General features: G+C 35.7%; 4 protein-coding genes across 7 annotated transcripts; 1 reads left to right on the top strand and 3 right to left on the bottom strand.

The window, feature by feature from the left end:
- Positions 1 to 1058: 1058 nt before the first annotated feature.
- Positions 1059 to 79009, bottom strand: LOC145684849 (cuticle protein 19-like). Of its 4 annotated transcripts, none has more exons than XM_081757214.1 (4): positions 78817 to 79009; positions 10929 to 11036; positions 4971 to 5143; positions 1059 to 2897 (listed from the first exon to the last, which is right to left on the bottom strand). In XM_081757214.1, exons 2-4 carry the CDS (start codon positions 11028 to 11030, stop codon positions 2750 to 2752), a joined length of 423 nt encoding a protein of 140 aa, XP_081613340.1. In that variant the 5' UTR covers positions 11031 to 11036; positions 78817 to 79009; the 3' UTR covers positions 1059 to 2749. The 4 variants fall into 4 exon arrangements, with proteins under 4 accessions (XP_081613340.1, XP_081613338.1, XP_081613337.1 ...); XM_081757212.1 differs by lacking the exon at positions 78817 to 79009 and adding an exon at positions 75938 to 76081; XM_081757211.1 differs by lacking the exon at positions 78817 to 79009 and adding an exon at positions 21917 to 22052.
- On the top strand, positions 42892 to 50333 carry LOC145685530 (uncharacterized). Its single transcript, XM_081757929.1, has 3 exons — positions 42892 to 43061; positions 46102 to 46149; positions 49967 to 50333. Exons 1-3 carry the CDS (start codon positions 42892 to 42894, stop codon positions 50259 to 50261), a joined length of 513 nt encoding a protein of 170 aa, XP_081614055.1. The 3' UTR covers positions 50262 to 50333.
- Positions 73813 to 74214, bottom strand: LOC145685529 (zinc finger MYM-type protein 1-like). The gene has a single exon (XM_081757928.1). The coding sequence runs from the start codon at positions 74212 to 74214 to the stop codon at positions 73813 to 73815; it is 402 nt and encodes a 133-aa protein (XP_081614054.1).
- LOC145685528 (zinc finger MYM-type protein 1-like) lies at positions 74447 to 75859 on the bottom strand. The gene has a single exon (XM_081757927.1). It carries the CDS (start codon positions 75857 to 75859, stop codon positions 74447 to 74449), a length of 1413 nt encoding a protein of 470 aa, XP_081614053.1.
- Positions 79010 to 121896: the final 42887 nt, after the last annotated feature.

Here is a 121896-nt window from a genome sequence, read left to right as displayed (position 1 = left end):
GAAAAGAAAGGAAACCTAATAAGAACTTACAATTTTTCTCAGTAAGTTCAAGTATTTAGACCTATTTGTCAGTGATGTCAACCGGTTTGGCTCGGTTCGGCTCGACTCAGCTGAGCCATCGGCTCGAGCTGGTTCGGTTGGGTGAGCTGTTGGCTCGGCTCGGTGGTGACTGAGCCGTGAGCCAAGGCGCTCGAGCCATTGACAACACTAATGCCAGTGCATGTATCAAAATCCATTTGGGACCAAGGAAGAAGTTCATCGCGGCAGAATCAAAGCAACCTCGACAGAAGTAATTTCATTTGAACTTAACTACAACTTTCGTCTGCCACATCTGATCATTATCAGCAGCATCATGTAAATGTATTACTATTGACAGGTCATTTTCCACAAATTGAAAGGTTTTCATACAATTCTTCTGTGATACTTCATTGTGACATAGGAATTCCCTTCTTTAATACTCTATTAACTATAACAGTCTTCTTTCCCCCTTTTTTATTTATAACTTCCTTTATAACACTTCTAGCGGCACAGACACTTGGTCCAGCATTAGGAAATGATAAACCAGTGAACGTCGGGTCGACGTAATTGCTTGCCAACATTATTCCTACGAAAGAAGTCAAAACGTCATTGGAAGTGTAAGATCGAAACTGTTAAGATAAAATGAAATGGTGGGAAATCGTTGGTTGGTCAACATACATTACGTTGGGACAATGTAATTATAGATTCTCAGTTATTGCCCACTATTAGCCTACATAGATCCCACTTAAATGTAAAACTAGGGACATGATTTTATTTTGCAACTTGAAGATGTCATGTAAAATATCTCTTTCACTGAAGTAAACGAGCACAAAGGAACACTGTGTATTGTAAGTACATGGTAACGTAGGTTTCCCAACTAGGGGTTGCTCTATTCTATAATATTTGACGATAGGCCTGTGTATTCTCATTTGACTGAGGAATACTTAAGAACACCTACCAGAGAGATTTGAAGAAGAAAAATATGTGTATTACAACTTAAATTTATAAAGCTATATTTCTAAATATTAAATAATTGGTTATATTACTATTAATATATATCTATATTTTGTAATTCGAAGGTTTATGATTTCCAGTTTTAGAGCATAATTTCATAAGACACATACTTTTATAAAATTACAATGAAATTTCGCAAAATTACATTATCATTATCACAGACACAAATACAAAAATTACTTTTAGTTTTATGATGTCATATTCCACTTTAAAAGAAATAATAAAAAAGCTCACAGTCGGTCGTACTTTCTGGGATAAATTTTGGTTCTGCTAAAAATATCAAATCATTTTTAAAAGAGAGTTTTGTTTCAGTGCAGTGGAGGGAAGTTTCAGTGCAAAAGAGAAAGGAAACTCCATTTACCATTGACATACATGGAAAAGGCAGGAATACAAATTGTTTTTCGATTCCCGGCGAGAGCTCATGTGGTTCGGATACTACGTTAAGCTGTAAATCTACGTCTCGTCTAACCTCGCTGCTAAAAGGAACGCTAAACTAAAAATAAAATAAAATAAAATAATCTTTTTTCGAAAAATAAAATCATCTTTTTTTCTCACAACGACTGCTGTTGGAAAGACCAGTCCTAATCAACTCAGCAGAATTGTAAATCGGTATTTTTCTTGCCACTTGCGTTCGCAGTAAACACTGCGATTGGAATAGTTGTAAATTTGCATTTTATTTATTTATTTTAGCAACCAACCTGCTGTACACTCTTTATTCAAGAGACAGAAGATTAAATTCTGGGACTTAACCGCCCCGGTGAACAGAAATCTTCCGAGACAAAACGTAGAATTCCTTTTAATCCTCCCAAATTGGGACAGTTGGGAACCCTATGACAGCGCCATATATATATAAAGTTTAACATCTCAGGTTGTGCCTTTAAGCTAAAGTAGACGGATATTTAATGAAAGTGAATAATTGTGAAATTAAATTTTTGCGCTCTCGCACCGGGAATCGAACCCAGGACCATGAGTACCAGAGGCAAGCACCCACTAGACCAGCGGGGTGGGTTACATAGATATTAGTTCTTATTCGGGGCCGCGGTAGCTCAGTGGTAGAGCGTTCACCTCTGGTGCGTGGGGTTCTTGGTTCGATCCCAGCTCGCGCCAAGTAAGCTTTGTGGTGGACAAACACCGTGTGCGTGTTTTTCTCAGGGTTTTCCTGTTTCCTTCAACTTTCTTCATTCATTTCTTATCATTAGTGTTTCCTTTAGTGTAAACGGCATATACGTGGGACGTAAAACTTAAAGATTTCATTTCATTTCATTAAGTTCTTGTTCATTGATCAGGGGCGTCATTTTAGGGGGCAATCGCCTCCCTCCCAAGAGTTTGAGGAATGCATATACTTTAATCGGTTGTCTACTAATATACTAGTACAAAACGTGAAAGTCTTATGTCGGTGGTTCTCTTGCCCCCTTCAAGCGAAGTCTGAAATGACGCCCCTATCATGGATCATACGGGAATAAAATACATTTCATTTAAAAGTTGTTGCCTGAAAGGTGAAACATAATTCCAAGTATTTTATACTGTATAAACAGTACGGAGAACAATCATCACTTGAACTTTACAAAACCCTTCATGAAACATTATAAATACATTTGATTATTGAAAGAAGATACATTACAGTTACACTATATGTGCAAAATAAATATATAAAGTTGATTTTTTTTAAGTTGAAAATACATTTCTTGTATTACTTTGTAGTTAGTGTTTAATAAATCTACAATGTTGGAAACCTTTGTTTGAAAGTATTAGCAAGAATTCCTTTATTATGCTCTTCTGGTTTCTGTGGGTTGTTGTCGGCTTCAAGGCTAGTATCAGCAGCTGGGAACTCCACATTCGATTTCTTACTATTTTCAATGACGACTCTAAAATTAATGCAAAGAAAAAAGTGTAAGACCAGTGTAGACAAAATAGACAGCGAAGTAGCTGTGCATTTATAGTACGGAAGGTATAACGTCGTTGGCTTCCCGCGAAAATGGCTCTCGCTGAGCACGGCGATTGGCGGGTGGTGATTGGCTATTCTCTTACCACACCCCCAGTGACAAGCAGGTCCAAGCGCGGGAAGCCATCGACGTTATACCTTCTGGATTTTAATACATAATCTGAATTCTAATAAAGGGGCTACCAAAAAGAACGCAACTTTTTGAAGTGCCTTCCATTTCTGTTCTATTAAGTTGGTAGCACTGAACGTTACATGATTTTCACCTGTCTTTGTGGTTAGTAGTTATAGAGCACCTAATAGCTCATGCTAATCATCTATTTTCTATAAGGGTATGAATGGAGAGAGAGATTCCTTGGCCGGGTGATTTCTCGCAACGTTGACATGAACTGGCCACCCAAATCTTGTGATTTGATACCATGTGATTTATTTCCGTGGGAATATTTGAAACCTGAGTGTGAAAACAAACCACGATCACCTCCAGAGCACAAGGCCGAGATTCAGTGTGTTAATTTCAGAACTAGAGGTGCAAGTATGCTGAAAAGTTACGGAAAATTTCATCGAAAGATCGAGAGCGTGCCTGCAAAGCCGTAGAGGGCATTTGAGTGATATCATATTTCATACATAATCACACTTAGCACACACTGCAAAAATATGTAATATGTAAATTATCTACTTCATTTCATCAATAAGTTTGTTTTATTATGTTCTCAAAATCATTACTCTGTTCCTCGGACGCTGAATCCATATCAAAAAATCATTACTCTGTTCCTCGGAAGCTGAATCCATATCAAAAAATCATTACTCTGTTCCTCGGACGCTGAATCCATATCAAAAAATCATTACTCTGTTCCTCGGACGCTGAATCCATATCAAAAAATCATTATTTGCTATGCCTTACTGTTTTTGTTCTATTGCGATAGAGCTTGAAACTGGAAATTGTAAATTTGAACAAATTTCGAATTGAATGGATGGCTAACTGAGGAGATAGAACTTGCTCTTTGGAAGCTGAATCGTTAAAAAAAAAAAAAAAAAAAAAAAAAAACGCATTTCGACACCTCTTACCTTTTTTGCTGTGATACTTGTAGACGGACAAAGCCATTCTTTAGAGACTTTAGACACTTATGCATAGCATACGGTGTTACTAAATATTACAAGTTGTATCATTACATTAAATTCGATAAATAAAGTATTCTCCATCATTTGCATTGCACAAAACATTGCATTACACTCATTAGATTTTCTTCGGTAGTCATACATTTAAGTCTACCTTGATCCTATACCCAATCTGTGCAAATTTTTTATTCAACTTGTGGATTGCTTGTTGAGATGGAGAGTCAGTGTTCGGAAAACGATGCACAAATAGTCACATCTTGGTGGCTGTGGTCATGCAACTATCACTTTTGAAGTACGAACACGCGTTCCACCTTTGATAAAGTTCTACTAATTGCAAATTTAGTTACTTACAAATGTTACAACGCTTAAATGCTTTATAAAAGTCACTTTTTACAACGTATAATTCACGCACCACATCTTCATGTACTGCTCACGTGAATCAGCTACTGCTATTCTAGTCAATTGAGAAGAATTGAGAACTCAATAACTGCTACTCGAGCAATCGAAAACTCAACAACTGCTACTCTACTCAATCCAGAACTCAATAACTGCTAGTATCAAGTGATTTAGGTCCACTTTGTACAGTTGCACATCTTATAGTGTTGTTTTGGAGAATCTACTCTATGGATACCTTCATTCAAGATTTGCTACAAAATAAATACGAAAAGATGTTTGGTTTGAAGATTTGAAGAATAAGAAGTGAACACAGAGAACCGAACGGATTGGTTGTACCTCCAATGATAGAACATTCACTTGGGTTCGATTTAGCATCAGGCCAATTATCGGGAGGTTTTTGAGTTTGTCTAACAAATACTGTAATATTGATATGTGAAAACAATAATACAGTATTAAGAACCACGATATATAGTATCTAAAAGCATACCTAAATCCAAGTTCATCTGCTATATAATGAACCACTCTGACATTGCCATCAGGCTCCACAATTCCGTAAGTTCCATGCACAGACCCATCCATTCGTCTCTCTTCTTCACGAAATTGTACGTTACCATGATCTGCATCATCTATGTCATAGCCGAAAGCATAAGTGCCAGGTCCCTGAAAATTAAAAGAGGCCTATATAAGAACACTCAACGTGAAAGTACAACATTCACAGGATGATACAATTATCGAATTCTTACTGAGAGAGCGAAGCTCACGTGCTCTTTTGGTGGAGTCCTATTTTATGGGACCATAAATTTGTAAAATTTACAGAAGAGATATCGAATGTTATTTCAAAAGAGGAATATAGCACCTAAGCAATCGAAGTATATGACATCTTGCCTCTGACATCACTAATAATGTAAGGAAACGTAGTCAAAACTGTATCTTAACCATATGACGCCATGATGAATTGAATGTCAATAAAGTGTGTTAAGTCATACTTTGTAACAATAAAGCCGTCCGACAGATAACGCATCTATTAACATAAAGAACATAATGTGTTTCCACTATCCTCGCCTACGTAAATACTCGCCATCGCTAACGCGCCTACTCCCTTCGGACGCACACAACGAACGCTATTGCGCGGGATCACTAGCTTCGCCCTGTTCTGACTTAGGTACACTTCTTGCTTTCAGTGGCCACCTAGCAAACATTGGTTCGTGTTTTGGGCACTGTTGTTTGTAAAGCATATGTCCCCATGCTGTATTTATACTCATAACGGTTAAGCCTTCTTAAAGTGAATCTGCATCCAGGAATGCAACTTCTCCCGTTTCAGATTATTATTATTATTATTATTATTATTATTATTATTATTATTATTATTATTATTATTATTATTATTATTATTATTATTATTATTATTATTATTTTGGTCAATGTAACGATTGTTTTTGATTCAACTGTAAGAAGAATCTTCCCACTGAAAGACAAATGTAACAATTGCACTTCGCTGCAGCAAAAAAATACTCATCTGAAAAAAAAAGAATAAAAAATAAAAATAAATCTGAGTTTAATGTCCCATGTTTAAGCTCTTTAGGTTAAGGGAGACGATAATTAAAGCAAGTGAATGATGATGGATGAATTGGTGGAATAAGAAAGTGGGAAAACGGAAGTACTCCGAGAAAACCCATTGACACGATGTTGTCTACGACAAACCTACTTGGCCGAGGATCGAATCAAGGACCCCACGCACCAGAGGTAAGCAGTCTACCACTGAGCCACGGTGCCCTGGATGAGTGAGTTGAAAGCAGTGGAAACGAGTGTGAAAGATGAGCAGAAGTCTGGACATCCGAAAATAGCATAAACTGAAGCTAACATTGCCCGTGTTGAACATTTCATCATGGAAGATAGGCTTGTAACCATGCAGGAGATTTATGTTGCAGTGAGGCTAACAATAGAAACAATAGAACGAGTAATCACAAACGAACTGGGTCTAAGTGAAGTTTCTTCTTGTTGGGTTCAACGAATACTTAATGACGATCAGAAAGAGGCAAGGATTCTTTCAAGTGTTGCAAATTTGACATACTTCAGAAGAGAGAGAGAGAGAGAGAGACGCAATTTCTTGGAAAGTGTTTAGTGTTGTGACAATGTATGGATCAGAAATTCCATTATTCAAAGAAGAAACAGAAAAGTAGTCAATGCAATGGATTCACCACCACCACCACTCCAAAATTTCTTCACGTGGCATCCAATTAGAAGGCGCTGTACGCTATCTTCTGGGATTCCCAGGTAGTGATATTGTCTCAGCCTGTTCTGAAAAGACATAAAATAAGTTCGGGTATTATGGAATACCATTTTTGTTTTGCTTGTAACTCAGTTAAGAATTACACATTGAAACAAAGAGGAAAACAAATATACACCTTACATATTTGGCTTTATTTATGCGTATCTTGATAAAGAAGTTTCGATACAGGGGTGGACAAAACTTATAATTTCTAAAGAAACCACTTTGGAGGGTAATATGGAATAGTCGGATAATATGGAATACCAAATTCTATATAGAAAAGAAATTATTTTTCTGTTGAACATTCTACATGCCAAGCCATGACTAAATGTGATTACTTGCAAAAGTCATACATATAAAACTCGGCTTCAGGATCGGCACAGTTATTGTGTGCTCACATTAAACATGATGAACGCTGGACCCAAGCTCACCTCTTATATCATCAGAAAATTTGCTGTAATAAAAAATACACTTAGCATTGTTGTAATCAAATATGTATACCGGGTACTTGCCCAATACAGATAGATATTTTGTAATCGGAATACCATACGGAATACCATGCTTTTCTTGTGGGTATTCCATATTGCCCTCCATGCCAACTTGGAAACGAAAGAGCTGTTAAACGCATTCGAAGGCGTATAGAATAATGGCGCTTATCAAACTACCACTCTGTATTTCCAACTTCATAGTAACCAAAGAATTGTTGTTCTCTTACATTTCATTAGGAAAGTACAGGTTGTAAAACACTTACCTGTAAAAGTTTTCAGGAATAAGAAATCAGATTTTCACGTCTACCAACAGAACGAATGCCACAATCACAAGGAGACTGACTGTAGAGCATCATGGGAACGTGAGGTAGTAGTTTCTTTCCTCTCAGCTTGGAAGCAACACATTACAGGTGAGATAACGAGGTATTCCATACTATCCGACTAATCCATAATACCCGAACTTCCTCTACAATTACGGCCAAATACTTCGGTACACTTTCGGATATAGAAGTTTTGGCAAAATTGACTGAGAAACGATCACAAATGGCAAATAACAATTTCATCTTCCATATGGTCAAAGCATCCCCATATCATGCTAATATTCTGACCTCATTCTTGGCTGACTAAGAAGGTATCGAACTCCTACCAAACCCACCCTAGTAACCAGATTTAACCTCGAGTGACTTCTGATTGTTCCCGAATCTAAAGAATTATTTTCGTGAGCGCCATTTTGCCAGCCCAAAGATGTCTATTCCACGTGTTACACAAAATGGATGGACAATAGCGTATCAATTGGATGTGTATCAATAAAGAGGGAAAGTTTGTTGAGAAAATAGACATAGGTTTGTTCCCTCTATTTCCTTATTCTTTGTAAACTAGAAAGAAACGGCACCTACTTTTGTTGTGCACGTCTTATTAACCTTTTTTGATTTTTGTGGAAACGATATATCAAAGATTCATCCAGTTTCAACGTTACTGAGTTCCAATCTCCCTGTTGTGAATCGTCGTTTACGTGATTCGGAAGAGGGGGCGCGGTGGTTCAGTGGTAGAGCGTTCACCTCCGGTGTTTGGGGTCCCTAGTTCGATCCCACCTCGCGCCGTGTGGATTTTGTGGTGGACAAACACCGTCCTCGGGGTTCTCCCGTTTCCTCCCACTTTACTCATTCCACCATTTCATTCGTTTCTCATCATCGTCTCCTTTAGCCTAACCGCCATAAGCGTGGGACGTAAAACTTAACGATTTCATTTGTAATTTGGAAAATGTGTAGCTCTTAATCCGAACTTAGCTCTGTTAGACTTTTTTCTTATTTACTTTTCTCTAGACTTCAAATCGGAATTATGCTTGAGTATACGAAGTCGAATATATTGTAGAATAACTCAGTCCGGCAGTTTGCCGATAGGTATCGGACCAAAAACATCAGAAATAGCGGGAACGGTGTTTTCTTTGGATTCAGCATAACAAGAATAGATCTTATATACACCATTATCCTTCTACCGAAGTTGTATATTTAAACACGTCCGGTTTAAATAGTAGGTTCTTACAAAGCAAAAACGGCAAAAGATAGCGAAAAAATGTTGTACTAAGAGGTCAGGAAATATTAATAAGAGCGTGAATTGATATAAAAAGTGTTTTTTCTTAATGGTATGCGTGGGGCAAGAAATGGGTGATTATGGAACTCTGACTTCTCCGTTTGTTTGTTTGTTATTCGCCCTGCTCTTCCTCCACATCAAGCCGGATAGTCGGGAGTTTACTGTATATACATTTACGGGCCGAGATTAGATGAGAAATTTTTCAGACGAGACTACAGATTTTAGGAACGAGAGGAGAATGCTTTTAGAGAATTGAGACGAGATGAGAAAGAACGCTTTGAAAATCGAGACTAGATGATACTTCTTCAAAAAATATGAGACGAGATGAGAAAAACCTTATTCCTTATCTCATCTCGTCTCATGGGCAACGACACTAGTAACAAAGGAAGAAATAGTGTTCCTATTCTTCATGGAAATGGTATGTTTGTGTCATTTCTTTCGAAATCATTTTAACTTAATTGAAACTCATTAAAAGAAAGAGGTCTACATTTGTTTTTGATAATATCAATTTTTTCTAAAAAGTTTCGTGATCTAGCCTTTAGTCAACGGCGATCGACTGTTTTGGCCAGCCCTAGCTTACAAGATATACCACTCTTGTTGTTATTTATTTATTTATTTATTGAATTAGGGAGCATGGTAGCTCAGTGGTAGAACGCTTACCTTTGGTGCGTGGGGTGCCTGGTTCGACCCCCGGCCAAACAAGTTTGTGGTCGACAACATCGTATCTGTGGGTTTTCTAGGGATATTCCCGTTTTCTCCCACTTTCTCATTCCACCAATTCTTCCATCATCGTACATTTGGCTTAATCATCGTCTCCGTTAGGCTAAAGAGCATAATCGCGGGAATTTAAACTGAAAAAATCATTTCTATTTATTTATTTATTTATTTATTTATTTATTGAATTGGTGCTATGAAATGTTCAACTGACACGTATCACTTTCAAGGGCTCGGGCGCCGATTTCTCTGTAAATTTGGGCGGGGGCCCATTCAGATGCAGAAGGCATATATGAGAATTTGAAGACAAATTATGCATTCAAATTATGTCAAATATTGTATACTCATAAATACAATGCGGGGGCCCACATGAGCTTTGGGAGGCCCGGGCCTCCCGGCTGCCCGGAATCGGCGCCCTTGTTCAAGGGCACCAAAAAAAGAAAAACTGGTTAATCAAAGTAGTGTCCGACTGCAGTAATACACTTTTGTCTTCGCTCAGCCAACGATTGGATTCGATGAAGAAACAAGTCTGGAATATTACAATGCCAAGAATTCCTCAACAGCACCTTATACCATTTGGGCATCAGGGGAGCTCTTTCCGGAAGAGGTGGTAGTCGGTGGGAAAATGCCGGGAAGGGTTAGGAAAGCTTTCATACTACGGGGAATCTGAACCATTTATTATTTTCTAAAAAGTAGAATCAAGGACAAAAATTAAGTTTTGTTAATTTTGCAGCATGTTTTGGTGTTCTCGTAAAACCGCAGAATTTAGTATAGTTGGGACAACCATACAGGTATACTGCGTTTGGGATATGTGGATATCTTAACCATGCCGTTTTTAAAGTATAGTTTTCTTTAATGTTAGTCAGAATCAGTGCCGGATTTTCGTATAAGCTAAACAAGCTATAGCTTAGGGCGTCAATCCCTGGGAGGGGGGTGAAAAAAATAAAAGAAAAACTGGCGGTAATGTAATTTTAATTTAAAAAAAAAACGATAAAACGCACATACAAAAACGGTATTAGGAAAACTAGTTTATTATGAATGGGGATCCTGTTTTCAAGCTTACCTCGTAATTGGAATCTGTTTCTCAGTCCCGCTTGTGATGGGAAGGGGCCCCGGTAACTCATCCCCGCATGTGATCGAGCAGTTTCCCAGCCTCGCTTGTAATGGGGCCCCGTTAAACCAGCCCCGTTTGTAATATGGGGCCCATCTTCACTAGCTTAGGGCCCCATCAAACATAATGTCCGCAATATGGGTCATCCATTTTTCAAGGCTTTTTACCGATTCACATCAAATGAAAGATCTAAAGTTGACAACCGAAACACCACCCCATATATTGTAACAAAAATATGGGTAGACCTTACAATCGATAAACGTAGGTACTTACTTTGTGCTCGTGTTCCTGGTAGCCGCTCCATTCTTCAGCCTCGCTTAATTTCCCCATTAATGGAATGCCTTCAGCGCTGAGTGCAATGCATAATTCAATCATCCAAATCTAAAGGGAAAGAAAATTTAACAAACTATTAGTCTTAAAACAAGTGCTCCGAGGAGCTAGGGGAGCCAAAATCCACTAATTTATCTTATTTATTCTACTCTATAGGGTCCACAATTTGTACTAAAATATTTCCGAATTGTGCTATTATATCTTAAGTATGTACAGTATAAATATATTCTACTTGTTCAGTGTATTTAAACTTCTCTGTTTCTGGCATACTAACTGTGTAATTTAAAATTTTACGTTACACCTATAAGAATTAATCCTTTTTAGATTTCAAAACTATGCTACGCATTAGTGTCTGAAGTACTATAGAATGGCTTTGTCCATTCGTAAGTCTGTCGACAGATATCAGAGCTAAAACGATAGGAGATATCAAGACAGGTTTTTGCAATGGATTCGGCGTTTTATCTGCACCGTTAACTCTGCATTCAAGCCAAAAGTGGTTTAAATCAAGTTACTTCTGGTTTAAACGTTTATCGCCATAGAATAAAAACGGTAACAGTTAGCGAGAAACGGTTTCTTGCAATCCATTCAGCGTTTCAAGACAACACATCATGACTATCCACAACACTCTAACAAAACCAGAAGTGGTTCAAAAATATTATTATTTCCAGTTTCAATACCGTTATCAACGTTTATCGCCATAGAACGAAAATGGTAACAGATAGTGATAAGCGCTTTTTTTGCAAACGATTCAGCGTCTCAAGACAACGTATTATGACTATCTACAACACTCTACCAAAACCGGAAGTGGTTGAAATTTACCACCACTTCAGTTTTCAATACTGATTTCCATAGAGCGAAAACGGTAAGTACTATGAAGATTCAGTTTTTTGCAGTGGATTCAGCGTCCCAAGAATAGATTCCATGTGCTCCATTAACAATCGATCCAAACCGGAAGGGGTTAAAATTAGTAATTTTCGGTTTCAACATTTATCGCCATAGAACAAAAATAGTAACAGACAGTAAGAAGCAACTTTTCGCAAACGATGCAGCGTCTCAAGGCAATATATCATGAGCATCCACAACACTCTACCAAAGGCGAAAATGGTTCAAATGTACTTCTGACTTCAATGCTGATTTCCGTAGAGCCAAAATAGTAAATGACATCAAGACGTGGTTTGTTAAGAGCCTGCCTTACTAAAAATAATAGAAAATTTACCATTTTTCTTTTGCTTGATTATTCATCAGTGAAAGGAGATAATGAAATGCAAGTTACCACAAACATAGATAATGCTATTCTACAACAGAAAATACGAACCTGAAGAACGTTCAGTGTTGCAATCCACAGAAATTACAGTGTTGCCAGAAAAACAATTTTCCTAAAATCTAAGTTAAGATAGCGAGTAGAGAAATGAATTCAACTGCATTTGGTTACGTATCATATTGTTTTGGTTTCCTGGGAACTGCTTTTTAAATAATAATTGTATTTAGTTTGTAATAAACAAAATAGATTTAACATACAGTTATTAAAACTAAATAACAATGTTAATTAAAAAGTAGTTCACAAGAAACCAAAACAACATGTTACGTAATCAAATGCAGTTGAGTTCATTCCTCTACTCGCCGTCTTAACTTAGATTTTAGGGAAATTGTTTTTCTGGCAACACTGTAATTTCTGTGGATTGCAACACTGAACGTTCTTCAGGTTCGTATTTTCTGTTGTAGAATAGCATTATCTACGTTTGTGGTAATTTGCATTTCATTATCTCCTTTCACTGATGAATAATCAAGCAAAAGAAAAATGGTAAATTTCGTATTATTTTTAGTAAGGCAGGCTCTTAAATACGATTCAGCGTCGCAAGAATGGATTTCATCTGCTCCGTTGAAGCTTTGTTCAAACCGGAAGTGATCAAAATTAGCCATTTCCGGTTCAATGTTTATCACGTCATACAAAAGACGCCAATGGATAGCGAGGAGAGCTTTTTTTGTAAAAGATTCAACATCTCAATACAACATATCATGACTATCCATGAGACTCTACCAAAACCGGAAATGGGTCAAAGTTACTATTATCTCCGATCTCAATACTGATTTCCGTAGAGCAAAAACGGTGAAGGATAACAAGAAGCGACTTTCTGCAATTGTTTCAATGTCCCAAGAATAGGTTCTATCTCCTCTTGTAGCCCTCTATTCAAACCGGAAGTGGTTGAAATAAACTATTTTCGGGTTTGAACTTTTATCGTCATAGAACAAACACAGTTAGAGATAGCAAGTAATGACTCTTTCAGTGGCGTATTTACGATTTTGTTTCGGGGGGCTTTGCCAATTTTAGTCCTGGAAATGTTAAAATTACGCAAATTCATTTACTTTAATATAGTAAATAAAATTTCGGGGAGGCTTAAGCCCGGAAGCCCCCCACCTAAATACGCCACTGGGCTTTTTGGTATAGATTCAGCATGCGAGGAATAGGCTCTATCTGTGTTCTTATTACTCTATTGCAACCAACACTTATCAATACACTACTTCAAGTTTGAATATTGAATTCTCATATTTTGGAAGTTTTAATTTCACACAGTGAAACGATACTAAGTTATTTATATATAACTAATACCAAATTACTTCTTATTTATGATTATTAAAAAAAATTGTGGAGTAGAGACCTGCACGGGCCGAATTTTTCGGCCCGAACATACGTAGGCCCGGCCCAGCCCGGGCCCGAAAAGTTTTGGAGATTTTCGGCCCGAGCCCGGCCCGGCCCGAGAAGTTTTTTAAAATTCTTGGCCCAAGCCCGGCCCGGGCCCGATAAATTTTAGTTTCATTTTGTAACATTTTTGACGGGCACACTTCTTCAACGTTTACCTTTATTCTAATTGTCGTTTAACGAATGTCAATAATTATTAAAGAATTGCAATTAATCGGCCCCAGCCCGGCCCGACCTGAAGACAAATCAGTGTCGACCCGCCCAAGCCCGGCCCGGCCCAAAGAAACATTAGAGTCGGCCCGCCCAAGCCCGGCCCGTGCAGGTCTCTATTGTAGAGTATAAAAGAAATGGGATTCAATAACATAATGCAATTTATTATTTCAGAAAATGATACAATAATTATTTCATAATAATGGCGATCTGCATCATTAATTAGTTTAAATGCTTTTTTTTTTCCGGCACACCATTTGAAAATGTCGTGATGACTTTTGGACTTCTGTCCTAGAGAAATACTACCTTCAGCACTTCTGAATACTGTCTTTTGAGCTCCTTCCTGGCTAAGCGGTTAGCGTACGCACCTGTGGCCTGGGAGATCCGAGTTCGATTCCCGGCAGGAGCTCATGTGGTTCGGATTCCATGTTAATAAGTAGGTCCACATCTCATATAGCTTCGCTGCTGAAAGGGACGCTAAACTCAAATTAAATCAATAAATAAAAATCAAAATTGTCTTTTTAACGGGGTACCCAGGTTCCATTCTCAGTAGGACCTCATGTTGTTTGGATTCCTCATTAAACTGTAGGTCCACGCCTCACATAGTTTCGATTCTGAAAAGGACTGAATTCCAAATCAACCTACCAACCAACTAAAAGGAATTAAGAAAGACAAAATCTTGCCTAAAACATGGTTGTGGATACTAGTCCTACTGCTATGACCGTATCTTGTGAGGAAAGTGTTTTGCGTAGTCAAATGCTAATCTACGAATACAAACGTAGATTCATTCATTCTTTTTCTAAAACAATGCATTGAGTTGATATAGTATGCACATTAGACAATTGTATTTCTTCTGAGTTAGAAGCAACCAAAAGCCACGCCTAACTCATCAATTCTTCTGATTTATTTAGTCATGTGATACGTATTATTTATCTATCTATTGTCTAACTATACATGAAGGCATGCCTGATCCAATTATGCAAAGCGCTCATGAAATTAAACAAGGAATTCGCCGCCTATAGTTTACGCACGGATAATGAGATACCCTTGAGTGATATGAATATTTTATGAGATTAGTAAGGAAAAAAAAACTTTCCCGTGAGAATGTATATACATATATCCATAGATATTTGCAAAAATTTCTTCAATTACGAGGGAAATTTTCCAGGAAAGGGCTAAATATTCACATAACATGACGTTAATTGATTAATTGGATGATTGATCGGAGGTTAATATTCCTTTTTAGGGGCGGATCTACCCCGAAACCGGGGAAAGGGGCTGGGTCCTTTCAGTTTTTTGAGTGACAAAGATAATTCAAACTATTATTTATATATTTTTGAACGTCTGTACTAATCTCATGATATATATTTTCTGAGTTCTGGTTGCTCCCTCCCAGTTTTTATTTTCTAGATCCACCACTGATTAGAAGCGAGGCTTATTCAAGACAAAACCTAATAAATAAAGTGGTATCGGAGCCATTGCTCGGGTTTGTACATGACTAATTGGTTGTTTTGGATTTACGTCCTTTGCCACTAACGAGATCAAAAATTTAAAGTATGATCTGAACCACTGTAATGTGTTCAATGTTCTGTCACTGGGAATTGAACCTGTATGTAATCTCGTATGAAAAAGGCGCGTGAAAGAATACAGAATAAATCACGCTATTTTACTACTTGTTTAATGCTAATAAATCACGAAAGTGCACTTATCATAAAGCATTATACAGAATGTTTTTTTTTTTTTTTTTTTTAAGGGAAACGATGGAGTAACTGAGCAATGTGTTTATCAGTGAAAGCTTTTAATGAACTAGAGTAGAGCTAATTACAACCACAACTACGGTCTTGGATATTTGTGCCTTGTGTAATGATTTCACATATTCCTACAATTACAACTATGGCATTGGGTCTTTGTGCCATCGGTAGTGACGTCACATGTCTATGCACAGTTCGCACCTATCACCGGTTGAAATGAATTCATTTCTCAGACGAGATGATTGGTGACACAGTGCGACGAGTTTGAAGTTTTAAGTCCACCATGATATTGATGTGAAACATGTTGTATACATGTGCTTTAATAAACCTCCTCCTATGACACATAAGAGTATGATCAGATGAACCGTCCAGCTATAACCTATTGTCCAAGATTTGTTCGAAACACAGTTTGTCCAACAAATGACATCATTGTGACTAATGATCAACTTCAAGATACATACAGACAAGTGAGTCAATCCGTGGCAATTTCAACAATTGTCCGCACAACAGGTATCTCATTTACATAATTCCTCCTACCACTTAATAGTATTCAAAAATTCAAAACATTGGCCAGCACGATCATCGGACTTAGATTGATTAAGTTAAAAGTTTATGTGTTATAGTAGCTAAGTAACACTAGAGCTACATACAAATCGCACAGCTATTTCAACAATTTCCTAAAACACAGTTACTTAATTCTCGGACAACTCTATTATGGTTCAAAAAACATTTTTAACTACTATTTCAAAGATCCAGATAGGCTCTCAGTTCGTTAAAATTTTCAGTTGTGTATCGGTTTGTAAGCACGAAAGTAAAATGGATACAAGTCCTCCTAAGAGTTATTCAGTCTCCTTAAAAAATTATCTTCCCCTCCCTCTTTGTCATAGTGTTCTGCCTACTGGCCTGGATTCAGGGTAGGGAAAGTTTATCCATAGCAATATAAAACTGATGCTGACACTTCCGATATTTGCAACTAAATTCTATGACCTGAAGAATCCAAAGGTTTATTTCAGTACAAGCCATAATTTGACGGGAATCTTGTCTCCTACGAGGCAAGCCAATCGAAATTACTGTTATTCACCTAAAATTCTGTTTTATCTTGTTCAATAACTTAATTACGAGTATTATTATATTTTAATATACGCAGTCTTCTCTACTGGAACGTTATACTTTCTGCGTATTTCTCGTCTATTTTAAATGTCTCTGTCTCATATACAATGACATCCGGTTTATATGTAACTCTATCCATTACGTCTCTGGAACTTATTACATAAATACCTAACATTTTCTGACCAGAGCTTAAGAAATTTATATATTAAGGGGGCAGACTACTAAATATTTTTCAAAAGCTAACAATTTTTCTTTTGCCAGTTTTTCGTAAATGAAAAGAGATAATGAAATGTAATACCTCAATAATAGATAATGTTATTCTACACCCGAAAATATGAATCGGAAGAATTTTCAGTGTTGCTATCCATAGAAGTTACAGTGCGACCAGAATTTGAATTACCCAAAAATCTAGATTATGGCAGAGACTAGAAAAATGAACTTAGCGGCAATGGATGACCTATCATGCTCTCTGTGTTCCTTGTTAATTACTTTTTAAACGATATTTGTATTTTAGTTCAACTGATATTTAAAAAAATATTTATTTTGTACTCTTCGTTACAAAATAAATACAAACATTATTTAAAAAGTAGTAAACAAGGAATACAGAGAGCATGATAAGTCATCAATTGCCGTTGAATTCATTTTTCTAGTCGCTGCCATAACCTACATTTTTGGGTAATTCAAACTGACAAAAGAAAAATTGTTAGCTTTTCAAAAATATTTAGTAGTCTGCCCCTCAGCAACTTGAATTTGTCTTCATCAAAGACTTAATCTCACCGGTTTATATTTAATATATATATATAAAGCTCTAGCAAAACTATCGACCGCCAGTTTTGATTTTGTTTATAAGTAATATAAAGGTTGTACCCTATACCCCACCACTAATCATTTCTCATCAAGCTAAAATATATTATTTTGTTCGCGAATAATGACTAATATGTCGGTAGTCCAAGTGCAAAATTGCATTTCTCAACCCGTTTGTGTTTCTTGATTGCAAGCTATTGAACAACAACAATAATAATAATAATAAAAAACACGATGTGTCAGTAACACCATCCAGCACATCGAGAGTCGACAACTGAATATGTACACTTCGCATTAAAAAAGAAGTGACAGAAAACGCCGTGCAGTTAGATCACCCAATTTACACCTTTATATCCCAAAATCGTGTTTGGTAAAGAGACCTTCCCTCTCTCCTCCCTAGGTCTCATCCATACTAAAATCAGCAAACGACATGAGTGTAATTCTAATTTCAAAATATATGTGTATTAGTATGGATAACGTGAAAGAATAAAAGCAAAGGCGAAACAAGATTCATAAGTTGAATAGGAAGAAACTTGAGACCGATGAAGGTCTGTTAAACAGAGGTACAGAAGTGATACAGAGAGAGAAAATGGGAGAGAACAACAACAACAACAAGAAAAGGGGACACAGATAAAAAATATGGAATTTAAAAGTATTAAAAAAGATCCTAACATTACGAAAAAAGTTCCATTCCCATAAATTCGACAGCAATATAGAACTAACATTTCGATTTTATATTTTTGTCAGGACTATTTAAATAGAAGATGCTTGCAAAATTCAAAGTCACTTTCAAAGCAAATGCCAAACTTGGTGGTCAAATTAAATACAAATTTTCAGTCAAATTGTAGAGCTCGTATACGATGTTGTCCATTTTAAACTTACTTGGCCGGGGATCGAAGTAGGAATCCAAAGCACCAGAGATAACACTGTGTTAGTGTTTCATAATTCATTGTATAAAAGCTATGTATTGACAAAGTAGTTGTACGAACACATTGAAACGTATTTATCAATGTTTCAAGATATCCAAATCATTACACAATATACTACAATAACATATGTTTTTAATGTTGTTATATTACACTCTTCGTGGACCTGTCATACGCAGAAGGGTTTTGATAACGTTAGGAGGAAATTAAATTTTAAAATATTCTGGACATTAATTTTGTATCCAAATTTACTACAAAGTACGAGAGGAAAAATTTTCGAGATGAAACGAGAAAAGCTTTTCGAGAATTGAGACAAGTCGAGAAGAATTGTTCGAGAATCGAAACGATACCAGGCTTCTACAAAATTTGCGAGATGAGACAAAAAGTTATTTATAATTGTATTTTTTCGTCTCTTGAACCATTTCTATTGTTGTGGTCAAACCGAAAGTATCCCAGGTCAAGTAAGTTTGCGGTGGACAATTGTATCCGTTTCCTCCCACTTTCTCATTCCACCAATTTTCTATCATCATTCACTTGTCTTAATCATCGTCTCCCTTAGCCTAAGGAACATAAACGCGGCATGTTAAACTGAAATATTTCAAATTCAGCCCGGGACTATAGAGTTATTCAGAAAGGAGCTCTTGGCACGAGTGTACTAGATCAAAACTAAACTTCTTCCGTTACATTTGATACGATGCTGTGGCCAGACAGATTGTCCATGTCCAGCATAAATAATGCGAGATCAAGGCATAGTTTTTCAACGGCCTTACTGCTGCTTTTCTAGGTAGTGTTCTCAATTGAATTTTTTCGTTTTGCAATACTGAGGTTAAAAACGGGACGTGGGCTCGATCAGGGCTTGAATTCGATTTGTTGGTTGTGGGTTACGATGGCTCAGTGGTAGAACGCTTATCTCTGGAGCGTGGGATCCCTGGTTCGAACCCGGTCAAATAAGTTTGTGGCGGACAATATCATGTCTGTGGGTTTTGTCGGAATACTCCTTAGCCTAACAGGCATAATTCTGGGGCTTCAAACTGAAATAAGTTTTCAATTTGTTGGTTTCGGGTTTAGTGTCCCTTTCAGTAGCGAGGCTACATGAGACGTACACTTATAGCTTAAGGGGCCGTCCACATATTACAAAACGCTATTTTGACCAATTTTTACCACCTGTCTCCCCTTGTCACATTTCGTAACGCAAAGCCGAACCCCTCCCCTCTTCGTTACGTAACACTTTTTGATTTTTGTTTTTCACCAATTTTGCTTATTTTTGGGGTTATTACAATTAAAAAAATACTATTTTTAATGATAGAACTTTTTATTACAAAATCCTTGTATTCCCAACATATTTGTACTGTTTTTCGTCAATAAATCAACGTACGTATTAGAAAATGGTAGAACCGTTATATTTTAACCCCAAAAGGTTATTTAATTAACCAGTCTTAATTCTTCAAAACTGCATACTGTCGTTTTCTCAAGGAGATCGCACCCATCCTTTTAGGTCACCGATGATGACAAGGAGGAAATACTACCGATAGATGCAGGTGAAACCGAATCTAAAGAATTGACATCGACCTCTTTTTCAGCAATCCAGGATGCTTCGTGCATTTGAAATTCTCTAGTGTTGACGATGTAAAAGTGTCTTTCCTGTCGACCACAGATTTGAAGTGGCTGCATACGTGAAGGAACAGGGATACCTCATTTGCGAACAAGCTTTTGAGCATCTTTGGAATTTGACTTCAGTTTACACCCTTTTCCAAATTATTCTTGTCCTAAATCAGAGCAACAATGCGAATAAACTCGATTTCTTTAGATATATTCAAATCCAAAAATAATAATAAAAGATTAGTACGAGATGAATATCCTAAAATTACGTTTTTAATTTCTTATTTTGATCTGCAAATCGTGGATCGTTCCGTCACAGAAAATTCACGAAAAAGAATTAATTCACGAAATTCACATGCGAAAGCCCTTACTAGAAAGGAGTGATAATGATTCAAATCAAAGGTTTTAGATAATAATCTCAGAAATATCGATACGAGTGGGAACGTGAGGGCATTTTCAAGCGGTGGTTACAATCCCTAACAACTAACTCCAGAAAAGCTTGTATCGTAAATCTAATTAATGCTGCGATAGCCACGAAACGAATTTTATTATATTGTAATACACGCAGGGTTCGTCAACACTCATGCTGGTGTCTAGTGCGTCTTTGAATCCCTTCTCTATGATCCAAATTATACAGGCTATAGTTCGTAATTTTCCAAAAAATACAAATATTTATTTATCTATATATGTAAAAATGAAGTTACTATATTTGTAACTTAATAACTCTTAACCACCCGACCGATCTCGACCAAATTTTCATCATAGATGAAGTTCTGGCCTGGAATGTATTTTATCATTTCACTTTGAAGGTGCAACTTGGAGGAGGGGGAGATATATTAAAATTATCGAAAATGACCGGTGTCAGTGTCAAATCCATAGTTTTCGGGGACGCTGAGGTAAACAGTGACTCTTCCGATGCCGTTTAAATCCAAATTCAGACCCGCAACTTGAGGGAAGGCGAGAGATGACATTTTCGAAAATGATCGATATTAGTGTCGAGTCCATAGTTTTCTCGGTCGCTGAGATGAACAGTAACACTTTCGATGCCGTTTAAGTTAAAATTTAGCCCCATTAATACTCCTAAGGGGGATTGGTGACATACTGGTATTAGTGTCGAATTCATAGTTTTTGGGATTCTTAAGTTGATTGGTGACAGTTTTGGTGCCCTTTATGTCCAAAATTAAACGCATTCTCCCCGTACGAGGAACAATATTCTGCTAGTTTATTTATAAAAAAGAAAAGAATTGAATAAAATTGTTTAAAAGATTGCATATAAATCTGAATAAAAATAAAAAATACGACAAAGAACATGCGTTACGTAACGAAGATCTAACCCCTCCTTCCCCTTGTCACGCTTCGTAACGCAAGGCCGAACCTCCTCCCCCTTTGCCGCGTTACGTAATATGTGGACGACCCCTAACTGAGTTCAGGACCATAGGAGCTCCCACCGGGAATCGAACACGGGTTTCCCGAACCGAAGACGCGTATGCTAACCATATAGCCACGAGGGAGCTTGGCTTGATTTCAACCATCATGCAAAGACCATCTCTCACAAAAAGTCCGCTCTCCACCACACTATCTCGCCTACAAAAGAGCTGTTTTACACGATTACCCGACCTCCTACGAGAATGGATCAATACCCAAAATTCTATGCTTCAATGAAAATTGAACTTCGAACCATCTGCACTTAACTATTCGCTACATTAAACACTAATGTTATTTACTCTTAAATAAATTTAAATCTATCTTTTCACAGTGTCAACAGATAATGAATGCAATAATCTTCGAAGTCTTTTAAAAGAAAATATACGAAGGAGTGATAAATCTACGTACCTCATAAAGAAACGGATACCGGCACATGTCACAGATGAACTACAAAACGACAAATGATGTTGCTTGGATTGAACTCAATGCAAAAACCACTTTACGAGATCTTAAATTCTCGGACGTTCCCAAATGCACCTCCTACTAGAAGCCGACGAGACTTTATGCGGGCTGTTGAGCGACCTCTTCAGGTGGTTACGCCCCCACGGGTCTCTCTTTTTGTTTTTTTTTTCTTTTTCGTTCGGCAGTTTTCGCCTTTTCTGACATCAGTGAAGCAGATGATCAGTTTTAGCTAATTATGTCATGTTAACAACACCTGTGAACGATAATTCATTACTGCATAGAGATTAAGCGCGAATAAGCACACATAAAAATTTAAACGTTTTATTTATTTATGAACCAAATTCAACTTAGAACCTGGTACCAAATTATACTAGAATCAATAGGTTATTATTATTATTATTATTATTTGCGTTAAAAGAATAACCATTTAAATTATCATTTAGACAATTAATCATTTAAAAATCTTTCAGTTTAACATCCCACGAATATGTACTTAAGGTTAAGGGAGACGGATGATCTAAGGCAAGTGAATAATGACTGAAGAATTGGTGGAATGATAGTGTGGGAGGAAACGGGGGAGTACCCTGAGAAAACCCATGGACACGATATTGTCTACCACAAACGTACTTGGCCGGGGATCGAACCATTGACCCCACAAACTAGAAGTAAGCGCTCTACCACTGAGCTACAGTGCTCTCTTCAGTCATTTAAAACACGAAGGCCTTAGAAAGTTCCGCCTTCTCTTCAGCCAGCCATATCAAGTTAACACTAAAATTTAGCAAAATAATTAAAATGGAAAGGTGGACGTAATCTCCGCACTAGAGACCTTAAAACTCACGAGCCAATGGCTCGATAGTTCGAGACTCGTTTTCAACCTGACTCGAATTCAATAGTTGTGCGTGCGTGCCCGAGTGAGGTATGTTGCCTATGTTCCAGTAATATTGAGGAATAACGTAGTAAGCGGCCGCGCTAGCCCCATCAAGGTCAGTGAGCTCTAGCCGCAATAACATTAGAGACTAGTGAGCCCGAGTGAAACCAACCGCATTACAATTAGTGAGCTCGAACCCAAGTGAGTGCGAGCCCCAATAACATTAGAGGTTTGTGAGCCCGAAGAAAGGCTGGTACCAACATTGTGACTAGTGAGCTCGAGCGCGAGTCACAGTAATGGTATTGAGCCGAACACCAAATGAGGGGTAGAGAGACCTAATACCAGTCCTGGTGAAATTATCGAGACCGAATGAACGCCAAGCACAATGATGCTGCTTAGCACAAGCCATAGTAATCACAAGTCCAATTGAGGTAAGTAGAAGCCCGAGCGAGACCTAATTGAATAAAAGGTAAGGGTCACCTCACTAAACTTTCTCGCTCGAATTTCATAAACTAAACCATGTTAAAGTGCAATCATTACTGATAGTAGGGGAATGAATAAGTGAAAGGTTGCAACCCGTAGGTTTTTCTTTGCTACAAGTGGCAATTATTGTTTTTATGATTCTTAAAACTGGTTTTAACAAACAGTGTAAAATGGCATTTGCCACCTGTCAATTCCTTGGAGTCACCAGAAATCAAGGATGGCAGACAAGATGGTCACCCAAGTGGCATATGCAAATTCAAATTGTCATATGGCATCAAACGTGGTGTCGATTTTCATGCTTTTGCGGCTGTAGAATTAAAAAAAATATATGTTGAAAATGTTGTGAGGCATACATCATTTAAGGTATTTATATGATTGACAAGAACATCAAGGAAATTAACATATATACAAGCGAAACATGTGATCACATTTCAGTAAAGTAATCTGAGTATTTAAAAACATCAATTATCAGCAATAGCATGTATTCCAAATACATTATAACAAATTTTCTTTAATACAAGAAATACTGTAACTATGTTGTTTATTCTTAATAATATTTCAAGTTTCAATTTTCCAATATATACAGTTTGGTCAATTTATAAGGATGGTAGTAAATATCTCAGGAATCGTAAAAGGCAGAGAAGCGAAATTTTGCACCAAGAGACCATACGGAAGGGGACAAAACATCCTAGGTATTTTGTAACATCACTGGATGAACAGTGTTGCCAACCCAATATAAGTTATATTTTTCAAATGGCACTGCGTCAGGTTATTAGATATTTCAAATCAGCATGCCAATTGAAAGCTTAAATTATCACATTTATTATTCTTGTTGCAAACTAAGGATGTTATAGTATCATAAATATACAGAATTAGGAAACCTCTATCACACATATAACAGAACGGAGATGGTCAGGATAAGTCACATCGAAAATACTTATTGTTGCATACCGTGGGCATGCAACGGGGGGACTTATTTCAAATGAATAGGAACGAAGTTACAAGTGGTTGAAAATTTATTTTTTCCAAAGGTTTTATTTCGCAAACATGCTTAGATAAGTGTCATATCTAATTACTTGCATGGTTCGCAACTGGCAAACGAATCATTTTCCAAGTTACGGCTCTTCGATATCTCAAACCGTACTGGAGATATGATAAGCATTGTTAAAGTTCGCAACACTGTTGGAAACGTCGTATTGGTGGAAAATCTTTACAATGTTGTTTTCCTTCTCTTTTATAGTACCAAAGCAATAGCTTTAGGTGCTGTAATTACAGCAAGTTCTCGCAATTACAAGATTTAAGCAGTGCTGCAAACTTCAGCAATATTTATTATATCTCGAAAAGGGTTTGTATTATCGAAGTGCTGTAAACGAAAAAAAAAAAAATATTTGTTTGTCAATTGCAAACCATGCAAGTAGCTAGATATGATATTTATCTAGGCATATTTTCGAAATAAAACATCTTGAAGAAATTTAAATTTGCAAGCCCTTGTAACTTCGTTCCTATTCATTCGAAATAAGTCACATCATGGCCATGGTATCTGACACAAGGTACTTTGGATGTGCATTATCTTGTCTATCTTCGTCGTGCTGTATGTGTGAAGAGGCTTCCAAATTTTGGATATTTGTGATACTATAACATCCTTAGTTTGCAAGAAATTTTTGTTTGACATGTTGATTTGAAATATATAATATTCTGACTTAGTGACATTTGAGAAAACATAACTTTATATTGGGTTGGGAACACTGTTCGTCTGGTGATGTTACAAAGTACTTAGGACGTTGTCCTATTCCTACAGTTTCTTGGTGCAAAATGTCGCTTCTCTGCTTTTTACGATTTCTGAGATATTTACTACTATCATTATAAATGGACCCTGTATATACATTTATTATATGAACTGATGTAACAAGCATTCTGATAAATTTTGAGTTGTTGGGATCATACTTCAAATCTAGTTATGTGCCATACGGTTACTAAAGAGCATCTGACTTTTGAGTCTCAATCGTATGAACAGTTATGAAAGTAAGCAAATCATTAACTCTAAGGTCTACCACATTACACATAAGAATACATATTCATAACAATATTTATTCAATATAATACCTGAACCTTCCTATATTATTAGACGATCAAGTACCGGTATTTCTGAATCATAACGAATTTAAAAATGTAACTTCAGTTATTTAAAAGAAACGAAAGGATTACTTCACTTCAGTTATTTCTACAATAATTGTATTCGAGTCATGTGAATATCAATCTTAACACGGTATATTTTTTCAATTTCACATTGAATTCAAAGAGCACCTCTTATATCTAGAGTATAATTTGCCTTTGAAAAGCTTAAGATTTGTTAAAAGCAAGACTTGCAAGACTCTTACAAGCAAGACCAAGACCAAGACTGGGTGTGCAAGACCAAGACCAAGACTGGGTGTGCAAGACCAAGACCAAGACTAAGACCAAGGATTCCAGTGCAAGACCAAGACCAAGACTGGATGTGCAAGCCCAAGACCAAGACCAAAACCACCGCGGTTTTGGTCGTGATCTTGCATTTGCTCATCGCTAGTCAAAAGTCAAGTTATTTGAGCAAATCACTAATAATGCTAAAGGATATGCATATTCTACAAGTTACCCACTGCGCTCCACGCGAAGTTTATGTGCTTGAAATATCTTACATCTTGATTAGGAATCTCCAGACTCGATTTAGCACGCAACGTGACTTTTGACTTAATCACGTAACACAGTCTGGTCTTTATGGGAAACCGGATAGGACCTTTATGCAACATTGTAGATTCTTTAATGAAATATTTAAGAAATATGAAGAAAATCGATCGAAAAAGAACTCACTCCCAAGAGTACACTATTCCTTGTGGATGATGAAGTATGTACAAAATTGTCCCAAAAATTCAACTCAAGAGTAAACTTCTCTGTGGATTGTTTCATAAAGTATGACTTATCCCATGGTGTTGAGTTAATGAAACATTTATTTATGAAATAATATAAATAAAATCAACTGAGATGTTTTTTTTAGAAAATTGCATTATATATATATATATATATATATATATATATATATATATATATATATATATATATATATATATATATATATATATATATATATATATATATTCACCCTTCAATCCAGACAGCTACAACTACTAATTAAATATGAAATATAGATAAAATCGAATATTCAGAAATTCGAATTGTAAATTACTCGAATTACCTCGAACAGTTATTCAAATAATTAATTTTCGAAACTGTATTATTTGAACATATTACCTAGTCCCAGCCGGTTTGTCAACTTTCACAATATAATTAGAAATAATAAACAGAAAATAAAATTTGTACAGTCAGGACTGGACCGGCCCTCAGGAAGAAATGCAATCCTAAGATTTTTGAGGGCGCAATTTTTGATGTCTGTACTTTTATACATGATGACGGAAGAAGAATTTTGCTGTCGCAAGATATACTGGTTACAATTTCTGAAGTAGATAGTGTGCACTTAAAGCTTAATGTGAAATCCAAAACATGTGCGCCGAAAGCATTTATGCTAACCATATATACATGCAATATTTTATATTGTAGATATAGTTTTTACTATACAGGGTGTTTCAAAACAACACCGACAACGTTTGGGAGGCGATTCCTGACACCAAAATAAGGCGAAAAGTATAGACCAACCAGAGTGCACAAATGCTTCTTTTCGGAGTTATAGGTTGCCGAAAACATGAAAAAATGGACCTTCCACAGCTCCAATACTATGGGACCTACCGTAGTCAGGTCAAGCCTTTATTTCGGAGCTAGTATGTGCCCTTCCCAAATATCTAAGTTTAAGAATCCTATGGTGCTTCCACAATTTTTATAGAGGTAGTTGGTGAGTACTTCAAATTATATGCCAATGGCTAAACTGCCTCTATAAAAATTGTTGCGTGAGTGCCTTAAGGTTCTGAGATATGCATTTTTGGATAGCGCACATTTTAGTTCCTAACTGAAGTCTTTACCCGACTACAGTACATCCTATAGTCAGGGGCGGATCTAGAGGGGGCGATCGGGGCGAAAAGCAAACTTTCTTATTTTATATATATAAATAAAACCCATCCCAAAGTTTGGAGCCCTTAAAAGTAGCAGTATGACAACCCACCGCCCCCCCCAGAAGTCGGTCCAGCCGGTCCTGGATCCGCCCCTGTCTGTTTCTCTGTGTGTCGGTGACTGTCGATCACTGACATACGTAGCTCATGCTCCATTAATCCACTCTGAGAAATTCACTGACAGGAAAGAAATATTTGTTTTCGAAAAATAATCATATATTGTAGTTACTCATTCGAAATGTAACGCGAAAAAAGTAACGCAAACTAGGTACGTTACTTAAAAATTTGTAACGCGTTACCGTTACAGTTACTTTGAGAAAATGTAACGCGTTACTAGGAAACGTTACTTAAAAAGTAACGAGTTACTTCCGTTACTTTACTTCTCAAGACTAATAGTGGGTCCTGTCCTTCATATTCCCGGTGTTGCCTAAAGATGCTTACACAGAAACTCCAGATGGTGCTTACTTGAGTGGAATTAAGTGAGCATTCCAGCTTTGTATCCCACGTATATGCCCTTTAGGCTAAAGGAGATGGGTGGTTAAGAGAAGTGAATGAAGGTATAATTGGTGGAATTTCAATGTCGGGGAGAGCTCATGTGGTTCGGATTCCACGTTAATCAGTAGGTCCACGTCTCATATAGCCTCGCTGCTGAAAGGGACGCTAAACAAAATCAACTCAATCAACTCAATGTCGGGGAAACGGGAGAACTCGGAGATATCCGAGATCGAAACAGGGACCTCTTGCACTGGAGGTGAACCATCAACCACTGTACCATCATGCCTCCCTCCGCCACACACACAAGAATTTTAAACAAAAGGTTAAATACTCATTATTTTTCAATTTCTGTATACGTGGAACCCCTGATCCTAATTTCTAAGCTATCCCTTGACTTGAGATACTAACTTCTACATTCTCACGGAAATTATTTAGAAACAAACTGTCTACATTACCCATTCTGTATTTTCCTAATGGCCCATCTGACCCTACTCGACAAATGTTATAAAATTTTCTCTCGAGCAAAGCATTCATATATAAACATGTACACTCATACCCAAAATTATTGTCGCATGTATATAAATATGTTATTGTAGCAATATAATTTGAAAACGAAATCGCCCGGCATTTCTTATAATGTTAGTATGTGTATAATCGGCAAAGACATGTATGTGTCAAATTTCATGTCAAAAGAGCAGTAAATAAGAACAATAAAACGAAAATAAAACTGTTTTGTCCATTTAGCAACATTTTGTTTTACTCATTCTAATTTTTTTTCGTATTTATAATTCTTTTCCTATGAAATTTACCACAAATATTCATTTCCCGATTATACACATAGTATCAGTATTAAAAGTACTCTGTACAATCATTATCAAATTAAATTCTTACAGAAGACAGTTATAGATATGCGACAATCATTTTGGACATGAGTGTACGTACATTCATTAAGGTCAACAATGTTGTGCTGATCTGTCTTCAGTATGCCAATATTGTTAGTCGATTCTCTATATATTATGCTTAATACAAATTATTGTAAATCATTGTTAATATAATTAAAAGTTTCTATTCTTGAACTCTGTTGTCGTTACTAAGAGCTGGAAAATTCAGTGCAGCGAACAAGGATTTGAAGATAAGACGTGTTGATACTTGATCTATAAAAGCGACAAAATGCTCTTTAAACGCAAAAAAAATGAAGTCATGTGGAAAGTGGAAAAAGTGGGAAAAGACCTCGTTTCTACATAAATATAAGCAGAAGTTCCCCTTTATAGACGATCCTTCAATTACAATTAGTTGCGAGCGGAGATGTCGGGAGTATCAAAGTCGTGATGCCAATGGTAATATGGTCTTTACATACAGATTTGATGAAGAAGTAGTAAGAACCGCTTTCATTTACACCTTAGGAGGATTTGCAGTGTTTTGGTGCTCACTTGAGGAAAGGCGTCTCAAAGGATTACTTCCTTACGTCAGTGTCAGGACTGATCTACGCCGGTTTAGAGAAATTCATAAGGATCCATCACTTCAATTACAAGCTTTAGAAGAGTACCTAAATTCTCTCGATAGCGAAGACAGTGATAAATCAAGTCGCTCTTGTTGCCAAAATACAGGAAAAGAAGAGGAAGAATTTGATATTTTGGACGTAGAAGACCAGATGTTTAAAGGAATACATACACACAACTCTTGCACCACTCTTGGTTCCGATGATGAACTATCAGAGCATGTTATCCTTGAAGACATTACAGAGTCCGAATTAGACCGAATCTTCCTTACCAGCATCACAGGAAGTGTAGCACAACCACAAGCGCCAAAGAGATCTTCGTGGAGGGGTGAAGACGACCTTCGAAGCGAAATATCTGAGCATGACATCCAAGACATTTCAGAGTCCGAGTTGGACAGACTCCTTCTCAAAGTCAGCATAGATAGTTTAGGAAAGTCACAAGCACCAAAGAGAACTTGGTGGAAAAAGTTATTCTGTTGCTGCTTCAACAGTAATTGAATAAAGGGAAATTCTGCGAGTATATTTAGAGCCGTCTACGCAAACTACAGACGCCTGCTACAACAGGGAACATTTTTGGCTACCTAACAGCAATGCCGAAACTAAGGAGAAGTTAATTTCCCTAATACTTCGATCCTTATTGCACTAAAAATCCTTTTGGAACCTTAAAAAAAAGGAAAATTTGATTTGTAGTTGCCGAGCCCTGGCACACAAAAAGAAGTTTAGGAGGAAAAATATCTTCAACCAACCTACATCATATCATTTCGGCTTACCTGCAATAATAGTAATATGATGGTCCGCTGGAGAATGTGTTAACGAATGAAGTGGAGAATTATCAAGCATCGTCTCAGAAATTATTGAATTAGGTTAATCAGAAATGAATTAAAACATTACTTCTGCATGAATTGGCCATCACACGTGGATGTTGATATACATTGTATTAATCGATTGTACTACTTTGTATGTAAAGAAGTATTTAAAGCTTTTATTTCATTTATTGTATTTAAAGAATATGTTGTTGTGAATGCATCGTTAAGCACATTGTAAACATTTGTGAAAGCCCAGGCAATGGAGAAGTAATTATTTTTTAAAAATGAAATGATCTTTGCAAGAGACCCTGGAGCAGAAAATGGGACGATACTGATAAAGAAACGAGCGTTGGCATGAGAGAGGTGCAAACCATATTCACAAATAATTTGAAGAATTATTTTCTCTTACATTGTGTCAGGCACATTTTGGTGAGAAATTTTTTCTAAAAAAAGAAAAGAAACAAACAAACAAATTAGCTTCGTTTCCGTCATATCACAATGTTACCTGAAAATACATACGATAAATTTGTAATTACTTATTTTGATTGAAAAAAATATTAAAAACCATACGTTGCCTTAACCTGACTAATTATTATTCATAATACTTTTAAAACTGTAAGAACAAGGGATATATCATTTACCATTTCACAGTAAAACAGCGGTTCCCAACCTGGGGTTCCCAGTCTTTGTTTATGGTGTGAACAGTGTAAAATCATTAGAATTTGCTTAAAAGTTTTAATTGCAAATGACAGACAAAAGTTTTGATATACCAACAGCTCTCAACTTACTTACGTAAATAGGACGATCTGGGGCTCTTTCCAGACGTCGAAATTTACGATTGTCAATTTTTTTTTTTGCAATAAACATTTTCGTAATCAAGTATGAAAAAAATCGACAAATTATTCTAAATCACCAGTATTTCGTGCCTCAGTCAGTAGATGGTTCGCAAAATAGATGGTCCAAAAGTGTGGAAACATCAAAATGAAATCCAAACCAGAATTGAGAGAAAAAAAGGAAAACGTGATGATAACAGACGAGGGAGAAAGTCTTTTGAGACATAATGGCACCATCGGCCTCCGTCTTGAAATATGCCATCTTGAAATGGCCGAAAAATTTTAAAATGAGAACCCTATTGTGTGAAAGATCAAATAGGACAGACTTTTTTCTAGCAAGCCTGTGGTGAAATGGTTTGGGCTCTACGAAATGCTTTGTAAAGTTTTAACTGGTTTTCTTTTGTTTCAGGTGGCGTAACACGGAATGGCACTAACAAGGGATGAGGGGATAAAAATCGTGTGAATCTTACGCAAGCGCAGCGGCAGAGAGATCGCAGACGATTTCAACGCTCGTCACCAGACCGGGAACCCATTTCCCATACTGCAATGTTGAAGTTACAGCGAAATTTAAGGAAACCGGTCGCCGGAAAACAAACCAAAATCAGGGAGGCCTTACACAGCTACTGAGGAAGCTACATCCACTGCTGTATTGGCATTATTCTGGAAAAGTCCCACCTGCAGTACCCGTCGCCTAGCTCCCTAATGTAGTGTATCAAGTACGTCCAGCTTGTGAATCGTATCTGTGCATAAGAGGTACCCATACAAGATACAGCTATTCCAACATCTAACCGAGGATGATCCAGACCGTTGAGTAGAATTCTGAGTGGGCCGCGGAACAAATCAGACAGAATCCTAGATTCGCATATCACGTGCTGTTCTCGGACGAGGCCATTTTTGTGTTTGTGTGTGTGTGTCGGGCGAGGTGAAAAGCAAAATCACCGATATTGGTTTGACAATACTCCATACTAGTACGACGATTCTCGGATCGTTGGCTCTGACAAAGTGCTGGTGTGGAGTGGTGTCTGGGGTGCCTGTGTGGTGCGCCCATTCTTCATCGGGGGCAATTTACATGCAATTACCTACAATAGTATGCTTTAGGAGGGGATTTTGCTGTCCGTCGCATTAGAGGATGATTCTTTCCCTTTGTTCTATCAACATGACGGGACACAATCTCATTTCGGATTATGTGCTCGTGAGTACCTCGATAAGCAATTCCCACAGAGATGGATAGGCCGGCGAGGACCTGTGGAATGGCCACGGTCTTCAACAGACCTCATTCCATTGGATTTTTTTTCTGTGGGGCTACGTGAAATCCGTTGTGCATGCTACTAACAAGGAAGCGCAGTGGCTCCGCTGAGATCCAAATGAGACAATTGTGTTTGCATTTGATATGTTATAACTAGATGGCTCCCAAAGGTTTACGTGCCACCAGGCCGAAATATCGTGAGCTACAACATATTTTGTAATGTAAGAACTACAAAAAATTACATGGCAGAATAGTCATTTGTTCGGAAACGGTTGAGTAAGTGGAAAACTCGGCCAACACGTATCCCATCATTTTCAACGACAAACTTTTTGGGGTTAAAAACTTTACCCCAGGAACCCCGCAGGGTCTCTGACATGATCTAACTCAAAATTTTCAAATGGCAAGGGGCGTTAAGTAGCACATCATTTGAAAGCTGTTGTAAAATGAAAGAAAATGAAGCAAGTCTCGACTCTCTACAACAACCCTGTGCAAAATGGCGACAGGTCAAAGTGTAAACAAAAACAATTGAAAAGTCTATGGTCACTCCTATAAATCGGAAACGGTGAGACAAATGTGAAAACAGCAAAGGAAATTTGACATTATTTTCAAAGTACAACGATTTAAGCGAAAACGTTTTGTCCCAGGATCCCCACAGGGTCCCAGGTAGGGTTTAACTAAAAAGTTTCAAATGGCAAGAGAGGTAGCACATCGTTTGAAAGCTGTTGTTAAGTGAAAGAAGATGGAGAACGTCTCGACTTTTCTACGACAATCCTGTCCAAAATTGCGGCGAATCAAAATGTAAACAAAAGCTTAATTGAAAATCTATGTCCACCTTGAATCCAAGATGGCTGCTTAAATCCTATATCTAAAGGATAAGCATACCAAACTGATGAAACTAGGAAAATCAAATTTGGCATTAATGTTGATTAGTAGGTGACGAAAATATGCGAAATGTTCAAAAACGTGACATCTTGAGATCAAAATGCCGAACTATGTATCGAACGCATGTCCAGCTCACACCACTGGTGTTGAACAAGCGAAATGTGGTATTTACGTTTATGGTTAATAGTAGATATCCACAAAATATTAAAGAGTATAATCTGTAATCCAATATGGCTGCCAGCGTGAAAAATTAGTTTGTACGGTGCACCCTCCATTCCAAAAGAAACCGAACGTTTTAAAAAAAAACAAAAAAGCAATGTACATTTTGGAATAAATCATTTTTATTAATCAATGTATTCCCCTTCTGCATCGATACACATATTTGCACGCTCCAACAAGTTGTCAAACGACTTCTCCATGTTCTTTATTGGAATGGTCTTTAGGACGGCGGTCGTCGCCTTCTCAATGGCATCAATCGATGCGTGCCACTTTCCTTTCATCGCCAAATGCAGTTTCGGGAACAGATAGAAATCGCACGGAGCGAGATCTGGTGAATAGGGCGGATGATGCAACCGAATAATGTGATTTTTGACCAAAAATTCAGTTACAAGTCGCGAACGATGTGATGGTGCATTATCGTCCAAAAGAGTCCAACTGCCGATTTCGCGATATTCGGGCCGAATACGACGAATTCTTGCCAGCAAACGCTTCATGACGCCCAAGTAAAACTCTCAAATAACTTTCACCGACGATTTTTTGTTATGTTTGATGAATTCACGCACTTTTTCGATGTTTTCTTCCGATAATCCGGTTCTGGGACGGCCTGATCTTTCATCATCATCCAGCGTCTCTCTACCCGATTTGAATCGCCTGAACCACTCGTAAACTTGCGTCCGGGATAGACACTCATCACCATATGCATTTTGTAGCATTTGGTGCGTTTCACTAAAAGTTTTACCCAGTTTAACACAAAACTCAATTGCAGCTCGTTGTTTGAAACTCATTTTCCGACCGATGTACACAACACACTGACAGTTGAAACGCAATAACTTTGTTGCCGTGCATCCAAATGTCATGACATTTATACCAGTTGTCAATGAGGGACTACGCCATCTACCGGTAAAATATTACAACAGATGGCACTAGTGGTACTATTTGTTTTCAAAAGTTCGGTTTCTTTCGGAATGGAGGGTGACCGTATATAAATATGTTACAAGTATTTCTTGGAATACTGTGACCAATCCAACAAAGTTTGACGCAGCTTGATGTACTGAAATGACTTACACATGGTTTGCTACTACTCAGCAATCTTGCAAATGATTTTTTTTTTTTTTTTTTTTTTGTATATGTGGTATTGCTTGAAGTATTGTGATTAAACCAACGAATGACATACAAATGTAACCATCACGAATACGTTACAATAGAGCCCCCAACCTACTGGTGCAGCAAGTTCTTTATGCATGAACTGACAAAATTAGACATGACAAAATGACAAAATTAGAAAAATACCTGAAGGTATTCAATTTTTGTTTAGCAGTATCAGAAGAAAGTCAGAGTTATGTGTCCATCGCATATTCGTTATATTCAAGTAAATCATGTCGAAAGAACCGTGACGAACGTGCATATAGTATATGTGTTGTTACCGAATGAAATAATGCTTGAAGTGAATCGAAATTCAATTGTTCTTTAGTCTTCCTATTGTTTCTAAATACATAATAGAGAAAAATAGAGATTTAGATTTGTACTGATATGAATGACATAGGTTTTAAGCAGTCATCTTGGATTCAAGGTGGCCATAGTTTTTCAATTAAGCTTTTGTTTACATTTTGATCCGCCGCAATTTTGGACAGGGTTGTCGTAGAAACTCGAGACGTGCTCCATCTACTTTCATTTAACAAGATCTTGCAAACGAGGAGTTACTTAACCCCTCTTGCTATTTAAATTTTTTTAGTTGGACCCCACCCGGGACCATGTGTGGACCCTGGGAGGGACAAGACGTCTTATCTTAAATTCTTGTACTTTGAAAAGAATGCCACACTCTCTTTCCTATTTCACATTTGTCTCACCGTTTCCGATTTATAGGGGTGATCATGGACTTTTCAATTAAATTTTTGTTTACATTTTGACCCTCCGCCATTTTGTAGAGGGTTGTCGTAGGGAGTCGAGACTTGCTTCATTTTCTTTCATTTTACAACAGCTTTCAAATGATGTGCTACTTAATCCTCCTTGCCATTTGAAAATTTTGAGTTGGACCCCGTCTGGGATTCTGCGAGAACCCTGCGAGGACCCTGGGGCAAACTTTTTTATCCGAAAAAGTGTGCCCTTGAAAATGATGGGATACGTATTGTCCGAGTTTTCCATTTACCCAACCGTTTCCGAATAAATGACTCGGTTCAAACCAGGGGCGGATCCAGGAGGGACGACCGGGACGATCGCCCCCCCCCAGAAGAGGAAACTTTCTTATTTTATATATATAAATAAAACCCATCCCAAAGTTTGGAGCCCTTAAAAGTAGCAGTATGACAATCCACCGCCCCCCCATAAGTCGGTCCTGGATCCGCCCCTGCCTATAGCATTGGAGCTATGAACCTCTAAAGCTCATTTTTTCATGTTTTCGGCAGCCTATAACTCCGACGAAAGGAAGCATTTGTGCACTCATTGTAGTCTATACTTTTCGTCTTATCTTGGTGTCAGGAATCACCTCCTAAACATTGTCGGTATTGTTTTGAAACACCTTGTATATTACTAACAAGGTATATCGTACAATACGGGCCAATAACCTACTTAGATAATAGTTAGTTATTGTATTAGAAGTGCGTATAGTAGTTTTTGATTCAAATACGCTTATTCTCTAGAAGTTGGCCACTTTTCAGCGGAATCAATGCGTGCCAAAATAGACAGATTTCACTGTATATTGCTTGCTCACGAAAAACCTTACCCTATTTTGGCCTGAGTACTTTCGAAAAAAGCATGACAATTGCAAATGAAATGAGTTTTTAGTGAAGACGCGACTTGAAAACAACATACATTTACACTGTGTATGTATAAAAAAAAACTATCTGTGGTGATTGCATCCTATCATTTCTTGTCAGATGATTGCTGCGAAATATAAGATCACATTATGGTCCATATACCAATCAAATATTGTGATCTAGTCCTCTACTAGTAAATCCACATAATAATGTTTAAACATCGGACCACATTTAGAGGCGTTGATTGCATTGTTTGACACTTCTTGTAAATGATGCTATTTCGAAATGAACATATATCTTTCTGCAACACGAAGACTAGTTTACATGTACTAACAAGAAAGTTTCAAATTAGGTGGCCCGCTTCGTTAAAGGAAAACACTCAATCCTACGTCCAAACCATAATTAGGAAGTTGATCTGGTTAATGAACACTAAACTACACCTTAATTTTCTTCTTTTTATATTTTCTTTTAGTAAAAGACGAACATTATTACTTTTTCAATCAAGCATGAAGTTAGGTGCTTAATAAACTATCGTAATTAAATTAAGATGAACGTTATCCTAAATTTAACGTATAAGATGCAAAAAACTGGTACCTAACATTGAAATTTCTTCAAAGGACACACGGTGTAGCACACACAAAATGTAGGTTTAATTGCAAGAGTCAATTACATTGTGGAGCGAAACCATACACAAATTATTGGTTTCAGAGATATTGTTCATTACCTTTCTGGTTGCCTGCTTATATCACGAAGATATTATTATTATTATTATTATTATTATTATTATTATTATTATTATTATTATTATTATTATTATTACAATTGCATGAGCGACTGATCTGATTTCTCCCGCCACACAAACATTGTCAATCCAGTGTTCGTAATTTGAGGGAAATTTCCCCAATCTTGGAAAATTTCGTAGATAGCAAAAAGGGACAAAAAGGAGTTTTTCGATAAAAAGTTAAAATCTAAGGAAATTCTCGCACTGGCTGATTGACCATTAGAAATGCTTAAATTTTTCATTGTTCTTCAGAAACAAATCAATACAATAGCAATAGTGTCTCTGTGTGTGTTGAAAGTAGCATAATTTCCACCAATTGTTAGCTAGGTGTATTTGTGTGTATTTTTATGTTAAAAAAAACTAATGGAAAAGTAAGAAAACTACAGATGTTGTTCAGTCTACATTTGGCCAATTTGGATTTACCTAAAAATTTAGAATCCATGGCGCCAGGTCCGTAAGTGCTCGATGTGTTTCCCTTGGTTCCTAACAATAGCCCGACAGCGTAATTTCCACTGTAATAAACTTCTCTGAAGAACTGGGAGGGGAATCTTGTCCCATTCCCTCTGCACAGCTTTCCAAAGTCCTTCCACAGTTGTCACACGCCGTTTTCCCAAAGCCCGTTTCAGCAATCCAAATCCACAATAGTCCATAGGACTTGCATCTGGAGATTTAACAGGTACCTCATTGAAAGGTATAACCTGTATACCACTTGCCTCCTCCTTCTTCCTGTAGAATGCGAGAGACGATCGTGAGGTATGTGATGAGGCCTTGTCCATGTGAATGCGTACCAGATTGGCGTCATTTCCGTATATTGTTGGAATCTCATGCTCGTAGATCGACCACATGATCTGCTCCTGAAAATACTGCGAATTTATTTTGCAGTTCTTCGCCATCCCACGAATCTTCAGTTTACTTCGGTAACAATAGCCAGTAACGACCATGAACCCTTTTGGGAAGGATTCTTTACAGACACGGACCCATCTTCTGAAGTTCTTGGTGCTTTTCTCTCGGTACATGATGGCTCTCGGTTTGCCGCAGTCGGGAAGGTAAATCCATGCTTTATCGAGCGTTACGACGTACATCCACCTTTGTTTAGCCAGATGCCGTTCGTACAGCTTCCGGGCGTTACACTTTCGTTCCTTTTGGTGGGCGTCCGTGAGAAGATGGCCGCGAGCTTTCATGACTTTTTCCAGCTTAAGTTGATGGTGTAACGTCCGGCTCACAGTCCCCAAAGACACGTCAAGACGATTAGCCATACACCTTTGTGTTGGCGGATTTTCTTGTATTGCCATTTTGCGAAGTATCCTCTGCATGGTGGAGGTGGCTTTGGTGCATTCCCGCTTCCTAGGCAACTTCGTTGGGGATCTAAATGGTGGAGCTTCCTTGCCCTTGTACTTTTTAATAACATTTTTTATTCCACTTAAACTGATGGTGCAACCATTCTTCTTGCACTGTTTTCTAATGACAGAAACACTAAAGTGGGCGTCATAAAAAGCCGCAACATAGCCTTCCCAAAACCGACTTAGTTTGGGCGGCATTTTGGTCACAGAGAGGAAACCCACACACTTGAAACAAATTTAACACAACACTCAGAACAATGGTCCTGTTTTGTGCGTTATTGTCGTCCGCACGAAAAAACAACTCCGTTCCCTGGATGCCACTGCCCAACACTTCAGGACGCCAGAGCCAGGTCGGGTAAGTCCATTCTGCCCAGGAGGGGGAAGGAACAAAATCGACCAAACGCAGGCTGAAGAACCTCTGTAGAAGCACAAAGCAAATGAATAATACATATGTGGTTGGCACTTTCTAAATTAATTAATTAATTAAATAGCTAAATTAATTTTATCACATAACTTCTGTCATAGGTAATGGATACTCAATAAATTAGGAAAAATTTAAGAAGAAAATATAAAATTTTTGTGTCAGTCGAGGAAAGTTTTCCTAAGGAAACCAACGATCGCTGAATCTAGATCTCGGTGAATTTACAACATTTCCTGTTGTTTCAAAACTCTTGTTCAGTTTCCACAGGTACTCTCTTGAAGATGCATCACGAAACTCGGCAAGAATCTTTTTCTGCATTTCGGCTGTATCTTTATCATGTTTTCAAGACAAACGAATTAGGTATTATTACACGCAATTTTGTTATGTACTTGTGTTATTGCAGGTTTCAATGGAACATGTTCTTAAACCCAATGAGCCGTAGACAGCTTAGCGCCTGTGGGACCTAGGACGAGAGATTCTTGTGGGACCCTTCACAGTTATATGGTACAATATCAAAAGTAAAAATTATTCATTGTAGAATATCGCCCGTCAAACACATCGTAAAGAAAAATATACAAGTATTCTCGGTTTCAGTTACGTCTTTGTTACAAACGCCAATATTGCAGAGAGCTGATTAACGTAGGCTCTAACCCATGTATCCTCGTCGCCATAAGTGCCTTTACATCGCAGTGACGGGTATGTGGCCGCGCAGTACTCCAAGGAAGGGATGGTTGTATAAGAATTTGTGATTAATTTTGAAGAGTTTTTATTTTGACTAGGGAATTAACATAGGTGAAGGGAGTAAAGACACAGATTTGAAGCATCAGTTCACTGTTATTGAAGCATCAGTGCACGAAAAGATTCGTATTCTCAGTTTTTCTATTTATTGTTTTATATGTTAAGTTAAACACCACAATATGTATCACTAATATCGCAGATCGTATTATTTTTTAAAATCGTGTTTGTAACCTATTGTCAAAACATTCATCTCCAGACATGATGTAGAGAGAAGAGAAAGAGATACGACATCTGTAATATATGTATATGTGATTCACTAAGTAACTGTAGAAATTAATTAAAGGACACATAAGAGAGCGAAAAGGAGGTCTAGAAGTCTGAACTTTTTAGAAACGTCCTAGATAGGTGAAAATATAGTTAAAAATTGCAAAGGGTATCATGTAATTTACCTCTCTTTTCTTATATTCCAGTATATTTTTTCTTTTACATCCAAACATCTCTATTCAGAATTACGAGATAAAGGTGAAGAGAGAAACATTCCCATTTCAAGAATTATATAAGGAAAAAAATCTTTTGACTTAGACTAGATTCGAACTCGCAACCCTTGAATCCATGGCTCAGCGCTCTACCGATTGGGCTAACAACTTCTGCTGGGAAAGCCTGATTTCTACAACTACTGGTTGCTTAATGATGTGTATTAACCAAGTTTGCCGAGATAATTGCTTCATATAGCTATTGCAATAATAATAATAATAATAATAATAATAATAATAATAATAATAATAATAATAATAATAATAATAATAATAATAATAATAATAAAGCAGAAGAAGAAGTTCAGAATTTAAAAAGTCGCATATGTTAAAAGTTTGACGTGCAGAGTAAGTCCTAATATGAGATTTTATTAATTATACATAATAAATGTAAGCGTGGTTTATTCGTGCGTGCTACTCAAACTGCGCAACTCACACCTAGTCCCATAAGGGTTGTACAGTATGGTACAGTAGCCTTGCGTCCTCCAACCGTGAAGAATGTTTCTGTTTGAACCTATGCGTGTCCTAAGAGGAAGGAGGAGATTGAAAGAAAGAAAAGTGGTTTAGAAATTATGCAAACGTAGAATATCTCACGAGGTGAGGTGATATAGAGCTCAGCGTGTCTTTCAGCTACTACTCTATACAAGACATGCATCTACGACTTAACGTCGAACCCGAACCACACGACTCCTGACGGGAATCGAAACCCGTATCACCTCTAGTTCTATTATGGGAGACACAGGAACATGTAAAAATAATCGAAAATGAACGATATTAATGTTAAATCCATAGCTTTTGAGTACATTAATTATGTATGATACCCTCTATATCGTTCACATCAAAGTTTAGCATTATCGGCATGGAGGTTTAATGGGAGGGGTGAAAATTACAAATTCCTAATTGAAAGATATGATTGTCTATTCAATAGCTTTCGGGGTCGCTGAAATGAATAATTACACTCCCGATACTATTAAAGCCCAAAACTTTACTCTTTCGTTAGCAGGAAGTTTATTCATTTACTTAACTCAGGACACCTTAAAGTTAAGGATATGAAACTCGATGCATATATTTCTAATTCAAAATTATTAGATACGTATTGTAGCTTAGACTTCTAAGGAGGGGAAGGGACAATTTACGCAATGATTTCCCTCACATTCGAATAAAATACTGCCCCATTATATTGCGAAAACTCATTTCGAGTGGTGTCATTGCTAACAGTTTTCCGTATTTGTTTATATCCCTACTCATTTATAACAGTATCTCACTTTTCCTGTAACGGGAGCAACACCTAAGCGAGCATTCAGTAAAGTAAATGCCATTAAAATCTATATTCATAGCACAGTGGTGCAAATAAAGTTGAGCTCTTTGGCAATCTTTAGCATGGAAAGCGAATAAAGCCACCACATTGGAAAAGTAGCTAATGAATTCCTCTCCGAAAAAGATCACCCGCACATTTATTTTACAGGTGGTGGTTTATAGCTATACTTAAGTTTGTTGAAATTGCTCCAGTGGGGCGAGACACTGAAGTCATTCGTAATAAGGGGGGAAGGGACATGTAAAAGTAGTCAAATATGAACAATATTAGTATCGAAATCATAGTTTTCGTGGTCGCAGATGAATAGTGACGCTGTCGATGTTGCTTAGGAACAAGTTAAGCCTTGGTTGGCATGGAGGTCAGAGTGGGAGGGTGACAGGCAATAAATAAATAAATAAAATAAAATCGAAAATATCCTATATTTGTGTCGAATATATATTTTTCGGTATCTCTGACATAAATAGTAATATTCCAGATGTGGTATATGACCAAGGTCGGCCCCATTTGCATGCGGTTTCAGAGGAGAGAACCGGTGAAGATTTCAGAACAGTTCCTTTGACTTAAGTTTCAGTACACTGAGAGTGAAGAGTGGTAACACACAAATACTGGTGTCACATCCGGACCTATCAGAGGTATGATTTCTGGGGAACTCGTTGCTCCAGGGAGGCATTACCCCCTGATCAGTCCCTAAAATTCTTACTGCTTTACAGGGACATAGGCAGGAATTTATTTCAGTGATCGAAAGCATTTTTAGGGGTAAATTGTCCAGATGGTAATGTATACGTATACTAAATTCATTTGAAATCCCTCCAGGAGCTCATGTAGCATCGTACGTTCAACTGTACTTTTTCTGAGTCAAAACTTTGTCTCTCTCTCTGTCTCTCTCTCTCTCTCTCTCTCTCTCTCTCTCTCTCTATATATATATATATATATATATATATATATATATATATATATATATATAACAGTAACAGGGTCGGTTGTAGACATTTCGTAACTGTAAGCAAACAATATTTAGGCGCCCCGCCTATATGACTATATGATAATAAAATAATAGAATGCTGTAATGGACAAAAATTCTTCAGATAATTGTTACAATTACAAATTTCTTCAATATATAATAATTCAGTCTTCCTGTGAGTATTAAAGGAAAATGGCGAAATTAAACCTAATTAACTGTGGGTGAATCATGACCAAAGTTCCAGTTTTAATAATTTATATCTTTTTTTATTAAATAAGCACAGGAAACAACTAAAATGTATACCTAAGATATATTTTGACAAATACAGTTGAAACAAAAGTCGAAATAGAATAAAACTAATGAGCTTCAAGTCAGTAGATAATTTTCAAAGAAGTAGTTTAACCAATCAGAGAGCGAGACGAGGCATTTCCGAGTCGAGACAATGCTGTTTATTGATTAATGAAAGGGATGTTTGCTATTTATGAGTGTTTTTTATGTTATTTATTGAGTGAAAATATGTGTTCAATGACAATTTATGGCTGTGAAAGTTAAAATTCGTAGAAAATACAATTTGACTGAAGGTTATCTTGAAAAATAAAACTTTATTGTTGTTTTTGATACGTTCTTTCATCATTTATTATTGCCAATATGTGAAACGATGTTGGAAAAATCCTTGACACCTGAATTCTTAGAAATTACAATTTGCTCAAGGTTTTTGAGAGTTGATGCAAGGCCAAGTAAAGCTTTATTATTGGCTATATACGAATTCTTTGATGAATTCTTTAAAGATTTATCTATCTTTGTTGGAGGATATACTTGTGATTCTGTGTAGGTATTTATGACGTGAGACCGTCCTTCACCCGAAAGGAGCCGTGAAAAAAATTAGGATTGACCGTTAGATACAACCATCAGATTTAATTACAGAGTGGCCTTCACATAGATACCAGAGTACCCCTCAAAAAGATTTTTGGAACACAATTGTGCAATTTAGTTAGTGTTAAAAAAGAAACTGTTAGGGATTATTGTATACTTTTTAGAGAGCTTTGTGAAGATTGCATCCTAGGAATGTGAATGTCCTTCAAGAAATTTTTTACTCCCTTACAGAAAAAAAGAGAAAATAAAACCCAAAGTTGACATTGAACTTGGAAAAGCTTTATGTATTCTTCCCCTTTTACGTAACAGTTAGGTTGTTACATGAATTTGTTTTCCTCGAGTTTTTGTAAAGATTGTATTGAAACGAAATATTCTTTCTTTTAATGGTTAAGACCGCTGGAAAAGAAAGAGACCCGCGCCGGATCCCATATTGAACGCAAAGGTGGAAGGGCGGGGGACCGAGTTGTCCAAACTTGTTTTGACGGGAAGACCTGTTTATAAAATTGTTATTCTGAATAAATGAATATTAACTCCTACGATTAAAAATGCATATGCAACGTGTAATGTCCATGATGTATGACGAAATCATTTATTGATTTGTAAATATTGTGCCGTATGGTTATATCACTTAGGTTAACTTATAACAATCATATCATAACAATCCCCTTATGATAAGTAAAATGTTGGAATGTAGAAAGTGAGAGGAAAACTCATGAGCAAGGTGTTTGCTCACTACAAATTTACTTGAATGGAAATCGAACCAAGATATTTCAAGCAGTGGAGATGTGGATTGTAGCAGCAATACACTAAATACTTAGAAAATGTTTAAATAATTTGTGACCTAGGATTTCCCAACTAACAGAGAACAAGACTTTTTACTGTGGTACTAGCCCTTAGAAAGTGAGAGGAATCTTTACTTAGATAATATTGATTGACACTTGTTTATGTTGAGTTTAGTAAAATGGTTTTGACGAGGAAATAAACCAAGAACCTCATATACTAGAGAACTCTTTACCACTGAGACTATATGAATATATTAAGTTTATTGTCAGAGAATTATTCTGTTAGACTAATTTATATGAATCCGTTTTTGTTGTAATATTCCCTTTATGAAAAATAAAATAGCGGAATGAGGAAGTGGGAGGGAACGGGGAACTTTAAGAAGACTTATGAACTTGATGGTGAATAAATCAATTTATAGAATATACTTTTTGTTATAAGAACACTAAAAATGATATGGACATGCTTGACATGAGAAAATCCAACAGCAGAGGTAGATGCTCTACCATTGAACTAGTTTGTACCATTATTAATTATATTAATTGGGTTCTGCACGAGACGATTGGTACAGAATTTTTATAACTAGATTTGATTTGTGTTGATTTTAGATTAGCGTGTTTTTAGCAGTGTGGATATATGAGACATCGACTTATTGATTAACGTGGAATCCGAGCCTAACACACCAAAGGCAACTGTTGGGAATTGTGTTGAGTTGATTTTATATTAGTGTGTCTTTTAGCAGTGCAGCTATATGAGACGTGAACCTACAGTTTTATCGTAGAATCCGAACTATACACCTCCACCGGGAATTGACTTGATTTTGAGTTTAACTTTCCGTTTAGCAGCGAGTCTATATGAGACGTGAACCTACAGTTTTATCGTAGAATCTGAACTATACACCTCCGCCGGGAATTGAACCCGGTTTTCTACGCCAAAGGCATCCGTCAGGAATCGAGTTGAGTTGATTTAGATTAGTATGTATTTTAACACCGAGGCTATATGAGACGTAAACCTACAGGTTTTAACGTGGAATTTGCCCCACACGCCCTTTTGCCGGGAATTGAACTCGGTTTCCTACGCCAAAGGCTTTTGCCGGGAATTAAATTGGAAACGTTACATACACTATTGAAAATGAACTTAGGACCACATGTATTAAAGGCAAGAAGCATGATGTAAGGAAAAATAAGTGTTGAATGCATGGACATGTATGTCATGTGTACAGTAAATGCAATACAATGTTTGTTATGAAATTGATTAAAAATACATACTTGGTGAGGTTCTTAGAACATAATTAATTACCATACTTTAATGAACTTTAGTTACACATATACTAATTATATAATGAAAGAAAAAATACTCACAGAATCTATAAAATCCGGTGGTAGACTATTGGGCGTCTTATTGCAGTTTGAAGGACAGGATTTCTTACCCTCGGAGTAAGAGGAAAAGGTAGAATTGCTTCTTTTTTCTTTTTCTTTTTTAAATGTTGTTTTGCAAACCATACCGTTATTGCTATGAGGGGTTATCGTCCATATAGAATTCCAGAGAGAGAGAGAGAGAGAGAGAGAGAGAGAGAGAGAGAGAGAGAAGTGGTTTACAATCTTTTTAGAGAATCCTTTTTTATTATTATTGTTGTATGGAATTGTGAAAATTGGCGTGGGTTTCTTCTGATCAATATAAAAACTGAATTTTGAAGATTTCTGTCATTTTAAGTTAGTTGGATAGATTGTGACGGTGTTCTTGCTTCGAAGTTGTTTTTTATCGGCGTTACTTCATCTGTTTTTATATTTGAAAAGGTAAGTGGACTTCTGTCTTCTTAAATATATTCAGATAAAAATTCATTTTCATTAATTGATTACAAGATATGAAACATTTTTAATATTATTATTATTGGAAAATTTATCTTAGAGTAATTTTTGTTGATTGTATGAATTCATTTGGAAATCATTAACTTCTTTTTGTTTCATATCACATTTATTTTACCAAATACATGCAAGCTGACTTATAGTATCCTGAAAACATGGCATTTTGAGAAAGAATTGGATTTTTGTTCCTAATTTCTTAGACTTAGTTTATTGAAATGAAAAAATTTCTTCATTTTCGGAAAGAATTAATTTTATAATAAATATTCATTTGATTTTTTTCTTTCTTAACACTGATTATTTTTGTAATAGAAAAATTCAAATATATTAATTCCTTTTTTATTTCTTTTTAGATTATACCACTTCCAAAGTACGGACTACGTTCCAGAAAGAATTACCAGGTAAGAAAAATAATATATTTCTTATTATTATATAATATGTAATGTTGAAGACCACAGAATGAAATCATTTATTAGTTGGTTATTAACCGTGTTTAGAATACATATTGCTTTTAAAGTTTAATTGAAAACAAACATTTATCATTATCATAGGTATTTTGCTTTTATTGATAGGGGACAGCTGAGAAGCTTCTATGCTCCACCGCTAACCTTTTTTGTTTTTTGCGTGCGATCTTTTTGTTTTAATATTAACCCTTTCCCTCTTTTTACGGTTATTATACCCTCTAGGATATCACTCATGATAGATTCTTTTCTTAGGCAATGTCACAACCAATTTCTTTTCCTAATAATGTCTAAAAAATGTTCTTTTCTCACCCAACACTTCTAACATCCTGTTATTTCTTTTTCTGCTTTACCCAACTAATTCTTACCATTTTCTCCATATCTACATTTTGAAGGCTTCCAGTTGATTTTTCCCCACTTAGGAAAGCGTAACAAGCATAAGGAAAACGTAAATTACAAACAGTAGACACCAAATCATTGTTTTTTAGCTAAGAAATGAAATCAGTGCCGAGCTTTCACGTATTAGTTGAATTCATATTTTATATTTGGACTGATTGGAAGACAAATGGTGTATTATTAAACCATGTTTTATATACGAACACATTTATAAAAATTATTGAGTTATCGAATTAATAGCCTTTTCACAACTAGACTATATGAGACGGGATCCTCAAGTGAAATTTAACTTTTTTCTCGTGAACCACGTTAGGATTTTTTATGTTAACGATAAGTACAATAACTAAGTACGATTTTTTGTGCAATAACTAGTCTATATGAGATAGGTCCTAGTGATTAACATTGAATCTGAACTACATGGCTTTGCCAAGAATTGAACACCGCTCTTTTACGGTAAAGGGATGGCCGATAACTAAGAAGTTACGAGGAAATTTTATGAAATTTTATGGAATGTTTTACAGAAGATTAAGATCGAGTTTTGAATTATAGGTCGGAATTACATCTATTTTAACACGTTTGTACAATATTTCCTTCAGTAATCGTACTATTTGTGGAAAGATACAAAGTGATATTTGTTTGTGTGTATGATGGACCAAGATTCGAGCATTTATTTGTTCTGAATGAAAGAAATCTTTATATTATTTTGTGAAAATGGTAGATGTTAGATACTGTACGTGATTACTAGGTTGTTTGAACAAAATATATCATAATATTTAGTGAATTTATCAGAAAGAGTAATGAATTATTCATGGTAGATTAAACGATTTTTCTTTTTATATTTGGTCTTCCTGTTGGTGTTTTTTTTTTTTCATATATTGACAGAATAATTAAATTGTTGAATAGAGTTGAACGGTATTCGACAGTTATGGTATATCCTGATGATGTAAATTTAATAGGGGATGATAGGAAAACATTAGAAATAAATGCAGAGATCTTATGAAATGCTTGCAGGGACATGGCTTTAGAAATAAATGCAGAGAAAAGTAAATACACGAAAGTGCGTTGGGACCGTAATACTGCATTTTATGGATGCATTAAAATATTAAATAATACTTTTGATAAAGTGGGTAGTTTCAAATATTTAAGATCAGTATTAACAGAGGAAAAAATCAAATTCACGGAGAAATTAAATGGCGACTAAAACCAGGGAATTCATGCATTATTCAGTTCATATTGTCGAAGCTTAAAATATATAAAACGTTAATTATGCTTGCATTGTTTTGTATGGTTGCAAAACATGATCGCTTACTCTGAGGAAAAAAACATAGACTAAAAGTATTTCAGTACAAGATCCTGAGACGAATATTTGGACCCAAGAGGAACGGGAATGGGGAATGGCGGAAACTTCATAATGAGGAACTACATAATTTATACGGTTTACCCAACATTGTTAGGATCGTCAAGTCTAGGAGGGGGCGGATCATGTAGCTAAAATGGAAGAAATTAGAAACGCTTTCAAAGTCTTGACTGGAAGACCAATCGGAAAACGGCCATTAGGAAGACCTAGGCGCAAATGGGAGGATGGATCTCGCAGAGATAGGTATACAAAGTAGAATCAGTTGGGTATGGATAGAAGTCAGTGGAGAGCTTTTGTGAACGCGGCCTCCGGGTTTCATAAGCCATAGAGTTAGTTACTTGAATAAATAGATACTTATTAACGATAATAAGAAAAAAATTTTAAGGATATTATTTCACTTTTTTTTTCTAAAATAGAACTGATTGCTAAACACATTTGGATTGTTTGTTGTTTTATAATATGATATCGTATTCTTAATTTGATCGATTGATTTACATAATTTTCATAAGTAATTATTTCCCAAACATTTTAGTAATGTTATTGGAAAAATGAAATCTATAGTTTCGCACAATTATATTAGATTAAATTAAAATGAAAGTAGAAAGCGTTCTCCACGAAAAATGTAGAAGCATGATGTTTGTGGAAGATCTAAACTGAAAACATAAATCAAGTAATCCTTGTATCAGAAACGAAGGCTTTACCATTGATTTTTTCGCGTCACCCTTACTCCTATTATTATTATTATTGAATTAGGAATATAGTTTGAAATATAATCAGTGATTAAATCCGTTTACAGAAGACAAGATTTCCCGAACTTTTTATCATCTAAGAATATGTTATAACGTTACGTCTCATGACATGTACACAATTCAATGAAAGGGTATCTTGACATATGTTGCCTAGTCTGAAAAAGAAAAGCATTAATGCTTTTTTTGATTGAATGATTTGACAGTATATATCGTAGAAAAGTGTATATTTCATTACATGTGGGTATAGAAAAGAATTTCGAAATTAGAATATAGAGTTGGACATCTAAACTTATTGTGCCCCTTGAGGGATGACATCTCTCGGAGAGAGAATAATCCGTGAAAGAAAATGTCTGTATAATCCCTACATGTTAGGGTACCCAATATGTTTTACTGTAGTGTTGTATAATCCCTACATGTTAGGCTACCCAATATGTTTTACTGTAGTGTTGTATAATCCCTACATGTTAGGCAACCCAATATGATTCAGTGTACTGTTGGGTTATCTAATCTGAACGATAACTGAGTTTTACGTCTGATGGTTATACCGCTACGCTAAAGGAAACTGTGATTTGTTGAGCCATCACTTTAGAAAAAGAAACCACATAAAATTATATAGAACTCCAACAAAAGCTAGGCAGACGGTGTTTGTCCACCACAATGTTCACTTGGCGGGGGCGGAGATCGAACCCGGGACCACAAGCACCAGAGGTGAACCCTGTATTACTGAATCACCAAGAACCCAAAAAAATCATTTGAATTCACTAAATTTTAGTTATTATTCTAAGCTAGGATAAAACACTTGAAAATAACCTGTGGAATAAGGAAGAATTGTGCTTGTTTTTCGTAACGAAATAATTTGATTGTACTGTCCAACTGATTTGATTATTTTCTTAAGGTATAAATATATGTAAATTAACGCATATTTTATTCCAAAGACCAATAAGAATGATACGTTAGATAATTAAAGGAACGGACCGTACGATACCTTCATATTACAAGACCAATATATGAAATTAAACTTACATAGACTTTTAATTTGTAGAACTGAAGTTTAGTTTTGAAATTTTGTTGATTTAAAAGATCAAAAATTAATAGTATTAGAGAGTATGGTATTGCTAAAAATGTTCAGTTCTGATTTTTAGAGGATATAAATTTACCTCTTTTGTGATAAATGATTAGCCATAAGGATACTTAAGTTAAAATAAATAGATTTGTAATTTTAATTATTGATAATTTTGTTTCTGTTATTTTGCAGGATGGCAGAGGCTAAATCTACCTTTCAACTTCTTCAATCAATTGAAGAGATTGATTGTATTTTAATAGACATTGAGGAAGAAGAAAAAAGAAGAACATCAGAAATGGAAGAAAGCAGAAAAAGGAAGGAAAGAGAGGAAAACGGAGAAGACGAAGAAAGGAGAAAAAGAATAAAAGATGAAGAAGATGCTTTATGGGAACTGTTCCCCTTAGAAGAAGAATCCATTATTAATATCATAATTATAATGAAAAGAGTTGAAGCAATGGAGAAATTAAGATTAAAAAAGAAAAAGTGAAAAAAAAAAGTGTACATAGAAATCAAGATTTGTAAATAGTAAAAAATAAAGTGATTTCTAGTTTAAAATTAATTATATTGAAAATTTGATGTTTTTATTTCAAGAAAATGAGAATCGTTCTTTTCCCATTTTAATATGTGTGAGTTATTTTAAAATATTGTTTTCAGCAAAAAAAAAAAAAAAAAAAAAAGACTTTTGAGACATGAACCTGCAACTTATTATCTGATTTCAATCAGCTCAATTTGAATTGTTTTTTTATTTTTTAAAATTTCAATCCTATTTGAGACATGGATCTACAGAATAAGATGGTATCCGAACCACATAAACAAGTTGAACTCAAAATTATCTTCGTCAAATGTGGATATGAAGAAGATCTATTATTATTATTATTATTATTATTATTATTATTATTATTATTATTATTATTATTATTATTATTATTATTATTATTATTATTATTATTATTTTATTTAACAGTTATGATCTTTAGGCTAAACTAGACTATTGATTAAGGAAACTGAATGACAGAAAAACTAACTTTGTGCTCTTTTGGCAGAAATCGAAGCCAGAACCACGTGTACCAAAGGCACACACACTAGCTACTTGACCAATTATTATTATTATTATTATTATTATTATTATTATATTGATTTGTAATCATATGAGACTAGTACGGTTATTGAAGGTGACTAGAAATTTAATGGAAAAACAAATCCTGAAATTGGTGGTAAGTAAATTAACTGAAAAATATTCTTTGTTTACATTTGCTAACATGGAAAGATTCAGAAACGTTTCCCCATTCATAATTTTAAGGTTCCCCATTCATAAACACTTCACACACACTCATAACCACTTGAGAAGAACAAGTTTTAGTTGAATACGGTAACCTCTTGTTCCTTCCTCTGCCTTCACCACCCCTTGAGCGGAGTTTTACTGTTTGGGTATTTTTCTAAGAAAAGAGGGTCTGGTTTTGGGACGTGGGATTCTTTTGAAGAAAGCAAAAGTGATGGGAATAGCCTTTTAAGTATAAAATACTGTTAGGAATGAAGGAAGGAATTCTGAATGTCTATAAGATTTGAAGGTTATCTTTTGCTATGAATTGTCTGCGCTTTCCAATGTATTTTTGTTCTTATAATATCATAGCAGAAAATTCTAACAGGGTCTTTCAGATTTATGTTGCTATTAGAAATGAAGAATAAAAATATTTAGTTGAACTTGAAATATACAAATCACACGGTATCCTGTAACACTTGACCCGATATTAAAAATCTTATGTGAGTCTTTCATTTTGAGATTGATTTGCAAAAATTGGAATCGAATAGGATTAAGATTACGATTTAGATTTTGGTCTTTTATCATCTAAGACCATTTAGCCCTTCATGTTTTGAGAGATGACGTCCCTTGGCGAGCACACAATCCGGGAAACGATCTAAAAACTATAAGTTAGGTATCATCAAGACATTTAACTGGTGTGGATGAGGAAAATCCAAGAAAAATTCATTCAAGGTGGATGGCCTTAAAAGTATTGTACACTTTTTTTGACCGAGTGCCTCCCACTGGGACTGCTTGCATCAAACTGGAATTGAATCATTGTGTCCAACTACATGAATATTTCATGCCAGTCTATTATTTTTCTCATTCTATATTAATTAAGTAAAAATATGGTCGTTATTTCATATGTTTGAGCATTAAATATTCTTTGGATCGGTATAGAATTTTAGTTAAAGTATCATGGAGAAGTCCATTAAAATGAATTAGTGCTATAGCTTGTGATTCATTAAATTTTATAGAGAATCATGTGTTGGTTTTTGAAAAATACTATCTTCAATCAATCAATCGGTTCAAAGCAAATGATTGATCAATGATTAAATTAGATACATTATGACATTCTTTGTAAAAATAAGCATCTTTTAACGTCATTTTAAAAATGTGACTGTAAAGAAGAATGATAATTTCTGAAACAACGGAAAATCTTTTAATGGTGCTTGTAGAACGAAAAAGTTGAGCAAATTTGACACCTTGAGAGAGTGTATATTACAGAATGTATATTACAGATAAAACACAATTTGAATAAAAAGTATTAGTTAGGATTGAAACTGATGAGTTTGAGTATTGAAACTGATGGGTTTGAAGGATAATATTCTTTAGGGAGCACACAATCCGGGAAACAATCTGAAAACTATAAGTAAGGTACCATCCCAGCATTTGCTTCAAATGATTAAATGAAGAAGAAAAACCCTGGAAAACTTTATTCAAACTTTTACGAATTTTGACATAGCAAAACCGTAAGCGGGGATGCAACATAAGCATGAACGTTAACGAATATACTACGTGAATTACTGTAGTATTAATTCAAGAAATATACCAAGTAGCTTAGCAATTCTTTAGGAATAAAATACCAAAAACCTTATTATTTTTAGATTCCGTTTACCAGACATTGTTAGGGTTATAATAAAAAGAGGAAAACAACCGTTAGGAAGACCTAGGGAAGATGTATCTTGCAGAAATAGGCATACAAAGTAGAACCATTTGAGTATGAATAGAAATCATTCAGGAACTTTTGTGATTGATGCAATGAATTTTGGGGGGTTTGTTTGTATTATTCGGGCTAAAAGATAATGAGTAAGAACATATAGAAGTAAAATACACTTCCACTGAGTGACTGTTATAAAAATTAAATGAGTAAGGTACTTTGTAGCATAAGAAATCAGTCTATCAGTGACTTAATTTGATGGAGAGACCTCAAGTATCATAAGGAAACACTGTAGCACTAAGCCGTCATGGGTATTAAAAATGAACACGTTGAAGATTAATGATGAAGTCTCAAGTTATATAAGGAATCATGTAATATAAGGAATCAAGTAATATAAGGAATCAGTTTATTACTAAATCAGTACATTCAAAATTCAATCAGGGACCTCAATTAGTGCAAGGAAGTACTGTATCACTGAGTCATCATGTATCATAAGTAAGCATTCTACCACTAATTCTTCATGAAGAAGAATAAATGATGCATTCTCCATAAGAAAACAGTGTATCATTGAAGTCTGCATGGTGAAAAGAACACATGTACCATAAGAAAACAGTATAGCACTAAATCAATCTAATGAAAAGACCAAAAGAAGTAGATGGAATCTAAAAACATGAAACTTGACTTATTACACACTTCAAAATCTCTTGGTGAAGAATGTCAAGCTTAAAATCATGTATATTGTTCTGAAATATAGGGAAATTAGATACTCATGTCCTATACCCGAAAATAGATGTAAAAAGCAATATTAAAATAGATTTCGCGGTTAAAATATAAATTAGTACAGAATAATTGTGATGTTCCAGATTTCATACCGCATAGTTAAAATCTATGTGCTATATTATGTTATAGATTGTCTTTATTTAAGTTATATTTATCAACTGTAGTGAGAAATAAATTCTTTGGTATTACAGCAAAGTCGTAATCAGTTCAAAATCTAAGAAACATATTATAGTTTACCGTAAAATTTTTTAGGGGATCTTCCTTGGATACAAACTTGTGTTATACAAAAGAGAAGGCAAACGTCATGGGTATTACAAATGATTATATTCAAAATTACGATTACGCTTAGCAAGTTTACGATATTTCCATTCTACAATAAGACTAAAAAGTACTTTCTTAGTTTTTAATCAGAGATACTCAAAAACATGCAGATACAGCATAAAATACATAGATAGATTAAAAACAAGCTACAAATACTCAAAACATGCAGATACATCATCAAATACATAGATAGAGTAAAAACAAGCTACAGATACTCGAAAAACATGCAGATACACCATAAATACATAGATAGATTAAAAACAAGCTACAAATACTCAAAACATGCAGATACATCATCAAATACATAGATAGAGTAAAAACAAGCTACAGATACTCAAACTTGTAGATAGTCAGTAAAATTCATAAAGAGAGTAAAAACAAGCTACAGATACTCAAAACATGCAGATAGTCAGTAAAATTCATAAAGAGAGTAAAAAACAAGCTACAGATACTCAAATACAAGCAGATACGCCATAAAATACATAGATAGAGTAAAAACAAGCTACAGATACTCAAACTTGTAGATAGTCAGTAAAATTCATAAAGAGAGTAAAAAACAAGCTACAGATACTCAAACATGCAGATACACCATAAATACATAAAGAGAGAGTAAAACAAGCTACAGATACTCAAAAAACAAGCAGATACGCCATAAAATACATAGATAGATTAAAAACAAGGTACAGATACTCAAAACAAGCAGATACGGCATAAAATACATTGATAGATTAAAAACACATACAGAGGATACGTGGAAAAAAAAGGGACAAGCAGAAAGGAGTTCAACAAACAAACTACAGATACTCAAACATGCAGATATGCCATAAAATACATAGATAGATTAAAAAACACATACAGAGGATACGTGAAAAAAGAAAGGGACAAGCAGAAAGGAGTTCAACAAACAAACTACAGATATTCAAGCTTGCAGATACGTTATAAAATACAGATATAGATAAATAGATAGAAAGAGAAAGGGCGCTACATCAGCATTGGACTTTGTTTCGGGAACCGGGTAAGAATCATTTGTACTGCACGTGCAGTGCAAAATGATCACAAATTTATTTCAGGAAAGAATACCAACTTAATATGAGAATATTTTATATTAAATATCTTCTCTACACACAAAATAAAATTGCATGACATGTCCAGACTTACGCCATGCGTAACTTCTTCTATTTTTCTATTCCATAGTTAATCAATTAATTAATATGAGTGAGATAAAACATACTAATAGTATATTACATCAATAGGAATCTGAACCTTTATTATAAAGCTTTGAGAGCAAAATGGTCTATAGATAGTCTAAAAATAGTCTTCCGTTGCAAGCGCTGCTATTGGTTAAAGGAATTCCACTCGCTTTCTTTCGCTTAGCAACAGCTAAACCCTTATTCGCTCAACGCGTAGGTGTGTAAGGGTGTGAGCGTTAGTCTGCATTTTTTGCCACGGGTCAAGACATTTTGGCAGCACAATAGTAATTATTGAAACAACGTAATAAACATATACAGTACAAGCAAAATGATTAAAGAAACCGAAGTTGACATTTTCTTTTCAGTATAAACAAGTAAAAGTGAATGTATATAACATAATACTTAAAGAATATAGGGTCATATTTTATAAAAATATAATTATTAAAAAATAAACATATTTCAATGAAGCTGTTAATTCCTATATTTACAATGAACTCACTAATATGAATTAAAAATATTAATTTCAAAATTAAAAATGAGTCGAGTGATTAGTATTATGTTCAAATGTGGTCATACTTAAAAATGAGTCGAGTGAGTAGTATTATGTTCAAATGTGGTCATACTTAAAAATAGATCGAGTGAGTAGAATTGGTACAAAATGTTGTTATATCAATGGAATTATAAGGAAATAAGGGAAATCATACGGTAATATTTTGCACATTACATATTCTAATGTTTGTAAGTAAGATTGGAAACATCAGTGTAAACCATATACGGATTACAGGAGTTAAATGTATAGATGTGCGTATAACAAGTAAATATTGCGATTTATTACTTAACAACCATATAATAATATAAATCCATTTTTCCACACATGCATGTATATTTCTGGCACGGATATAAACGTAAAACCGTACTCACCGGTCCCGCATGCGCCCGGCGTGGGTATAATCATAAAAACCGTACTCACCGGCGCCGCATGCAGCCGGCGCAAATATAAACGTAAAACTGTACTCACCGGCCCCGCGTGCGTCCGGCGCAAATATAAACGTAAAACCGTACTCGCCAGGCCCCGCGTGCAGCATCCGCGTATAACAGCGCGCGCAAATTTCTCATGGCTATGCCATGCCATGACACACTAGTGCCATGCATCCGATTAGCAAACAAATAATAGTATTGTCAACTTTTCTACATAAATGATACATTATCATTATCAATTACATACTGTATATTAAAGACTATCTTCTCTTAATGTCATGCTCTGTGCATAGAAACATAAATGCTGATTAATGCGTAGTAAATGTAACAAATGTCAAATGTAAAGGAATGCTAAGTGATACAGTATTGTATATAAATACATACTGAATAGTAAAAGCATTGGGTGTCAACAAAAATGCCTAATATGTTATACTCAACATACAGTTATATAAGAAAAATAGCATTCACAATATACACTTGTTGTAATGTTAAAAATAACACACCGGGGTCCCTACATAATACATGCATTGACATGCAGTGAGTGGTATGCCTGATGTCTACCATATAGTTTACTTTAATTTTATTTATGTATAGCAAATAGGATTGGTAGGTATATATGAAGTCAACCACTTCATATTCATACATTTTTAAACCGATTTTTTATGCAGCGTACCTAATAAAGCATATCACGTAAAGCAAACATACAATATACCATTTAGTATTGGTATGAACGATTTATATTAGTATCTAATAAAGTATAGGAGTTCTGTGAGTATAATAAAGTATTAGTACATCATTGTACATATACACCCTAGCAGTTTGTATCGGTTCATTTCTTGCGCCATACATATATTTGTACCTTTTATATTTTATATTTAAGTACAGTAAATATGTGTAATGCTATGCGTATATGTTGGATAGTAAACATCACGTCAAACATATTTTTATTTCCTTTCCGTTATATATCATAAACTATACAATACATAAATAAATAAGATGAAAATATGCGTGTTGTTTATACTGTACAAATTAAATATCTACCTTATAATGTATATCAAATCATAAAATATAACTTTTTTTTTCTCATTAATGTAAATGTTTTAGGGGAAAGTCACAATAAATGAAAACGGTAAGTATCGTTGTCAGTTACCGATAAACTAAACTAAAAATTTTTCCGCTAAAATTATAATACCTATAATAATCCTTTTGAATATTTCTTAATGTATCACCTTAACATTTCTTTCAAAGCAAACTTTCTTATATTAAGCAATACTTTTTTCTTTAAGTAATATTTTTCAGTCAGTAGGTATATCGTTGCTTATATTTTTGTTCTCTTGTTTGTGTTTGCCATGTAATTTTAATTGTTACGCTCCTTGTAGGAACATTACTGTTGGGAAAATATTAATTATTTATTCTTTCTTTCTGTTTTTTGTTTGATACTAAGTCTTTTTATGCTCTTTATATTTTTAACTAACTAACTAGATAACTAACCTGATTTTATTTTCTTTCTTTCTTCTGTTTCTGTTTGCTACTATTTGTATTTTCTTTTATATTGTAACTAACTAACTAGATAACTAACCTGATTTTATTTTCTTTCTTTTCTTTTATTGTCTCTGTTTGCTACTAATTCTTTTACATTCTCTTTATATTTTAATTAATTAACTAAATAACTAAGTTGATTTTATTTTATTTCTTTTTTCTGTTTTTTGTTTGATACTAAGTCTTTTTATGCTCTTTATATTTTAACTAACTAACTAGATAACTAACCTGATTTTATTTTCTTTCTTTTCTTCTGTTCTAAGTGTATGCTACTAATTCTTTTCCATTCTCTTTATATTTTAATTCATTAACTAAATAACTAAGTTGATTTTATTTCTTTTTTCTGTTCTAAGTGTATGCTACTAATTCTTTTCCATTCTCTTTATATTTTAATTCATTAACTAAATAACTAAGTTGATTTTATTTCTTTTTTCTGTTCTTAGTGTATGCTACGTAATTTAAATTGGTATGCTTCTTGTAAAAGTTTTACGAACAACAGCGTTGGAAGAATATAATTTTTTTTCTTTTCCATTCTCTTTATATTTTAATTCATTAACTAAATAACTAAGTTGATTTTATTTCTTTTTTCTGTTCTAAGTGTATGCTACTAATTCTTTTCCATTCTCTTTATATTTTAATTCATTAACTAAATAACTAAGTTGATTTTATTTCTTTTTTCTGTTCTTAGTGTATGCTACGTAATTTAAATTGGTATGCTTCTTGTAAAAGTTTTACGAACAACAGCGTTGGAAGAATATAATTTTTTTCTTTCGTATCTTTTTAATGAATCGCTTTCTACAAAATTCCTTATTTATTTAACCTCTCGTAATAAATTACTCGAACACTTCGTGTGAGCATACTAAAGATGATCAAAATACTAATTATTTATTGATTCGTATTATTTATTTTAAATTGGATCATTTGCTTTTGCAAATTCAGAACACTATGTGTGAACGTTTTAAAAATAGTTGTTAAAATGATTCGAACACTTCGTGTGAGCATACTAAAATGTTCAAAAATACTAATATTTTATTGATTCGTATGCCAAAGCATACTCGGTAGAACAGGTACGCTGTGAACTTCTTAATAAATTGTTTCTGTTATATATGTTGTTGTTGTTGTTAGTTATACGCTTGAAAAACTTTTATTTCATGAAATTAATATTTGATTATCGTTTAAGTTACAAATTATAATAATTATTAATTCAACATGTAATAAACACAAGATTCTAACGCATCTGGATACGAAATTTTTCTTAATGCAATTGCGTACGAAATTACAAACTGAATGCGCCTGGAGACGAAATTTCAAATTGAATGCACCTGGGTACGAGATTACAAACCAAATGTATCTGTGTACAAAATTTCAAATTGAATGCACCTGGGTACGAGATTACAAACCAAATGTATCTGTGTACAAAATTTCAAATTGATTGCACCTTGGTGCGAGATTACAAACTAAATGTGGCTGGGGACGAGAGTACAAATTGAATGTGTCTGGGTACGAGATTACAAACTGAATATACCTGGGGACGAGACTACAAAAGGAAAGTATCTGAATAAAAAATTATATAGTAAGCGTATCTGAATATAAAAATTATAAACTAAATGATTTTAAAGAAATCAGCAAGGCTAAAATATTTTTATTCATACAATATTTATTTTTTCCATATAAGATAAAATGATTACATATATATATATATAATAAAAAAAATGTAATAAAGATATGTATGTATAATCAAATAAAAATGTATTAAAGCATCATATATATTATGAATAGTAAATAAAAAAGTTGTTTTAATTTTGAATTTGTGTAAATGTCATTGATAATAAAAAATTGTAATATATATTTCCAATATATAACTTTCACTTCAGTTAGTTATTTCACTATCACAAACAAAGAAATGAATTAAAAATTATAAGTGAAATCTTTTTTCAAGAGAAATTCTAAAATTAAATTTATGTAGTTTTTCTTTAATAAAATATTAAATAAAGCATAATCAAATGTCCAATCGTCAATTTCACTCTCATGATACGAAGAAAAGACTTTGTACAGTTCATCAAGCGTATCTGATTGCACCATAACACGCCATGCATTATAACACAACATTTCACGGTCTAAAACAATGCATTCATGTTCATCTATAATACGGCTGTTTTGATAGCATCCATCGCACAGAAGTTTATATTCCGGTTTCCATCTTGATATACATTCCAGCACACACAGTTCATTCACAGAAAGAAAAGTACATTCATACGTACATAATTTGTTTTGCAAACACATCTCTGTCTTTCTTTAAAAACAGTTCAACTAAATCACAAATATATGAATCTGAAAATGTAACTGATTCATATGCTAAATTAAATCTATTTAAAACAGTTTTGTTTCTTCTATAATTCTTATTCGAAGAACTAAAGTGTTTCTGTATGTAAAGTTCAAACAATATGTCACGAGTATTCTTCTGAATTAAAAATTCCCACACAGTTTCTTTCAAAGTATTATTAAATATTAACAAACATTTATGTAGTTTTTCGTCTGGTATTCTTATTGAACAAGGAAAGCATAGTAATGGTTCACTCAGCTGATAATTCTGAAAAAGTTCTTTCACACACAAATCACTTATTTTAAAACGATTGCACTTACAATTCACATTGTCTAATTCTTCAATTTCAATATCTGTATTAGGAAACACTTTTTCAAAATGGATTTCATCATCATATCGATAAAATCTTCTAAACGATTCTTCTATTTCCTGCGTAGGATATAATATTTTCACTTTATCTTGTTCTTCTTCAGGAATATCAGGATCCCATGGCTGTTGATAAATAATTTTCTGATGCTTTTCACACTCAATCTGTCTCTCTCTTGGAGAGATATACTCAGAAACAGATACTCGCTTACTACACATCTTCACAAATACTGTTAACTTAAGTAATGTTCCTATGTACACAATCACAAGTCTGCACATGCGCACAAACTTTTAACGAATGCGCATGCGCACAAACTTTTAACGACTGCGCATGCGTCCTACGACGTTCAAATTATTTAAATGTATTCTTGTACACTCCGTGTAAAACATCTTTATGTAAAAATATAAGTCTTGGAAAATCGGAATCAGACATTATCACATGAAATAAAATGCTTTCATAAAGATTATTAAAAATGCATTGTCTAAGAATATGGTCTTTCTTACTATGGATATTGTGTAAATCCATATAGATTTTCATAATTTCTTTGCACGTATCTTCTTTTAATAAAATACTACAAGCTTCCAAGTCCAACACTTCTTTGCTTTTCAACATACACATATGTCTAATGTCATTTTTGAATAAGTAATTATAATAACATGCTCCACAAAGTAACACTTTGTTCGGTACCCATTTAATTATTGCTAATTTAATACAATTAATATCAATACTTGATTTATCACACGCGCAATTCATTCTTGCACAAAACACGGTTCTTAACACCACAAAAAAGTACGTGTTCTAACAAGAAAATATTCTCGACAACTAAAACAAAGTATCAAAATCGTTTGTTCTTTCTTTACAACTAGTGCACTCTAGCGGAAAAATCTTAAGTTGTAAAACAGTGTTACTAACTCTATATAAACTCTACACAAAATAATTTTTAACTACATATAAATCTTAATGTAATTTTTCCATGTTTCCTTTCCTATATAACTTTAGTTAGATCGTTTCCTGTGCAATTTTAATTGATATGCTTCTTGTAGAAGTCCATAAAAATACCCAAAGAGTATAATCCATTAAATGATTTCTACGTAAACTCCTTATTTACTTAACCTCTCGTAATAAATTACTCGAACACTTCGTGTGAGCATACTAAAATGTTCGAAAATATAAAAATGTGTGAAAGTTATAAAAATAGTTGTTAAAATGTTTCGAACACTTTGTGTGAGCGTATTAAAATGTTTTGAAATATTAATTATTTATTCTTTCGTGTTATGTATTATAACACTCGCAAAGTTTTTAATTATACATTTCTTCAAATATGTTCTTGTCTGCAATAATATTTAATTCCAAATAATTTTATTCTTTAAATGTTTTCTTAAGATGAAGTAAACTAAAATGAAAAATTAATATAATACAAATATATGAAATAAAACTATGTATCAAATAATATAAGAAAATAAATATAAAGATAAATATTAAACATGTATTAGTTTCCAACATTTCTTAAAATATTTGATAATAACATTGCCTGACATCAAGTGTTGTAAATAATATTTTGTATAAACTTCACACACACACACACACACACACACACACATTAATTTCTTCCGTAATACAAATATAGTTACTAGTATTTAAAGTTTCTTCTTCTTCTTTTATGAAATATTTGCAAACGTTAAATGTTTAAACGCGTTTTTTTTTCACAAACACCAAAATTTTACTTATGTGCATAAAATATTTGTTTTTATTCAGCACTTTTACTTTTATCTTTATCAAGAAGAATATCCACAAGATCACTTAAAAACACTTCACTTTTCAATAATTTAAAGTATGTGTTATAAAACGATTCTCTTGTTAGCAAACCGATAAAATGTGATTTCGCATACGTATAAAATATATTTTCTTCCACATCTATGTTTTCCATAATATCCTTTACTCGTGATTTCATATCGTTTTCATCCAGAAATAAACATTCATGTTCCATTTTATTAAAATATCCATAACTACAAGCAGCACATAGCAAAATATCTTTTGTTTTCCACTCATGTATCGCTTTCTTTATACAGTTCGTGTCTACTTTATTTACACCGCATTTACATCTTATGTCCTTCTCCGAAAATATTTCTGTATCATCCATATATGATAATATCATCTTATAAATTTTTAAATTAATTTTCAAACACTCAAAAACAATTTCACGTAACTGTATTTAACTTTCCATAGTTATTTTACTTTTTATGTTAACTAATGCTATTCAAACACCAAACTAAATAATTTTTATAACACCCAAACTAATTCATTCGTGTATCTTCGTAAAAGTTCAAGAAAGTTCTGGAAATTTTAACATCATTCGGAAAACTTCGGCAATCTTCGGTAATCTTCGTATAAAATTCTTGGAATTACTTAAATTCTTGGAATTAATTAAAATTCTATGAAATTCACGGTCATTTACCTTTTAACCACTTTTCCAAAAATCTCCAAACATTCTTCAATATGCGTACGTGACTAATCAAGGTCGAACTACTTCTCTGAATACAATAGAAAACTTTTAACGCGCACCTGTGTTCTACCTCTCCCCCAAACAATATACGCTTTTCTTAGAAATTCCAAAACATCTATTGTATACAAATATTGTCAAGGACAAGCGACATTCCTGTCCACAATAAAAACTTTTAACGCACACCTGTGTTCTACCTCTTCCCCCCAAACAAACAAAAGCTTTTCTTCGAAATTCCAAAACAAACCTCTGCGTACGTGACTAATCAAGGTCAAACTACTTTTCTGTCACAATAGAAAATGTTATAAACAATATACGCTTCTCTCACCCCCACCCACCACATTCTTCAACTACTTCTCTGTCAACAATAATCGTTTAAAAGATTACATGTACACACATCTGCGACATCCATTGTTCCCACCTGTGTACGTGTATACTCAAGGATAATAGAAATTCCTGTCAGCAATATAAAATAATATAAACAATCAATAAAATATAATAAAAATAAAACATCTATTGTATACAAATATCGTCAAGGTTAAATAACATTCCTGTAAACAAAAGACCTATTGTCAAATAACCTTCTCTTAACACCAATGAATCAACTCGCTCTCTGATTGGTTAAACTACTTCTTTGAAAATTATCTACTCAAGTCTAACATTATCACAGGTTTGATTTTGACAAAGAGATATGCTCTTACACTTCATTAAAAGTATATTTAAATAGTGTTTTCTAGTGATACAAATATGGTAATTACTTTAATTTCTCGTTTTCTTTGTTACTGTAAAGTTCATGTTATAAAGACACTTTTCTGGCTTTCAATTTGGCACAATCTCTTATTATTGCATCCATATCAATTTCATTCAGAATGTAATTTTCAATGGCCATCAAAGCTAGTCCATTTAATCGTTCTTGAGATATACTTGATTTCAAATAATTCTTTATTAATTTTAGTTAAACTAGTTCAATACACAACAAATGACAAAAGTGTGTGTCTTAATTTATATGTAATTTGTCCCCGATCAGTGGCAGAACTTTAAAATCAGGTTTCTCCGCAAAAATTCTTTTCAGGGTCCTTTATGCCTATAGAACAATTCAATTCTTTCATGTTTCTTTCCAACATAGACGTTCGAAATCAGGCAGTAACACAATGTAAACACAAGCAATGATGCACCCAAGATTTTTCTTTGGGGTCCGAAGAGTTTTTCGGAATATCCTACAAAATGCAAATAATTTTGTGTATTTGCCCCCTGAAATTGTGCTAATTGGGAGATCCAGAGACTCAGACTACCTGTTCAGTGTTTCGTCCACACATATTTTAGGGGGCCACTCCCCCCGGGAGGAGATCAAAATAATACGTCTATAATATAATAATAAATAAAAGAGTACCAGCAGTGGCCCTCTGAATACTAAGTGTGCCCCCCGGAAGATTTTTTCTGAATGGAAAACTGCACCTATTAGGGATGCGCACGATACAAGATTTGTGGCTGTCTCGTCTCGAAAATGTGCTGTAAAAGTGATGGCTCGAATCGAAAAATGTATATTTCTCTATTGGAAGAGCCGTGTCTCGACTCGAATTTAGTCTGGAAAATCCTGTCTCGACTCGTCTCGTGCACATCCGTAGCACCTATGTCGGTACATCCCTGAACACAAGTAACTAATAATCAAAACTCTACTTTGCATTAGAATTATTACTAATTTAAAATATAGCTCCATCTAAATTTATTAGCAGAAAATGGATTAATAATTATTGTGGAGTGGAGTGGTTTTAGCTTAGCGTCCCGTTCAGCAGCGAGGCTATATGAGACGTGGACCTACTGATTAACGTGGAATCCGAACCACATGAGCTCCCGCCGGGAATCGAACCCAGGTCTCCCACGCCAAAGGCGCGTACGCTAATAATTATTGTTATCTGTCATAATAAAACGAGCATCTGTATACGCTGCTGTGATTGAAAGTGAGGGTACTGAAAATAATACTTGTCATCCAAATGACCTTTCGTCGCTTTCGATGTTATCCTTTCAAGTTATATACTTATATGCCACGGGAAAACTAATTGAATTCAAACAAATTTTGAAATACATGAAATTTAATTCAGACCCGTAACCGAAATGACCGTATCGTTCCATTTTAATTCAACAATTAAATTACTGTAATCAGGTAAAATAAATTTACAGAGTCAAAATAATGTCGACCTGCAAATTCTTTCGTTAACAGTGACTGATATTGACAACTCCCCACCTCAATATTTGTATGATTTTGTCCAGCACTCGAAAGAAACTTTTTCGATTCCCGGCGGGAGCTCATGTGGTTCGGATTCCACGTTAATCAGTAGGTCCACGTCTCATATAGCCTCGCTGCTGAAAGGGACGCTAAACTAAATTCAACTCAACTCGAAAGAAACGTTTTAGAGCCTTCGGTTGCCTCTTATCTTCTTTCACGTTTTGTAGCTTTCTTTTACTATAAAATGCTCACTTCGTTTTATATCGTTGGTCGAGTAATGAATGAAATGGTGGAATGAAGAAAGTGGGAGGAAACGGGAGAACCCCGAGAAAACCCACGCATACGGTGTTTGTCCACCACAAATTTCACTTGGCGGGGGCTGGGATCGAACCCGTGACCCCAAGCACCAGAGGTGAACGCTCTACCACTGATTCGTTAACTTGGTAGACGTATATGAAGAAATCACTAACAGAAAATAGCTGATAGCTTTACGCCTAACCATCTCAGCGACCTCGAAACTATGAACTCTACATGAACATCGGTTGTCGTTTTCGATCATTTTATATGTTACTCCCTCCAAGGTCGCAAGGTGTCTTGCCCCTTATCCCAATGCATGAAAAGCAAATGATATTTTCGCAAACAGCCAGGGGCACGGAAGGAGTAACAGAACGCACACAATCTCGCTGTATAGCTTTAGGGCAAATACCTAAAGGCACAAGCAATAGGCCACTTGACCAAGAGCAATGTTGCGAAACTTAAGACAAGATAAGCCCACGCTCAACCTGTTCGAAAAAAAATCACTGACCCTTCGAACAAGATAATATTGTCGCGCTCTCAGAGTCAGGTTTTAATTGCATTTGTGTTGAAGTACGTTTTCTTTGGTTTTTAAACATTTGATGAATTTCTTACACACTGTTGTGTATGATATTTTCTATGTGGAATATTATTGTATATTTTGTACTGTACACGTTGTGTAAATAGAACTCATCTGTATTTCTTACATTGACTTTGAAAACTTTAGCAATGCCCTCATGCGCTGTGTACGGCTTTAAAATGAACACACGAAATAGAAAAGTTGGTGAAGAGAATGTTAAGTTCCGTTCATTTCCAAAGCAGGGAGATATACAGCAATTGTAAAGCAATAGGGGTGTAAATTTGTCATATGTGGTTGGACCCAAAAAGCCGTAGATCCACGCTGCTTATGCCCTTAGCAGAGCTGAGCTGATTTTGAGTTTAACGTCCTGTTCAGCAGCAAGGCTATATGAGACGTAGATCTACTGATTAACGTGGAATCCGAATCACATGAGCTCCCACCGGGAATCAAACCTGGGTCTCCCACGCCAAACGCGCGTACGCTAATCTTGTGCCCTTAGTTTTATGAATTTTACCAAATTAATGAATATCTACATATTTTAACACAGTATATGAGTTCTTTGCTATACTGCTTCTGTAATAATATTTTTGTCATTAATTTGCTTATTATGTATCTTTCTATATAAAATAACAAGTTCTGGCTGGCTGATTGATCAACGCTAGGCCAAACCGCTTAAGCTAGAAACTTGAAGTTTAGAAAGGGCATATGATTTGTAATGTAAGGTCCCACTAAAAGAAGAATATTTGGAATTTTGAAGGGAAAAGGGAGAAAGAGGAGTGACAATTATCTTAAAATGCCCATACCTTGGAATCTTTGAGTGTTAACGACATGAAATTTGGTATATGGACTTCTCATTTAAAATAATTAGATATGTATGTAAGCGCTTTTATGATATTTGCCCTAGAAAGGAAGAAAATAGGGTAAAGTTACAATTGTTATAATTGGATGGTCATAACTCGAAAATCGTTAAGGTTATTGACATGAAAATTGGTTGAGTTGATTTTGAGTTTAACGTCCCATTCAGCAGCGAAGCTATATGAAACGTGAACCTACTGATTAACGCGGAATTCGAAATATATGAGCTCCCACCGGGAATGAAAATTGGTGTTTAGGTTTTGCAAGTAAAACAATTAAAGACATGTTTCTGCGTTTTTTCATTTTTCCTTAAAAAAAAGGTTTAAATTGTAATTGGTAAAATAGAATGGCCATATTCCAAAATCCCTTAAGAGTAGAAACATCTTGATTAAAGATGTATTTCAGTTTTTTGATATTACGGTTAGAAGAAAAACAGCAGGAAGACAAAGTTGGGGGTTGAAATTGTTAGAATAAGATATGCCATATCTCGAAACCACTTAAGATCAGAGATCTTAGGGATATGAGAAGTGAGAGGCCGGAGAAAGAGCAAATGCAAGCGTCTGGGGGCGGACTCCCCGCCTAGCCGAAAGCAAGTTATGCAATTAAAAAATTTGCATCAGTTAAACTTTACACGGCGGTTTCTGGGTGTTGGTTTTTGAAGCTCCAAGTTAATCACATAACTTCAATTTACATGTGTTTATTTTCTAAAATTCAGCAGTTGTTTATAAGTGGGTATTTTGGACTCAAATTTTACATTTAAATTCATATGTTTTTTCGTTATTTATATCTGTTATCAACTTTATTTTCTTTATCAGAAAGATAGAAGATAATTTATTAGAATATTTTCATAGTTGAGGCTTTTGTTATACAGTAATGTCAATCTTAAGCACTCTCCTTTAATATGTCACATTAGGGTGGGCCAAAATATAAAACGAACAGTAGGCGATTGTCCACAAGGTTTATTTTATTCCTTGTGATGTATACAAATAACCAACGAAATTTCAGTACAATTAAGTCATATTTAAAGGTCGCTTCATTTTTGCCTTGTTTTAGTTATTGTAGGATTAAAAGTGGATCTGAAAAGGCATGGGGACGCATTCTTTCACGCTGTCCCGCGTGCCTATTTTTGCCATTTGTAATATTTTAGGAAGTAGGAGATGCCATGTATATTTTTTGAAGTGAGGCTAACGGCGTCCCCCCATTCCCCCTCAGTTTTACCTCTGATTTGTTGCCAAAACTTTTAGAAAAATGTCACTATTTGTATCCTCAATTTAAAAAACGCTTTCTTCAGTGGAGTGGATACATTTTTAAGATGGTTTTCGACCAATCGAAGAATAAACTGTTTCTGTTCCTAGTCTTTTGTCAAGGCTTCATTATACTTTTGGATGAGACTGATACCTCTTTCAGCTACATTATTCACCACAGCCATTTATTTTGATAATTCACAAAATTCTTGAAAAAAAAAAGCATTATCTCGCCAGCGTTGTAGTGTTTGTTTGAGGAAAGATTGAGACTTCTCTTTGCCTTTTTATCATTAGGACATCAAATATTGAGTGTTCTTGCTGTTACTAGATCCTCCAAATTAAGTTCTTCGGGTTTCTTTGTCAACTTAAGTCGTAGTGGAATGTTTGGTTATGCTGGCCGCTGCAGGCTTTGGACCATCTTTTCCTTTGTTTCTTCTGATACTCTCTCATCAAAAAAAAAAAAAAAAAAAAAGCTAATTCTGATAAAAGTGCAGACAAAAACTAGAGATATCTTGAAAATGCTGCACATGCACTACTAGAAATGCAGTCCTCTGAGTAAGTTTTCAAAACTGACATAAAGTTAGTCATTGAGAGGGATTTGGTTGACAAGGGGAGCTTCATTCCACTTTTTCACATAAACAAGGCTGACAAACAGCGCTAAACATGTGATAATTTTACTTTCGCGCAGTCATCCTAAATTGAGACTTAAAAAAAATTCAATGCTTAAATGCCTTTCCCCATCCATCTAGCGTGATGTTTTGGGTCTCGAGCTCGAAATGACTGATTGTCGTTGCATCCACCAAGAAATATGAGAAATAAACGCAAAAGTTCCTTATAATCATCTCTAGGCTTCTTGGCTTAAGGAGCACTTGGTAAATATTTTAACATCTGATATGTTTGTGCTTCAATGGATTTCGTGCATAGCATCTGTGCATCACTGGACTCTCAAATAGGTCGTCAGTTGTCTTTGTAAATCATCCTGATTTACTGATGACCACTGCTTATGAAATTGTTTGAACGATGAAGTTGATAGACCTTCTGCCGGACTAAACAAACATTTGAAGATACTAGAGAGGGGCCGTGGTGTGTCAGTAGTAGAGCGTTCACCTCTGGTGCATGGGGTCCCGGGTTCAAATTCTGCTCCCGCCAAGTGAACTTTGTGGTGGACAAACGCCGTGTGCGTTGATTTCCTCGGGGTTCTCCCGTTTCCTCCTACTTTCTTCATTCCACCATTTCATTCATTTCTCAACATCACCATCTCCTTTAGCCTAGCCGGCATAACCGTGGGACGTAAAACTCAAAAATTTCATTTTATTTTTTAAGACACTAAAGAGGACTACCTCCATAACATGATGACACCATCTAATGATCACAATGAAAGCTACGAACTTATCCGGCTATCCGGCTATTAGCACAGCAACTGTGTTAAATTACATTGTAGTCTTGACGCCTATAATATAGTATACATGAATATAATACCCATTAGGAACCTAATATTTTTCTAGTGCAGCATATATTTACCTTAAATTTACGAATGAACGAGTATATACGGACAAGGGTATACGCTATATTTTTGAGAACGGTCCAGCGTATACCTCAGAAAACTTCTAGCGTTAGTTCATTGGTAATACTACATAAACAAAAAGATTTAAAATGGAGCGACCTGTAAATATTAAGCAACAGAGCTGAAATTAAGCAAGTAAATAGGTTATGGCTAGAGGAAAAAATAAGCCTTGTGGACTATTATTTTGAACAAGTTGAATTTTTGCATTTGATTTTGGACCACCCTAATGTTACATGTATCGTTAAAAAAAATAATCCTATTCTTTCTAAAATTATTTATGTAGATCAAACAAGGAACAGAAAGAAGTAAAATTCGTCCTTATTCGTTTGTATTTCAGCTGCTATTTGTTCCTTTCGTTTTGTAGAAAAATCAAAGTACAGAATTGTGCAGGAAAATTGCTTTTGAGAAAGGAATTAAATGAAGATTGTTTAGAAAATTGAAAAGGAATCACTTGTGGTATCGGCATTTGTGATACTGCAACAATTGCGGTACTTCGAGTATTGACTTTTGTGGTATTGGGACATTTGCGGTACTATTTGAAATAACTTCTTATTCTCTTTGCTAAGAGAAAATATTTTCGAGTGTTCAGTTACAGGATAAGCACGCAGTATCAACTGCTACACAACGACCAAATTTTATAACATTGGTGTAGCTAGCACTTTGTTTTAGGGGAAAATAACATGACTGTTTTAGGGGACTCGGGTTTTTGCATACTAAAAGCAGACTAAAAATCTTCTTTCAGAATATGAAACCATTATTAACTCACATACATATATACAAACTTTTCTCAGAACACTAAGAACATGTAAACTCAAATATAAGGATCAATTATACAGAAAAGTGAAAAGAAAAACATTTACTAGGATACATGGTAGACACATCCGAAAGATGTAAACAAATGCTTGTTTGTGATTGGCCAAAACTGGAAAATGTAAACAAGTTCTTATCTCTCATTGGTCAAATGCCTGTCCATAATATTTAAAGGAAACTTCTAGAAATGTTTATATTTTTGTTTTCTTTCATAGCTTTCATTAACACTTTTCCAAGAACTACAGATAATTATGATGGATAGATTGAGACAACTTACAATCACAATAATAAAAACAATAAACAACGTAGCCTCTATTCTGAAAGAAACAATAATTACTCCAACTTTTGAATGTGTACCATTTTCCTCAAGAATTTCTTGACATCTTTTGAGGATACATAATCAGTTAATGCTTTTTCTATTCTTCCGTCCAATTCTATGTACGCTTGTTGTCTACGTTTCCCTTCAATGTTTAAAGGTCTTCTTTGATACAGCTAGCTGCTGTACACAGCCTCATTTTTTAGATACTTCTAAACAACACACTTAGGAGTTGATTTACTTATTAATGATTTGATTCTGTAATTCCACCTTCAACAACATTATTCGTTCTGTGCTCTTGATTCGAGTAGTTTCACATGAATATGTCAATACCAGTATTATTTAACCGGCATTATTTCTTAATCACTGTTCTGCAAGATAATCTAAAAACCTAAAGTCTTTCGTGATGTGATGCATCTTCGATAATGGAAAGCCACCCAATAGCAATATCATCTACAGGGAGAAATGGTAGGGCAAAAGAAATTCTGAGGCGGAGCCTCACCTCTGGAACTGATTTATAGTTGAGTCCTAATTCCTGAACCTTCCTCCACAAGCACTGATTAAAATGGAACTTACACCAAGTAATGTGCGTTTCCTGGAACAGTGTTCTTCGAGATGTTATTGCTTTTTGCTCGAAACGTAATTTGCTTAATTTCGGATTCCAATCATAATATTAACCTTCACCAAACTGAAAAACTCTGATATCTCTTACTATCTCTTGCTGGTAAAAGGACGAAGATCCAAGGCACAAAATTTGTTTCCTTCAAGATATGTTCCCGTTCTTGAAATTTCAATATTGTCTGTACTGAAAACCCTGATGAGAAACGCATGGTTTCTTAGATGTTTCGATTATTGTGATAGTTTCCATTAAGCAGCCCGCGTGATCTCCTCTTATATATTCATGACCTACTAAAATCAGCCAAACAGAATGAATCACATATATTAGGCTGTTGCATCTGCATACCCAACCTCTTTATTAATGTATTCATTCTAATTTAGATTAACGGGGTTGAAACGGATGATTTCGGCGCACGTTCCACGGTGTGTATCGCAAATGTCCTACTGTTTAAGGGAAAGTTTTGAACAGTACCGCAAATATCCCAGAAAAACTGGTGTTCTGGTTTTACCGCAAATGTCCTGATACCTAGAAAACTAATGAGTTCAAGCAATGACCATCCGGATTCTCTAAGATTTAAGTACAGATAAGAGGGTATATAATGGAAAAGCATTCTACGTAAAAATATTGAAGCCATTGAAGAACCTTATACACAGCAGGGAACAGTAACATCTGCATTAATTGAAGGTATATATACTTGAGAAACTCGGCACTACATGATGAATTATTTACAACAGTACCAGTGTTGTCAACGGCTTGAGCGGATCGGATCACGGCTCAGTAACCACCGAGCCGAGCCGAAAAGTGAGCCAAGGAAAGAACATCATTAGAAAATTAACAGGCATCATAAAAAAATGAATTTGTTAGCAAGTGTGAACCGGAGGTTTTAATATTTTATCCCATTTAGAACATACATAAGTATAAATTAACTAAACAAGCAACTGAAAAGTTCTTCCTCCGAAAGAACATTTTACAAGCAAATGAAGAAAGTGATGAAGTAAGAAAATTAAAAGTTCTGGAAAGAAATTCTGATTGATAAACGCAACTGGACTAGGCCAACTGGGGATACAACTTAAGGAAAAAAAAAAGAAAAATGAAATCTTTGAGTTTTACGTCCGACGGTTATGCTAAAGGGGGTGGTTATGATGAGTAATGAATGAAGTGGGAGAACCCCGAGGAAACCCACGCACACGGTGTTTGTCCACCACAAAGTTCACTTGAAGGGGGCTGCAATCGAACCCGGAACCCCAAGCACCAGAGGTGAACGCTCTACTACTGAGCCACCGGGGCCCTTAAGGATAAGGAAAGAAAAGCGCACCAAAGACAATAACTCTAGAGTTGTGGGGAAAGTTGTCCAAATAGACTTTTCTTTTTATTTACATTTAAAAAGAAATAAAATATATTTCCATGACGGAATAAAATTCCACTAATATAATAGACATCTAAATTAGAAATACCGAAAGACAGCTGAAAGTAAGGAGAAAACAGCAATTTCACATCAGGTTTCAAAGAGAATACACAACAGCAAGCGAGTAAGCAGAAAACAGCGTTACTTCTCCTGTGGTTCTGTCCCGAGCGAGTGTCAAAGGTGACGTCATTGCACGAGTAGGACAGAAACGCGTTCAGTGATGAACTTACCAAGGCAGTAACTACTGTATTTACTCCACGGAGTCCGACGCTCTATAAAGTGCCTTTTATCTAAACAGGATTATGCGCGATCAACATTATAACTGTTACATTTTTCATTCTCTGTTGCAAGAAAATAATTGACATAAGGATAGGACCTGTACTTAAACGAAAAATTACATAAATGGTCTGGTAGTTTTAGATAGAACGATCCGTCAACTGGAGGTGGGGTAAGTTCTCAAACATTTAAATATACGACGTCTTATGTAATTGCACTACGCAACCAGTTACTAGAGAACAAGCCCCAAAGTATGACTGGTATCAAAACGATACAATACGAGACTACTTACAGTATTAGTCCCCTTTCAATCGACAAATAGCTATCTCAGTCTCGTCTCGATAGTTCCGAAGTAAATTGTGTGAAATTATTGCACACTAAATTCGACAGTAGATAAATAAAATATACTTCCAAAAGTTCTCCCTATTACTTCAGAATATATCCTGGATGCCCATTTTCTACTAGATAAAGTATGAATTTTAGCAATTCATATACAATATTCAAAAATGCATATGTCTATTTCCATTAAATATAACCATTATATATATTTGAGATCAGTGGCGGCTCGTGAGTATATGATACGGTAGTGCCAAAACGTACATAATAAAAATGTATTTGCGTAAAAAAAAGAAGAAGAAGAAGTAATGCAAAGGCACAAATAACATCATTTTAGAATTATTTTCTTACATTGTAACATTATATATATATATATATATATATATATATATATATATATATATATATATATATATATATATATATATATATATATATATATATAATGAAGCTGTTTGTGCCTACATTAAACTTACTATAAACATAATGCAAAATGAATAGTTTTTAACTTACCTAGCATTGGTGACTTCTGTTGGGAGCGGTAAGATGGTAGAAGCCTAATGGGAGCGGTAAACAAAGTCCATCCGACGATTCTTCTGTTTGGCAAATTTGTCAATGACCTTCCAATTGACATCACTTATATCGTTCACAAAACTTTTCTCGCACGATAACATTCCTAAAGCACCGAGTCTTTCCTCTTTCATACTGTTCCTGAGGAATGTCTTTATCCTCTTCAAGGCAGAAAAACATCTTTCAGCCTCAGATGTAGACATCGGCATTGTGACTAGCAATTTTAACAGCTTTACAGTTTCACTAAATGATTCACACAAACCGTCTTCGATGAGTAGAGACAAAAGTGGAACAGCTCCAGAAATAGTTTTTAGCTCTTCCCTTTCATACAGCACTGCAAGTTCATTCTTCAGTCTATTCTTTATTAAAACAGGATACTTGTCTACCATTTCACTAAGGTATTCGTCAGGGAATCTTACGTGATAGTTGTCAAATTCTTCAACTAGGAATAGGTTAGTAGCTATGAGATGACCAGAAAATTCAAATTATTTTTAATTTCCACTACTATTGTGTCACACACTTCCATCGCATCTCTTTTCATGGTGTCTAGTTCTTTATTATCAGTGCGTGGCCTTTTTGATGGAATGTTATCAAATTCCAACTCATTCCGAACTTCCTCAATTATAAGATCAATTTCCCCCTTACTTTCTGAATGCCCATTTCGAAATTGTGAATTTGTTCCCTGACTTTAACGGGATCTGTGATTTTCTTCTGCAACTGTGAAAAAATTATCTCAACGTGAGGCATGATTCTATGTAAAAATGTTAGCCAGAATACAAATGTACGATCTTGAAGCCTCAGTTTATATGCTCCAGCTTGTTCAATGGTACTGTGCAATTTAACATCTTCACTGTTTTGAATTGTTTCCATTACCTCAATCAGTTCTTTTCTGTACTCATACACTACATTTACTCCACGCGAATGAAAGTTCCATCTGGTTTGTGATGTACGAGGCAGTCTTCTCTGTACAATAGCATCGAGGATTTTTGTTCTTTCCGTTGATTGTGAAAAAAATGCACATATCCCAGACAAATGTGCGAAGAAGATACGAGCATGGCGGTTTATGGATGCTGTACGAGACATTATGAGATTAAATAGATGCGCATAACAGTGGATGTGATTTGCATTAGGATATTTATCTTTTATGATTTTTTGCACCCCATTTGTGCATACACTCATAACCGAAGCACCATCAAAACTTTGTGCTATTAGTTTCTCTGGATTTTCGCTGAGCAAGGAATCCAGTTGGTTTAATATGCAATTTGCTATTGCACGAGCACCATGACCATCGGGATTTACAAATTTCCAGAATCTCTCTACTGGGATTCCCCCAACGATATACTTCAGTACTAAAACTAACTGAAACTGGGTAGATATATATGTTGTTTCATCAGCTATAATGACAACGTAATCCACACTTCTTATTTCTTTAGCTACTTCATCATGATACACTTGTAACATACAGGAAAGAAGTTCGTTTTGTATTGTTTTTGACGTGCCTTTGAACACGGATGACTGACTTAGGTGGCTTTTCAAATCTTTATCCAGTTCTGCACTGAAATCAATTAATTCTCGAAAGACACCTTTGTTTGAAGAGTCCTCAGACTCATCATGCCCCCTTAATGCAAGTTCTAAAGCTCCGCAGAAATGAATGCAGTTTATAATCAAATTCAAAATGTATCTGTTTTTATTTACTTGTTCATTATGCTTAACTATGGACTGATGATATTGAGAATCCAGCCGAGCTTGGATATTTGTCTTCCCTAACAAAGACAAACTTAGTACATTGTTCAGATGTACTGCTGACTTTTCGAGTTTTTTAATCTTATCCCAAATATGCACTAAGTCTGTGACGCCAGATTTTGTCCAGCTTGCGTCCCCCCCCCCAAACAACATACACGGAAAACAGAATAAAGCATTGGCTACATCACAATCACAAATCCAACTGTTTTTCAAATATATGTTCATGTTAAATTGACGCAATCTTTCCTTATTGCGGATCACTTGCTTAACAGACAATTTTAAATTAGGCATTGGCCTTCCTAAATGTTTAACACTTAGTTTATCGTCATATGATAGGGATGAAAACGGAATTTTCAGTAAATTACTTACCGCATTTATCGTAATGTATTGTCCTGGTTTCACGGAAAATACTTATAAATAGGAAGAAAGAAGGAAACAACATTACACTTAAATACACGCCATCAAAACTTCGCAAAAATATATAATTCGCAAGTTATACACACACACACCACATTCAACACCCAAACATTCATGCGCACAATGTGTTTTTTTCTATTACCGGGGGGAAAAGCATACCTGCGTTGACAACACAATAACGAAAAAAACTCCAAATCGATTTTTTGGGAGGGTCAAATCCATATGGTACATATTGATATGTAATAAGTAGCTAGTTTGGAAAAACTGCAATAGAAACAAGTGAATTAGGAATCACGTGTTGGAATTCCAGGCGACTGTAGCTCCGAAACAATGCCCCCTCTCCTAACGAAACAAATCTCCCGCTTCGAGCCACATTCAATCGTGGCACAAAACGCTAGTTATTTCTCCGTACTTTTCTCCTGCTCTGCAACTAACGAGCATGCGCACAAACCATTTTTAGAACAGTCGGGAGAGCAACGTAGAATTTGGCACGAACAGAGTAGAAAGATATGTACTGCTAGCGCGCGAGTAACTCTGAGCCACCGCGCAACTCAAACCAGCATCTCGTGAGCAATGATGACATTCCAAGTAAAGTACTGTGCGTAAAATTGAGAAATGTATTTAGTAAGAGGCAAATTATATTATTTATATTATTTTGTTGTATTATTTGTGGTAGTGCCATGGCACATTGGCTCTCCCCCAGCGGCCGCCGCTGTTTGAGATTAGTTTTCCCAGTAGAATACGTATTTGAATCGGAATGAAATAGTACGAATCCATTTCCAGCAGGAGCAACTTAATAAACTTGCCGCTAACGAAGAATAAAGCCTTGGGCTTTCTTGGTATCTGGAGTGTCATTATTCACTTCAGCGACCCCGAAAACTATTGAATAGACACTCATATCTTTCAATTACGAATTTTTAGGACGTCGAAAGCTTTGGATTTAACATTAATATCGTTCATTTTCGATTATTTTTATATGTTCCTGTGTCTCCCATAATAGAACTAGAGGTGATACGGGTTTCGATTCCCGTCAGGAGTCGTGTGGTTCGGGTTCGACGTTAAGTCGTAGATGCATGTCTTGTATAGAGTAGTAGCTGAAAGACACGCTGAGCTCTATATCACCTCACCTCGTGAGATATTCTACGTTTGCATAATTTCTAAACCACTTTTCTTTCTTTCAATCTCCTCCTTCCTCTTAGGACACGCATAGGTTCAAACAGAAACATTCTTCACGGTTGGAGGACGCAAGGCTACTGTACCATACTGTACAACCCTTATGGGACTAGGTGTGAGTTGCGCAGTTTGAGTAGCACGCACGAATAAACCACGCTTACATTTATTATGTATAATTAATAAAATCTCATATTAGGACTTACTCTGCACGTCAAACTTTTAACATATGCGACTTTTTAAATTCTGAACTTCTTCTTCTGCTTTATTATTATTATTATTATTATTATTATTATTATTATTATTATTATTATTATTATTATTATTATTATTATTATTATTATTATTATTATTATTGCAATAGCTATATGAAGCAATTATCTCGGCAAACTTGGTTAATACACATCATTAAGCAACCAGTAGTTGTAGAAATCAGGCTTTTCCAACAGAAGTTGTTAGTTCAATCGGTAGAGCGCTGAACCATGGATTCAAGGGTTGCGAGTTCGAATCTAGTCTAAGTCAAAAGATTTTTTTCCTTATATAATTCTTGAAATGGGAATGTTTCTCTCTTCACCTTTATCTCGTAATTTTGAATAGGGATGTTTGGATGTGAAAGAAAAAATATACTAGAATATAAGAAAAGAGAGGTAAATTACATGATACCCTTTGCAATTTTTAACTATATTTTCACCTATCTAGGACGTTTCTAAAAAGTTCAGACTTCTAGACCTCCTTTTCGCTCTCTTATGTGACCTTTAACTAATTTCTACAGTTACTTAGTGAATCACATATACATATATTACAGATGTCGTATCTCTTTCTCTTCTCTCTACATCATGTCTGGAGATGAATGTTTTGACAATAGGTTACAAACACGATTTTAAAAAATAATACGATCTGCGATATTAGTGATACATATTGTGGTGTTTAACTTAACATATAAAACAATAAATAGAAAAACTGAGAATACGAATCTTTTCGTGCACTGATGCTTCAATAACAGTGAACTGATGCTTCAAATCTGTGTCTTTACTCCCTTCACCTATGTTAATTCCCTAGTCAAAATAAAAACTCTTCAAAATTAATCACAAATTCTTATACAACCATCCCTTCCTTGGAGTACTGCGCGGTCACATACCCGTCACTGCGATGTAAAGGCACTTATGGCGACGAGGATACAACCAACTTTCTTTTCTTTTTGCTTTTGTTCATCGTGAGTTTATTAAATTTATTTTGAATATTTCTTCCGAAGTGACTCCAGAATGCTAAATTGTATGAAGCTATTAACTGAATACTGGCCAATAAATAGCCTCTCTTAAACATATGTACTGTAGGATCCAATGATGTTGTTCTGCTTGAATTTGGATCTGAAATATGCAGTTGATAGTGAAGCTCATGTGAGCCTCACATTGTATTTATGAATATACAATATTTGGCATAATTTGATTGCAATTTGTCTTAAAATCCTCATATATGCCTTCTGCATCTGAATGCCCCACCCCAAATTTACAGAGAAATCGGCGCCCTTGATTGAAGGGGGTTAAATTAACCCAACTGAACTCAGAGGTACGAAGATGCAATTCAAAATGAAATAAGTGTCCTCTCCTCCAGCACCATATACAAGCACCATAAGCCTTGTAATATTCTTGTACACAACATACCTGTATTTACTATAGTAGAATGAAAGTTAGTTAACATTCAACCTGCTGATTCCTTCATGTTGGACTGTAGCCACCTTGCCGCCGGTTCCTCGATTCCACGTCTTGTCCTTAGAGGCAAAGAAATCAGTAACTGCTTTTTCCGCCTCCTGCTGATAGGTGAAGCATCGTGATTTCAGGAAATGTGCCATGGATTGAAACAGGCAGTCATCTGAAGGGACAAAGTCAACACTATATGCCGGGTGACATCAGTTCGAGTCACCAAATTACTACATTTTTTGTTGCGTTTGCTAGCCGAGTGTAGTTTTGCATTCTCTTGTTATAGCAGAGCGCGCTAACAATTCAGCAATGTGGAATATTTTCGGCGTAGTGCAGCATACATCCGCTCCAATTGTTCGCAATAAAGATCGACATTGCTGGTACGGCCGTTAGGAATGAATTTGAAATGATTAATCCTCTAGTTGTTCTACCACACATAGAGCATGACTTTATGGTCGAAAGGAACTTGTTTGACGATCGATTCTGGAAGTTGGTCCTGCTCAACCACTATTTTTGCACATTCGAATTTCAGAAAAATACCCAATTTTCGTCGTACGTTACAATCCATTTCAGGAAATGTACATCACATGGATTGTGCTGCAGTTGGTGGCACATATGCACCCTCCTCTGGGTCTGAGCTGGGGTCAATTCATGTGGTACTGTACAGTTCTTGTAGCTCGACGTACTGTAACAGAAGTAAAATTAAGAATTTGGGGATTTAGAACTGACAAGCCCATCCTAACATTTTGCAAATTAAATTTTTTAGAACAGAGGTAATGCGTTCGTAACCTAGGTTGCTTAACAAATGAAATTTAATACTTCTTAATTCAAAACAGATTGTTATGTGAGAAGGTGAAAGAGAAAGGATAAACTTAGGACAGGTAAAAGTTTATACAGCCTTATCTAGAACATTCAGCCATCCTCCGTCGATGATTTTTTCGGTGTACTGTCGTTTTCCTTCAGAACATAATCTGGGTTATAGACTACAAGACAACTCTAACAGAAGCTCGGCACGGAAGCAACAAAGTTAGAATAAATTTATAGCTTAGAATAATGCTGAGCATGAACGCATCCTAATAACAAAATCATTTTTGCCGTTGATAAAAAAGAATGCGTTACCCTTGGTTATAAAGATAAATAAAATTTAGGTTCCAAAATTAAGTCGCGGAGAGTCCCTATCTACATCGTCGCCGTTAGTCAACTCTTTCTAACAATGTGTTTTCGCTATATAGTCCAGTCAAAATAAGGATTGACCTTGAACAAATTGCAATAGAAATTAAACATGCGCCAAAATGATGCTGAGCACATTCTAAGCAAACCTGAAAAGTCCTCACGAATATTCAATCTGGAAGGTCGTTAAATCCAATATGGTCGCCGTTGGTGGTCATTTACGGCAGACATAATAACAAACGGAGTAATTATGTGAAATTGTAACAAAATTACAGACTCAACATCCCTGATAAAAGATGTTCTCCAACATGTGTCCTTTCGAATGAAGCATTGAACATACCTCTAATATACAGGGTGTCTCGAAAGTCCTCTGATATAGGGTAACTCTGTTATTATCAGAGTTACAACAAAATGTAAGAAGGGAAACCGTCTCCAAATATGGTGTTTTCAATCTGAAGTGAAGGAATTTCTTAAATTGGACGAGCCTTTTATGTTGTGCACTCTTTATGTGCCGAATGTTAAATGAAAATGCAACGTTGCCATTTACAGGGAGGTGGATAAATTTTGTAAGAGTATGAAGAATGGAGGAGTGAAGAAATACAGTAACTTCACTCACTTATATTGTGGGTCCCAGTAAATGTCAACGTTGCATTTTCATTTAACATTTGGCGTATAAAGTGTGTATAGTCCTAACGGCTCGTCTGATTTAAAAAGATTCTTCACTTTAGATTGAGAACATGATGTTTGGAGGCGGTTTCCCCTCTTACATTTTGTTGTAACTCTGATAATAACATTGTTATCCTATGTCAGGGGTCTTTTGAAACACTCTATACTTCATTCATTATCTACACATAGTAGGCCCTTTATGCTTCTTGTGAGTGTAAATGTAACTCTGTTTGTAGTTATTGTTTTCAAATGGCTGAATGATTGAATACTGAAACTGTAACTGATGATTTTAATTTTATTTATCTCAGAAGTAATGTCAAGGAACTCAGAAAGTGAGTGAATTATGTGCAGCTGCACTGACTGCCGAACCTGGAAAAAAGTAATCAAGAATATCGAAAGAAATATGTGAATTTCAGTCAAATCAAGAAGGATACGCAATCAAGAATACCGTCCGATAAGAAGACATCTACAAGTAATTATTCTGCTTTCAAATTCGCCTGTATTTCATTTCGCTCTTTTTTTTTTTTTTTTTTTTTTTTTTTTTTTTTTTTTTTTTTTTTTGCGAAAGACCCAGTGTGCCGCATTGCTTGCATTGTAAATTTTAAAATAGGCAAGGGGATTCTAGAAAAGATAAGGAAATAGATGTCATCAGCTGAATACGAACCGAAGAAAAAAGGCAGGCCCATACAGTCTGAGAGAGAATACATTCTTGCGAGTATTTGAGTATTTGGGGATGAACGATTATAGCAGGGAAGGAATCGCTATAACTGGAATAAATGCTAAAGTAGAGTTGGTATATTCAAAGACACATCTGCTAGAATCCTTTAAGAGTTTTGCGATGAGCATATCAGAAAAAAATACCTTGGAGGAGGAGTTGAGATTAGTGTAAACTGCAGCAAAGTTAATGAGAGTGTGGAAAATAAAGTCCACGGAAACATCAAAATAGTACTACCCTTCCACTTACGAGTAAAATCTTGAGGTGTTAGGAGTATGTCCAAAAGAGATCGCTACAATTGCACACACTGAAAAAAAATCGCTTTCTTCGGTCAGTGAATAATGCAGTTAGCTCGACCAAAACTGATGCAAGCTCCACTACATATTGGTTTGGGCTTGCAGATGCACCACGATTTTGGTTCTCGCTTTCTATTGAACACCCTGTACCGTCACGGATATTGCATTTCATATTCTGAGATGCAGTATCTTTTCTGATATTCTCCTCATAATAGTCTTAAAGGATCCTAGCAGATGTCTTTTTGAAAGGAACAACATCTACTTTACCATTTATTTCAGTTACAGTGATTTCTTCCGCAAATAATTCCAATAGTTTAGCTTTCATGTGTCTGACAGAGTACGATTGCTCTTCTGAATAGCACAGCTCCTAATCCATAACCTTTAATAAATCACATATGGTAACCTACTATCATCGTTCATTCCCAAATACTTAACTACTGGCAAGAATGCATACTTTTTTTCAGTGTGCTTAGGCTTGCCTTTTTTCTTTGGTAGGTATTTACCCGATGAAATCTGCTTCCTCATCTTTCCTAGAAACCTCTTTGCTGTTCTAAAATTTACACTGCAAGTAGTGTGGTACACTGCGTCTTTCGCAAACAAATCTCTGACATCTTCACATAATTTCAATATTGTTTCTTGAAAAGTATTAGCTTTTAGTGCAATTAGACAGTGATCCTTCCACTTACCGTCATATCTATCAGGCTCACAAAAAAAAAAAAAAAAAAAAAAAAAAAAAAAAAAAAAAAAAAAAAACAAGAGCAAAATGAAATACTGGCGAATTTGAAAGCAGAATAATTACTTGCAGATGTCTTCTTATCGGACGGTATTCTTGATTGCGTATCCTTCTTAATTTGACTGAAATTCACGCCTTTTTTTTTTTTTTTTTTTGTATTCTTGATTACTTTTTTCCAGGCTTGGCAGTCATTGCAGCTGCACATAATTCACTCACTTTCTGAGTTCCTTGACATTACTTCTGAGATAAATAAAATTAAAATCATCAGTTACAGTTTCAGTATTCAATCATTCAGCCATTTGAAAACAATAACTACAAACAGAGTTACATTTACACTCACAAGAAGCATAAAGGGTCTACTATGTGTAGATAATGAATGAAGTATAGAGTGTTTCAAAAGACCCCTGACATAGGATAACAATTTTATTATCAGAGTTACAACAAAATGTAAGAGGGGAAACCGCCTCCAAACATCATGTTCTCAATCTAAAGTGAAGAATCTTTTTAAATCAGACGAGCCGTTAGGACTATACACACTTTATACGCCAAATGTTAAATGAAAATGCAACGTTGACATTTACTGGGACCCACAATATAAGTGAATGAAGTTACTGTCTTTTACACTAACGTGTCTATATCCAGCTCCCATTTCAAACATGCCTCCATTTATAATACTCTTACAAAATTTATCCATCTCCGTGTAAATGGCAACGTTGCATTTTTATTTAACATTGGGCGCGTGAAGAGTGTACATCACAAACGGCTGGTCCGATTTAAAAAATCCTTCACTTTAGATTGAAAACATCATATTTGGAGACGGTTTTCCCTCTTACATTTTGTTGTAACTGTGATAATAACAGAGTTACCCTATATCAGGGTACTTTTGAGACACCCTGTATATTAGAGGTATGTTCAATGCCTCATTCGAAAAGACACATAGTGGTGAACAACTTTTATCAGGGATGTTGAGTCTGTAATTTTGTTACAATTTCACATAATTACTCCGTTTGTTATTATGTCTGTGTCGTAAATGCCATATTGGATTTAACGACCTTCCAGATTGAACATTCTTTAGGACGTGTTCAGGTTTACTTAGAATGTGCTCAGCATCATTTTGGCGCATGTTTCATTTCTATTGCAATTTGTTCAAGGTGAAGTGTCTTTTTTTACGTACGTTGACTGGACTAATAGATTTGTTCCAAGGTATCAGTCGTTGAATTCCTAGTTGAATGTATCGAAGGCAGGCTGATTAAATGCAAAAAGTACAGGTTGACGCCAGATAAGGTGATCCTTAGGAATGTGGAGAAAGGAAAATCCGTATATTTATTCATTAAGAAATATATGAAACGAAAGAGTCACCACAAAAAGTAATTTATCTTATGTGCGGACTTATAAATGAACTGTAAGTTGTGTTGAAAGAAATTAAAATTAAAATATAATTTTAACATTATTGTGATAATGAAAATTTACTGTCCATGACTTCAAATAAATAATGTTTGTCGTTTTCACAAAATTTCAGTCCAATATATCACATGTCCAAAACTTGTTATTTTTATTATTATTATTTAAATCACGTAATTCTTCGTGTTGGGCACGATACCTCATAGTACAATACAGCAACTTCTGATAGTTTTCCCGATTTTGTGATGGCGACCCACGTGCACTCGGAGATGACGAGTTGGTTTGAAATTCATGATGTGGTGATAGATGGAGGTGCATGGGGTCCCTGGTTCGGTACCCGGCCAAGTAAGTTTATGATGGACAACATCGTGTTCGTAGATTTTCTCGGGGTACTTCCGTTTCCTCCCACATTCCCCTTTCACCAATTATTTCGTCATCATTCCCTCGCCTTAATCATCCGTCCTCTTTAGCTTAATGTGCATGAGCGTGAAATGTTTCATTTCATTTCATATCATTCTGTTCAGCTCGATCGTATTTATCCACTAGTGTGTGTGTGCGTATATATATATATATATATATATATATATATGTGTGTGTGTGTGTGTGTGTGCGTGTGTTTGGTCATTCTTTTTGGTTACATTCTAATAATATGTTAGGATTTTATACTGTATTTGTTAAGTTTTTTGGTTAATTTATGCTGCAATCTTGAAATCGCGGGAATTGAACTGTCGTTAGTTTGCCTCTTTACCTGAATCGTTATACATTTTGATTGGATTTGATTTTAGTTTAGCGTCGAGGCTATATGAGACGTGGGCCTATAGATTAACATGGGTCAGAACAACATGAGCTCCCTCAGGGAATCGAACCTGGGTCCCCCACAAGAAAGGCGCGTACGCTATCCGCTTAGCTACGAGGAAGTTTTGAATCGTAGAATAACACTTGTTGTTGTTACTATATACGAGTCTTTATAGGGAACCCTCATTAACAAAGAGGTAACAACTCATATGATGTCAACTTCACGGTCTTTGTTTCAAATTTGATGTTGATTTTTGTGCCTTGAGTGTGGAATTCAATTGGTATTCATTATGGTTGTATGCTACACCTTCGTTTATAGTAAGCCAGGTTACTTCCATTATTATCAGTTTATTTATTGACCTGATAGATCCTGAAAACAGTATATACAATAGATTACTTATCTCCACATCTCATTCTATCAACCATTAATAATTTTATTTGTAGATATGACTTTAGAATCATCATTTGGAAACAAATATATTTTCAATGTAGAGTATTAACATACTCGTAATACGTACAAAGTTCTTAATGCAGGTGGTTGACCTGAAGCGAACTATTTTGCTGGTGTTGGAAAAAGAAGGCGCGGCTCCATATCTGATTATATTTACGAGCTGCGGCTTCTGAACTGACTTCAGGGCCTCCGCCTATTAGCGCCACGTCTCTTTCTCTATTTAGCATCTCTTCTCTCGGTTTCGTTTTCTATCTACACCTGCATAAATTTTATTTATGCACTATAAGGACAAAATGTTTTCTTGTATGCGTTATCTAACTTCATTAAATATAATATCAGCGAGCATAGCTTCAGGTTCGATTCTCAGAGAGAGCAAAAACAACTTTGTTTCTTTTTAGTATTCACTCAACGTCATGAGATAATTGGAAAGGTACTTCAATCATAGTAACACACCTGTAGACACGGGTACCCATAATTCCAACGGCTTGGGCGCACCTCCCTCAAATTTACCTTTCTTCTCCAAATTTAACATATTTCTCCAAATTTATCACCCTTCAAATTTACCACTCTCCCAGCAAATTTACCCTTTCTTCCCAAATTTAACATTCTTCTAGCAAATTTATCTTCGTTCCTTCAAATTTACCTTTATTGCCCCAAAGGTATCATTTTCATCCAAATTTACCACTCACACAATTTACCACTTTCCCCGCAAGATTATCTTTCTTCCTCAAATTTCTATTCTCCGCGCAAATTTACCTTTGTTCCTTCAAATTTACCTTTGTTGTCCTAAACTTACCATTTTCTTCCAAATTTACCACTCTTCCCCTAAATTTACCTTTCTTCTTTCAAATTTACATTTGTTCCCCAAATGTACCAATTTCCGCCCAATTTACCACCCCCATATTTATCATTTTCCACGCAAATTTACCTTTCTTACCCCAAAATTACCATTCACTGTTACAAACGTACATTTGTTTTTGATCTAAGTTTACATCTTTAGTTTCGTTATATCATTTTTCAATAAAAAAAATGTTCCCACAAGCATTCTCATGGTTACAACCTGTGCCCTAAACCCACTTCTATGCATCTGTCCACGTGGGACCAGAGCAGGGGAAGTAGCAAGTAAACCACAAATCAACAGATATGTCGAAATTTCACGACCCCGAGTCTTGGGTTCAATCTCCTCGAGCACAAAAACTAATTGAGAGCAACACCGTGTGAGCACTGCTCCCATTAGTGGATGGAGAGCCGGAGCCCTAGTCTGAGTGAGGCCAACGAGGCTAGTAGGCTCAAGCATACACGAGCAAGTGTAAGCCCTAGTAAGAAAGCCCTCAGCGAGCGCTAGCTTAATTAAATTGATGAGCACGAGATCAAACTAGCGAGAAAAAATGAAATGAAATCTTTGAGTTTTACGTCCCACGATTATGCCGGTTAGGCTAAAGGAGACGGTGATGATGAGTAATGAATGAAATGGTGGAATGAAGAAAGTGGGAGGAAACGGGAGAACCCCGAGAAAACCCACGCACACGGTGTTTGTCCACCACAAAGTTCACTTGGCGGGGACTGGGATCGAACCCGGAACCCTAAGCACCAGAGGTGAACCCTCTACTACTGACCCACCTCGGCCCCACAAACTAGCGAGAGTCTCACTGAGGATGGTAAGTAGGGATGCGCACGAGTCGAGTCGAGACAGAATTTTCCTGAGAAAATTCGAGTCGAGGCACAGCTCTTTCAATAGAAAAATATACGTTTTTCGAGTCGAGACATCACTTTACAGCACATTTTCGAGACGAGACAGCCTCAAATCTTGTCTCGTGCGCATCCCTAATGGTGAGCAGAGGTTTAATCGAGTGCAAACAGGGCCAGATTCACCACTAGGCCCAGGCCCGGGGGTAACGGTCTTATGGGGCGAAAATTAGACGAAAACTTTATAAAGAAGTCGAAAAATTGTGAAATTTGAATAATAATAATAATAATAATAATAATAATAATAATAATCGTGATTAAAGGATTTAGGATTAGGATTTAGGTTTCTGGGCTTTCAGCATCTATGGCCATTTAGCCCGTCACATTTGAGAGATGACGTCCCTCGGCGAGCATAATGTCCGGGGAAAGGGAAGGAAGAAACGATTGGGAAAGGAAGGAAGCGGCTTGAAACCTATAAGTGAGGTACCACCCCGGCATTTGCCTGGTGTGAATGAGGTAAACCTCATTCTGGGTGGCTGGCCTAAAAAAGCGTGATACACTTTTCGACCGAGTGACCCCATCGGGAATCGAACCCGGAAAAACGTGATTAAAGTCCGAGTAAAAACTTCCAAAGTAATTTTTCTAACGAGCCTCGGCTTCAATTATTGGTGATGCAGAAGATGCTTGCATAGGGATGGACGAATAACATTGTTGTGCTGCTGCGCGGCGGGCCCCTGCAACATCCTAACACAATCAAAATTTATACAAAAAATGTTGAAACAAGGGTATGCATAAAATAAGTTTATATTGTTGAAATTTTCTACATCGGGACTACGGCCAGCAAACATTTTTCGAGCTAGGGGCGAAGAAACATTAAATTCGACTTTGAGCTCAAGTTTGAATCAAGCTTCAGTTTTAATCTCAGTCCCAGACCCTTTGAATATAATGAGCGTAAAGCCCTGCGGGCCAGAGTAAGACCCAATTGCAAAATGGAAACACAATCAAAATCCTTGATATTATGAAAAAGCAAAAAAGAAATTATGATTTTGTTTTTTTTTTTTTTTTTTTGCAAAAATTCGCAACCTCGCTACCTCAGTTTGGATTAAGGCCTAACTATATACCAAAAGTAATTTCATTTGACTTTGCAATTTTACCGTGATGATCAGGCACACATAGTTAGATTCAATTTTTTATATAATAATTTATATATTACAGTGATTCAAAAATGTATTTTTCCAGTAGTTAGCTCCTCTAAAAACTCACAGGTCTGGAAAGCTAAGTGTAGTATAAGCCCTATTGCTATTGTTACAATTACAAATATCAATATCCAAAAGCGCCTGAAGTTCATTTTTCACTTGGTTAGATATACTCATCTCAGGTAAGTAGACAGAAACAAATGGAAAAGGAAGGGAAATGAAGGTCTTGAAAGTAAAATGAAGACACATTTACCAGTCTTCAGAAGATACTGCCTACAATGCAGTGAGCAGAGTAGGTCGGTAGATCAGACTGAGTCGGTGGGTCGCAGTGGGTCACAGTGAGTGGTGGGTCCAGTGGGTCATGGTGGGTGGTGGGTCGCAGTGGGTCACGATGGGTGGTGGGTCACAGTGTCTCACATGCTGTTGACCCACGACTCACTTACCCAGTCAGAAAACTTGACCCACCGACCCACTGACGCACTCCATCTCTGCCGTGAACGTGTTCTTTGATATTTTTTCTACTGAAAGACCTTTGTCTTGTCTCATCTCTTGGGTAACTCTACAAATATTATATGCAACTACAAAATCCATACAACTGATCGTCATACACATTAGAGGTCTGCACGGGCCGGAATTTTTAGCCCGGCCCGTAAATTTACAAGGTTAGGCCTGACCCGAGTCCGAAATATGGCTCGATCCCGGCCAAAGCTTGAGTCTGATAATCAAATGAGCCCGAAATAAGCCCGAATTACAGAAACTTAGTAATCAACGCAAAATTGTATTTTTATTTACAGCAATTAGAGGTTTAATTTTGCAGTTGTACTTTAAAAGTTCTCCAGAAAGAATGGTGCAATATATGTCGTTGTACAGCATTTACGTATTTAGGCTTGAAAAGACCCGAAAATACGGTTGTATATTTAAACATTCACAGCCCGAGCCCAGCCCAGCCCGGGCCCGAAGTGATATATGCACATTCAATCTTTAGCTTCATTGAATCTTGGCTATGATTGTAACGATGTTGTGATGAAGTGGTAGTTCAAAGGAAGTATTTCGCACAGTATAAACATAGATTCTCTAAACCTTCGTATGTTATATATATATATATATATATATATATATATATATATATATATATATATATATATATATATATATATATATATATATAGATATATATATATATGTATGTATTTATATATGTATTTATGTATGTATAGTCAAACATGTTTGCAAATTACTTCAAGGCTGAATCGTTACTTTTTTTTTTCTTCCAACATTTATAGTAAGAAAATCCAAGGCACAAATGATAAAATCGTGATACGTTTTCTCCCTTAAGATTGATATTTATATTCAATGGATAGATATATTGAAATAATCAGAAGAATGTATTTAATATTAATGAGAAATTGTCTGTATATATACACACACACAACGAACTAAGAACGGTTCGGAAAAGATTCACTGCTGCAAGCAGTGTTTTGTCCCTGTTGTAAAATCTGGGAAGTTAACGTACGAATATCTTCTTTGTTGATCTAAGAAAAATATATATACATAGGAATTAAATTTACAAACTTTTTTTTCTTGCACTAATAAAGAAGCTCTCACCAAGGACATTGCACTACGAGCATATCGTATGTCATCGAAAAGATAGGCGTTTAACACTTTCTGTCAGCGAAGTACTTCAGGATTATATCGTCCTCTTGATTAATGACAAGGTGGTGTTTTGCTTTTTAAGAGTTTAAGGTAATGGGACCACGCCAAGGTCAAGTGACACTGTTGCATAAATAAATAAAAAGGAAGAATTCTTCATTTTGTTGACAGCTTGTAAAACTCAACATCAATGTTGAACAAAATGTTTTTTTTTTCTTTAGTCTACTTTGTTTACCTTTCTTCTTAACTGTTTTCTACTCTAGAGCATTTTAAAAACAATCTCCATAGCAATCTTGAGGTCGCAATAAAAGGTTGTAGATTGCAAGAAACGTTGGCCATTTTACGTTACAAGTGTTGTCGGATGTTGAAATCAAATTTAGTAGTGAGGTTATGAATTCCTTCAGTGTTTATCCAGCGAGAATATGAAATGGTTAGCGCTTTTTTTCCGAAAAGGAAAACCCCACGTTCGAATCTAACTGTTATACAGTATATAAAGATAACCAAGAAAGTTCTGTCGCTTTTTCACCCACCAGCTTCGAACATCGATATGTCACTTGGGACGTACCTGGAAGATCAAAAATAGTCCCCATCAGCAACGATGATCTTCTGCCAACATTTTGAAAGGCCATGGATTCCATCGCGGTAGACCTTGGTGGGCTGTGAAGCGAAGTAGGTATCGAGTGCATTTTGCACCTCTACTAAAGATTTGAACTGGCGTCCTCTATGATGATTGTCCAAAGAATTGAACAGGTGATAATCGGACCGTGCAATGTCCGTGGGGTATGACGGATGCAATAGTGTTTCCCATCTAAGGAGTAAAATGGTGTCCCGGGTCATCCTAGATACGTGGGACTTAGTGTTGTCCTGTAACAGGAGGACCCCTTAGCAATTCAGAAGTGCTACTTCCAGAGCCTTGAGTTTTTCTTGAACACGGATCAACTGCTGACAGTATGCAGTTCCATTGATGCTCTGATCACCTCCTAGCAGTTCCCGATGCACGATGCCGCGAGTATTCCACTAAACACACAGGAGAACCTTCTTCTGGCGCAGTGAAGATTTTGGCTGTTTTGGAACCAGTTCTTGGGATGCTAACCAACGATGACGGCGCCGTGGAGCTTCGTACAGAACCTGCTTCTCATCACATGTCAACACACTGTCCAGAAATGGCCCCTTCCTCAGACGAGACCATAGATGTTCATTTTACTTCGACCTCACTCACCCTCGCCCTCGCAGTAGCAGTTGGCCCTCGCCCTCGTTCACCCTCGCCCTTGCGAATGATATTGTCCGTCGCCCTCGCGCGCCCTCACCCTCGCTGTTGAAACTTGTCCTCGCCCTCGCGCACCCTCGCCCTCGCCGTCGAAGCTTGTCCTCGCCCTCGCGCACCCTCGCCCTCGCAGCCAAAACTTGTCGTCGCCCTCGCGCACCCTCACCCTCGCCATCGAAGCTTGTCCTCGCCCTCGCGCACCCTCACCCTCGCCATCGAAGCTTGTCCTCGTCCTCGCGCACCCGCGCCCTCGCTGCCGAAACTTGTCCTCGCCCTCGCGCACCCTCGCCCTCGCCGTCGAAGCTTTTCCTCGCCCTCTCGCAACCTCACCCTCGCCATCGAAGCTTGTCCTCGCTCTCGCGCACCCTCACCCTCGGTGTCGAAGCTTCTCGCCCTCGCACATCCTCGCCCTTTTCGTCGAAGCTTTTCCTCGCCCTCGCGCACCCTCACCCTCGCCATCGAAGCTTGTCCTCGCCCTCGCGCACCCTCGCCCTCGGGATAGGAGTTGTCCATTATCCTCGCTCGATCTCGCCTTCGTGCTCAAAACTTTTCCTCCCCCCCAGAAGAGGAAACTTCTTTATTTTATATATACAAATAAAACGCATCCCAGAGTTTGGAGCTCTTAAAAGTAGCTCTAAGTAGCAGTATTACAACCCACCACCCCCACCAGAAGTCCGTCCTGGATCCGCCCTTGCTTAACATACGTTCTAAAGAAAGGAAACTAAACATATCATCGTATAACTTACTGTGGAACACCTAAAATGGAACAACTGTTACAATAGAGATCTCGGTCGATAGTGACGTTTACATCATTTATCAACAGTATCCAATGCCTTTACTTCAAAATGTTCCTTGAACTACGATGCAAGCATAAGTATTCAGCCACACAAGGGCGGCTCTCATGAGGGTGAGGGTGAAATCAAGGTTTGATGAGTGGCGGCATAGTGACTGCCGCGGAATATCTGTCAGAATTTGACGGTCAACACGTTGGCCATCCCTGATGTATGTAGCGTAACTGAGGAATTTGAACAAATTCAAAGGGAAAGATCTAAAGAGCTTAATTTTGAAACTCCGTCAGCAAACAAATAAAATACTTCAGAACACTATTGTTGAATTATCACTCGGAAATATATACCCACTCTAACCCTTAACATGAATGACTTCATTGATTTGAATGTGAATCTAAGTTAATTGGTATTTTAAAATATAAACTGAAATGTGTCAATGTGCTTGTAAGGTTAATTTCGATGCTCAAATATTGTTAATATTCACCACTAATAGAGATACATTTGTCCTACCTTAACAATGTTAACATTTTTAATTATTTTCAATAATTGCCATAAATATGAAACTTTGTCTCAAGAAACTACACTAGGGGCTAATTTGTGCACTTTATCACTTTGGTTTTGGTTCATTTTTGGCAGCTATCATTGCTGGAAAGTTTATTTTCAGTAATTCCCACAATTATGAAATGATACTTTCAAACGTTGTCTCAAGGATTCCTTACACTACAAATACGTAAAGGCAAATAAAAAATGAAATCTTTAGTTTAAGATCCCACTATTATGCAAGCTAAATGCTAAAGGAGACAGAAGTGAATGATGAAAGAAATAGTTGAATGAAAATGTGGTAGGAAACTGGAGAATCCCCAGAAAACCCACGAACACGATGTCCTCCACCACGAACTTACTTGGACGGGAATCGAACATGCGACCATTTCGAACAAAGGTAATTTCTCTATCGCTGAGCCACCGTTCCTCCCTAAATGGCACGCTCAGAGCTTTGCACCTCCAGGGGCCTTGGAAAGATTATCGAGCCTAAAATGATTTAGCACTGACTTTTATAAATCCACCAATTTAACAATTAATAATGTCGTGCAAACTTTAATACGTGCAAACTTTAAGATTGTAGTAATGAAAGAAAAGATGAAATATTTAGTTTAGCGCCCCAGAGTTATGTAACTGCTAAAGGAGATGGATGAAATTGCAAGTGAATGATGATGAAAGAAATGGTGGAACGGGAAAGTAAGAGAACAAACCTTTATTTTCTTTAGCACAAATAATTAAATGTGTAGATTAATTGATTTCCAGAAATTTTATTATAATTAGCAATTAAAAACTGAAAGGGCGATCACAAACTTTTCTTGCCCAGGACCTCGCAACAATTTGTTACACGCTGCCATACATCATTAAAACAGGAGTAGAGTGACTGAATTATTTTGCTCTGTGGTTGAAAAGTAATAACGCAAAACAGACAATTATTGACTTGAAGAGATAGGATAGTTTAAAAATTTTGACTGGGGAATAAAATCTTCATTTTTACGTCCTACGATTATCGCAGTCTTGTAGCCAACCTGGAACGAAAGAGATTCAGCCCACTGAAGATTCTTTGCGAATATCATTTCAATGTGAATTTCGAACAAAGATCTAAGCTTACCTTCATGCTTACGTTACGTCAAACAACTAACATATAAGGTGGAAATTATTCAACTTTTTTCATAAGATGTAATCCAGCTGACTAATTAAAATTTTATAAGCTTTATATGTTATATGTTGATTGATTAAATGTTGCACCTGATAATATTTAAATATGTAGTCGTTACTGCTTGTTACATAGTATTAGCGTGTGTAATAGTTGTATGGGGGAGAGGAGTATTTAAACGCTAATATTCTAAAGTGAAATATTTACATAAAAATTAGGATAATTAAACATTTTCAATAACTCCCTCTTAGACTTCGACTCTGGTTATAGGTCGATTATCGGTGATTACTGAAAGTTAATGATATTGAAATATACAAAGGAAGTTAGTATAGTGTCTAGCAAGCATGTCTGCTTTGCAGCAAGTCTCAGGTTCGATTCCCTTGAGTGAAGTTTGAACGCATTATGGTGGTTCGGATCCTACCATAAACTATAGATTCACGTACCATTTAGCATCGGCATCGGTGATGAATTATAAAGGGACATTAACTCTAATACGTCAGAATACAGACAGATCGACTGATTCCCAGATATTCATAAGTAAAACTTATATTTTCCAAAACAGCAAATTACGTTAGTAGAGTGCTATTTTTTTCTAAATATAGATCATGAACGGTTTGAAATTATGTTTATTCTGTTGTGTGAGAACGTTTCTCTATAGTTAGAATTGAGGACATCTTCGAAAGTTCCCCTTCGGGAGGATGAACACTAAGAATCATGAAATTATAGGTGTAAATCTGAATGCAGTTTTACCCACTTATCTCAATAGTAATCTATGTAAATGTAAGGTTACTTGACAGGTCCAAATGTAAGGTCACTTGACCAAAGGCTTAGATAATGTCCCCACAACCTCCACGATGCGGGGCCACCAACTCCAGGGATGTAAAATATATAGAAAATGTTTAGAAAGTAGAGGCGAATAACTAGGGGCTGCAGCGGGCAGGGGCTGTGTTGCAATAATAGACTATCAAAAACTTCCTACTCAAGTCCTAAAATTTCACACGGCGTACACCATAGTCTTAAAATTTTCACAGAATATACGCTAGTCTTAAAAATTTCACAGGTTATATATGCTAGTTTTGAATATAGTACTACACGCCTTGAAGCAGAAAATATGCGCAAATGACTAAGATTGAGCAATACACCTTCGTATACTCTCGACTACACCCCTGAATATATGCTTTTATTTTCTTAGTTTGCTTACATACGTGTGACGAAAATCTGGGAGGAACGCGACCACCCAAGTCCCTCGTTACGACGCCCATGATTAGATGAACCATAGCCGAATACTTCAGGTAGTTTTGTTTCTTTATTTCTAAGTTTTCCTATGCTTTGCTGACTAAATATCAGTTGTCAGGGAGCTTTAAAACTTGCGATATAGAACCAAATCATTCTATTTTAATATCCTATTTAGCGAAAATAATAATAATAATAATAATAAAAACGTCGATAATGAAGGGTAACAGATCACAGAAAGAAGCCTACTGGACGCCCAAAATAGTCTCCCTTTTCAAGACTGTGCGCTGCATATTCTTACACTATATTAAAAAAGCTTTCAAAGATACCAATCTTTAAAAAAAAAAAATAAATAAATAAAAAAATAAAAAAAATAAATTTTTAGTTTAACATCCAACGGTTATGCCATCGATGGCTAAAGGAGACTGATGGAATTGCAAGCGAATTATGATGAAAGAATAGGTGGAATGAGAAAACTGGAGGAAACGGAAAACCCAAGAAAACCCAAGTATACGCTATCGTCCTCCACGAACTCACTTGGCCTGGGATCGAACGAGTGACCCCTGAAACCAGAGATTGGCTGTAGCACTGAGCCAACGTACTTACGTCCAATAATACCAATCGTGTTAATCGTTTAATTGCAATAAATATTTTCGTTTTTAGTTTTCTATGGCCATCTATGAACCAAAGTCATTCCATCAAGTCTTTTTCCATCTGATCTACTGCATTCTGATGGTTCTCTCATTGATTGTGTTTGTTCAGATATCAGCGCTCTTGTCATTTACTGCTGAATGACGTGAGTGACTGTCTGTCTGTCTACCAACACTCTTTAAACATGACAGTGTAGTGGACACTTCTTATCTAAAACGTCTCCAGCACAGGGAGGGCAACAATGAGGCACACTTACTTCTTAATGTAGCGCTATTTCTACCTGGAAACTTTCATGGGAAAAATCAAATATTATTCTTATTTGCATTATTATTTTTAATAATTATGTATGTACACACGAGAAATTGTCTACTGCAATTAATTGAAAGAAAAAATACGATTAATGTATAACCTTGCTATGACACTAACTTTTCATCTAGGGGACATGGCAGATAATATTTTAAATTTTGCCTCTCTCCAAAAGAGGTCAAACAGCAAACTCCAAAACAGTTGCTTTTAAGGAAACTTGTCCTCCTCCCTCGCGTGCCCTCGTTCTCCTGAAGGAAGTTGTCTCTAGCCATCGTGCACCCTCGCTCCCGCAGTAACACTTGGCCCTCACCCTCGTTCACCCTCGCCCTCTTCGTCGAAGCTTTTCCTCGCCCTCGCGCACCCTCACCTCCGCCATCGAAGCTTATCCTCGCCCTCGCGCATCCTCACCCTCTCTGCCGAAACTTGTCCTCGCCCTCGCGCACCCTCGCCCTCTTCGTCGAAGCTTTTCCTCGCCCTCGCGCACCCTCACCCTCGCCATCGAAGCTTGTCCTCGCCCTCGCGCACCCTCGCCCTCTTCGTCGAAGCTTTTCCTCGCCCTCGCGCACCCTCACCCTCTTCGTCGAAGCTTTTCCTCGCCCTCGCGCACCCTCACCCTCGCCATCGAAGCTTGTCCTCGCCCTCGCGCACCCTCGCCCTCGCGGCCAAAACTTGTCCTCGCCCTCGCGCTCCCTCGCCCTCGCATCACTGTAGGCGAGGGAACTTGAGGGTGAGGATGCCCTCGAGAGGGCCGCCCTCGCGAGGGTGAACATCTCTGGACGAGACAGCAAAGAAACACAGGTGTCTGCTCGCGTTGCTTTTGGCCCGGAGTCAAATCATGTTTGACCCAACTTGTGGTGCTTCCCAAGTTGATGATGGAGCTACCGAATGGTTTCTCCACTCACACTGAATTGTAGTCCGAGTTCGTCACATGTCTGGCCATTGTTCGCCTCAAGTGCTGCCTAAGATCTTCATTTTGTACATATGTTGGTCTTCCGGCACGTGGTGGTTTTTCGAGTGTTTCGTCACCGTCTTTAAACTTGTTAAGCTATCACTGTCCTGTCCGCGTAGTTACGACACCCTGACCACAGACCTGGCATATCTTTCACCCCACTGCATCGGCGATTGACCCCAGTTTAAGCTCGTACAGCATACACGTCCTTATGACGTTCTGTTGAGGTCCCATGCTCACTCTGTTCTTACACAAATTCATGGTGTAACTGAACTGCCACAACCAGGTAGTATGTTGGATATACCCACATTAACAACTGACTTTCGCCTTATCTCCATTTGCATTCAATTCACGGTGTGAGGGCCAATTTATTTATTTATTTATTTATTTATTTATTTATTTGTTTATTTGTACCTATTACAGGAAATAAATCCCAATTACAATAGGTTTACATATTAGTAAAACATCAGTGAGTACAATATAAAAAAGGAAAAGAAAAAAAAGAAAAAAAGAGAACAGAGAACAGATAAATAACAGTTTAAAAAATAATAATGTAACTCCATAGCGTACAAGATAATTTGAAAATATAATATTCAACTTAAATATTTTCACAACAAGGCTTAGTATTTGCTCACACGCTGCTTATATTACAATAGATTTAATTGTTTTTATATAAGATGAAAAAGATGATGAAAAATCTAACTCAATATTGGTTGCCGATAAATTATTGAAAGTTTTACACATTCTCATTAGTGGTGAATTCAAGTATGCTTCGGTTTTAGCTCTTGTAAGATGGAATGGCACCCTGTTACGAAGATAGGCATTTTTTACATTAAAATGTAATTTACTCAGTAATTCCTGATTATCTACAGTGCCATTTACTAGCTTGAACAAAAAAATTAACAGGGAAATCTCCCGTCTTGCAGATAACATAGAATAGTTAAATGTATTTAATAATTCCTTATAAGATATGTTCTCTCTAATGGAATTTTGCTTATAAATTTGATAATACAAATATCTCAAAAATTTCTTCTGAATACGTTCAATTTTCTTTTCATAACACTTATAGTAAGGCGACCATATAATAGAGAGATATTCAATTTTACTTCGAACCATACTGTTAAACAGGGTTGTATAAGCTTTAATCTGTTTAAACTCCCTTGTATTTCGTATTAAAAAACCAAGAGATTTAAATGCAACGTTTACAATATTGTCAATATGTTGTTTGAAACATAATTTACTATTTACAAGTATACCTAAATCATTTACTTCATACACTTTTTGTATAATAATATTGTTAATTTTGTAGTCATGATGGTAATTAGAGACCTTTCTCGAAAACGAGATTGATACACATTTATTGATATTGAATGGTAACTTATTTTTAATACTCCATGCATAACAGTTATCCAAATCTGCTTGCAGTTGTGATACATCATTACTATCTCTTATCTCCTTATATATTTTCATATCATCTGCATATAATAGACATTTTGAATATCTAATGACAGTAGGCAAATCATTTATAAATAACAAAAACAATAATGGGCCAAGATTAGAGCCTTGGGGTATACCTGAAGTTATGTCATATACTATTGAGTTAGTTTGATTGAATGTTACGTACTGCTTCCTACCTTGTAAATAAGAGCATAGCAACATCAACAATTTGTCAGAAAAACCCATATTTGATAATTTCATTAGCAGTATATCGTGGTCAAGTCTATCAAAAGCCTTTGCAAAGTCTGTGTATATAGCATCAATTGTAGATTTGTTATTAAGATAGTCGAAAATGTCTTGAATAAATGTAAATAAATTCGTAGTGGTAGACCGTCCTGCATAGAATCCATGCTGATAAATCGAAATATATGGTTTTACATGGTTGAAAATTTTTGTATATAGTATCTGTTCAAATATTTTAGCTAGCCCTGAAATCAAAGATATCGGCCTGTAATTTTCTATTTTGTCTGGATTACCTTTTTTAAGTATTGGACATACCTTACTAGTCTTCCAAATTGCTGGAAAAGTGGATGTTCTTAAAATAAGATTATATATGTGAGCAAGAGGTGTTATTAATACATCAGCACACCCCTTAAAGATATAAATTGGAATCATATCAGGACCACTTGATTTCAAGGATTTTAACTTATTTATAGAGATTAAAATTTCGTTATCTGTAATTACATCAATTAATAACGGGTGAGAAACATCCAATTTACCTGCTTGAGGAAAATCGTATGTAGCAGAGTGAACGGGATATACACTTCTAAAATATCGTGCAAAACCATCTACAATAGAATTACTAGTATTCAACTGTTGATTATTATAATACATACAATTGATTGTGTTATTATTTCTCTTTTTACGTTTAGTAAAATTCCAGAACGATTGAGCATTACCTTTTATTGTATCCTCAACTTGCATTATGTATGATTTGTAATTGAACACAGACCTCCACAGAAGGCGACAAAACTTTCTTGGTTACCTTTATATATATATATATATATATATATATATATATATATATACACAGGGTGTAACTATAGGTCGTTTACAACGCTTGGGAGGCGATTCCTCACACGAAAACAAGCAAAACGTTTATGTGACATTTTCATAAATTGGCGTCTTCTCCGAGTTACAAGCTGTCACAAATGACGGCAAAACAACGTGTGACACCTCATTGCGGACAAAGGAAAGGTGCAACAGCAATCGGGTCTACACAGTTTAGAGAAAGTAATGCCTGAATAACATAATGGTGTGAGAAGCAATGTAATATGCCATTACAGTCTAATGAGATTATGTTTTTAATAGGAGGGTGCCCGAAATTTTTTGCACCGACTGTACTTGACGTTCAACAAAAAATTTCTGGCTGTTCATATAATTCATAATATTGTTCGTTATTCTATTTCAAATTAACATGGAAAACTGTAAAAAATTCATTACGGATTATAGTTTTGGGAATCAATATCTTTATTTATATATTAAATTAGTTATAAGTCTTGTATATGGATATGTAAATGGATTATTACAATTCTTACGGTGTCAGTGCTATCTGAAAATATAGGTCCACTATTGGACGGAACTCTTCAGATTAAATAACCAATCTAAAATTCGACAGAATTTTCAGGACCACCCTTCACCTCTCTTTAGATACCTAGGTCCCTCTAAAAACTAGTTTAATCCAGATTTTACCAAATTTTATTCGTTTCAAAGCCCCACCGCCAAAAATGCTTTGTTTTGATTGGATGATAAACCCACGCTATGATATTAGGGCGCAATTATTTCCATTCCATGCCGGGAAGTGTTACTGAAGACACTAGATTCTGATCGTCTAGCTTAAAAAGTCGAAAAGGAGCTAGAAAAGCTGCAAACAAGGTAATATTTGGGATTTTATTAACATGTACAATCACTGGAAGTCTTGAGGAGCCATGAACTATTAAATTTCATAGTAAAACTGGACTAAAAAGCTGAAATAGTAAGTGCAATATAGTGACGCCATGATTGCATCCACCGATCGCTATGGACAGGATTCCGAAGTAGTGTAATTTCCGTTTTCCTTTTCCTAAAACCGGTTCTGAAGATCAGTGTTTTCCCCTGATATTTTTCACCTTCCAATTTTCCTGCTAATTAAGGGTTACAAGACCTGTCCATTATAGATTTGTTTATGTAGGTAGCGAGTGATTTCTTTTTTTTTTAACATACATGGCGGCATTTAATTTTGTTGTAGTTAGTATAGTAATCACAATGCACGTGTAAATTTACAGTAAGGGCTCCTATCTGACTCCCAAATTGGGAGTACGGCTTCCAGCGGGATGAGTTGAACATGTAGTTTGTTCCGGGTTCCTGCCCCTTCAGGGCAGGGGTCCTATTGTTAGCTAATACTTCGATACGTCCCCTCGGGGCATTGATTAAACTCTTAAGAATGTGATTCAGTGAATACAAGGGCCAGTTGGCCCTGTCCCTTTCTTTCCTTTTCCTTTCGAGCCGATTTAAAATGGTAAAATATGAATGTTTTCTGTGTATATTTATTAGTATAACATGTATTAATGATAGTGATGATTGGTGTGTATTGGCATGATGTGTCTTGTAGTTTGAGTAGTATGTGTATATTTGTAATGTAGTATTAGTGGTAGTGGTAGTTAAGCGATGAAAGAGTGTGTGAGATAATTAAATATGGACAGTGTAGTATTTACTATGCGATAAATTGTTTATTATTCCGTCATTAAGTGAACTCATACACAATATTTAAAAGTGAACGTAATGTAGTACAATAATTCCGTGTACAAGGTCACATTCAGTTGTTCAAGGGTTGATTATATCGTCGCTAGCCCCTAGTGTCAAAAGTCAGTACTAACCGCCATTCGCATGTAGATGTTCTTAGTGATTTAGTTTCCGTGAAATTGACCTTTCTTTTCGAAATAAAACCTAGAAGGTATAATTCACAGGCTATATGGATGTACAGTTAGGTCAAATGACCCAAAATTAATATATCCTAAAAATTTCAACATTCTGCTTAGTCTAGAAATCGAAATATTTAAGTAAATAAACAGTACGTAAATTTTTAACAGAAGTCGGGCGATATGATGCTAGTTCTTCGCTTTGAAATTATATTAAATGTTCATTTCTTTCTTTGTGGCTGCAGAATAATTTCATTGTTGCCGCAGAATTTCATAAACATTAAATATTATCGCAGATAATTCTATTTTCAGTGAACATACGTAGGATTTTTTTTCGTTCTTAATAAAGCTACCAGGTATTACATAGTATTGTGTGCGTGGTGAAAGAGTCTTGAGTTCGAGTGAGGTTGTCGTGCGGTGATCGGAATGGGAAATGTTTGTAGTGATTATAGATTTTAGAGTGTTATGATGAAATGTGTATATAGGCTGGGCGTAGATAGAGGAGACAGGGTGTTTGTAAAATATAGCGTCGTAGTGAATGAAAAGAATGATGATATGAATATAATATGAATATTAATACGAATATGAATATGAAAGTGTATGAATATTGTAGTAAATGAATATAGAAGATAGAACACCCATATAGTTAAATATATAGTAGCCCAGTGAGTACTTCGCCGCGTGTTGATATATAGATATTGAATAGATACGTGTAGCTACAAACATCTCAGGTTCTGACCCCTGCACCATAGCATCACGCGGACCGGAGGGCGAGATATAGTCGGACTATGGTAATACTTTGTAGTTTAATGGGTTATAGTAATAATCAACCATAGTAATACCATCTGATAGAATGGGTAGCATCATATAATCGCTGACTATACATATTGAATAATAAATTATGAAAAGACAGTAGTAGTTATACAACAGGGCTGTAGTGAATTATATTTTCTGGTCGGTTTTAAAAATAGAATATCCTGCTCTGTGAGATTTTTTTTCCTTCACGTTACCTACTCGAGCTAGCTTACAATGTTCATGGAGGCGACAGCTCTGACAGGGTTACAGAATCAAAACAATTAGTTATTGAAATTTATTGTTCCGTACCCGGGCATCGACCCCTCCCCTTGAATATTTTCGTTTTCTTTTCTCAGTTTTCAAACTAGATAGTGATGGAAATTAATCGATGCCTCAGAATTTAGCGCATTCTGCGAAGGGGAGCTATCGGTGAGGTTTGGCCATAGAAATCACCGATCCAAAATTCAGTTTATTTAATTTTTTTTTGGCAAATCATTAGTTAGTAATATCTTAGCTAATACTTTTACTCTAGTTTCATTACTGTCCTTGAACCTTCTTAGTTCTTCTAAGGGGTCGAATATTTTTTTTCTTACTTAGAGATTTCAAAATTTGGGACGCAGTTACCTGGTCCCTTCCCCCTCTCCTTTTATCCTGCTGGTTTGGGCCGGATACGGGGCTCGGATTTCAATCTTACAACCAAACTCTTGTGGGATTGGGATCTGATGGACACAGACTTGCATCCTTGGCAGCAGGGCGCCCCTTGAGTCTACATATTTGAGTAGACCACCCTTTTGGCATGTTAAGAATATTTTGGCTATGGATTTGTTGAGAGAGAAATTCGACTTCCATCTTTGTAGCGTTAGTTATTTCTCACTTAAGTCTTTGGCGCCCCTATTCTTCGTCTTCCTTCTTCTCTATATCTCTCTCTGTCTTCATTTCTTCAAGTTTTTTTTATTTTTCAACCTTCCCCCCCAAGATTTTGAACTTGTTGCTTACGATTTATTTAACGTACAAATCTGATCTGAAATTACCAGCTGAGACGTTGCAAGACACGATTCATGGATAAAGTAGATAATGATTGGGTCCTCCGTCACATTTTGACCTATCGCCGAAATGAACAAAGACTTCATATTTGACGACACTTCAATTACGTTCTGTCACCGTCGTCCTCTTAAGTTATTTTTTAATCCGTTGGTTACTTTCCTTTCTGTTTTGGTTTTCGATTACCTTGTAGTTGATCTGGGCCCAGAAATTGTATTTTGGTTTATTATATCTTTAGGAATGTTCTGTGTTACGTGCATGCCTCACAAAGTTTTTTTTTCATTATTTAAGCACGAATTGATTATATAAAAGCTAAACTTTATAGACGCGCGGTATCAGATAAAAAATTTCAATTCTTTTCAAATGTAATGTTGGAAGTCATTTGTTTTCTTGGACAATGTTGCAACCTTTTCAAAAAATTTATTGTTGGGGTGATTAATTTAAATGTGTGCGCATTTATTATAAATATATATATATATATATATATAGAGAGAGAGAGAAAGAAATGAATACGTCGAAATGTATATGTAATTAGTATGTGAATATGATTTTAAAGTAAAAGTATGATATTAAATGTATTATGAATATATGTAAGAGCGCTCGTGTCTGTCCCCCTAAACGTGTATTGGTTGCTATAGTTTACCAGTGAGTTTTCCGACGAATTTAAGAATGTAGATTTTGTCAAGAATACCGCCGTGCACTCAAGTAATTTTCCTTTTCTTTTGAATCAATGTAAATGATAACCTCTGTAATTATGTAATGGCATGTATTGAAAAGTAACGGCAGGTCTAAACGTAACCCACATCATAACGAATATTATCCCTGAACAACTAACCTAAAATCATTGTGGAAAGTGCACCTTGAATCCTTCTCACCTGCATATGTATCCTGTGACTTGACCAGTTTTTTTTTCATCCTCAATTTGAACCATCATACTCCGTACACCTGTGGAAGATTGTTTTTCTTTTTTTTTTAAATCCGAACCATGTATACAGATATATAAAAGTGATCTAAAGGAAAGGTCTCATGACGTGTCCCAGTGTTGGATAAATAACTTGAAATTATTCAATTAATAAGTTTGGAAATAGACCGTCTAAGAGGAGAAACATCCTCTGGTGAAAGTGATTTTCTCGAAATCCCTAGATGGGTATAAACGTAGCAGTGTGCGATTGCAGATATAAACTGTTAAGAGTTACAAACCAAATATAGTCTATGAATGGTTTTTGTAAACCACTATATATATATATATATATATATATATATATATATATATATATATATATATATATATATATATATATATATATATATATATATATATATATATATATATATATATATATATAAACACAAACTAAGTTAAATGGAGCGAAATGTTTTGGACACTACGACTAGTGCGTGATTTGTGATTGGAACGCTCAAAATTATTAATATTTTATTGATCAATGTGAGGTAGAGACTCATATAAGTTCTAATACATCTAAAAGTTTTTCTTTTTCTCTTTTCTTTCCTCTTTGTACAATTTTTTTTAAAGTGAAATAAGTGTCTTTTTTTGCGTATGTCGCAAATCATAACTTTGCTTTAGCATGCCTAAGATATGATACATGTAATTATATTTTTTTTCTTTTCTTTCCATTTGTCAATATGATTGAATATACCAAAATTTACTAAAATATAACACTATGTACTCTATTAATATATAACCAAGAACTTGTGCTTTTAATATTTTCTTCATAATCACTTGTTTGTCTTTTCTTTTCACTATGAATGTAATAAACTATTTGTACCCTTGTAGCTAGTTGATTTTCCTTTAAACATATATACACTGTCCTGAGTGAGTGAGCGTGTGAATGCATGATAGATTTAATTTAGGTAATTTTAGTGATATCCTTTGTCATATTAACATCTGTAATATATGTGACATGTTTTAATAGATGTGTTAAGGTAAATAACCTAGGTCATGAAGGACCACTACTAATGGTTTAAATCGGCTCTAGGAGTGAAACAAAAATAGCAGGATGAGCCTAAATACGACATCTTTCTTCCAGGAAGTTGAAATTCTTATTGATACGATACATAAATTTATATCGAGTTTATAAGTCTGATTTTTTTTTCCTCTTGGCTAATTCATATGTGTGGTCGATCCTAGAGAACAGAGTTCAGATGCTGGATGGTTATCAATCACCGGTTGGAATAACAGTACAAAGAATGATGTCACCTTTCTCGTTTCCAGGTCTAGGTCTGGGCAATCCCACGGTCGTGGTGCCTGGAGCTAGGTCTGGGTGGTATGAGGGAACATGTGTCTATTCCGAAGCATTCCAAAATTGATTAGTCGTTAATAACATTTAGAATGATTCATCTCTCAACGACTTTCCCGACCTTTTACTATATTTCCGGAATTATCCAGTAATCTGTTTCTTATTAAAATACCCTATTTCTTTTCTTTCTTCTTTTCCTACCTCCTTCTTTTACCCTTCTACTTTCTTCTCTTTCTTTTCTATTTCTAAATGAAAGAAAACGGAGTCATGATTGAGAGTAGTCGCTATTGGCACGGTCAATAAGTTGTTTAGATGAGTTTTCTTCGGGAGTCCGATATGGAATAATCAACAATAACAAGAAAGTTTATTGGAATTTACTTTATTGGAAAATAATCCGGATTTCAATCAGTAGGTGATGTTTCGTAATCGTCCTCGTTAAAGAGAATTAATTTTAGCGACTTCTCTCCAGTACATTGCACATTATTTTTTCTTCGTTTTTTTTTCGTTTTCTTTCAGCAAGGCAGTAGGGACGCAGCACAAAGAATTTCTCAAAGGAAGCTTTCTTGTGTGGATAGACTGACATGCGGAAAATGGATGCAGAAAAGGAACTCCTTGTGCCGCGTCCCTACTGCCTGTAAAATTATTTAATTAATGAGTACATAAGTCACAAGTCACGTCTACATCAGGTGGAGGAGATTGATTGGTATGGCGGCATATTTTCTCAGTATTAAAACCGGAAGCTGTAGCAGATTTTTATCACTTCCAATTCTATGGAGATGAAATAGCTATATTCTTAGGACGCATAATCGATTTCAGAAAATCGTTTATTGCTATTTATTACCGTTTTTATCCTATAGTGATTAACGTTAAAACCGGAAATGGTTTATTTCTGCCATTAGTGGTTTGGATATCACCCCCACCAACAAATTCGATTCATAGCTTTTGAACCTGTACACTCTGGCCAAAATTGATGATGATCTATCAAGTATTTCTCTAGATTCTTCTCTCCCCGACGCGACGTGACGGACAGAATTTCTTCCTGGACGGACGGACACACGATCAGACAGAAAATCCGTAAAAAATGCATTAAAGATGACTGCCATTTTCACCAATGTAGCATTGGCTGGTCAAATGTCTGTCAAAGAGTAAGAAGCACGTACGAGGTGTGTTCAAAAAGTATTAAACCTTATTTTTTTCCCGCGTAAACCAATGAAGCGCGGGAAACTTTCTTTATTGTAGATGTACAGGGGACGCTCATGCACAGTCGTGAATTTTTTTCCCGCCCGCAGAAGAGTCAGTCGCTGGCAGTCGGTCAACGAATGAACACGTGTAGTGAGCGGTCGTTGGATTTCAGTTTTCGTAAAAATAACAGAAAAACTTGAGCAGCGATATTGTATCAAATTTTTGCCAAAAGTTTTGCGATATCCAAGCGGAATCCATTCTCAAGATTCAAAAGATTTTCGGAGACAACGTCATGAGCACTTGACGCATAAAGGAGTGGTACAACCACTTCAAAGATGGTCACACGTCAGTGGCCAAACGTATAGTCCTACATGAAAGAATTTTAACTAGCTAATAGTTTGGATGGAAGATGAAGTGACTCAGTAGGTAAGTGGTTAGTGCAGTACTTCTCAACCGAATTTCTATCACGATCCCCATTTTATCACATCCTCTTGCCAGCGACTCCCTTATCAGTTCTGGTTTGTGATAAGCTTGTGTGGGATTTTTAACATACCTATTGCGGAGATCTCACGATATCCACTTATTTCTATAATAGTAGAACCCATTTTCTGTATATGGTGGATACAGTAACTTCCCTAAAAGTGAATGGATTAAAACCAAATTTGGTCAATTCTTTCATATTACAAATATCGAGTCCGATCCGTCATACTGTTTCAAAATGAATACCATTGAACGGAGTGGTTCTTCTTCCATGTTAAGCATTAAAACAAAGACAATAAATCCTTAACAGTTGAAAATGACTTGATAATGTGCATCATGAAGATTGAACCGGACATTGCCGCATAGTGAAATCATACCATACTCAAGTATCAGATTTCACCCAGCCCCCGCCAAGTGAACTTTGTGGTGGACAAACACCGTGTACGTGGGTTTTCTCGGGGTTCTCCCGTTTCCTCCCACTTCCTTCATTCCATCATTTCACTCATTACTCATTATCACAGTCTCCTTTAGCCTAACCGGCATAACCGTGGGACGTAAAACTCAAAGATTTCATTTCATTTTTCAAGTATCTCATTAGCTTTCAATTTTAATTGTATTTCAATCTGCAAGTTTTCTTGCATTTGCATCTTTCAAAGTTCTCATTAGTTTCATATCATACCTCTTTCATTTAAATTGATTCTAAAACAACTTTGAACTTGTTGAAAATGTTTAGTAGACCTATTTTTTATTGTTCTTAGCAGTATGTATAAAAATAAAAATATACCTATCAGGACAAAATTCAAAATATTTTCCGGTATTAGATTCCAATTACATTTATCTTTTCCGCTTATCTTCACGACCCCAGGAAGCCCTCTTGCGACCCCCAGGTTGAGAAACCCTGGGTAAGTGCATCGAACTTCTATTCGGGAGACCCGGGTACGAATCCGCGCCAGGTTGAAACTTTTTCAAAAGTTTCGATTTCAATGCGTACTCAATGTGACAAGTAAGATCTCCTCTCCAGAAAGAAAAATATGCTGGAATGAGGAGAATTGGAGAAGTTCTATCAATGGAGAAAATGATTTACAAACTTATTTACTGCAGTTGTTCTGGATTTGTTATTTTCATCTAATCTCAAGCATTTTCTGATTCATGCGTGGTCAGTATTTTTATTTCTTTGAACATACAGTACATAATGAATTACTACATTACATACACAGGAATATTAAGATAAATATATGCTGTTCTTTGGAAAACACGCTCCAAATCATAGAGATTCATGTTAGAATGGAGAACTGTTTCGTTGGTCACCTACTTTACAATTTTAGCTAGTTGGTAGCCATATGGATCAGGGCTAGCAACTGCTGTCAGTACCTAGAAAAGTTTCATGTAAGTTGGGTTCCATCTGTCCGGGCGTTTTCGTAACTGCAAATGTGCTGGACAACAAGGAATGGAATTAGAGCACTCAGGGGGGGAGGGTATTTATGTTGGTAGGTGTAGAGATTGTCAGTTAAAACAAGATGAGCAAAGTCCAAGTATTTTTTGAAGCATATTGAGATTTAAAATAATAGTTCTGTTTCCTTAGTAATCATTAAATTGTGTAATCATGATTGACTCATCCTATTTATCGGAAAATAGTTTACCCGTTCTGTTTTCTATAAAATTGTCTGCTACCAGTGACAATTTAATGAGGTATTTTTACTCTGTTTATACAGTATTAGTAATTTCTTTTTGCTAAGAATTTTAACTATTCAATAATTGTAGTTGCTGATTGCTTACTTAGAATTAATTAGATATCTAAAATGATCGATATTGTATAATCACATTCTAATATATATATATATATATATATATATATATATATATCCCTTCTTCAAAAGACCATATTCTCACAGTTATTCAAGGAATAATCCAGTGTTTTCACTTGAAGTACGAGTACATATCTTAAACAAGCAAAGAACATTTTATTATCTCAATTAAATTTCTCTTGTGTATTATTTGCAAGAATTGTATGTATGATTTATTGTTTTTTTCAACAACCCTTTACATTTTTTCGAAGTAGTTTGGAAATTTCTGTTATGGAATAATGAAAACTCTTTCTAATTACGTAATTCTTGCTGTTTACTTTTCTCTACAGTCATTCAGTGGCGTATTTACGATTTTGCTTCGGGGAGGGCTTTGCTAACTTTCGAGGGGGGGGGCTTTGCCTGAAAAGGTGAAAATTCTGCAAAATATTTCATATACTTTACTATAGTAAGTAAGATTTCGGGGGGGGCTTAAGCCCGGAAGCCCTCCCCCTAAATACGCCCCTGCATACGATAATTTTCAAAATAAAATATGGGGTGAACACTAATGAAGATTTTCGTTATTATTAATTGCTTGCGTCTAATTATAATAGAGACTTATTAAGAATTCAAAATTATTTAGCTATAATGTTATGCATTAGGTTTGTGCGAACAAAATGTCCTCTTTGATGAGTGGTTGGAAACTAACCTCTACATAGCACAGAGATGAATCAAGATCATAAATAAACTAAGACAGTCAGGAGGAGGTGATTTGTTATTGAACAGATTCGTTGGAAGTGCACTATGAAGAACGTAGAATTGCGAGTAAACTTTCTTCACGAAATCAAACTAAAATATGTCGTATAGTACAAAGCAAAAAATATTAACATTGCATTTGGAACATGAACGGCAAACGAATGCGCCATTTGCTATTGATTTGTCAAATTTCGTGCCGGTGACACAGAAGTGAAAAATCAGTCCTGAGAACACATGCAAACATCATTTTCGCATATACTCCTCCGGAACAATGTACGCAGACTCTCGGAAAAGTGGTTGTGCCAATGCAGACAAGTTAGACATAACACCACTTCACTGTCACTTGTAGATTCCATGCAATCAATAAGGTAAAAATGCTTATATGATGGGTTCCACATAAGTTGTCAGCAGTGACGTAACGAAGGGGACAAACGGGACATATGTCGTGAGCGCCGAATTTGGGAGGCGCAAAACTGGGCAAATATTTATTTTTACTGGGCAAGGAAAAGAGTTAGCAAACTAAAGATCATAGGACAACAACGACTTATCAGCCTTACGATCATATCCGTAAAGCTCGCAACATTAAATTTTAGTTCCAGCCTTTTGTGTTTTCATTTAACTTACATCACTTAAGAGATTTGTAAAATGTGCGAGTATAATACTCGAGACAATAACTTGACTGTTTATCATAATTAAATATTCTATTCGAAAGCAAAAGTTTCTTGATTCATTCTACATATAAGTCTAAGCACATCCCGATATAATTCCAAAAACATTCTGATTTGCAGTTATTACTGTGTGATGCCAATATAAGGTGTAGTCTGGGAGCGTTTTGGTTTGGTTGGTGACGGGGGGCGCTAAGCGAGTTCTTGCCCCGGCGACAATTAGCCTAATCTCGTGGCCAATCTAACTTTGCAGTGACGTAAGCACTGGCTCACTCACAATCAGAAGGAAATTATTGTACTCATGCGCGCTTACAGCTGACAGCCAGTGTTTGAAGCGATGCGTAGGAGTGGACACAGAGCAGTGTTGCCACACTTGGTGCAATTGTACCAAATTTAGCCCTTTTTGTTATTCATCGGTCCCTTGGTACCACACTCGCATTTTCAGCCCCTTTTTTTGAAAAAGTTGGTACAATTCTACCCAATTCAGCACCATTTAACAAATACTTGTCACAGTTTCTAAAGTGTCAGTAAGATTTTCCTACATCTCACGTTACTTATACTGTGTGTTGAACTCTTTAAAAAAAAATGCTGTTAAACTTGCATTCTGTGGCGTTGCCCCGCTTAATAACAATAGGAACTTTATGTGGAAAATTCGTAATTGGAACTATACTAGGAGAAAAAATGACGCTAGATGGGCGCTTCCGCACCGCACATGGAGGAGACGAGAAGGAAACAGTGTGGTGAAAATATTATCTTCAAATCCTTTCAAAAAAAAAAAAAAAAACCGTTGAATCAAGTGTTGAATATTCTGAAGAAGACTAGCGTGTGCTCAAGTAAGTATACAATTTATGTCCGCAAAAATTCTACAACAAAAGATAATAACACGAAAAATACATTGACGTAATTGCTGGTTTAGCGGGCTAAGTTGTTTACTAGTGACGCTATATTGACGAATATAAAGATATCCGAACATTTCTTCGTTTTATAGATATATATCGACACGTTGATTTGTACTCTTGGAAGAGGGAGTGGAGGTTGTTCTAGAACATTATCTCTTTCAGTTTCATTTTATAAAGCCGTGTATTACCCTGGTATAAAATTCAGCCCTTTTTGTTTTAATTTGGTACTATTTTTCAGCCCACTTCAGAGCTAGGGCTGTGGCAACACTGACACAGAGCTTCCGATTGACGATCACGTAGCGGTCACGTTCGAGCAATGGTCGAAGTGAGACGGTATGCGATGGTATGCCATACCGCCTCTGGTTTTTCAATAGAGGACATACCGTCTGTTTTTTTCAGTAATCAAGACAATATTTAAATAGCTGGTATGTTGAGTAAAAATCATAATAAATCATACCGCCTCTGGTTTGTTTCCACCTCGAACTCTGCGTTCGAGGATCAGTTAACAGTATGAAAGAAACAACCGAAATTTCGTTACCCGTGGATCCTTGATTCTTGCATTACAACAAAAGTTATACACTTTCTAACCCCAATCACAAATAAGCGCTCTATCACTGATCCATCGTGCCCCCATATAGAATGAAAGAGAATAAAAGTGCTTACAAGCCTCAGATTTTAGGAAAACAAAAATCCTTCGCTATGCCTTATTCAGTAGTTTTCGTCAACACAAAGAAATATCTGCGATAATAAGCGTAGCAATTATAATCGGTCATTGCTATAATTATTTTTAACACCGCCCTTTGTCTTTGCGGGTGTTGTTACTTTCTCTTCTTTTAGGAATATCATTTTCACGCTCCCGGTCTCGCATTATCAGCGGTAAGGCTAAGAATATCACTCACACTTTTACAGGGATTGATAGGTCGTACATATGAATACGTGTTTAAGACAATTTGCCTTGCTTGTCTATTTAATGGACTGCCACCTCTATGTAATCGAAAATAACACGCAGATAAACAGACAATTTCCGTTGCACAGGATGCCATATTGCACGTGTACAGCAGAAAACAAGCTATATTATATAACTTGTCTGTTTATCTTGATATATATAAATTACCGTACTTCACAGATATATTGTAGTTTTTTGATCAAATCATAACTGCATAGTTTGCTCTACATAAAGGGTAATCTTGTCTTAAATGTGGGATTATTTGTTTGCGCGCATCAATAAACCGCACTGCATGTTACAGAAAATGTTGCATCCTCTGCTCGTTTCCATAACTTAAGATCATTGCATATTTTTGAGCATGCATTATGTATATACTAACATTTTTTTTACTTCAAAGTACTAATAATTTTAATTATATCCAGGTAAATGTAAAAAAATAGGTTCTGTAATAGGATACTCTTTCATAATGGTGCAGTTTGAACACTACTTGGAATTACTTATGGTTAGTGATTTGGAGCTACTGAGACTACGTCACTGAAAGCTTGTGTTGACCACGAATATAGTTGCGTTGCTGGTGACAGCGGCCGAAAATAATCACCGTCTGAAGGTGTGCAGTTCTCTGAGCATAAGAAATAACTGTAAGATGAAAAATGCATTTGCTATGATAATCAAAAACGGTTGGATCGTGATCCACGTTCAGTGTGTTTTCTTAAACATCTACCCTACAGAGGTATTGATGGTATCGTGATCTATCGTGGTATGGAAGTAGTCCATCATGTTTTTTTCTCAGGAGAAACCGTACAACCGTCAATGCAATTCGTTACACTTTTGAAATCCATGAAATGGTTCATAAACTTGTCCAGTAATTGTCAACACACAATGTACCTGATGCATGACTATACGTCTCACGCATATGTTAGGCAAATGACGTCGTAGCCCCTTCATGAATTACAGTATGAAACTATTCCTCACACACTGAATTTCTTTCAGATTACCTTTTCCGTCATCTGTTTCACTTCTTGGCAGGAAAAAAACCTTTCCTGACGATCGGGAGGTATAACATGCGGTAGAGTACTTCGCATTGCAAACTCCAGATCATTTTTCCATGAAATCATTAGTTGATGAATGTTAAAAATGTGTGGTAGCAAATGGCTACTATTTGTTTAACCAGGTACTGTGATTTTCAATTTCCTGAGCAACTTGTGAGGATATTTCATTCGCACCAACGTAATAAAAGAGCAAAAGTAATTGCCTCATTATTGCCCAGGACATACTAGTATAGATACAAAGGTGAAATTTGAAAACTACACTTTTTCAGTTCGAAAGTAAGAGATATGGAAGGATATTTGGAAATACTGTACGTATCCTCAGGGAGTAATTGACTTCGAATAGTGTATCTTGAGAATCTCCTAGATTAGGGAGATGAAGCTCGGCATATGAACTTACCGTTAAGTTTTGTCAATGTTTTCGAAAATTTTGCACTTAAAGAGGCCAAGAAATCAATTTGGTATGAAATTCGGCATTTGAACTCTTAACTTAAAATAATTGAATTGTTTTAGAAAATTCTACCTCTAAGATAGAAAGGGGGCTAATTTCTATAACATTAAAAGTTCTTACTATTTCTTCAGAAAATACCGAATGCAATATTTGCTTAAGTTTAAGGTGTGAAATTATTGTGAAACTCTTACCAAGAACACTTTAGCGTTTTGGAAAGTTTCTTTTCTTCGTAGGGAAAAGGGGACAATTTTTCTATGATATTAAAATTACCTCTTATTTACATAGAAAATATCAATGTAAGGATTCGCTTAAGCTTGAGATGAGAAATTCATTTCATAAATTCTTAACTTGAAACAATTGGATACGTATTTCAATTTTGGAAATTCCCTTTTAAGATAACAGAGGGGAGAATATCTTTTAATTTCTTCTCGGAATTCAAATCGTCGCTCGCTCTCTCATTATTACGGGAAAATGGATAAACCGTTGGAAATAAATTTATTGAATACAGTTAGCATTATTCTAAGAGCTGGGTTTACATTATTTCACTTTCTTTTAAAATACGGTCTAGGGTAATTTTGGGTAAAATGGGCAGAAAAAAAAACAAAATATAATATTACTTATATTCATCAATAAATAATATGACAAGAAATGTTACAGAAACATAGAATGATACCTTACTTACTCTTTCATGGATTTTATGTTCACCAATATATAAGGGTCTTGCGAGGAAATATTAAATACTAACCTTACTTCAAATGCCCATATTAACCGAAGTATATGTGTAGTATGGGCAGGTAGTTTGGATAATATGGGCAGGCGTACTGTTTGGTTATAATAATAATTGTTTTAACCAATTCGTTTAAATCCATTATTCAGGAAAAGAAAATGCAAAAAAAAAAAAAAAAATATGAAGAAGTAAGAAAACTAAATTACAAAACATGAAATAATAAGAGATCAAAGCCACGATCTCAAACTACGCTCATATTTGGATACATTAGACACCACGTACAGTTGTTCTCTAATGAGCATTGTTTCACTGCAACGTCTGTATTATATCTTACATTTAACGCAGATAAACTCACTTCGAGACCCGGTACCAACGCACAACTCATGATACCACACACCACACATCTGACACTCAACCCACCTTTCTCCATGTGTTTTAGAATAAAAATGTCTCCTTTTTCTTTTGGACTGATAGAGTAGGCAGTCTTCTTCCCTTTTTCACAAACTACATGTCTTTGTCTTGTATTCATTTGCAGACCATTTGTTTCCAACAGTGCTTATAAGAGCTGTGGCCATTAGTGATGGCCACGAGAAGAGACAGGACTTTTGAAACTCGAGACGATACCTTCCCTAGCTGTCTCGTTTCGTCACGTTTGTTTCGAAAACTTATATGATTGTGTTTGCAAGATGAGAGGAGAGGAGACGAGACACCTCTTTTACGAGATAAGACGAGACAGGTTCCAGTTTCGTCTCGTCTTGTCTCGTGATCAACACTAGCGGCAATGAGCTATGTTAATTAGTTCTCACTTGATGTTTTCGTTTTTCTCGCTACCTTACAGTTGCAATGTTTGGGAAACACATCCGGCTGAGTTATTGAACAAGTGCCAACAATTGAAACCTGCTTGTTTGCTGTATTAACTGCAATATTGTACTTGATTTTTTAAAACCGCATACGGTCACTTTTAATATTTGGATCCTGTGCTCGATTCAAGATTATATATTTTCACATTTAGTACCTAATACAAAATTAATGCTAAAGATTGTATCAAAGGATTAATTCTCCAGTGTTGTGACCACTGAGCGAATCGAATAGAAAGAAGTCAAGTTGTAATGCTACTTAAGTACAATATTGAAGAAAATAAATTAGTAAATTTATTTATAATTTTTCAGAAATATGTATTTTTTTAAAATATGCCTGTATTCTTTCATGATGATGAACTTCTTAACTATGCGAATCCTTTTATTCGATTTTCTCCAAAAATGTACTTATCCTATGTTCAATGCATCTGCCCGTTTTATACAAAACGGAGATGCTCATTTTCCCCATAGTGATATTATTTAGTAAGTTGCAACACTGCAGCAAGAAGACATCGTGCGAGTTCCCTCCCATTTCGGATAACTATGATGCAATGTTCACAGATTACACTCACCAAGGTGATTTTTCTACCCAAACGTTTGTTTCGCGTGAATCTCTTATTTGTCATGCCTTATATTTTACAAACAATAAAATATACAATAGAAAGTATGCAGATTGCCTCCCTTTTTTCTTCCAAAATACCACGAACTTGAAGCTGAACACCACGACGCTGTCTCCTCGTTGTGCCAATACTCCACTCAGTGTTCCCAACTACCAGGTTTCGTTTCTACCTAGTTCCTCTTCCAGTGGTACTATGAAAAGCTTAGCTCTGCCCATATTATCGGACTGCTCATATTCCACAAAATAACCCTATTATTAGCCTAAATTTTAAACCCCTTACTTTGACCTTGGACTGTATGTTTTAATGAAAGTGACATGATGTAAACCTAGCTCTAGAATTATGCTAACTATTCCATAATTAGGCCTTCCATAAAGCCTTTCATCTTAGGAAGATGAAACGACGAGATAAATAAAGCTACATAAAATATTGCGTAGTCAATGGAAACGAATGAAAGCCCGGCAGCATGTTGCCAGAAGTCTCTCACACATGCACACAAAGCAAGACGTTGCACAACAGCGTGAGCGTAGCACCGAATGGTTCTACTGCCCCAACACAAAGCAGGTGGATGAATATTGAAAGTCCATTGTTCTGGTGTTACTCACAACAACATGACCTGGAAACAACATCATTGTGGTGGCTTCAACACGGGGAAGAACATCGGGGAAATGAAACAAGAACGAAATGTGACGAGGTGACCTAGGAATTTGGTATTGTCCACAGGATTGCTTCACATGCATGAGGAGCATTCCAAACCACAGGCAATGCTTTGCAAATCTAAAATGATAATTTATCTCGGTCAACTACAGCAGAAAGACCGCTACACTGTGAAAAGTACAAGAACAGACCGACGTCAAACATGGGGTGCAGTTTCAAAAACATCTAAGAAGACTGCAACTCACCCAATCTCACGCTTTTCAGTGATATATCGACTTCATAGAGGTGGTCGTTAATGGTTTCGAAGGCCATTACGTTGTATTCCAGTGAACCCGCATATAGGTGGCACCATTTGTAGCGCCAGGAACATGAGGACTGGACCGAAGAGGAATAACGTTGCCTTATTTTTTCTGCTGAGAGCAGATTAAGTTTGAGGAGTGATTCTGGACGTACACTTATGTCAAAAATTATTGTCGCATGTCTATAAATATGTTATTGTAGGAATATAATTTGATAACGAATTCGTCCGATATTTCTTATAATGTTAGTATGTGTATAATCGGCAAAGATATGTATATGGCAAATTTCATCTCAAAAGAGCAGTAAATAAGAACAATAAAACGAAAATAAAACTTTCTTGTCTATTTAGCAACATTTTGTTTTACTCATTCTAATTTTCGTATTCGTAATTCTTTTCCTATGAAATTTACCACAAATATACATTTCCCGATTATACACATAATATCAGTATTAAAAGTACCCTGCAAAATTATTATCAAATTATATTCTTACAAGAAGAGAGTTATAGATATGCGACAATCATTTTGGATATGAGTGTACATTTATTAACGAGAGATGAGAACAAGCAGTGAACCGAAGAAGATTGGTCGAACATGTTCAATTTGGTTTTCAGTATTCTTGTGTTGGGAGATATAATTTTACTTAGCATACCAACTTCCAAATTCATGATCGCGGTACAGTTACTGGCAAATATTATTGTAATACTATCTTCATCTCCGCGTGCGTCTTTTCAGTAGTGCAATCGGTTTCAACTAATTCTTTATGAATTATGAAGCGTGACCAAACGGAAAAGCGCAAGTAGAGCTCTTGAAACGATAGCACATTCGGTGAATGGAATTGCCTGACTGTTTCCCCGGCTTGAATCCAATCGAGATTGTTTGGGATCCTATGAGAGGATGTCTTTCAGGACGTTCAGATGCAGCAAGAACCATCCAGCAGTTATCAAAAACGCTGGTGGAGCAACAATACCCATACTACAACAACTCATTACGACCTATGCTAACAGAATGGGAGCAGGTTGCATAACATGCATCATTGTGATCTTACAACCTTATAAAGACCATTTCACTCCTTGTGTAGTGTCATGGGCATAATGAATTGCATTGCTTTCCGTGTAAGTTACTGCTTCATACTTTTGTTCATAACTTATGTAGTATATACAAGATAAGAAGGTAGCATTTTCTCTAATATTCTCGACATTGCCTAATTATCATAGGAAAGCTACTGAACTATTGTGAAGTGAATTTCGGAGCATAGTTAGCATTTGGATCAAGCCAGATTTTTATCATGTTACTTTAATAAAAAATCGTATTCTAAAGAATTAGTGAAATTTAAACATGTACACGAAAAAAAATGAGTGTTACGAGACTATGATCATAGGAAGAAAAAACTCGATATATAAACTCCTTATTGAAAATAAGTGAACATGTACTTCAGCATTTCGAGAATTCCGCTTGTAAAGGGAGTTAGGGAGCAATTTCTATAATATTTTAATTTCTTATTTTTTTTATTCGGAAAATGACCAAAGTGAGGAAACCTTTGAAACTCTTACAACAAATTTTAGAACATCAATAGCATCTGGGCGCATCTGTGCTTTTATTAATGCACTTCATTAAAATAGTGTACTAAGAGAAATACGGTGTTTATTTTCTCCAAAGATGCATGTTGTTATAATTAGAGTCGAGGGTTATTTTCTTTTTTCTCACTTTCATTCGAATACATATCGCAGGGAAGAGGGGAAATTGGAAACTGCCTTTCAAGTATTTTCCATAAAACTCTTCTTTCCTTGCGAAGAATGGGCATTTCAGATAATATTGTAATAAAGGTAGTAGTATAATCACGATACTCAACTGATAGACCTAATCAAGCCACTGTCACTCATTTGTGGTGTTGACTAATTATTTAGTTAATTTCAACAAAACTAGAAATACAGTGTATGTTTTGATAAACTTTTTTTTTTTAGTCTAAAAATCTGCGAACCCTAATCATGCCTAATCACAAATTCCTAACAATGCAACCCCTTTATTGAAACAACTCCATACTTCATTTGCTCTTTCCAACTACTTCCGGTGTTATTTTTGCTTATTCGACTTTCGTTAACATTTTCTCATTGGTTTCTCTCTAAGTTCCGGTAAAATTTTCCCGTTCTTCTCCAAATCCACATTTCGTGAACATTAAGTTATTTGTAATCTCTCTCTCTCTCGAATTTATGTATAAATATATCTGAAATTATTTTACGTTACTCTTTTTAGAATGGGGTCAGTTGGATTATGCAGGGTTCGTTAATCTGGCACTGCTGAGAGCGTGGCTCACAAATGCAATGCATCATCAAGCAGCCATTGATAATCATATTTTTGTTTTCTATCGTCTAGACATTGTGCAAATGTAAGGTCAATCGGATGGCTCGTTCTTGAAGTTTCATTGTTGATGTTTGGATGTATATTTTGTGAGGTAGTCAGTAGATACCTAAGGGAAAGAGCCATAAAACGATTCGCATGGAGAAAGGAATAAATGTATTCTACAAACAAACAAAAACAAACGTAGAACATTAAGAAAGAGAGAGAGAGAGATTAAAAATAACTTAATAATCCTTAATAAACTTCATAATCCAACCGAATCCTTTCTAAAAAGAGTAACGTAAAATAATTTCAGATATATTTATAATTAACACATTTGAAAGTGTTGTTGTTACTACTGTCTATTTTGTTGTAACATATGAAGAAAATTTTATATTCTGATCGAGCTTTCAAATATTAGGAAGTTAACCAGTTCAGAATGTTCGAAGAGAATTGCTAGAACGAACTTTTCGAATACGAAAGGATTTTTTTTTTCGAAATTTATAGGAAATTGTATATTAAATTTATTTGATTAAACTCAATAGACAGTACTTACATATTTGAAACCTACCTATTAGGAGATCTATTGAATTAGATATAGTGAGCTGTCACTTTTCATCACCGTATATGTACTGAAAATGCAAATATTAACCAGTGGTCACAGGTTAGTATTTGGTATCAAAATGTTGACCATGCTCTTAGGTGGCTCCTTAAATCTTCCGAAATCGGAATGTTTTGGCCAATGTCTCGGGAACGGTAAGTCATAGATGATACTGGTGTTGATCAATACCTAAGAGGACGGTGAACGTCTTAGTACCAAATAGTAACGGTGGACACTGATCAAATCATCCTCTTAGGTATTGATAAACACCAACATCATCTCTCTATGACTTACAGTTCCCGAGATATGGCTCCTTAAATCTCCCGAAATCCGAAAATTTTTGGCCAATATCTCGGAAACGGTAAGACTGAGACGAAAAGTTCCATTACTTCTTTGAGATAGTTTTTGATGTTCTATCGAATGAGGGGCTCAAAATTGAAAAAAATGCAAATAACACAGAGAGAGAGAGAGAGAGAGAGAGGGAGAGAGAGAGAAAGAATTCAGTAACGAACTTTTTAAGTTCGTTGAAAATTAAATGGATCAAAACATCCTAAGAATTATAGGAATAAACATATAAAATGGTAATGAACATTATTAACAGATAGAAGGGGAATAAAACATAGACTTAAAACATATTTTTAGTATTTAGCGTCAAGTTTTACGTGAGAGGTTAGAAACATTTAATGAACTCAAGGGTTCGGTAAAAGAAATAATATGGTTACATACTTCCCTGTATGTAAACCTTTTGCTAATCATTTACTAGATCAAATGTTTTGTATGATATTAATATATTTGAAAGTTGAGCAAAATGTTTGCAAAATACTTTTTGCGTAGAAACAACTGTCAAACTTTTACCACGAAGCAATCTCACATAACTATTAATACTACGTGTGTATTTTTTCACCAGGTTTAACATGTATTCTTATCGACGCTCCAGCCACTGTGTAAGAGAATCCAGTGATAGTCAAAGCCCAACATTATGGTTCTGTCTACTACTTGGATAGGAAACCTTTGGTTAAAAAAAAAAAAGTATTAATAATGATATTACCACTGACGAGTCCACTCATTCAAATCACAGATAGGTAGGCTAAAGTCCTTCGGGGCTTCATGAAAGTATACTTAATTTTAAGAAATACCATGAATGCCTTGTAGATTTATTTTCTGATAGGCTTAAGAAAAAGCCTGGACTGCCATATTAGTTTTAAGTAAAACATTATCACAAATGTGCTACGTTATATGAAGGGTTGAGTGGGTAGTATGGAATGACCATTTCAATTCGCGACCGAAAGTAAGATTATTTTATTTTGTTGATGCTTTCGGACATGTTTATTATTTTAAGGTATTTTACACTGTAATGAGAATTTTCTGTTGATATACGCATTAAACACCATTACATATGTAGATCTTTTAGCCGTCGCTTTCTCCGTTATCATAAGAGACATCATAAGGAATCATATCTATTGCATTACTCTTCCCATTTAATTTGGTGCTGGTTAATGGTAAAGCAAAAATGGTTATACCGTTGGAGTTATGGTAAAATTTCCTATTAATAAGGTGTCACTGTTATGCGTTTTGTTTAAAACTTTTGTCTGATTCAAAATGGCGGATTTGAACATGGCCGCCATCAACGCAATTCTTACCATAGATCTAAAATTTATCCACCTGCTTTTTATTTAATTATTATCATTAACATAAAATTTACAAGGTGGGGTAAAGGACTATTACATATGCTGCAACAATATTTAATTTCCCTGTAACTTTTTACCAATTGCGCGTAAATCAAAACTAACATCACCATTGTTCTTCTGATTAAATTTTCGCCTTAAATTGTGTATCACATGACCCTCTTCCTATTTTAAAAACTTAATCTTAATTCAAAATGGCGGATTTCAAGATGGCCGCCGTCAGGTATACCCTTACTACATGACTTCCTCCTAGTTCTAATATGTGCCCATATATTTGTTATTCACATTTTGTCGTTACAAGAGGTCTTACAGAGCTTTTACCTCCAACTGTATGAAGACTATTCTGTACTTCCATGTGATGTTCTGGTAGCTGTACCTCCTAAACCCCTGGAGCTTCGCACCTACAACTTCATTGAAATACTGACCACATTTAGTACTACTTTTTCATATGTGTCTCAGTCAGCAACTCGATTCACCAAAACGTAAGGTTTACTTGTCAGAACCATACAATCCAATGCTGCAGATATAGCACTTGATCAACTTCGTAAGTCCGATATTGACCTTGCTAGTTAAGGGTGATCTTTTCTTATTGAATGCTTCTTTCACTATGGAAATTCTTGACCTGATCTCTTTAGTGGAGTAAGCATCTCTTGCCAAAGTACTTCCCAGATACTTGAAATTCTCGACCTCTTCAAGTTCTCTTTATTCTACTCTGATCCGTAAGGGTGCGTTTCCTCGGGATATTCTCATGACTTTCCACTTTTCCATATTGATTTCCATTCCATATAGTTTTTCGGTGTCAACTATTTTGTCAATCATCTCATGTAGGCCTTCTTCGGTTTTAGCTATAATAACTGTATCATCTGCATACCTGATCTGCCCTCCAATCTTAAAATCTCCAATTCCCATTAATGCTTCCATCATTAA

This window comes from Thermobia domestica, chromosome 5 (genome assembly GCF_964235325.1).
Source record: "Thermobia domestica chromosome 5, izTheDome1.hap1.1, whole genome shotgun sequence".
Classification (NCBI taxonomy): Eukaryota; Metazoa; Arthropoda; class Insecta; order Zygentoma; family Lepismatidae; genus Thermobia; species Thermobia domestica.
This window is presented reverse-complemented; position numbering and strand designations above follow the sequence as displayed.

What these genes read in the sequence shown, in the direction of transcription:
- LOC145685528 (XM_081757927.1), bottom strand. Translation starts at nt 75,859, where the DNA reads ATGCCTAATTTAAAATTGTCTGTTAAGCAAGTGATCCGCAATAAGGAA.
- LOC145685530 (XM_081757929.1), top strand. Translation starts at nt 42,892, where the DNA reads ATGTTGGAAAAATCCTTGACACCTGAATTCTTAGAAATTACAATTTGC. An exon ending in GGATATACTTGTGATTCTGT is followed by an intron (nt 43,062 to 46,101) that starts GTAGGTATTTAT and finishes ATTTCTTTTTAG; the next exon opens with ATTATACCACTTCCAAAGTA. An exon ending in GTTCCAGAAAGAATTACCAG is followed by an intron (nt 46,150 to 49,966) that starts GTAAGAAAAATA and finishes GTTATTTTGCAG; the next exon opens with GATGGCAGAGGCTAAATCTA.
- LOC145684849 (XM_081757211.1), bottom strand. Translation starts at nt 21,943, where the DNA reads ATGTGCCGGTATCCGTTTCTTTATGAG. An exon ending in GGTATCCGTTTCTTTATGAG is followed by an intron (nt 11,037 to 21,916) that starts GTACGTAGATTT and finishes CTTTCCCTTTAG; the next exon opens with ATTTGGATGATTGAATTATG. An exon ending in GCAGATGAACTTGGATTTAG is followed by an intron (nt 2,898 to 4,970) that starts GTATGCTTTTAG and finishes CATTAATTTTAG; the next exon opens with AGTCGTCATTGAAAATAGTA.
- LOC145685529 (XM_081757928.1), bottom strand. Translation starts at nt 74,214, where the DNA reads ATGGTAGACAAGTATCCTGTTTTAATAAAGAATAGACTGAAGAATGAA.